The sequence below is a fragment of the Pseudophryne corroboree genome, chromosome 8 (genome assembly GCF_028390025.1).
Source record: "Pseudophryne corroboree isolate aPseCor3 chromosome 8, aPseCor3.hap2, whole genome shotgun sequence".
Lineage (NCBI taxonomy): Eukaryota > Metazoa > Chordata > Amphibia > Anura > Myobatrachidae > Pseudophryne > Pseudophryne corroboree.
Window position 1 is genome coordinate 19275765 of NC_086451.1, and position 144179 is coordinate 19419943.

At 48.5% G+C, this 144179-nt stretch overlaps 2 protein-coding genes across 5 annotated transcripts; one reads left to right on the forward strand and one right to left on the reverse strand.

The window, feature by feature from the left end:
* Window positions 1-709: 709 nt before the first annotated feature.
* Window positions 710-63345, reverse strand: LOC134947425 (protein CutA homolog). Of its 4 annotated transcripts, none has more exons than XM_063935520.1 (7): window positions 63051-63345; window positions 16232-16380; window positions 15074-15133; window positions 13192-13228; window positions 4148-4197; window positions 2165-2229; window positions 710-1644 (listed from the first exon to the last, which is right to left on the reverse strand). In XM_063935520.1, exons 1-7 carry the CDS (start codon window positions 63123-63125, stop codon window positions 1511-1513), a joined length of 570 nt encoding a protein of 189 aa, XP_063791590.1. In that variant the 5' UTR covers window positions 63126-63345; the 3' UTR covers window positions 710-1510. The 4 variants fall into 4 exon arrangements, with proteins under 4 accessions (XP_063791590.1, XP_063791589.1, XP_063791592.1 ...); XM_063935519.1 differs by having other exon boundaries at window positions 13183-13228; window positions 63051-63344; XM_063935522.1 differs by lacking the exon at window positions 2165-2229 and having other exon boundaries at window positions 63051-63343.
* A 10681-nt stretch (window positions 63346-74026) lies between these two features.
* On the forward strand, window positions 74027-111949 carry PSMD5 (proteasome 26S subunit, non-ATPase 5). The gene is made up of 10 exons (XM_063935989.1): window positions 74027-74285; window positions 75115-75259; window positions 76868-76981; window positions 89637-89765; window positions 90577-90686; window positions 92153-92295; window positions 92374-92565; window positions 98537-98646; window positions 101925-102065; window positions 110697-111949. Exons 1-10 carry the CDS (start codon window positions 74113-74115, stop codon window positions 110952-110954), a joined length of 1515 nt encoding a protein of 504 aa, XP_063792059.1. The 5' UTR covers window positions 74027-74112; the 3' UTR covers window positions 110955-111949.
* Window positions 111950-144179: the final 32230 nt, after the last annotated feature.

The following is a 144179-nucleotide window of genomic DNA, read 5'->3' on the forward strand; positions in this document are numbered from 1 at the left end:
GGACTAGGAGCTAAATCGCCGGGCCTTGCCGCACCGTATCCCCGGAGCCTGCGAGGGGAGAGCTTGGCGCGGGCAGCCGGGCTGCTGACAATGGGTGACAAGCCCAAGAAAGCTCCAATCCGAGGGCTTTTAACAGTCCTGGGTAGTGAATCTCGGGACGGGCCCTTTCACACTACACAGCTTCCCGGGACGGTCCCGGATTCAACCCAGGTCGACACCTGGGATGAAATGCCGGGATGCTCGTCCTGGGAAATTGTCCCTGTACCCATTCACACTGAGAAAAATCCCGGGATGATGCGTGTTCATGTGCAATATCCCGGGATATTTTTGTGAGTGTAGTCCAACCCGGCTTATTCAACCCTGCATTCATGTAAAATGATTGGCTATTCTTTGTGTGCCTTGATGATGTCATCATCCTGAGCCCTGCTACACAGGAGAGAGCATTAAGAACTAGAGATTGCTAGGCAGCTTACTGCATGCCTCCCAACTTATTAAAAGTACAAAGAGGGACCTTGGCATGCGCTCAAAAAGTGGGTATGGCCTATATGAAGGGGCATGGCAGAGCCGAGGTCGCAAGTCACGCCCCCTTGCACAGTCACTGTGTGGGCGTGCCTAGCGCGCTCTGAGCTGCTGGCATGCCCCCTCTCCCTCTGTCACCTGCTAAGCAGAGCAGCTGTGACAGGAACCTCCCAAATGCCCCCCCCCCCCTTAAACATTCACACACACACATCGCGGGACACTGCGGCCCGTGGGTGGGACACTGGGACAGTCCACATAAAACAGGACTGTCTTACGAAAATTGGGACAGTTGTGAGGTATATTACTGGAACAGTTAAAAATGCAATTGTGTATAAAAAGATGGTTGATGCTAGATTCAAGTGGTCTTTGGACCTTTTATGTCAGGGGGATGAGCCATGACACAAGGGGGAGGAGCTAGGCCAACGGGATAGTTCCTCTACTATCCACGCCACCAACCATTACCTTTAGTAATCAGGTGTCGAGCGAAGCGAGGCGAGCGAAGCAAGCCCGTGAGGGTACTTTTCGGGTACCCTGTTCGGGCATAGCTCCTCCCCCTTGTGACGTGGCTCCTCCCCTAGTGACGTCAGAAGGTCTCTTCTCCCACTCCGATTTAGAACCAACCATAAAAATATCGCTCTGTCAGCCATGATTCCTGCACTGCTGTGCGCTGTCCCCACCCTCTCCTTTTGTCCCCTTCTGACACCTCATCTTTCTGAGCCAAAAAAAGTCAATTTAAAATGACATCCATGGTGTTTTAATTGCTGACCCGGGTTCAGCTAAAAGGAGCCAACCCTGCAATAACCCGGGTTGAAAGTGTAGTGTGAAAGAGTCCGACCCGGGTCTGACCCGGATTCAAAATACCGAGTCGGACCCAGGTTTGTGGTGTGAAAGGGGTATTATAGGCAGCAGATTCCCAGGTAGATGAAGTCAGACCTTTGCTAGATGTGTCTGCTGTGCCTGGGAATAACATCTGATGGCTGCAATGCTGATACTATAACGTTCTCCCAGACCGCGAACTACGCTCATTTCTCCAGCAAAACCTCTTCAATCCACTTGAAATAATCAGAGTTTCCCTGATCAATCGGAACAGTGACAAGATCTGGTGTCTCGAACGGGTGAACAAGCCTGGAAGGAGGAGGAACACAAATTATTCCAAACCTGGTTTCCATTGTATGAATTGGGGATCAACACACAACCAATAGGGGGGGGGGGGGGGGGGGCTGCTAAACTAATTGGCTGGAAACCAGGAGCACTCAACTCAGACAGTTGCTGATGGTTAAACTGCAGCCAGATATATATAGGCCTATATGTATTAATATTTGCAGTGGTTCCCAGATTATTATCTATCTGCACTGAGGTGTTTTTAATATAACTATCCCTCCTATTAGGGGCGTTTTAACAGTGCAGACTGGAGGTGGGTCCCCTATTCTCCCTGGCTCAATAGGCTCCAGCATTGCGCTGGAGTGTACTGCGCATGCGCAGGTCTCTGGAAACATTTTGGCTATGATTTTTAGCGTGGCTGCAGCATCGGACATGGGACTCCGGAAACGAAAGTATTAAGGTGCGGTGTGCCCCCCCCTTCCCAGTCTCCGTATACCCACTCTCCTCTCGCCGGTGGATTCCCCAGTATACTCTAGGTCTGTACCAGAGTGTAATGCGCTTGTGCAGATCTCCGGAAACATGGCGCCTGCGGTACGCTCCCTGTGACATCTGTGGAGCCAACAGAGAGGATTGTGAGTGGGTGCAGGGTGTGTGGTGTTGCCCCCCCTGCACCCAATATAGATATATACCCAGTGCTGCAAGTATGGCGGTATGGGGCAGTACTGCTTACCGGTAAGAAATCGACAGCCGGTACGCAGTTCTACCGACCGTCCACCTGTACTTGCAGCCACTGCTGTTGTGTGTCAGGGAAGGAGACCGCAGCGCGCGCCTCTCCTGCCCCTCATTGCTATGTCACAGCGTGTAGGATCTCAAACCAGCCACCGGTTCATGAGCCAATCAGAGCTTGCGGACCGGTAGTGGCGGCTCCTGATTGTCTGGCGTTCCGTGGGCTCAGATTGGCTCATGAACCCGCAACTGTTTTGAGATCCTACACTCTGCCACCGGACTGACCACTGAGGGGCAGGAGAGGCACGCGCTGTGCTTTCCTCCCCTGACACACACAGCAGCAGCCAGAGCAGCTGCGGTGAGCAGCACTGTGGTGTTGGGGGCATGTGTGTACCTGGCACTGTGGGGTGCATATCTGGCACTGTGGAGGCATATGTGTATCTGTGACTGTTGGGGGCATATGTGTATCTGGCTCTGCACTACTTGGGGCATATGTGTATCTGGCACTTTAGGGGCATACAGTATGTGTATCTGGCACTATTGGGGGCATATGTGTATCTGGCACTTTAGGGGCATACAGTATGTGTATCTGGCACTATTGGGGGCATATGTGTATCTGGCACTTTAGGGGCATACAGTATGTGTATCTGGCACTATTGGGGGCATATGTGTATCTGGCACTGGGGGCATATCTGGCACCGTGGGGGCATATGTGTATCTGGGACTGTTGGGGGCATATGTGTTTCTGGCACTATTGGGGGCATATGTGTATTTGGCACTATTGGGGGCATATGTGTATTTGACACTATTGGGGGCATATGTGTATTTGGCACTATTGGGGGCATATGTGTAGCTGGCACTATTGGGGGCATATGTGTAGCTGGCACTATTGGGGGCATATGTGTATTTGGCACTACTGGGGGCATATGTGTATTTGGCACTATTGGGGGCATATGTGTATTTGGCACTACTGGGGGCATATGTGTATTTGGCACTATTGGGGGCATATGTGTATTTGGCACTACTGGGGGCATATGTGTATCTGGAACTATTGGGGGCATATGTGTATTTGGCACTACTGGGGGCATATGTGTATTTGGCACTATTGGGGGCATATGTGTATCTGGCACTATTGGGGGCATATGTGTAGCCGGCACTGCACTATTGGGGGCATATGTGTATCATGCCCCCATTTTAATCGGCCACGCCCCGTGTGACATGTGGCCACACCCATGTTTTGGCGAGCGCACACGGTACAGCTAAGACCTTTTTTCTACTTGCACCACTGTATTTAACACCTGCCTGTTGTATACCATCGACTATTGCCGTAACCTCCCATGTTCTGCTCCCTCCCCCCATCCCTCCTGTTCATTTTTCTGTTTCCCCTATGTACTTAAAACATCAATAAAAATGTATTGCTGAAAAAAACACAAATATAACTGCTACATGCATACATGTATAGGATACAGGAACATATAAGAAAGGAAGATATTTGAGATATGATTTGATCTTGTTGGACGGAGGTTTCCTAAGCATGTACAGGTAGGTGGCCCACGGGCGGGATAAGAGCAGAGGGATCCTGCATGCATTCTTCGTGCAGGCCCCTACGCCCCTCGCCAGTGTAGTTGTGTAATAGACTTTAGTCTACTGCGCAGGTCTCCGATAATGGGTGATGTCATCCATGATGATAATGGATGATGTGTATCCACTTTACACAATTGCATATGAGTGGCTTTACGCTGTCATAGTCACAGGCTTTGTAATGTGAGATAAGTACTCAGGAAACTAGAGTAGTACATACCGGATGTATCCTGAGAGGTCGTATATCTTCGCTGTTCTTGTTTTCACTACCTGGAAGAAACAAATTGAGATGTCACAGGAAGAAGGAATACGGCAATCACATAAATACAGTTATAACCCAACGGTTCATTCTGAAAATAGTTTTCTCTCTGATTAGCATCAGGCATGTGACTGAGGGCACCAGATATTCAGAGGCAGCTCGTATGAAGAACTAGAGACCATACTGTATGTAGCACAGGGGATTTACCTTTACAGCAAACTGCAGAGTTCTACGTAATCTGGATAGTGTCATCCCAACAATCTAATAGATCCACCCCAAAAGCTCAAATTGTCTAGTGCAGCTTTCCTCCCTGCTCCTAGGGGGCAGCTTTCCTCCCTGCTCCTATGGGGGGCAGCTTTCCTCCCTGCTCCTAGGGGGCAGCTTTCCTCCCTGCTCCTAGGGGGGCACCTTTCCTCCCTGCTCCTAGGGGGCAGCTTTCCTCCCTGCTCCTAGGGGGCAGCTTTCCACCCTGCTCCTAGGGGGGCAGCTTTCCTCCCTGCTCGTAGGGGGGCAGCTTTCCTCCCTGCTCCTAGAGGGCACCTTTCCTCCCTGCTCCTAGGGGGGCAGCTTTCCCCCCTGCTCCTAGGGGGCAGCTTTCCTCCCTGCTCCTAGGGGGCAGCTTTCCTCCCTGCTCCTAGGGGGCAGCTTTCCTCCCTGCTCCTAGGGGGCAGCTTTCCTCCTTGCTCCTAGGGGGCACCTTTCCTCCCTGCTCCTAGGGGGGGGGGGCAGCTTTCCTCCCTGCTCCTAGGGGGGCAGCTTTCCTCCCTGCTCCTAAGGGGGGCAGCTTTCCTCCCTGCTCCTAAGGGGGGCAGATTTCCTCCCTGCTCCTTGGGGGCACTTTTCCTCCCTGCTCCTTGGGGGCACCTTTCCTCCCTGCTCCTAGGGGGGGCAGCTTTCCTCCCTGCTCCTAGGGGGGGGGGCAGCTTTCCTCCCTGCTCCTAGGGGGGCAAGCTTTCCTCCCTGCTCCTAAGGGGGGCAGATTTCCTCCCTGCTTCTAGGGGGCAGCTTTCCTCCCTGCTCCTAGGGGGGGCAGCTTTCCTCCCTGCTCCTAGGGGGGGCAGCTTTCCTCCCTGCTCCTAGGGGGGGCAGCTTTCCTCCCTGCTCCTAGGGGGCAGCTTTCCTCCCTGCTCCTAGGGGGCAGCTTTCCTCCCTGCTCCTAGGGGGCAGTTTTTCTTCCTGCTCCTAGGGGGCAGCTCTCCTCCCTGCTCCTAGGGGGGGCAGCTTTCCTCCCTGCTCCTAGGGGGGCAGCTTTCCTCCCTGCTCCTACGGGGCAGCTTTCCTCCCTGCTCCTAGGGGGCAGCTTTCCTCCCTGCTCCTAGGGGGGGCAGCTTTCCTCCCTGCTCCTAGGGGGGGCAGCTTTCCTCCCTGCTCCTAGGGGGGGCAGCTTTCCTCCCTGCTCCTAGGGGGGGCAGCTTTCCTCCCTGCTCCTAGGGGGCAGCTTTCCTCCCTGCTCCTAGTGGGCAGCTTTCCTCCCTGCTCCTAGTGGGCAGCTTTCCTCCCTGCTCCTAGGGGGGGCAGCTTTCCTCCCTGCTCCTAGGGGGGCACATTTCCTCCCTGCTCCTAGGGGGCAGCTTTCCTCCCTGCTCCTAGGGGGCAGCTTTCCACCCTGCTCCTAGGGGGGCAGCTTTCCTCCCTGCTCCTAGCGGGGGGGCAGCTTTCCTCCCTGCTCCTAGGGGGCACCTTTCCTCCCTGCTCCTAGGGGGGCAGCTTTCCCCCCTGCTCCTAGGGGGCAGCTTTCCTCCCTGCTCCTAGGGCAGCTTTCCTCCCTGCTCCTAGGGGGCAGCTTTCCTCCCTGCTCCTAGGGCAGCTTTCCTCCCTGCTCCTAGGGGGCAGCTTTCCTCCCTGCTCCTAGGGGGCAGCTTTCCTCCTTGCTCCTAGGGGGCACCTTTCCTCCCTGCTCCTAGGGGGGGGGGCAGCTTTCCTCCCTGCTCCTAGGGGGGCGGCTTTCCTCCCTGCTCCTAAGGGGGGCAGCTTTCCTCCCTGCTCCTAAGGGGGGCAGCTTTCCTCCCTGCTCCTTGGGGGCACCTTTCCTCCCTGCTCCTAGGGGGGGCAGCTTTCCTCCCTGCTCCTGGGGGGGGCAGCTTTCCTCCCTGCTCCTAGGGGGGGCAGCTTTCCTCCCTGCTCCTAGGGGGGCAAGCTTTCCTCCCTGCTCCTAGGGGGCACCTTTCCTCCATGCTCCTAGGGGGCAGCTTTCCTCCCTGCTTCTAGGGGGCAGCTTTCTTCCCTGCTCCTAGGGGGCAGCTTTCCTCCCTGCTCCTAGGGGGGGGCAGCTTTCCTCCCTGCTCCTAGGGGGGGCAGCTTTCCTCCCTGCTCCTAGGGGGGGCAGCTTTCCTCCCTGCTCCTAGGGGGCAGCTTTCCTCCCTGCTCCTAGGGGGCAGCTTTCCTCCCTGCTCCTAGGGGGCAGCTTTCCTCCCTGCTCCTAGGGGGGGGCAGCTTTCCTCCCTGCTCCTAGTAGGCAGCTTTCCTCCCTGCTCCTATGGAGCAGCTTTCCTCCCTGCTCCTAGGGGGCAGCTTTCCTCCCTGCTCCTAGGGGGGGCAGCTTTCCTCCCTGCTCCTAGGGGGCAGCTTTCCTCCCTGCTCCTAGGGGGCAGCTTTCCTCCCTGCTCCTAGGGGGGGCAGCTTTCCTCCCTGCTCCTAGGAGGCAGCTTTCCTCCCTGCTTCTAGGGGGCAGCTTTCCTCCCTGCTCCTAGGGGGGGCAGCTTTCCTCCCTGCTCCTAGGGGGCAGCTTTCCTCCCTGCTCCTAGGGGGCAGCTTTCCTCCCTGCTCCTAGGGGGCAGCTTTCCTCCCTGCTCTTAGGGGGGGCAGCTTTCCTCCCTGCTCCTAGGGAGCAGCTTTCCTCCCTGCTCCTAGGAGGCAGCTTTCCTCCCTGCTTCTAGGGGGCAGCTTTCCTCCATGCTCCTAGGGGGGGCAGCTTTCCTCCCTGCTCCTAGGGGGCAGCTTTCCTCCCTGCTCCTAGGGGGCAGCTTTCCTCCCGGCTCCTAGGGGGCAGTTTTCCTTCCTGCTCCTAGGGGGCAGTTTTCCTCCCTGCTCCTAGGGGGCAGTTTTTCTTCCTGCTCCTAGGGGGCAGCTTTCCTCCCTGCTCCTAGGGGGGGCAGCTTTCCGCCCTGCTCCTAGGGGGCAGCTTTCCTCCCTGCTCCTAGGGGGCAGCTTTCCTCCCGGCTCCTAGGGGGCAGTTTTCCTCCCTGCTCCTAGGGGGCAGTTTTTCTTCCTGCTCCTAGGGGGCAGCTTTCCTCCCTGCTCCTAGGGGGGGCAGCTTTCCTCCCTGCCCCTAGGGGGGGCAGCTTTCCTCCCTGCCCCTAGGGGGGGCAGCTTTCCTCCCTGCCCCTAGGGGGGGCAGCTTTCCTCCCTGCTCCTAGGGGGCAGCTTTCCTTCCTGCTCCTAGGGGGGCAGCTTTCCTCCCAGCTCCTAGGGGGCAGCTTTCCTTCCTGCTCCTAGGGGGCAGCTTTCCTCCCTACACCTAGGGGGCAGCTTTCCGCCCTGCTCCTAGGGGGGCAGATTTCCTCCCTGCGCCTAGGGGGTAGCTTTCCTCTCTACTCCTTTGGCGACAGCTTTCTGACCTGCTCCTAGGGGGTCATTCCGAGTTGATCGCTAGCTGCAGTTGTTCGCAGAACAGCGATCAAGCTAAAAATCTGCATTTCTGCGCATGCCCCGCAATGCGCACACGCGACGTACGGGTACAAAGCTCTTTGTGGTTGTGCTCAGGTTCTAGCAAAGTTTTCAGTCGCACTGACGGTCGCAAGAAGATTGACAGGAAGGGGGCGTTTCTGGGTGTCAACTGACCGTTTTCAGGGAGTGTTTGCAAAAACGCAGACGTGTCTGAAAAAACGTAGGCATGTCTGGGCGTTCGCTGGGTGGGTGTATGACGTCAAATCCGGACACGAATAGGCTGAAGTGATCGCAAGCGCTGAGTAGGTTCAGAGCTACTCTGAAACTGCACAAACTGTTTTTGCAGAGCTCGGCTGCACAAGCGTTCGCACTTCTGCTAAGCTAAAATACACTCCCCAGTGGGCGGCAGCATAGCGTTTGCACGGCTGCTAAAACTAGCTAGCCAGCGATCAACTCGGAATGACCCCCCTAGGGCGGCAGCTTTCCTACCTTCTCCTAGGGGGCAGCTTTTCTCCTTGCTCCTTAGGGGCGTGTATCAAATACAGTGGTTTTTATAGATGCCCCTCCGCCATGAGGTTCCTAATCACGTGAATGTAAAGGTAGCCTCAAAAAACGTAATTGCCTGCTTGAAACATATGAGCACTAGTGTCAGAGGGGCCTCATTCCGAGTTGATCGCTCGCTAGCTACTTTTAGCATCTGTGCAGAAGTGCAAACGCATAGTCGCCGCCCATGGTGGAGTGTATTTTCGCTTTGCAAGTGTGCGAACGGCTTTGCAGCCGAGCTCTGCAAAAACATTTTCTGCAGTTTCTGAGTAGGTCTGGACTTACTCAGCCGCTGCGACCACTTCAGCCTTTTTGGTCCCGGAATTGACGTCAGACACCCGCCCTGCAAACGCTTGGACACGCCTGCGTTTTTCCAAACACTCCCAGAAAACGGTCAGTTGCCACCCACAAACGCCCTCTTCCTGTCAATCTCCTTGCGATCGTCCGTGCGAATGGATTCTTCGCTAAATCCATTGCTCATCACCGATCCGCTGTGTACCCGTACAAAGCGCATATTCATTGTGGCGCATATGCAAGCGCAGTAGAGACCTGATCGCTGCGCTGCGAAAAACGGCAGCGTGCGATCAACTCGGAATGAACCCCATTGTACATTTTGGAGCTTTCAGGGAGACCAGCTGAAACTTACTATTAAATGATGTTGTCTCTGGGCCTTATACACAGACGGGCGCAGAGCGCTGCATACGCATCCAGATCTGCGTCCATCTCCTCACATGCTGGGGACCGCTAAGCACAGGGCAAGGCCTCCTAGCATGTGTGAGGCCGCCTCCCACTGCATCCACATTTAGATTGCCGACGTATCGGAACTAAGGTTGACCCCGGCAGCACAGCCTGATTGCACTGTCAGATGGTCAGCCGCCATTTTTTTAATCGGAGCGGCTGCGAGTGATGTCACACAGCCACCTCGAAAACTGCTCCCCCCCCATGCCGTGTCACCGCCCCGCGAATGCCCTCCGCTGTCATTCACATTGCAGTTGCATACGTCGGAGATGCGACCGCAATGTGTGTGCCCGCGATGCCGCCGCTGCTCATGCGCAGTTTGCCTCCGTCGGCAAACTGCGCTGCGGGCCACATTAGCGGACGGTTCTGAATGACCCCCTTGGTGTATTATAGATGACGATAACAAGATCACTCTAGATCACTCAAGTACCGCCATGTACCTGCTAAATAGGCCTCCCTATACAGGCTGATCTTTGGGGGTCATTCTGACCCGTTCGCTCACTGCTTTTTGTCGCAACCGAGTGAGCGGTCCCTACTGCGCATGCGCCGGTGCCGTAGTGCGCCGGCGCATGCCAGACGGCCGAAGGCCATGGCAGGGCTGCGATCGCCTGTGCCTGATTGACAGGCAGAGGCCATAGCTGGGCGGGAGGGGAGCGGCACGGCGGCGTTTGTCCGCCGTTTCATGGGAGCGGTCCGGCCAAACCAGGCGTGGCCGGACTGAATGGGGGGGCGGGCCGCAGCGGCTGCGTGACGTCACACGCAGCCGCTGCGGGCAGGGGAGCGACGAGTAGCTCCCGGCCCGCACGCTAAAGCTGCGCTGGTCGGGAGCTACTCTTGAAGTGCAAAGGCAACGCCGCTGTGCGATGCCTTTGCACTTCTGTGGGGGAGGGGGGAGGCCAGCACTGTCATGTCAGTGTGAATGATCGTAGCTGTGCTACATTTAGCACAGCTACGATCAACTCGGAATGACCCTTTAATGTGCACATAATATGGCGGAAATTAGATCATATAACCCTCATTACAGCTATATATAAATATATATATTTTTCAGCAGTTTGATGTATTGGCCATTGCATTCCCTTTTTCAAAACGTAACTGAAATAAAGAGTTAAAATAGAATTCAGAATGAGCTTTGTAAGCCGCTTAATTCTATCCCAGGCAGGTGACGGCCCAAACACTCTGCCAGAGCTAATTATGCGCCAGGGTATAGGGGGTCATTCCGAGTTGATCGCTAGCTGCATTCGTTCGCTGTGCAGCGATGAGGCAAAAAAAGGCACTTTTGCGCATGTGTATGCGGCGCAATGCGCACACGCAAAGTAATATTACAACATACGATGTAGTTTCACACAAGGTCTAGCGAAGCTTTTCAGTCGCACTGCTGACCGCAGAGTGATTGACATGAAGTGGGCATATCTGGGTGTCAACTGACCGTTTTCAGGGAGTGTTCGGAAAAACACAGGCGTGCCAGGAAAAATGCAGGTGTGGCTGGGCGAACGCAGGGCGTGTTTGTGACGTCAAAACAGGAACTGAACAGTCTGAAGTGATCGCAAGCGCTGAGTAGGTAGTGAGCTATTCTAAAACTGCACAAAAAAACTGTGCCGCCGCTCTGCGATCCTTTTGTTGGCACTTCTGCTAAGCTAAAATACACTCCCAGTGGGAGGTGGCATAGTGTTTGCACGGCTGCTAAAAACTGCTAGCGAGCGATCAACTCGGAATGACCCCCATAGTACACTTATACAATTAGTTTCAGCTGGATATAGCAAAGAGAAAAAACATCACGTTATGTCTGTGACAGTAAACCTCAAATGGCAGTGATGTACCATGATAGTAAACACACCATACTTACCTACTTTTCAAAAAGCATTTCAGGGAGATTGTGAAAGTAATTCCTATCAGCGCAGGCATGTACTGCTATATCTGAGAGGCGTGTCACGAAAATAACTTACATCCAAATGTAAATGAGCCCCAAATTTAGTAAGATCTACTTGTTGAAGAAAAGACTCTGATATTTTGCAGGATTTTTTTTGTGTATTGTGTTTTACAAGAGGTTCCATGTACTGTAAGTGGCCACAAGAAACCTTTACAATGCATGTAGCCATAGGGATCATTGTGCCTTATAACCAATGCAGGGAAATGGCACTGATGATCCCATTTGAATGTATGTATCTCTGATTTCTCTTTTTTTCAGGGAGATTGAGGGACTATTCAGGGAGTGAGGGAGATTGCTACTATTTCAGGGAGTCTCCTGCAGAATGAGGGAGGGTAGGCAACTATGAAACACACACAGGGCCTTAACTAGGGGTATGCAGGGCAGGAGCAAGTGGGCAGTGCCGTCACCGCCCTGTGGAACCCGTATGTTTGTCTGGAACGTCACCCTGTAGCCCAGAGAGACGCAGCTATCTGGAGCCTCCTAAGGGCACTTTGCTAAGCTCCGCTACTCTTGGCCCCAGCCCACACTATTCACTGTCACCCTTATATTCCACTGCCGTTCTGTTGTAAGATATTACATCACACCTCTCAACCTCGTGTCATTTAAAATCATGAGGCAATCAGTCACGTTCATGGACATACCCCTCGGTAAACTGCTTTTTGCTTTCAAAGTGTTAATCTGACCCCAACCTAACTTTCTTCCCCTAAACCCCCCTCCCCCCTCCTAAATCGGGACACTTGGGGGGTATGTTACACCTGCTCCTCTGTTATAGAGGGCTGATGCTCCTCCCACATCTTGAGGACAGTGCCTACAGGCTGAAAATAGCTTACAGTTATTTGAGCTGCTGTGATGTGACTGGCATTAGTCCTGGATATGAATCAACCAATCCGTACAGGGGGTTGGGTATGGGATACCGACAGTGAGGACATCGGCACTCCGAGAGGCAAAATCCCGACAGGTAGGACAAACTAAACTAACTCGCCGGCATACTTACGTTCAGGATTCTGGCTGTTGGGATTCCGGCGTCGGCATTCTGACAGGTGTCAGGATTTTGACGCCGGTCTTATGACCCCCTCTAGGTAACAATATTACATCACGTGTTTGGGGGTGGAGGCAGCACAGGGAGTATGTTAGTCTCCTATGGACCTGAATCCATGCATGCTTGCCTACAAAGTAAGGCTTCCAAACTGTCAGTCCCCCTGTGCCTACTGTGATGAGCTGGATATATCGACCATTCAAGGCAACGGCCGATATATCGTGAGCCCGTCACCGGGTGTGTACCCTCAATACGTCTGTAAACGAAGCCGATGGATGATATATCTGCAGATATATCGGTGCATTTGGCTGTATGTACGGGCGGTCACTTGCCGCCGGGGGCTGACGTCACAGTTGGTTGGGCAAATTCAAATGCCCGCCCAGCTGGCGATCCTGACCAACACCTCGAGCGTCCCATCGGTAAGTGTGTATACTTACCTTGATCGGCCGCTCAATCTACCCAACGGCGGGTCCGTCTGACTTGTCGGTCAGGTGTGTTCCCAGCCTTACAGAAGCTCCTCCCTTCTAACACGGCCGACAGCTTGGTGGAAATACTGTATGTCCACCAAGCTGTCGGCCATGTTAGAAGGGAGGAGCTTCTGTAAGGCTGGGAACTAAGATAAATCTTAGTAATATCAGTAGCGAATCTTGCCACGGGCAAGCAGGACTTTTGCCCGGGGCACCACCTTCCGGAGGGCGCCGTACCGTGGCAAGATCCGCCACTGCTGCCCGCTGTGTCCCCCGTCCGCCGCCCGCTGCCGTCCCCGTCCGCCTCCTGTGAAGGGAACTAGACGCTATGCGTCTAGTTTCCCTTCGTGGAGAGTAACTTTGCTGAGCGGTGTGCGATGACGTCATCGCGCACCGCACAGCAAAGGTCCTCTCCACGAAGGGAACTAGACGCATAGCGTCTAGTTTCTCTTCGTGGAGAGGACCTTTTGCTGTGCGTCAAGCGGCGCTAGCAATGTACAGGGGGCGTAACTGACCACGCCCCCTGTATTAGGCCACGCCCCATTTCCTGCCCGGGGCGCAGAGCGCCCTTGAACCGGCCCTGAGTAATATACCTCAGTAACACACAATCTATGATACATACTACTGGCATACAGAGGCTTTTACTTCATTTTTAAGGGTGAAATTAAACACTTACTAAAAGTACCTCAGAAGACTCTTCTATTTCTCCTTTCCAAATATATCTGCAGAATAAACATATATGAGAATGGCAGATGAGGTAATGATTGTGATAAATATATATATATATATATATCTCTTGTGTAACTTTATTAAATGACTAAAGTGTAGGAGTGGGCATGGCCACACCTCCCAGATTTGACCACGTTACCTCGGTAACCGGGCCCAGTGACTGTCTCGACGGCCCTGGCTGAACTGTGCTTCAGACCTGATCAAACTCCAGTCAGACAGGGTCAGATTTCATTGCCTCAGGCAACAACCTCTGACTTGTAAGGTTTATCATGAAACCCAGAAGTTTAGCAGCAGGGGGCAGTATTGAGGACGCAAGTGAACAGCGAAATGCGTAGCAGAATACATAACAGAGAACTTTTAGAACTCAAGGGCCTAATTCAGACCGGATCGCTGTTGTGCGAAATCGCACAGCGGCCGATTATTGAATGACTGCGCATGAGTACGGATCATAGTGTGCAGGTGCGAGGCCAAACTGCAAAAAGATCCTGTGATTTTTTTTGATCACTAGGCGAACGCAGGTTGATTGACAGGAAGAGGACGTTTTCTGGGAGTGTCAGGAAAAACGCAGGCGTTCCCAAGCGTTTTCTGGGCGGGTGTGTGACGTCAGCTCCGGCCCCGATCAGCCTGTCTGTATCGCACTGTAGGAGTAAGTCCTGGGCTGCGCACAGACTGGAAAATCATTAGATGGTGAGTGAGTTGTGGACGGATTTGCAGCTGTCCACTGTCTGGTGAAGTTTTCGCACGGTGTACACATGCATTCGCAACCTTGCACGGGGCGGGTTTTCACAGTTTCCACTCTATGGGCGGCGTCTATCTGATCGCAGACCTCTGCTGAATAAGGCCCTCAGATCTCAGAACTTATCTTCTATTTTAAGCTTTATTTTTATTCTTTTGTCAATGTTTATTGCTTGTATTTAGATTTACACTTAGGGGGTCATTCCGAATTGATCGCTCGCTAGCTACTTTTTGCAGCGCTGCGATCAGATAGTCGCCGCCTATAGGGGAGTGTATTTTCACTTTGCAAGTGTGCGATCGCATGTGCAGCCGAGCGGTACTGAAAAGTTTTGTGCAGTTTCTGAGTTGCCCAGAACTTACTCAGCCGCTGCGATCACTTCAGCATGTCCGGAATTGACGTCAGACACCCGCCCTGCAAACGCATGGACACGCCTGCGTTTTCCCTACCACTCCCAGAAAACAGTCAGTTGCCACCCACAAACGCCTTCTTCCTGTCAATCTCCTTCGTTAAATCCATCGCTCAGCAATGATCCGCTCTGTACCCGTACGACGCGCATGCGCATTGCGGTATATGCGCAGTTGTGACCTGATCGCAGTGCAGCGAAAAAAACCTAACGTGCGATCAGGTCGGAATGACCCCCTCAATCCGCCCCTGTTCAGACCAGAGGTTTATGTGTCACCCGGAATGCGTGCTACAGCGAGCTGCGCAGCCTTTACCCCTGCACTCGTCACGCCTTGTCCGTGGATGCACTGCCATGTTTTCATGCTTTGTACTTATGCGATGGTTTATTGCTGTGTATTTATGCCAGAGGTTCCCAGACGCTGTCCCCAAGGTATCCCAACACTCAAGGTTTTAAGTAGATCCATGCTTGGCCACAGGTGACGTAATTAGCAACACAGTCAATCTGATTTAACCATCTGCGCTGAGCCATGGCTATACCTAAAACCTGGAACGTTATGATGCCTTGGGGACCACTTTTGGGATTTATGCTGTTTATTGTATGTCTGCCTCATCATGCACTGATAGAAAAAAGATAATAACAGTAAAACTGATCCTGTTCAGAGCTGATTACAGTATTTAGAATTATTAATGTCATACTTACAGTGATGAACTTTTTGGCATAATATTCACGCTGGCGGCCAGTTTTTTCTCCAGAATGCCCCTACGGGAGTCAGACTGTGTGTTAGACAGACACTATGTTTGCATAGCTTTCAGGCGGCTTCCATAATTCATGCCCTGCTCCATTCCGCAAACATGCATCGGCTATGTGATGTGTTGGCGTGATATACTACTCGCCTGACGCTATTTGCAACTCGTTACTTCTCCGTACCGTGCATTATCCAGTCTTGTGTTTCAAAAACTGGATAACGCTGGATTTAGCTTGAATTTTATTGGTTGCTACGGGCAACAACACTACTTTTCACTTTTAGAAACTCCAGGGAATCTACCCTCTAGTGCACAGGTTCTCAAACTCGGTCCTTAGGACCCCACACGGTGCATGTTTTGCAGGTCTCCTCACAGAATCACAAGTGAAATAATTAGCTCCACCTGTGGACCTTTTAAAATGTGTCAGTGAGTAATTAATACACCTGTGCACCTGCTGGGTTACCTGCAAATATGCACTGTGTGGGGTCCTGAGGACCGAGTTTGAGAACCTATGCACTAGTGCACAGGTTCTCAAACTCGGTCCTCAGGACTCCACACAGTGCATGTTTTGCAGGTCTCCTCACAGAATCGCAAGTGAAATAATTAGCTCCATCTGTGGACCTTTTAAAATTAATGAGTAATTAATACACCTGTGCACCTGCTGGGTTACCTGCAAAACATGCACTGTGTGGGGTCCTGAGGACCGAGTTTGAGAACCTATGCACTAGTGTAAGGATAGGGGCAATATGGTGACATACGGGAAGGATCTGCAATTAGCCCCATACATACAATGGGGTATATTCAATTGATGTCGAATCCTTTCAAACCTATCAGGTTTGGCCGCGCTTCCGACAGAACACGTGGATTCCGACAATCCACGTGTTTTCCGACAAGTCGGGAAAAAAGGAGCCGGCATTGAATAGGTCGGAACCCCTTCCAACCTAAAACAGTCGGAAACTGCCATCTTTCCGACAAGACGGCAGTTTCCGACTTCAATTGAGTACCCCCCATTGTGGATATAACTACGTCCGTTTAGCGTTCAACTCCGCATCCGCCCCAGTGTCGCTTCCCATTTATAAATACGGTCCCAACCCCTGTGGAGGTCTTACCGCACCTGCCAATCTCTTTTGCTAATTGTTCATTGGGACAATTGATGAAAGCCAGAGAATGATCCCCTGAGATGTAGCTTCCGGTGACCGCGGAGTGAATCTGCCAGAAAATGCCTCTTAGAACAGGGTACATTAAGCACAATCCAATCACCACCTGAAAATTAAACACATTGTATATATCATTAGGGTCTGCATGGAATAATACGCTCACTTCTCGTATCCGGTACATGGCTTCCGTGGAATACATAACGAGGCTTCTCAGCTGCAAGATCAGGAGCTCTCCTAAAGTCTGGGACCCTCTGTACTCGTGTCTCAGCTTTCCCGTGAAAGGGACTCTAGATGAGGGGTAGGCATCGACCGTCGCTTCAGCTGTTGTGGAACTACACATCCCAGCACACCCTGCCACTGTTTTGATCATGCCCAAACAGCAAAACTGTTTCAAGGCATGCTGCCATTACCAATTCTATATATGCTCTATAGCCATGTGCAGTATATTTATTTTACACTATGCCCAGGTGTAAATCCCATTCAGCATCAGGGGGAAATGTATCAAGCCTTGGAGAGAGATAAAGTTGAGAAGTAGCCCAAAGCACCCATCAGTTTCCAACTATCATCTACCGAGCACTGTAGTCTTTGAAATATGCTGATTTGTTGCTATGGGCAAGGACTTCACTTTATCTGTCTCCAAGGCTTGATACATCCCACCCTGTGTATGGAACTGGAACAGTCTGAAACAATTATGGTAAAAGCTAGTTAGAGGCTTGTCTGCAACCGGAGAGGGAACATGTAACAGCACGGCCGCAGATGTGGAAAGGCTGATTGTATATCTTCAGCGTACGCCATCAATGGCTGATAATTCCTGTCAGACTGAAAGCAGAAGCCGTGTGACGGCTGGAAGTGTATTACTCACTGGGGGCTGGCTGAGCTGGGAGCAGCTTTACACATGGACAGTGCATTCTGTATGTAAATGGAAGTGCGGTTATGTATTGCCTTGCACGCAGGGGCCGTACAGTACGTTCTGCTTCTACATGTAGTGCAGGTATCCGGTCTCTAGGTCGACAATGTCTAGGTCGACCACTATTGGTTGATAGTAACTAGGTCGACAGGGAATCTGTGGCAACCGCAATCTGTATGAGCACATTCTATACGCACTCTATCTGTGTGTCACCTGTCTGCATTCTGTATGAGCATATTCTATACGTTCTGTCTGTGCGTCACCTGTCTGCATTCTGTATGAGCACATTCTATACGTTCTGTTTGTGCATCACCTGTCTGCATTCTGCTAGAGCACATTCTATACGTTCTGTCTGTGTGTCACCTGTCTGCATTTTGCATGAGCACATTCTATACTTTCTGTCTGTGCGTCACCTGTCTGCATTCTGTCTGAGCACATTCTATACGTTCTGTCTGTGCGTCACTTGTCTGCATTCTGTCTCAGCACATTGTATACGTTCTGTCTGTGCGTCAGCTGTCAGCATTCTGCCTGAGCACATTTTACACGTTCGGTCTGTGCGTCACCTGTCTGCATTCTGTCTCAGCACATTGTATACGTTCTGTCTGTGCGTCACCTGTCTGCATCCTATCTGAGCTCATTGTATACATTCTATCTGTGCGTCACCTGTCTGCATTCTGTCTGAGCACATTCTATACGTTCTATCTGTGCATCACCTGCCTGCATCCTGCCTGAGCACATTCTATAAGTTCTGTCTGTGCGTCACCTGTCTGCATTCTGCCTGAGCACATTCTATACGTTCTATCTGTGCGTCACCTGTCTGCATTCTGCCTGAGCACATTATACACATTCTGTCTGTGCATCACCTGTCTGCATTCTGCCTGAGCACATTCTATACGTTCTGTCTGTGCGTCACCTGTCTGCATTCTGCCTGAGCACATTCTATACATTCTATCTGTGCGTCACCTGTCTGCATTCTGCCTGAGCACATTATACACATTCTGTCTGTGCATCACCTGTCTGCATTCTGCCTGAGCACATTCTATACGTTCTGTCTGTGCGTCACCTGTCTGCATTCTGCCTGAGCACATTCTATACGTTCTGTCTGTGCGTCACCTGTCTGCATTCTGCCTGAGCACATTCTATACTTTCTGTCTGTGCGTCACCTCTCTGCATTCTGTCTGAGCACATTCTATACGTTCTGTCTGTGCGTCACCTGTCTGCATTCTCTCTGAGCACATTCTATATGTTCTATCTGTGCGTCACCTGTCTGCATTCTGTATGAGCACATTCTATACGTTCTGTTTGTGCATCACCTGTCTGCATTCTGCCAGAGCACATTCTATACGTTCTGTCTGTGTGTCACCTGTCTGCATTTTGCATGAGCACATTCTATACTTTCTGTCTGTGCGTCACCTGTCTGCATTCTGTCTGAGCACATTCTATACGTTCCGTCTGTGCGTCACCTGTCAGCATTCTGCCTGAGCACATTCTACACGTTCGGTCTGTGCGTCACCTGTCTGCATTCTGTCTCAGCACATTGTATACGTTCTGTCTGTGCGTCGCCTGTCAGCATTCTGCCTGAGCACATTCTACACATTTTGTCTGTGCGTCACCTGTCTGTATCCTATCTGAGCTCATTGTATACATTCTATCTGTGCGTCACCTGTCTGCATTCTGTCTGAGCACATTCTATACGTTCTATCTGTGCGTCATCTGTCTGCATCCTGCCTGAGCACATTCTATACGTTCTGTCTGTGCGTCACCTGTCTGCATTCTGCCTGAGCACATTCTATACATTCTATCTGTGCGTCACCTGTCTGCATTCTGCCTGAGCACATTCTATACGTTCTGTCTGTGCGTCACCTGTCTGCATTCTGCCTGAGCACATTATACACATTCTGTCTGTGCATCACCTGTCTGCATTCTGCCTGAGCACATTCTATACGTTCTATCTGTGCGTCACCTGTCTGCATTCTGCCTGAGCACATTCTATACGTTCTGTCTGTGCGTCACCTGTCTGCATTCTGCCTGAGCACATTCTATACATTCTCTCTGTGCATCACCTGTCTGCATTCTGCCTGAGCACATTATACACATTCTGTCTGTGCATCACCTGTCTGCATTCTGCCTGAGCACATTCTATACGTTCTGTCTATGCGTCACCTGTCTGCATTCTGTCTGAGCACATTCTATACGTTCTGTCTGTGCGTCACCCATCTGCATTCTGCCTGAGCACATTCTATACATTCTGTCTGTGCGTCACCTGTCTGCATTCTGTCTGAGCACATTCTATATGTTCTATCTGTGCGTCACCTGTCTGCATTCTGTCTGAGCACATTGTATACATTCTGTCTGTGCGTCACCTGTCTGCATTCTGCCTGAGCACATTCTATACGTTCTGTCTGTGCATCACCTGTCTGCATTCTGCCTGAGCACATTCTATACGTTCTGACTCTGTGTCACCTGTCTGCATTCTGCCTGAGCACATTCTATACGTTCTGTTTGTGCGTCACCTCTCTGCATTCTGTCTGAGCACATTCTATATGTTCTGTCTGTGCGTCACCTGTCTGCATTCTCTCTGAGCACATTCTATATGTTCTATCTGTGCGTCACCTGTCTGCATTCTGTATGAGCACATTCTATACGTTCTGTTTGTGCATCACCTGTCTGCATTCTGCCAGAGCACATTCTATACGTTCTGTCTGTGTGTCACCTGTCTGCATTTTGCATGAGCACATTCTATACTTTCTGTCTGTGCGTCACCTGTCTGCATTCTGTCTGAGCACATTCTATACGTTCTGTCTGTGTGTCACCTGTCTGCATTCTGTCTCAGCACATTGTATACGTTCCGTCTGTGCGTCACCTGTCAGCATTCTGCCTGAGCACATTCTACACGTTCGGTCTGTGCGTCACCTGTCTGCATTCTGTCTCAGCACATTGTATACGTTCTGTCTGTGCGTCGCCTGTCAGCATTCTGCCTGAGCACATTCTACACATTCTGTCTGTGCGTCACCTGTCTGCATCCTATCTGAGCTCATTGTATACATTCTATTTGTGCGTCACCTGTCTGCATTCTATCTGAGCACATTCTATACGTTCTATCTGTGCGTCACCTGTCTGCATCCTGCCTGAGCACATTCTATACGTTCTGTCTGTGCGTCACCTGTCTGCATTCTGCCTGAGCACATTCTATACATTCTATCTGTGCGTCACCTGTCTGCATTCTGCCTGAGCACATTCTATACGTTCTGTCTGTGCGTCACCTGTCTGCATTCTGCCTGAGCACATTATACACATTCTGTCTGTGCATCACCTGTCTGCATTCTGCCTGAGCACATTCTATACGTTCTATCTGTGCGTCACCTGTCTGCATTCTGCCTGAGCACATTTTATACGTTCTGTCTGTGCGTCAACTGTCTGCATTCTGCCTGAGCACATTCTCTACGTTCTGTCTATGCCTCACCTGTCTGCATTCTGTCTGAGCACATTCTATATGTTCTATCTGTGCGTCACCTGTCTGCATTCTGTCTGAGCACATTGTATACATTCTGTCTGTGCGTCACCTGTCTGCATTCTGTCTGAGCACGTTCTATACGTTTTGTCTGTGCGTCACCTCTCTGCATTCTGTCTGAGCACATTGTATACATTCTGTCTGTGCGTCACCTGTCTGCATTCTGTCTGAGCACATTCTATACGTTTTGTCTATGCGTCACCTCTCTGCATTCTGTCTGAGCACATTCTATACGTTCGGTCTGTGCGTCACCTGTCTGCTGTCACGATCCGGGTATCTGGACGCCATTTCTTACCCATCAGATGCCTCCTAAGGCTGGCTCAGCGCTCCAGGACCGGATTCCATCTGTTATCCTAATGTTCACATTCCTGCATCCTCTCCTGTCTCTCTGAGACGCTGTCACAGTAACGCCTTATTACATCTGGCATGGCGTCTCCCGCGGCCTCCGCCGCCGTCCCTGAGCTTCTGCATGCAGAGTGTCAGAGTGGCGATTACGTCAGCCGCGGCCTCCGCTGTGTCCGCGTGGTTGGATGTGCACTTGTCAGCCTGGCGTCTCCTGTCTCCAGTGGCCGGCGCCGCCATTACTGTTTTCATTACCACATGGATTACAAACCAAACTTCCCTCCAAGTGTCTGCATGGGCGCAGCCATCTTGGATTCTGTCAGCTGATCATTTCCTCCAATCTGTTGTCAGTATTGTTAATCTGCATAATTGCCTAGCCAATCCCTTCCTTGCTGCAGGTATAAATACACTGTGCCTGAGCAAGGAAGGCGTCAGTGCTTTGGTTGTCAAACCTAGTTCCTGTTTGTCTCTCTCCTGTGATTGTCTTCCAGGTTCCAGCTCCTGTCTCAAGACTTCCACCATAGAGACCCGCACCAGCATTCCACCTGCGGTGTAGCCTGACTCTCCAATCCATTGTGGATTCATCTGTTTCCAGCTACAACATTACCTGCTTCCAGCTCAGCTTCCAGCAGAGTACAGCTTCCCTTAAAGGGCCGGTGTCCTTTCTACACTTTACCACTCTCCACCGGTATTATTATTTCTCCGCTCTCAAGTTCTACATTTCAGTTCATATTTCATCGCTCCCAAGTTCATTTATTATTTAACTGGTTCCAGCCAGTATCCACTCCGTGCTAACAACAGTCTGGTTCCAGCCAGTATCCACAGCAGCTGTTTTACCTTCAGCAACCCAGCTTTTCCTGGAACACCAGCTGGCACAATCCTGGGTTATCTCCATTGCTACAGTCGGGCCTGGTAAGGACTTTCCATCTAGAAGATCATAAGAACTATCTCACACTACCAGTGCCCTGTGGCTCCTGCCATCCTGTAGTACCCAGGAACTGTATTTATTATTTGCTGACTTTTACGTTTTCTTTTACTGCTGCTGTGTTGCGGAGTTGTCATAATAAACATCATTGACTTTTATCCAAGTTGTCGTGGTCACGCCTTCGGGCAGTTATTATTCATGTTACTTACATGTCCAGGGGTCTGATACAACCTCCCAGGTTCCGGTACATCTCAGCCCCTACAACTGAGGCTGCCTCCCGTCAGCTCAGGCCCTCAGTTGTGACAGTAAGCACTGACCTAATGAATCCAGCCGGAGACCAGGATCAAGCGGCCAGGCCGATGCAAGAACTGGCAGCCCGACTAGAACATCAGGAGGCTGCACAGGGCCACATCATCCGCTGTCTCCAGGATCTCTCTACTCGGCTGGATGGGATTCAGACAACTCTCCGTGGATCAGGCGCATCTGGTGCATCAACCACAGTGACTCCAGCTATAACCCCACCCACCTTACCCATTTCTGCTCCACGTCTTCATCTTCCAACGCCAGCAAAATTTGACGGATCTCCAAGATTCTGCAGGGGATTTCTCAACCAGTGTGAGATTCAGTTTGAGCTACAACCTGGCAATTTTCCCAGTGACCGTACAAAAATTGCCTACATCATCTCTCTTCTCAGTGGCTCCGCCCTTGACTGGGCATCACCGTTATGGGAGAGGTCCGACACCCTGCTATCTTCTTACACTGCATTCGTGTCAACATTCAGGCGCATCTTCGACGAGCCAGGCCGGGTAACCTCAGCTTCATCCGAGATTCTCCGTTTACGCCAGGGGTCACGTACTGTAGGACAATATCTGATACAGTTCCAGATCCTGGCATCCGAACTGGCATGGAACGACGAGGCCCTGTATGCTGCATTCTGGCATGGCTTATCTGAGCTTATTAAAAATGAGTTAGCTACCAGAGACTTACCTTCTAAGTTAGATGAGCTAATCTCACTCTGCACGAAAGTTGATTTACGTTTCAGAGAGAGAGCAACTGAGCGTGGAAGATCATCTGCTCCAAAATCTTCTGCTCCTCCTCCTCGTCAACTGTCACCATCTAAAGATGAGCCCATGCAAATTGGCCGTTCCCGTTTAACTCCTGCTGAGCGCCGAAGACGTCTCTCTGAGTCTCTTTGTCTTTACTGTGCAGCTCCGTCTCACACCATCAATGCCTGTCCCGAACGTCCGGGAAAACTCCAAACCCTAGCTCGCCCAGGAGAGGGCCGGCTAGGAGTAATGATCTCCTCTCCATCTCCTCATGATTGTAATCTCCCAGTCTCGCTTCAAGTTGCTCAACGTTATCGGAACGTCATTGCTCTCCTTGATTCCGGAGCAGCTGGGAACTTTATTACTGAAGCCTATGTTAAACGGTGGTCCCTACCCACCGAGAGACTTCCTTCCTCCTTTTCCTTAACTGCCGTGGATGGCAGTAAAATTTTTGATACTGTTATTGCTCTAAGGACTCTACCAGTTCATCTGAGAGTGGGAGTTCTTCATTCCGAACTTATTTCACTTTTAGTGATTCCAAGAGCCACACATCCTGTGGTCCTGGGCCTTCCATGGCTCCGTCTTCACAATCCTACAATTGATTGGACGACTACGCAAATCCTGGCATGGGGTTCCTCCTGTGCAGAGACATGTTTGTTTAAAGTATTGCCTGTCTGTTCTTCCTCCCCCAGGTCGTCTGATGTTCCACCTCCTCCATATCAAGATTTCACGGATGTGTTCAGTAAAGCTTCTGCTGATATCCTTCCTCCTCATAGAGAATGGGACTGCCCGATTGATCTCGTTCCAGGGAAGGTTCCACCTCGAGGCCGAACTTATCCGTTGTCTCTGCCTGAGACGCATTCTATGGAGGAATACATTAAAGAGAACCTAGCAAAGGGGTTCATTCGACCTTCTTCTTCCCCAGCCGGCGCAGGCTTCTTTTTTGTAAAAAAGAAAGATGGTGGTCTGCGGCCGTGCATCGACTACAGAGGTTTGAACGACATTACCATCAAGAACCGTTATCCTTTACCCCTGATTACTGAGCTCTTTGACAGAGTTAGCGGAGCTACCATCTTTACAAAGCTGGACTTGCGAGGTGCATACAATCTCATCCGGATCCGTGAGAGTGAAGAGTGGAAGACCGCCTTTAACACCCGTGACGGACATTATGAGTACCTCGTCATGCCCTTCGGATTGAGCAATGCTCCAGCTGTCTTCCAGCATTTTGTCAATGAGATTTTCAGAGACATTCTATACCGTCATGTCATGGTCTATCTAGACGATATCCTCATTTTTGCCAACGATTTAGAGGAACATCGTTTTTGGGTTAAAGAGGTTCTGTCCCGTCTCCGTGTCAATCATCTCTATTGCAAATTAGAAAAATGCGTCTTTGAAGTCAAGTCCATTCCATTTCTAGGGTACATTGTGTCCGGTTCCGGACTAGAGATGGATCCTGAGAAACTACAAGCAATTCAGAATTGGCCGGTACCCTTAACCCTCAAAGGGGTCCAGAGGTTCTTAGGGTTCGCCAATTATTACCGAAAGTTTATACGAGACTTTTCCACCATTGTGGCGCCTATTACTGCTTTCACCAAGAAGGGTGCTAACCCGTCCAAGTGGTCTGAAGAAGCCATGCAAGCTTTTCATCTTTTAAAACAGAGGTTCATCTCTGCGCCTGTCCTGAAACAGCCTGACATCGACTCTCCTTTCATCCTAGAGGTGGATGCCTCCTCCGTTGGAGTAGGAGCGGTGTTATCTCAGAGGGCTAAAGATGGCCATTTACATCCTTGCAGTTTCTTCTCCCGGAAGTTCTCCCCAGCTGAGCGCAACTATGCCATTGGCGACCAGGAGTTGCTAGCCATCAAGCTCGCTCTAGAAGAGTGGAGGTATCTGTTGGAGGGAGCTTCTCATTTAATCACCATACTTACAGACCACAAGAACCTTTTATACCTGAAGGGCGCACAATGTCTCAACCCTCGTCAGGCCAGATGGGCACTTTTCTTTTCCAGGTTCGACTTTAAACTCCAGTTCTGTCCGGGCTCTCAGAATCGCAAGGCCGATGCCCTTTCCCGCTCATGGGAGCAAGAAAATGAGTCAGAGTCTTCAGACAAGCATCCTATTATAAATCCGTTGGCATTCTCCACGGTAGGGATGGACTCTACGCCCCCATCAGGGAAAAGTTTTGTGAAGCCGATGCTAAGGAAGAAGCTCATGCATTGGGCCCATGCTTCCCGTTTTGCCGGACATACAGGTATCCAAAAAACCCTGGAGTTTATCTCTAGGTCCTATTGGTGGCCAACTCTGAAAAAGGACGTCTTGGAGTTTATTGCATCTTGCCCAAAGTGTGCCCAACATAAAGTATCCCGCCAGTCGCCTGCGGGGCAACTGGTTCCACTATCCGTTCCCCGTCGACCATGGACCCACTTGTCGATGGATTTCATTACAGACTTACCCATGTGCAACAAGTTCAATACCATCTGGGTGGTAGTTGACCGGTTCACCAAGATGGCACACTTCATTCCTCTCACCGGTCTTCCGTCAGCTTCCAAGTTGGCTCAAGTATTCATACAAGAGATCTTCCGACTCCACGGTCTTCCTGAAGAAATTATCTCAGATCGAGGAGTTCAATTCACAGCCAAATTCTGGCGAAGTTTATGTCAAGTCCTCCAAGTCAAGCTAAAGTTTTCCACGGCTTACCATCCTCAGACCAATGGTCAAACCGAGAGGGTGAATCAGGACTTGGAGGCCTTCCTCCGCATCTATGTGTCCTCCTCTCAAGATGACTGGGTTCAATTACTTCCCTGGGCCGAGTTCTGTCATAACAACCAGTATCATTCTTCATCTGCTTCAACACCATTCTTCACTAACTTTGGATTCCACCCTAAAGTTCCTGAGTTCCAACCGCTTCCAGCAACTTCTGTTCCCGCAGTAGATATCACCTTGCATCAGTTTGCCAATATCTGGAAAAGCGTACGATCAGCTCTGCTCAAGGCATCGTTCAGGTACAAGAAGTTTGCGGATAAGAAGCGTCGAGCAGTTCCTGCTCTCAAGGTGGGTGATCGGGTATGGTTATCCACGAAGAATTTGAGGTTAAGAGTTCCCAGTATAAAGTTTGCACCTCGCTATATCGGTCCTTTCAAGATTGAACAAGTCATCAATCCTGTTGCTTACAGACTCCAGTTGCCTCCCTTCTTAAAAATACCCAGGACATTCCATGTTTCCCTGTTGAAACCGCTGATCTTGAATCGGTTTCATTCCTCACTTCCTCCAACTCCGAAAGTCCAAACTCAACGAGGCGTTGAGTATGAAGTGGCCAAGATCCTGGACTCACGTCACCGTTACGGTCAACTACAATATCTTATTGACTGGAAGGGTTATGGTCCTGAGGAACGTTCATGGACCAATGCTTCTGATGTCCATGCTCCTGCCTTGGTCCGGAGATTCCATTCCAAGTTTCCTCAAAAGCCAAAGAAGTGTCCTGGGGCCACTCCTAAAGGGGGGGGTGCTGTCACGATCCGGGTATCTGGACGCCATTTCTTACCCATCAGATGCCTCCTAAGGCTGGCTCAGCGCTCCAGGACCGGATTCCATCTGTTATCCTAATGTTCACATTCCTGCATCCTCTCCTGTCTCTCTGAGACGCTGTCACAGTAACGCCTTATTACATCTGGCATGGCGTCTCCCGCGGCCTCCGCCGCCGTCCCTGAGCTTCTGCATGCAGAGTGTCAGAGTGGCGATTACGTCAGCCGCGGCCTCCGCTGTGTCCGCGTGGTTGGATGTGCACTTGTCAGCCTGGCGTCTCCTGTCTCCAGTGGCCGGCGCCGCCATTACTGTTTTCATTACCACATGGATTACAAACCAAACTTCCCTCCAAGTGTCTGCATGGGCGCAGCCATCTTGGATTCTGTCAGCTGATCATTTCCTCCAATCTGTTGTCAGTATTGTTAATCTGCATAATTGCCTAGCCAATCCCTTCCTTGCTGCAGGTATAAATACACTGTGCCTGAGCAAGGAAGGCGTCAGTGCTTTGGTTGTCAAACCTAGTTCCTGTTTGTCTCTCTCCTGTGATTGTCTTCCAGGTTCCAGCTCCTGTCTCAAGACTTCCACCATAGAGACCCGCACCAGCATTCCACCTGCGGTGTAGCCTGACTCTCCAATCCATTGTGGATTCATCTGTTTCCAGCTACAACATTACCTGCTTCCAGCTCAGCTTCCAGCAGAGTACAGCTTCCCTTAAAGGGCCGGTGTCCTTTCTACACTTTACCACTCTCCACCGGTATTATTATTTCTCCGCTCTCAAGTTCTACATTTCAGTTCATATTTCATCGCTCCCAAGTTCATTTATTATTTAACTGGTTCCAGCCAGTATCCACTCCGTACTAACAACAGTCTGGTTCCAGCCAGTATCCACAGCAGCTGTTTTACCTTCAGCAACCCAGCTTTTCCTGGAACACCAGCTGGCACAATCCTGGGTTATCTCCATTGCTACAGTCGGGCCTGGTAAGGACTTTCCATCTAGAAGATCATAAGAACTATCTCACACTACCAGTGCCCTGTGGCTCCTGCCATCCTGTAGTACCCAGGAACTGTATTTATTATTTGCTGACTTTTACGTTTTCTTTTACTGCTGCTGTGTTGCGGAGTTGTCATAATAAACATCATTGACTTTTATCCAAGTTGTCGTGGTCACGCCTTCGGGCAGTTATTATTCATGTTACTTACATGTCCAGGGGTCTGATACAACCTCCCAGGTTCCGGTACATCTCAGCCCCTACAACTGAGGCTGCCTCCCGTCAGCTCAGGCCCTCAGTTGTGACATCTGCATTCTCTCTGAGCACATTCTATATGTTCTATCTGTGCGTCACCTGTCTGCATTCTGTATGAGCACATTCTATACGTTCTGTTTGTGCATCACCTGTCTGCAATCTGCCAGAGCACATTCTATACGTTCTGTCTGTGTTTCACCTGTCTGCATTTTGCATGAGCACATTCTATACTTTCTGTCTGTGCGTCACCTGTCTGCATTCTGTCTGAGCACATTCTATACGTTCTATCTGTGCGTCACCTGTCTGCATTCTGTCTCAGCACATTGTATACGTTCCGTCTGTGCGTCACCTGTCAGCATTCTGCCTGAGCACATTCTACACGTTCGGTCTGTGCGTCACCTGTCTGCATTCTTTCTCAGCACATTGTATACGTTCTGTCTGTGCGTAACCTGTCAGCATTCTGCCTGAGCACATTCTACACGTTCTGTCTGTGCGTCACCTGTCTGCATCCTATCTGAGCTCATTGTATACATTCTATCTGTGCGTCACCTGTCTGCATTCTGTCTGAGCACATTCTATTTGTTCTATCTGTGCGTCACCTGTCTGCATCCTGCCTGAGCACATTCTATACTTTCTGTCTGTGCGTCACCTGTCTGCATTCTGTCTGAGCACATTCTATACGTTCTGTCTGTGCGTCACCTGTCTTCATTCTGTCTCAGCACATTGTATACGTTCCGTCTGTGCGTCACCTGTCAGCATTCTGCCTGAGCACATTCTACACGTTCGGTCTGTGCGTCACCTGTCTGCATTCTGTCTCAGCACATTGTATACGTTCTGTCTGTGCGTCACCTGTCAGCATTCTGCCTGAGCACATTCTACACGTTCTGTCTGTGCGTCACCTGTCTGCATCCTATCTGAGCTCATTGTATATATTCTATCTGTGCGTCACCTGTCTGCATTCTGTCTGAGCACATTCTATACATTCTATCTGTGCGTCACCTGTCTGCATTCTGTCTGAGCTCATTGTATACGTTTTATCTGTGCGTCACCTGTCTGCCTTCTGTCTGAGCACATTCTATACGTTATGTCTGTGCGTCACCTGTCTGCATTCTGTCTGAGCACATTCTATACGTTCTGTCTGTACGTCACCTGTCTGCATTCTGCCTGAGCACATTCTATACGTTATATCTGTGCGTCACCTGTCTGCATTCTGCCTGAGCGCATTCTATACGATTCATCTGTGCGTCACCTGTCTGCATTCTGCCTGAGCACATTCTATACGTTCTGTCTGTGCGTCACCTGTCTGCATTCTGCCTGAGCGCATTCTATACGTTCTGTCTGTGCGTCACCCGTCTGCATTCTGCCTGAGCACATTCTATACATTCTGTCTGTGCGTCACCTGTCTGCATTCTGTCTGAGCACTTTCTTTATGTTCTATCTGTGCGTCACCTGTCTGCATTCTGTCTGAGCACATTGTATACATTCTGTCTGTGCGTCAACTGTCTGCATTCTGTCTGAGCGCATTCTATACGTTTTGTCTGTGCGTCACCTCTCTGCATTCTGTCTGAGCACATTCTATACGTTCTGTCTGTGCGTCACCTGTCTGCATTCTGTCTGAGCACATTCTATATGTTCTATCTGTGCGTCACCTGTCTGCATTCTGTCTGAGCACATTCTATACGTTCTGTCTGTACGTCACCTGTCTGCATTCTGCCTGAGCACATTCTACACGTTCTATCTATGCGTCACCTGTCTGCATTCTGCCTGAGCGCATTCTATACGTTCTGTCTGTGCGTCACCTGTCTGCATTCTGCCTGAGCGCATTCTATACATTCTGTCTGTGCGTCACCTGTCTGCATTCTGCCTAAGCGCATTCTATAAGTTCTGTCTGTGCGTCACCTGTCTGCATTCTGTCTGAGCACATTCTATAAGTTCTGTCTGTGCGTCACCTGTCTGCATTCTGCCTGAGCACATTCTATACGTTCTGTCTGTGCGTCACCTGTCTGCATTCTGCCTGAGCGCATTCTATACGTTCTGTCTGTGCGTCACCTGTCTGCATTCTGCCTGAGCACATTCTATACGTTCTGTCTGTGCGTCACCTGTCTGCATTCTGCCTGAGCACATTCTATACGTTCTGTCTGTGTGTCACCTGTCTGCATTCTGCCAGAGCACATTCTGGGGGTCATTCGGAGTTGATCGTTCGCTAGCTACTTTTAGCAGCCGTGCAAAAGCATTGTCGCCACCCACCGGGGAGTGTCTTTCGCTTTGCAGAAGTGCGAACGCTTGTGCAGCAGAGCGCCTGCAAAATCTTTTGTGCAAAACAAGACCAGCCCTGTAGTTACTCTTTGTGTGCGTTGATTCTAATGATGGAGGGACGGCTTTTGACGTCACACACCTGCCCAGCATTCGCCCGACCACGCCTGCATTTTTCCGGACACACCTGCGTTTTTCTAAGCACTCCCTGAAACCGGTCGGTTGACACCCAGAAACGCCGACTTCATGTCAATCTTCCTGCGTTCGGCCGTGCGACTGAAAGCTTCGTTAGAACATGTGCAAAACCACGATGCTCTTTGTACCCATATGTCGTGCGTGCGCATTGAGGTGCATACGCATGCGCAGATTAGCCATTTTTTTCACTGATCGCTGCGCTGCAAACAACAGCAGCCAGCGATCAACTCGGAATGACCCCCTCTATAAGTTCTGTCAGTGCGTCACCTGTCTGCATTCTGTCTGAGCACATTCTATACGTTCTGTCTGTGCGTCACCTGTCTGCATTCTGTCTGCGCACATTCTATACGTTCTGTCTGTGCGTTACCTGTCAGCATTCTGCCTGAGCACATTCTACACGTTCGGTCTGTGCTTCACCTGTCTGCATCCTATCTGAGCTCATTGTATACATTCTATCTGTGCGTCACCTGTCTGCATTCTGTCTGAGCACATTCTATACGTTCTATCTGTGCGTCACCTGTCTGCATCCTGCCTGAGCACATTCTATACGTTCTGTCTGTGCGTCACCCATCTGCATTCTGCCTGAGCACATTCTATACATTCTGTCTGTGCGTCACCTGTCTGCATTCTGTCTGAGCACATTCTATATGTTCTATCTGTGCGTCACCTGTCTGCATTCTGTCTGAGCACATTGTATACATTCTGTCTGTGCGTCACCTGTCTGCATTCTGCCTGAGCACATTCTATACGTTCTGTCTGTGCGTCACCTGTCTGCATTCTGCCTGAGCACATTCTATACGTTCTGACTGTGTGTCACCTGTCTGCATTCTGCCTGAGCACATTCTATACGTTCTGTTTGTGCGTCACCTCTCTGCATTCTGTCTGAGCACATTCTATATGTTCTGTCTGTGCGTCACCTGTCTGCATTCTCTCTGAGCACATTCTATATGTTCTATCTGTGCGTCACCTGTTTGCCTTCTGTATGAGCACATTCTATACGTTCTGTTTGTGCATCACCTGTCTGCATTCTGCCAGAGCACATTCTATACGTTCTGTCTGTGTGTCACCTGTCTGCATTTTGCATGAGCACATTCTATACTTTCTGTCTGTGCGTCACCTGTCTGCATTCTGTCTGAGCACATTCTATACGTTCTGTCTGTGTGTCACCTGTCTGCATTCTGTCTCAGCACATTGTGTACGTTCCGTCTGTGCGTCACCTGTCAACATTTTGCCTGAGCACATTCTACACGTTCGGTCTGTGCGTCACCTGTCTGCATTCTGTCTCAGCACATTGTATACGTTCTGTCTGTGCGTCGCCTGTCAGCATTCTGCCTGAGCACATTCTACACATTCTGTCTGTGCGTCACCTGTCTGCATCCTATCTGAGCTCATTGTATACATTCTATCTGTGCGTCACCTGTCTGCATTCTATCTGAGCACATTCTATACGTTCTATCTGTGCGTCACCTGTCTGCATCCTGCCTGAGCACATTCTATACGTTCTGTCTGTGCGTCACCTGTCTGCATTCTGCCTGAGCACATTCTATACATTCTATCTGTGCGTCACCTGTCTGCATTCTGCCTGAGCACATTCTATACGTTCTGTCTGTGCGTCACCTGTCTGCATTCTGCCTGAGCACATTATACACATTCTGTCTGTGCATCACCTGTCTGCATTCTGCCTGAGCACATTCTATACGTTCTATCTGTGCGTCACCTGTCTGCATTCTGCCTGAGCACATTTTATACGTTCTGTCTGTGCGTCAACTGTCTGCATTCTGCCTGAGCACATTCTATACATTCTATCTGTGCATCACCTGTCTGCATTCTGCCTGAGCACATTATACACATTCTGTCTGTGCATCACCTGTCTGCATTCTGCCTGAGCACATTCTCTACGTTCTGTCTATGCGTCACCTGTCTGCATTCTGTCTGAGCACATTCTATACATTCTGTCTGTGCGTCACCCGTCTGCATTCTGCCTGAGCACATTCTATACATTCTGTCTGTGCGTCACCTGTCTGCATTCTGTCTGAGCACATTCTATATGTTCTATCTGTGCGTCACCTGTCTGCATTCTGTCTGAGCACATTGTATACATTCTGTCTGTGCGTCACCTGTCTGCATTCTGTCTGAGCACATTCTATACGTTTTGTCTGTGCGTCACCTCTCTGCATTCTGTCTGAGCACATTGTATACATTCTGTCTGTGCGTCACCTGTCTGCATTCTGTCTGAGCACATTCTATACGTTTTGTCTATGCGTCACCTCTCTGCATTCTGTCTGAGCACATTCTATACGTTCGGTCTGTGCGTCACCTGTCTGCATTCTCTCTGAGCACATTCTATATGTTCTATCTGTGCGTCACCTGTCTGCATTCTGTATGAGCACATTCTATACGTTCTGTTTGTGCATCACCTGTCTGCATTCTGCCAGAGCACATTCTATACGTTCTGTCTGTGTTTCACCTGTCTGCATTTTGCATGAGCACATTCTATACTTTCTGTCTGTGCGTCACCTGTCTGCATTCTGTCTGAGCACATTCTATACGTTCTATCTGTCCGTCACCTGTCTGCATTCTGTCTCAGCACATTGTATACGTTCCGTCTGTGCGTCACCTGTCAGCATTCTGCCTGAGCACATTCTACACGTTCGGTCTGTGCGTCACCTGTCTGCATTCTTTCTCAGCACATTGTATGCGTTCTGTCTGTGCGTAACCTGTCAGCATTCTGCCTGAGCACATTCTACACGTTCTGTCTGTGCGTCACCTGTCTGCATCCTATCTGAGCTCATTGTATACATTCTATCTGTGCGTCACCTGTCTGCATTCTGTCTGAGCACATTCTATTTGTTCTATCTGTGCGTCACCTGTCTGCATCCTGCCTGAGCACATTCTATACTTTCTGTCTGTGCGTCACCTGTCTGCATTCTGTCTGAGCACATTCTATACGTTCTGTCTGTGCGTCACCTGTCTTCATTCTGTCTCAGCACATTGTATACGTTCCGTCTGTGCGTCACCTGTCAGCATTCTGCCTGAGCACATTCTACACATTCGGTCTGTGCGTCACCTGTCTGCATTCTGTCTCAGCACATTGTATACGTTCTGTCTGTGCGTCACCTGTCAGCATTCTGCCTGAACACATTCTACACGTTCTGTCTGTGCGTCACCTGTCTGCATCCTATCTGAGCTCATTGTATACATTCTATCTGTGCGTCACCTGTCTGCATTCTGTCTGAGCACATTCTATACATTCTGTCTGTACGTCACCTGTCTGCATTCTGTCTGAGCTCATTGTATACGTTTTATCTGTGCGTCACCTGTCTGCCTTCTGTCTGAGCACATTCTATACGTTATGTCTGTGCGTCACCTGTCTGCATTCTGTCTGAGCACATTCTATACGTTCTGTCTGTACGTCACCTGTCTGCATTCTGCCTGAGCACATTCTATATGTTATATCTGTGCGTCACCTGTCTGCATTCTGCCTGAGCGCATTCTATACGATTCATCTGTGCGTCACCTGTCTGCATTCTGCCTGAGCACATTCTATACGTTCTGTCTGTGCGTCACCTGTCTGCATTCTGCCTGAGCGCATTCTATACGTTCTGTCTGTGCGTCACCCGTCTGCATTCTGCCTGAGCACATTCTATACGTTCTGTCTGTGCGTCACCTGTCTGCATTCTGTCTGAGCACATTCTATATGTTCTATCTGTGCGTCACCTGTCTGCATTCTGTCTGAGCACATTCTATACGTTCTGTCTGTACGTCACCTGTCTGCATTCTGCATGAGCACATTCTACACGTTCTATCTATGCGTCACCTGTCTGCATTCTGCCTGAGCGCATTCTATACGTTCTGTCTGTGCGTCACCTGTCTGCATTCTGCCTGAGCGCATTCTATACATTCTGTCTGTGCGTCACCTGTCTGCATTCTGCCTGAGCGCATTCTATAAGTTCTGTCTGTGCGTCACCTGTCTGCATTCTGTCTGAGCACATTCTATAAGTTCTGTCTGTGCGTCACCTGTCTGCATTCTGCCTGAGCACATTCTATACGTTCTGTCTGTGCGTCACCTGTCTGCATTCTGCCTGAGCGCATTCTATATGTTCTGTCTGTGCGTCACCTGTCTGCATTCTGCCTGAGCACATTCTATACGTTCTGTCTGTGCGTCACCTGTCTGCATTCTGCCTGAGCACATTCTATACGTTCTGTCTGTGTGTCACCTGTCTGCATTCTGCCAGAGCACATTCTGGGGGTCATTCGGAGTTGATCGTTCGCTAGCTACTTTTAGCAGCCGTGCAAAAGCATTGTCGCCACCCACCGGGGAGTGTCTTTCGCTTTGCAGAAGTGCGAACGCTTGTGCAGCAGAGCGCCTGCAAAATCTTTTGTGCAAAACAAGACCAGCCCTGTAGTTACTCTTTGTGTGCGTTGATTCTAATGATGGAGGGACGGCTTTTGACGTCACACACCTGCCCAGCATTCGCCCGACCACGCCTGCATTTTTCCGGACACACCTGCGTTTTTCTAAGCACTCCCTGAAACCGGTCGGTTGACACCCAGAAACGCCGACTTCATGTCAATCTTCCTGCGTTCGGCCGTGCGAATGAAAGCTTCGTTAGAACATGTGCAAAACCACGATGCTCTTTGTACCCATATGTCGTGCGTGCGCATTGAGGTGCATACGCATGCGCAGATTAGCCATTTTTTTCACTGATCGCTGCGCTGCAAACAACAGCAGCCAGCGATCAACTCGGAATGACCCCCTCTATAAGTTCTGTCAGTGCGTCACCTGTCTGCATTCTGTCTGAGCACATTCTATACGTTCTGTCTGTGCGTCACCTGTCTGCATTCTGTCTGCGCACATTCTATACGTTCTGTCTGTGCGTCACCTGTCTGCATTCTGTCTGCGCACATTCTATACGTTCTGTCTGTGCGTTACCTGTCAGCATTCTGCCTGAGCACATTCTACACGTTCGGTCTGTGCTTCACCTGTCTGCATCCTATCTGAGCTCATTGTATACATTCTATCTGTGCGTCACCTGTCTGCATTCTGTCTGAGCACATTCTATACGTTCTATCTGTGCGTCACCTGTCTGCATCCTGCCTGAGCACATTCTATACGTTCTGTCTGTGCGTCACCTGTCTGCATTCTGCCTGAGCACATTCTATACATTCTATCTGTGCGTCACCTGTCTGCATTCTGTCTGAGCTCATTGTATACGTTCTATCTGTGCGTCACCTGTCTGCATTCTGCCTGAGCACATTCTATACATTCTATCTGTGCGTCACCTGTCTGCATTCTGCCTGAGCACATTATACACATTCTGTCTGTGCATCACCTGTCTGCATTCTGCCTGAGCACATTCTATACGTTCTGTCTGTGCGTCACCTGTCTGCATTCTGCCTGAGCACATTCTATACATTCTATCTGTGCGTCACCTGTCTGCATCCTGCCTGAGCACATTCTATACGTTCTGTCTGTGCGTCACCTGTCTGCATTCTGCCTGAGCACATTCTATACATTCTATCTGTGCGTCACCTGTCTGCATTCTGCCTGAGCACATTCTATACGTTCTATCTGTGCGTCACCTGTCTGCATTCTGCCTGAGCACATTCTACACATTCGGTCTGTGCGTCACCTGTCTGCATTCTGTCTCAGCACATTGTATACGTTCTGTCTGTGCGTCACCTGTCAGCATTCTGCCTGAACACATTCTACACGTTCTGTCTGTGCGTCACCTGTCTGCATCCTATCTGAGCTCATTGTATACATTCTATCTGTGCGTCACCTGTCTGCATTCTGTCTGAGCACATTCTATACATTCTGTCTGTACGTCACCTGTCTGCATTCTGTCTGAGCTCATTGTATACGTTTTATCTGTGCGTCACCTGTCTGCCTTCTGTCTGAGCACATTCTATACGTTATGTCTGTGCGTCACCTGTCTGCATTCTGTCTGAGCACATTCTATACGTTCTGTCTGTACGTCACCTGTCTGCATTCTGCCTGAGCACATTCTATATGTTATATCTGTGCGTCACCTGTCTGCATTCTGCCTGAGCGCATTCTATATGATTCATCTGTGCGTCACCTGTCTGCATTCTGCCTGAGCACATTCTATACGTTCTGTCTGTGCGTCACCTGTCTGCATTCTGCCTGAGCGCATTCTATACGTTCTGTCTGTGCGTCACCCGTCTGCATTCTGCCTGAGCACATTCTATACATTCTGTCTGTGCGTCACCTGTCTGCATTCTGTCTGAGCACATTCTTTATGTTCTATCTGTGCGTCACCTCTCTGCATTCTGTCTGAGCACATTCTATACGTTCTGTCTGTGCGTCACCTGTCTGCATTCTGTCTGAGCACATTCTATATGTTCTATCTGTGCGTCACCTGTCTGCATTCTGTCTGAGCACATTCTATACGTTCTGTCTGTACGTCACCTGTCTGCATTCTGCCTGAGCACATTCTACACGTTCTATCTATGCGTCACCTGTCTGCATTCTGCCTGAGCGCATTCTATACGTTCTGTCTGTGCGTCACCTGTCTGCATTCTGCCTGAGCGCATTCTATACATTCTGTCTGTGCGTCACCTGTCTGCATTCTGCCTGAGCGCATTCTATAAGTTCTGTCTGTGCGTCACCTGTCTGCATTCTGTCTGAGCACATTCTATAAGTTCTGTCTGTGCGTCACCTGTCTGCATTCTGCCTGAGCACATTCTATACGTTCTGTCTGTGCGTCACCTGTCTGCATTCTGCCTGAGCGCATTCTATACGTTCTGTCTGTGCGTCACCTGTCTGCATTCTGCCTGAGCACATTCTATACGTTCTGTCTGTGCGTCACCTGTCTGCATTCTGCCTGAGCACATTCTATACGTTCTGTCTGTGTGTCACCTGTCTGCATTCTGCCAGAGCACATTCTGGGGGTCATTCGGAGTTGATCGTTCGCTAGCTACTTTTAGCAGCCGTGCAAAAGCATTGTCGCCACCCACCGGGGAGTGTCTTTCGCTTTGCAGAAGTGCGAACGCTTGTGCAGCAGAGCGCCTGCAAAATCTTTTGTGCAAAACAAGACCAGCCCTGTAGTTACTCTTTGTGTGCGTTGATTCTAATGATGGAGGGACGGCTTTTGACGTCACACACCTGCCCAGCATTCGCCCGACCACGCCTGCATTTTTCCGGACACACCTGCGTTTTTCTAAGCACTCCCTGAAACCGGTCGGTTGACACCCAGAAACGCCGACTTCATGTCAATCTTCCTGCGTTCGGCCGTGCGAATGAAAGCTTCGTTAGAACATGTGCAAAACCACGATGCTCTTTGTACCCATATGTCGTGCGTGCGCATTGAGGTGCATACGCATGCGCAGATTAGCCATTTTTTTCACTGATCGCTGCGCTGCAAACAACAGCAGCCAGCGATCAACTCGGAATGACCCCCTCTATAAGTTCTGTCAGTGCGTCACCTGTCTGCATTCTGTCTGAGCACATTCTATACGTTCTGTCTGTGCGTCACCTGTCTGCATTCTGTCTGCGCACATTCTATACGTTCTGTCTGTGCGTCACCTGTCTGCATTCTGTCTGCGCACATTCTATACGTTCTGTCTGTGCGTTACCTGTCAGCATTCTGCCTGAGCACATTCTACACGTTCGGTCTGTGCTTCACCTGTCTGCATCCTATCTGAGCTCATTGTATACATTCTATCTGTGCGTCACCTGTCTGCATTCTGTCTGAGCACATTCTATACGTTCTATCTGTGCGTCACCTGTCTGCATCCTGCCTGAGCACATTCTATACGTTCTGTCTGTGCGTCACCTGTCTGCATTCTGCCTGAGCACATTCTATACATTCTATCTGTGCGTCACCTGTCTGCATTCTGTCTGAGCTCATTGTATACGTTCTATCTGTGCGTCACCTGTCTGCATTCTGCCTGAGCACATTCTATACATTCTATCTGTGCGTCACCTGTCTGCATTCTGCCTGAGCACATTATACACATTCTGTCTGTGCATCACCTGTCTGCATTCTGCCTGAGCACATTCTATACGTTCTGTCTGTGCGTCACCTGTCTGCATTCTGCCTGAGCACATTCTATACATTCTATCTGTGCGTCACCTGTCTGCATCCTGCCTGAGCACATTCTATACGTTCTGTCTGTGCGTCACCTGTCTGCATTCTGCCTGAGCACATTCTATACATTCTATCTGTGCGTCACCTGTCTGCATTCTGCCTGAGCACATTCTATACGTTCTATCTGTGCGTCACCTGTCTGCATTCTGCCTGAGCACATTATACACATTCTGTCTGTGCATCACCTGTCTGCATTCTGCCTGAGCACATTCTATACGTTCTATCTGTGCGTCACCTGTCTGCATTCTGCCTGAGCACATTTTATACGTTCTGTCTGTGCGTCAACTGTCTGCATTCTGCCTGAGCACATTCTATACATTCTATCTGTGCATCACCTGTCTGCATTCTGCCTGAGCACATTATACACATTCTGTCTGTGCATCACCTGTCTGCATTCTGCCTGAGCACATTCTCTACGTTCTGTCTATGCGTCACCTGTCTGCATTCTGTCTGAGCACATTCTATACGTTCTGTCTGTGCGTCACCCGTCTGCATTCTGCCTGAGCACATTCTATACATTCTGTCTGTGCGTCACCTGTCTGCATTCTGTCTGAGCACATTCTATATGTTCTATCTGTGCATCACCTGTCTGCATTCTGTCTGAGCACATTGTATACATTCTGTCTGTGCGTCACCTGTCTGCATTCTGCCTGAGCACATTCTATACGTTCTGTCTGTGCATCACCTGTCTGCATTCTGCCTGAGCACATTCTATACGTTCTGACTCTGTGTCACCTGTCTGCATTCTGCCTGAGCACATTCTATACGTTCTGTTTGTGCGTCACCTCTCTGCATTCTGTCTGAGCACATTCTATATGTTCTGTCTGTGCGTCACCTCTCTGCATTCTGTCTGAGCACATTATACACATTCTGTCTGTGCATCACCTGTCTGCATTCTGCCTGAGCACATTCTCTACGTTCTGTCTATGCGTCACCTGTCTGCATTCTGTCTGAGCACATTCTATACGTTTTGTCTGTGCGTCACCTCTCTGCATTCTGTCTGAGCACATTGTATACATTCTGTCTGTGCGTCACCTGTCTGCATTCTGTCTGAGCACATTCTATACGTTTTGTCTATGCGTCACCTCTCTGCATTCTGTCTGAGCACATTCTATACGTTCGGTCTGTGCGTCACCTGTCTGCATTCTCTCTGAGCACATTCTATATGTTCTATCTGTGCGTCACCTGTCTGCATTCTGTATGAGCACATTCTATACGTTCTGTTTGTGCATCACCTGTCTGCATTCTGCCAGAGCACATTCTATACGTTCTGTCTGTGTTTCACCTGTCTGCATTTTGCATGAGCACATTCTATACATTCTGTCTGTGCGTCACCTGTCTGCATTCTGTCTGAGCACATTCTATACGTTCTATCTGTGCGTCACCTGTCTGCATTCTGTCTCAGCACATTGTATACGTTCCGTCTGTGCGTCACCTGTCAGCATTCTGCCTGAGCACATTCTACACGTTCGGTCTGTGCGTCACCTGTCTGCATTCTTTCTCAGCACATTGTATACGTTCTGTCTGTGCGTAACCTGTCAGCATTCTGCCTGAGCACATTCTACACGTTCTGTCTGTGCGTCACCTGTCTGCATCCTATCTGAGCTCATTGTATACATTCTATCTGTGCGTCACCTGTCTGCATTCTGTCTGAGCACATTCTATTTGTTTTATCTGTGCGTCACCTGTCTGCATCCTGCCTGAGCACATTCTATACTTTCTGTCTGTGCGTCACCTGTCTGCATTCTGTCTGAGCACATTCTATACGTTCTGTCTGTGCGTCACCTGTCTTCATTCTGTCTCAGCACATTGTAAACGTTCCGTCTGTGCGTCACCTGTCAGCATTCTGCCTGAGCACATTCTACACGTTCGGTCTGTGCGTCACCTGTCTGCATTCTGTCTCAGCACATTGTATACGTTCTGTCTGTGCGTCACCTGTCAGCATTCTGCCTGAGCACATTCTACACATTCTGTCTGTGCGTCACCTGTCTGCATCCTATGTGAGCTCATTGTATACATTCTATCTGTGCGTCACCTGTCTGCATTCTGTCTGAGCACATTCTATACATTCTGTCTGTGCGTCACCTGTCTGCATTCTGTCTGAGCTCATTGTATACGTTTTATCTGTGCGTCACCTGTCTGCCTTCTGTCTGAGCACATTCTATACGTTATGTCTGTGCGTCACCTGTCTGCATTCTGTCTGAGCACATTCTATACGTTCTGTCTGTACGTCACCTGTCTGCATTCTGCCTGAGCACATTCTATACGTTATATCTGTGCGTCACCTGTCTGCATTCTGCCTGAGCGCATTCTATACGATTCATCTGTGCGTCACCTGTCTGCATTCTGCCTGAGCACATTCTATACGTTCTGTCTGTGCGTCACCTGTCTGCATTCTGCCTGAGCGCATTCTATACGTTCTGTCTGTGCGTCACCCGTCTGCATTCTGCCTGAGCACATTCTATACATTCTGTCTGTGCGTCACCTGTCTGCATTCTGTCTGAGCACTTTCTTTATGTTCTATCTGTGCGTCACCTGTCTGCATTCTGTCTGAGCACATTGTATACATTCTGTCTGTGCGTCAACTGTCTGCATTCTGTCTGAGCGCATTCTGTACGTTTTGTCTGTGCGTCACCTCTCTGCATTCTGTCTGAGCACATTCTATACGTTCTGTCTGTGCGTCACCTGTCTGCATTCTGTCTGAGCACATTCTATATGTTCTATCTGTGCGTCACCTGTCTGCATTCTGTCTGAGCACATTCTATACGTTCTGTCTGTACGTCACCTGTCTGCATTCTGCCTGAGCACATTCTACACGTTCTATCTATGCGTCACCTGTCTGCATTCTGCCTGAGCGCATTCTATACATTCTGTCTGTGCGTCACCTGTCTGCATTCTGCCTGAGCGCATTCTATACATTCTGTCTGTGCGTCACCTGTCTGCATTCTGCCTGAGCGCATTCTATAAGTTCTGTCTGTGCGTCACCTGTCTGCATTCTGTCTGAGCACATTCTATAAGTTCTGTCTGTGCGTCACCTGTCTGCATTCTGCCTGAGCACATTCTATACGTTCTGTCTGTGCGTCACCTGTCTGCATTCTGCCTGAGCGCATTCTATACGTTCTGTCTGTGCGTCACCTGTCTGCATTCTGCCTGAGCACATTCTATACGTTCTGTCTGTGCGTCACCTGTCTGCATTCTGCCTGAGCACATTCTATACGTTCTGTCTGTGTGTCACCTGTCTGCATTCTGCCAGAGCACATTCTGGGGGTCATTCGGAGTTGATCGTTCGCTAGCTACTTTTAGCAGCCGTGCAAAAGCATTGTCGCCACCCACCGGGGAGTGTCTTTCGCTTTGCAGAAGTGCGAACGCTTGTGCAGCAGAGCGCCTGCAAAATCTTTTGTGCAAAACAAGACCAGCCCTGTAGTTACTCTTTGTGTGCGTTGATTCTAATGATGGAGGGACGGCTTTTGACGTCACACACCTGCCCAGCATTCGCCCGACCACGCCTGCATTTTTCCGGACACACCTGCGTTTTTCTAAGCACTCCCTGAAACCGGTCGGTTGACACCCAGAAACGCCGACTTCATGTCAATCTTCCTGCGTTCGGCCGTGCGAATGAAAGCTTCGTTAGAACATGTGCAAAACCACGATGCTCTTTGTACCCATATGTCGTGCGTGCGCATTGAGGTGCATACGCATGCGCAGATTAGCCATTTTTTTCACTGATCGCTGCGCTGCAAACAACAGCAGCCAGCGATCAACTCGGAATGACCCCCTCTATAAGTTCTGTCAGTGCGTCACCTGTCTGCATTCTGTCTGAGCACATTCTATACGTTCTGTCTGTGCGTCACCTGTCTGCATTCTGTCTGCGCACATTCTATACGTTCTGTCTGTGCGTTACCTGTCAGCATTCTGCCTGAGCACATTCTACACGTTCGGTCTGTGCTTCACCTGTCTGCATCCTATCTGAGCTCATTGTATACATTCTATCTGTGCGTCACCTGTCTGCATTCTGTCTGAGCACATTCTATACGTTCTATCTGTGCGTCACCTGTCTGCATCCTGCCTGAGCACATTCTATACGTTCTGTCTGTGCGTCACCCATCTGCAGTCTGCCTGAGCACATTCTATACATTCTGTCTGTGCGTCACCTGTCTGCATTCTGTCTGAGCACATTCTATATGTTCTATCTGTGCGTCACCTGTCTGCATTCTGTCTGAGCACATTGTATACATTCTGTCTGTGCGTCACCTGTCTGCATTCTGCCTGAGCACATTCTATACGTTCTGTCTGTGCGTCACCTGTCTGCATTCTGCCTGAGCACATTCTATACGTTCTGACTATGTGTCACCTGTCTGCATTCTGCCTGAGCACATTCTATACGTTCTGTTTGTGCGTCACCTCTCTGCATTCTGTCTGAGCACATTCAATATGTTCTGTCTGTGCGTCACCTGTCTGCATTCTCTCTGAGCACATTCTATATGTTCTATCTGTGCGTCACCTGTCTGCATTCTGTATGAGCACATTCTATACGTTCTGTTTGTGCATCACCTGTCTGCATTCTGCCAGAGCACATTCTATACGTTCTGTCTGTGTGTCACCTGTCTGCATTTTGCATGAGCACATTCTATACTTTCTGTCTGTGCGTCACCTGTCTGCATTCTGTCTGAGCACATTCTATACGTTCTGTCTGTGTGTCACCTGTCTGCATTCTGTCTCAGCACATTGTATACGTTCCGTCTGTGCGTCACCTGTCAGCATTCTGCCTGAGCACATTCTACACGTTCGGTCTGTGCGTCACCTGTCTGCATTCTGTCTCAGCACATTGTATACGTTCTGTCTGTGCGTCGCCTGTCAGCATTCTGCCTGAGCACATTCTACACATTCTGTCTGTGCGTCACCTGTCTGCATCCTATCTGAGCTCATTGTATACATTCTATCTGTGCGTCACCTGTCTGCATTCTATCTGAGCACATTCTATACGTTCTATCTGTGCGTCACCTGTCTGCATCCTGCCTGAGCACATTCTATACGTTCTGTCTGTGCGTCACCTGTCTGCATTCTGCCTGAGCACATTCTATACATTCTATCTGTGCGTCACCTGTCTGCATTCTGCCTGAGCACATTCTATACGTTCTGTCTGTGCGTCACCTGTCTGCATTCTGCCTGAGCACATTATACACATTCTGTCTGTGCATCACCTGTCTGCATTCTGCCTGAGCACATTCTATACGTTCTATCTGTGCGTCACCTGTCTGCATTCTGCCTGAGCACATTTTATACGTTCTGTCTGTGCGTCAACTGTCTGCATTCTGCCTGAGCACATTCTATACATTCTATCTGTGCATCACCTGTCTGCATTCTGCCTGAGCACATTCTATACATTCTATCTGTGCATCACCTGTCTGCATTCTGCCTGAGCACATTATACACATTCTATCTGTGCATCACCCGTCTGCATTCTGCCTGAGCACATTCTATACATTCTGTCTGTGCGTCACCTGTCTGCATTCTGTCTGAGCACATTCTATATGTTCTATCTGTGCGTCACCTGTCTGCATTCTGTCTGAGCACATTGTATACATTCTGTCTGTGCGTCACCTGTCTGCATTCTGTCTGAGCACATTCTATACGTTTTGCCTGTGCGTCACCTCTCTGCATTCTGTCTGAGCACATTGTATACATTCTGTCTGTGCGTCACCTGTCTGCATTCTGTCTGAGCACATTCTATACGTTTTGTCTATGCGTCACCTCTCTGCATTCTGTCTGAGCACATTCTATACGTTCGGTCTGTGCGTCACCTGTCTGCATTCTCTCTGAGCACATTCTATATGTTCTATCTGTGCGTCACCTGTCTGCATTCTGTATGAGCACATTCTATACGTTCTATCTGTGCGTCACCTGTCTGCATTCTGTCTCAGCACATTGTATACGTTCCGTCTGTGCGTCACCTGTCAGCATTCTGCCTGAGCACATTCTACACGTTCGGTCTGTGCGTCACCTGTCTGCATTCTTTCTCAGCACATTGTATACGTTCTGTCTGTGCGTAACCTGTCAGCATTCTGCCTGAGCACATTCTACACGTTCTGTCTGTGCGTCACCTGTCTGCATCCTATCTGAGCTCATTGTATACATTCTATCTGTGCGTCACCTGTCTGCATTCTGTCTGAGCACATTCTATTTGTTCTATCTGTGCGTCACCTGTCTGCATCCTGCCTGAGCACATTCTATACTTTCTGTCTGTGCGTCACCTGTCTGCATTCTGTCTGAGCACATTCTATACGTTCTGTCTGTGCGTCACCTGTCTTCATTCTGTCTCAGCACATTGTATACGTTCCGTCTGTGCGTCACCTGTCAGCATTCTGCCTGAGCACATTCTACACGTTCGGTCTGTGCGTCACCTGTCTGCATTCTGTCTCAGCACATTGTATACGTTCTGTCTGTGCGTCACCTGTCTGCATCCTATCTGAGCTCATTGTATACATTCTATCTGTGCGTCACCTGTCTGCATTCTGTCTGAGCACATTCTATACATTCTGTCTGTACGTCACCTGTCTGCATTCTGTCTGAGCTCATTGTATACGTTTTATCTGTGCGTCACCTGTCTGCCTTCTGTCTGAGCACATTCTATACGTTATGTCTGTGCGTCACCTGTCTGCATTCTGTCTGAGCACATTCTATACGTTCTGTCTGTACGTCACCTGTCTGCATTCTGCCTGAGCACATTCTATACGTTATATCTGTGCGTCACCTGTCTGCATTCTGCCTGAGCGCATTCTATACGATTCATCTGTGCGTCACCTGTCTGCATTCTGCCTGAGCACATTCTATACATTCTGTCTGTGCGTCACCCGTCTGCATTCTGCCTGAGCACATTCTATACATTCTGTCTGTGCGTCACCTGTCTGCATTCTGTCTGAGCACTTTCTTTATGTTCTATCTGTGCGTCACCTGTCTGCATTCTGTCTGAGCACATTGTATACATTCTGTCTGTGCGTCAACTGTCTGCATTCTGTCTGAGCGCATTCTATACGTTTTGTCTGTGCGTCACCTCTCTGCATTCTGTCTGAGCACATTCTATACGTTCTGTCTGTGCGTCACCTGTCTGCATTCTGTCTGAGCACATTCTATATGTTCTATCTGTGCGTCACCTGTCTGCATTCTGTCTGAGCACATTCTATACGTTCTGTCTGTACGTCACCTGTCTGCATTCTGCCTGAGCACATTCTACACGTTCTATCTATGCGTCACCTGTCTGCATTCTGCCTGAGCGCATTCTATACGTTCTGTCTGTGCGTCACCTGTCTGCATTCTGCCTGAGCGCATTCTATACATTCTGTCTGTGCGTCACCTGTCTGCATTCTGCCTGAGCGCATTCTATAAGTTCTGTCTGTGCGTCACCTGTCTGCATTCTGTCTGAGCACATTCTATACGTTCTGTCTGTACGTCACCTGTCTGCATTCTGCCTGAGCGCATTCTATACGTTCTGTCTGTGCGTCACCTGTCTGCATTCTGCCTGAGCGCATTCTATACATTCTGTCTGTGCGTCACCTGTCTGCATTCTGCCTGAGCGCATTCTATAAGTTCTGTCTGTGCGTCACCTGTCTGCATTCTGTCTGAGCACATTCTATAAGTTCTGTCTGTGCGTCACCTGTCTGCATTCTGCCTGAGCGCATTCTATACGTTCTGTCTGTGCGTCACCTGTCTGCATTCTGCCTGAGCACATTCTATACGTTCTGTCTGTGTGTCACCTGTCTGCATTCTGCCTGAGCACATTCTATACGTTCTGTCTGTGTGTCACCTGTCTGCATTCTGCCAGAGCACATTCTGGGGGTCATTCGGAGTTGATCGTTCGCTAGCTACTTTTAGCAGCCGTGCAAAAGCATTGTCGCCACCCACCGGGGAGTGTCTTTCGCTTTGCAGAAGTGCGAACGCTTGTGCAGCAGAGCGCCTGCAAAATCTTTTGTGCAAAACAAGACCAGCCCTGTAGTTACTCTTTGTGTGCGTTGATTCTAATGATGGAGGGACGGCTTTTGACGTCACACACCTGCCCAGCATTCGCCCGACCACGCCTGCATTTTTCCGGACACACCTGCGTTTTTCTAAGCACTCCCTGAAACCGGTCGGTTGACACCCAGAAACGCCGACTTCATGTCAATCTTCCTGCGTTCGGCCGTGCGACTGAAAGCTTCGTTAGAACATGTGCAAAACCACGATGCTCTTTGTACCCATATGTCGTGCGTGCGCATTGAGGTGCATACGCATGCGCAGATTAGCCATTTTTTTCACTGATCGCTGCGCTGCAAACAACAGCAGCCAGCGATCAACTCGGAATGACCCCCTCTATAAGTTCTGTCAGTGCGTCACCTGTCTGCATTCTGTCTGAGCACATTCTATACGTTCTGTCTGTGCGTCACCTGTCTGCATTCTGTCTGCGCACATTCTATACGTTCTGTCTGTGCGTTACCTGTCAGCATTCTGCCTGAGCACATTCTACACGTTCAGTCTGTGCTTCACCTGTCTGCATCCTATCTGAGCTCATTGTATACATTCTATCTGTGCGTCACCTGTCTGCATTCTATCTGAGCACATTCTATACGTTCTATCTGTGCGTCACCTGTCTGCATCCTGCCTGAGCACATTCTATACGTTCTGTCTGTGCGTCACCTGTCTGCATTCTGCCTGAGCACATTCTATACATTCTATCTGTGCGTCACCTGTCTGCATTCTGTCTGAGCTCATTGTATACGTTCTATCTGTGCGTCACCTGTCTGCATTCTGCCTGAGCACATTATACACATTCTGTCTGTGCGTCACCTGTCTGCATTCTGCCTGAGCACATTATACACATTCTGTCTGTGCATCACCTGTCTGCATTCTGCCTGAGCACATTCTATACGTTCTGTCTGTGCGTCACCTGTCTGCATTCTGCCTGAGCACATTGTATACGTTTTATCTGTGCGTCACCTGTCTGCCTTCTGTCTGAGCACATTCTATACGTTATGTCTGTGCGTCACCTGTCTGCATTCTGTCTGAGCACATTCTATACGTTCTGTCTGTACGTCACCTGTCTGCATTCTGCCTGAGCACATTCTATACGTTATATCTGTGCGTCACCTGTCTGCATTCTGCCTGAGCGCATTCTATACGATTCATCTGTGCGTCACCTGTCTGCATTCTGCCTGAGCACATTCTATACGTTCTGTCTGTGCGTCACCTGTCTGCATTCTGCCTGAGCGCATTCTATACGTTCTGTCTGTGCGTCACCCGTCTGCATTCTGCCTGAGCACATGCTATACGTTCTGTCTGTGCGTCACCTGTCTGCATTCTGTCTGAGCACTTTCTTTATGTTCTATCTGTGCGTCACCTGTCTGCATTCTGTCTGAGCACATTGTATACATTCTGTCTGTGCGTCAACTGTCTGCATTCTGTCTGAGCGCATTCTATACGTTTTGTCTGTGCTTCACCTCTCTGCATTCTGTCTGAGCACATTCTATATGTTCTGTCTGTGCGTCACCCGTCTGCATTCTGTCTGAGCACATTCTATACGTTCTGTCTGTGCGTCACCTGTCTTCATTCTGTCTCAGCACATTGTATACATTCCGTCTATGCGTCACCTGTCAGCATTCTGCCTGAGCACATTCTACACGTTCGGTCTGTGCGTCACCTGTCTGCATTCTGTCTCAGCACATTGTATACGTTCTGTCTGTGCGTCACCTGTCAGCATTCTGCCTGAGCACATTCTACACGTTCTGTCTGTGCGTCACCTGTCTGCATCCTATCTGAGCTCATTGTATACATTCTATCTGTGCGTCACCTGTCTGCATTCTGTCTGAGCACATTCTATACATTCTGTCTATACGTCACCTGTCTGCATTCTGTCTGAGCTCATTGTATACGTTTTATCTGTGCGTCACCTGTCTGCCTTCTGTCTGAGCACATTCTATACGTTATGTCTGTGCGTCACCTGTCTGCATTCTGTCTGAGCACATTCTATACGTTCTGTCTGTACGTCACCTGTCTGCATTCTGCCTGAGCACATTCTATACGTTATATCTGTGCGTCACCTGTCTGCATTCTGCCTGAGCGCATTCTATACGATTCATCTGTGCGTCACCTGTCTGCATTCTGCCTGAGCACATTCTATACATTCTGTCTGTGCGTCACCCGTCTGCATTCTGCCTGAGCACATTCTATACATTCTGTCTGTGCGTCACCTGTCTGCATTCTGTCTGAGCACTTTCTTTATGTTCTATCTGTGCGTCACCTGTCTGCATTCTGTCTGAGCACATTGTATACATTCTGTCTGTGCGTCAACTGTCTGCATTCTGTCTGAGCGCATTCTATACGTTTTGTCTGTGCGTCACCTCTCTGCATTCTGTCTGAGCACATTCTATACGTTCTGTCTGTGCGTCACCTGTCTGCATTCTGTCTGAGCACATTCTATATGTTCTATCTGTGCGTCACCTGTCTGCATTCTGTCTGAGCACATTCTATACGTTCTGTCTGTACGTCACCTGTCTGCATTCTGCCTGAGCACATTCTACACGTTCTATCTATGCGTCACCTGTCTGCATTCTGCCTGAGTGCATTCTATACGTTCTGTCTGTGCGTCACCTGTCTGCATTCTGCCTGAGCGCATTCTATACATTCTGTCTGTGCGTCACCTGTCTGCATTCTGCCTGAGCACATTCTATACGTTATATCTGTGCGTCACCTGTCTGCATTCTGCCTGAGCGCATTCTATACGATTCATCTGTGCGTCACCTGTCTGCATTCTGCCTGAGCACATTCTATACGTTCTGTCTGTGCGTCACCTGTCTGCATTCTGCCTGAGCGCATTCTATACGTTCTGTCTGTGCGTCACCCGTCTGCATTCTGCCTGAGCACATGCTATACGTTCTGTCTGTGCGTCACCTGTCTGCATTCTGTCTGAGCACTTTCTTTATGTTCTATCTGTGCGTCACCTGTCTGCATTCTGTCTGAGCACATTGTATACATTCTGTCTGTGCGTCAACTGTCTGCATTCTGTCTGAGCGCATTCTATACGTTTTGTCTGTGCTTCACCTCTCTGCATTCTGTCTGAGCACATTCTATATGTTCTGTCTGTGCGTCACCCGTCTGCATTCTGTCTGAGCACATTCTATACGTTCTGTCTGTGCGTCACCTGTCTTCATTCTGTCTCAGCACATTGTATACATTCCGTCTATGCGTCACCTGTCAGCATTCTGCCTGAGCACATTCTACACGTTCGGTCTGTGCGTCACCTGTCTGCATTCTGTCTCAGCACATTGTATACGTTCTGTCTGTGCGTCACCTGTCAGCATTCTGCCTGAGCACATTCTACACGTTCTGTCTGTGCGTCACCTGTCTGCATCCTATCTGAGCTCATTGTATACATTCTATCTGTGCGTCACCTGTCTGCATTCTGTCTGAGCACATTCTATACATTCTGTCTATACGTCACCTGTCTGCATTCTGTCTGAGCTCATTGTATACGTTTTATCTGTGCGTCACCTGTCTGCCTTCTGTCTGAGCACATTCTATACGTTATGTCTGTGCGTCACCTGTCTGCATTCTGTCTGAGCACATTCTATACGTTCTGTCTGTACGTCACCTGTCTGCATTCTGCCTGAGCACATTCTATACGTTATATCTGTGCGTCACCTGTCTGCATTCTGCCTGAGCGCATTCTATACGATTCATCTGTGCGTCACCTGTCTGCATTCTGCCTGAGCACATTCTATACATTCTGTCTGTGCGTCACCCGTCTGCATTCTGCCTGAGCACATTCTATACATTCTGTCTGTGCGTCACCTGTCTGCATTCTGTCTGAGCACTTTCTTTATGTTCTATCTGTGCGTCACCTGTCTGCATTCTGTCTGAGCACATTGTATACATTCTGTCTGTGCGTCAACTGTCTGCATTCTGTCTGAGCGCATTCTATACGTTTTGTCTGTGCGTCACCTCTCTGCATTCTGTCTGAGCACATTCTATACGTTCTGTCTGTGCGTCACCTGTCTGCATTCTGTCTGAGCACATTCTATATGTTCTATCTGTGCGTCACCTGTCTGCATTCTGTCTGAGCACATTCTATACGTTCTGTCTGTACGTCACCTGTCTGCATTCTGCCTGAGCACATTCTACACGTTCTATCTATGCGTCACCTGTCTGCATTCTGCCTGAGTGCATTCTATACGTTCTGTCTGTGCGTCACCTGTCTGCATTCTGCCTGAGCGCATTCTATACATTCTGTCTGTGCGTCACCTGTCTGCATTCTGCCTGAGCGCATTCTATAAGTTCTGTCTGTGCGTCACCTGTCTGCATTCTGTCTGAGCACATTCTATAAGTTCTGTCTGTGCGTCACCTGTCTGCATTCTGCCTGAGCACATTCTATACGTTCTGTCTGTGCGTCACCTGTCTGCATTCTGCCTGAGCGCATTCTCTACGTTCTGTCTGTGCGTCACCTGTCTGCATTCTGCCTGAGCACATTCTATACGTTCTGTCTGTGCGTCACCTGTCTGCATTCTGCCTGAGCACATTCTATACGTTCTGTCTGTGTGTCACCTGTCTGCATTCTGCCAGAGCACATTCTGGGGGTCATTCGGAGTTGATCGTTCGCTAGCTACTTTTAGCAGCCGTGCAAAAGCATTGTCGCCACCCACCGGGGAGTGTCTTTCGCTTTGCAGAAGTGCGAACGCTTGTGCAGCAGAGTGCCTGCAAAATCTTTTGTGCAAAACAAGACCAGCCCTGTAGTTACTCTTTGTGTGCGTTGATTCTAATGATGAAGGGACGGCTTTTGACGTCACACACCTGCCCAGCATTCGCCCGACCACGCCTGCATTTTTCCGGACACACCTGCGTTTTTCTAAGCACTCCCTGAAACCGGTCGGTTGACACCCAGAAACGCCGACTTCATGTCAATCTTCCTGCGTTCGGCCGTGCGACTGAAAGCTTCGTTAGAACATGTGCAAAACCACGATGCTCTTTGTACCCATATGTCGTGCGTGCGCATTGAGGTGCATACGCATGCGCAGATTAGCCATTTTTTTCACTGATCGCTGCGCTGCAAACAACAGCAGCCAGCGATCAACTCGGAATGACCCCCTCTATAAGTTCTGTCAGTGCGTCACCTGTCTGCATTCTGTCTGAGCACATTCTATACGTTCTGTCTGTGCGTCACCTGTCTGCATTCTGTCTGCGCACATTCTAATCATTCTGTCTGTGCGTTACCTGTCAGCATTCTGCCTGAGCACATTCTACACGTTCGGTCTGTGCTTCACCTGTCTGCATCCTATCTGAGCTCATTGTATACATTCTATCTGTGCGTCACCTGTCTGCATTCTGTCTGAGCACATTCTATACGTTCTATCTGTGCGTCACCTGTCTGCATCCTGCCTGAGCACATTCTATACGTTCTGTCTGTGCGTCACCTGTCTGCATTCTGCCTGAGCACATTCTATACATTCTATCTGTGCGTCACCTGTCTGCATTCTGTCTGAGCTCATTGTATACGTTCTATCTGTGCGTCACCTGTCTGCATTCTGCCTGAGCACATTATACACATTCTGTCTGTGCGTCACCTGTCTGCATTCTGCCTGAGCACATTATACACATTCTGTCTGTGCATCACCTGTCTGCATTCTGCCTGAGCACATTCTATATGTTCTGTCTGTGCGTCACCTGTCTGCATTCTGCCTGAGCACATTGTATACGTTTTATCTGTGCGTCACCTGTCTGCCTTCTGTCTGAGCACATTCTATACGTTATGTCTGTGCGTCACCTGTCTGCATTCTGTCTGAGCACATTCTATACGTTCTATCTGTACGTCACCTGTCTGCATTCTGCCTGAGCACATTCTATACGTTATATCTGTGCGTCACCTGTCTGCATTCTGCCTGAGCGCATTCTATACGATTCATCTGTGCGTCACCTGTCTGCATTCTGCCTGAGCACATTCTGTACGTTCTGTCTGTGCGTCACCTGTCTGCATTCTGCCTGAGCGCATTCTATACGTTCTGTCTGTGCGTCACCCGTCTGCATTCTGCCTGAGCACATTCTATACGTTCTGTCTGTGCGTCACCTGTCTGCATTCTGTCTGAGCACTTTCTTTATGTTCTATCTGTGCGTCACCTGTCTGCATTCTGTCTGAGCACATTGTATACATTCTGTCTGTGCGTCAACTGTCTGCATTCTGTCTGAGCGCATTCTATACGTTTTGTCTGTGCTTCACCTCTCTGCATTCTGTCTGAGCACATTCTATATGTTCTGTCTGTGCGTCACCTGTCTGCATTCTGTCTGTGCACATTCTATATGTTCTATCTGTGCGTCACCTGTCTGCATTCTGTCTGAGCACATTCTATACGTTCTGTCTGTACGTCACCTGTCTGCATTCTGCCTGAGCACAGTCTACACGTTCTATCTATGCGTCACCTGTCTGCATTCTGCCTGAGCGCATTCTATACGTTCTGTCTGTGCGTCACCTGTCTGCATTCTGTCTGAGCACATTCTATAAGTTCTGTCTGTGCGTCACCTGTCTGCATTCTGCCTGAGCACATTCTATACGTTCTGTCTGTGCGTCACCTGTCTGCATTCTGCCTGAGCGCATTCTATACGTTCTGTCTGTGCGTCACCTGTCTGCATTCTGCCTGAGCGCATTCTATACGTTCTGTCTGTGCGTCACCTGTCTGCATTCTGCTTGAGCACATTCTATACGTTCTGTCTGTGCGTCACCTGTCTGCATTCTGCCTGAGCACATTCTATACGTTCTGTCTGTGTGTCACCTGTCTGCATTCTGCCAGAGCACATTCTGGGGCTCATTCGGAGTTGATCGCTCGCTAGCTACTTTTAGCAGCCGTGCAAAAGCATTGTCGCCACCCACCGGGGAGTGTCTTTCGCTTTGCAGAAGTGCGAACGCTTGTACAGCAGAGCGCCTGCAAAATCTTTTGTGCAAAACAAGACCAGCCATGTAGTTACTCTTTGTGTGCGTTGATTCTAATGACGGAGGGACGGCTTTTGACGTCACACACCTGCCCAGCATTCGCCCGACCACGCCTGCATTTTTCCGGACACACCTGCGTTTTTCTAAGCACTCCCTGAAACCGGTCGGTTGACACCCAGAAACGCCGACTTCATGTCAATCTTCCTGCGTTCGGCCGTGCGACTGAAAGCTTCGTTAGAACATGTGCAAAACCACGATGCTCTTTGTACCCATATGTCGTGCGTGCGCATTGAGGTGCATACGCATGCGCAGATTAGCCATTTTTTTCACTGATCGCTGCGCTGCAAACAACAGCAGCTAGCGATCAACTCGGAATGACCCCCTCTATAAGTTCTGTCAGTGCGTCACCTGTCTGCATTCTGTCTGAGCACATTCTATACGTTCTGTCTGTGCGTCACCTGTCTGCATTCTGTCTGAGCACATTCTATACGTTCTGTCTGTGCGTCACCTGTCAGCATTCTGCTTGAGCACATTCTACACGTTCGGTCTGTGCTTCACCTGTCTGCATCCTATCTGAGCTCATTGTATACATTCTATCTGTGCGTCACCTGTCTGCATTCTGTCTGAGCACATTCTATACGTTCTATCTGTGCGTCACCTGTCTGCACCCTGCCTGAGCACATTCTATACGTTCTGTCTGTGCGTCACCTGTCTGCATTCTGCCTGAGCACATTCTATACATTCTATCTGTGCGTCACCTGTCTGCATTCTGTCTGAGCTCATTGTATACGTTCTATCTGTGCGTCACCTGTCTGCATTCTGCCTGAATACATTATACACATTCTGTCTGTGCATCACCTGTCTGCTTTCTGCCTGAGCACATTCTATACGTTCTGTCTGTGCGTCACCTGTCTGCATTCTGCCTGAGCACATTCTATACGTTCTGTCTGTGCGTCACCTGTCTGTATTCTGCCTGAGCACATTCTATACGTTCTGTCTGTGCGTCACCTGCCTGCATTCTGCCTGAGCACATTCTATACGTTCTGTCTGTGCGTCACCCGTCTGCATTCTGCCTGAGCACATTCTATACGTTATATCTGTGCGTCACCTGTCTGCATTCTGTCTGAGCACATTCTATACGTTCTGTCTGTGCGTCACCTGTCTGCATTCTGTCTGAGCACATTCTATACGTTCTGTCTGTGCGTCACCTGTCTGCATTCTGCCTGAGCACATTCTATATGTTTTGTCTGTATGTCACCTGTCTGCATTCTGCCTGAGCACATTCTATACGTTCTGTCTGTGCGTCACCTGTCAGCATTCTGCCTGAGCACATTCTACACGTTTGGTCTGTGCTTCACCTGTCTGCATCCTATCTGAGCTCATTGTATACATTCTATCTGTGCGTCACCTGTCTGCATTCTGTCTGAGCACATTCTATACGTTCTATCTGTGCGTCACCTGTCTGCATTTTGCCTGAGCACATATTATACGTTCTGTCTGTGCGTCACCTGTCTGCATTCTGTCTGAGCACATTCTATACGTTCTGTCTGTGCGTCACCTGTCTGCATTCTGTCTGAGCACATTCTCTACGTTCTGTCTGTGCGTCACCTGTCTGCATTCTGCCTGAGCACATTCTATATGTTTTGTCTGTATGTCACCTGTCTGCATTCTGCCTGAGCACATTGTATACATTCTGTCTGTGCGTCACCTGTCTGCATTCTGCCTGAGCGCATTCTATACGATTCATCTGTGCGTCACCTGTCTGCATTCTGCCTGAGCACATTCTGTACGTTTTATCTTTGCGTCACCTGTCTGCATTCTGTCTGAGCACATTCTATACGTTATGTCTGTGCGTCACCTGTCTGCATTCTGTCTGAGCACATTCTATACGTTCTGTCTGTACGTCACCTGTCTGCATTCTGCCTGAGCACTTTCTATACGTTATATCTGTGCGTCACCTGTCTGCATTCTGCCTGAGCGCATTCTATACGATTCATCTGTGCGTCACCTGTCTGCATTCTGCCTGAGCACATTCTATACGTTCTGTCTGTGCGTCACCTGTCTGCATTCTGCCTGAGCACATTCTATACGTTCTGTCTGTGCGTCACCTGTCAGCATTCTGCCTGAGCACATTCTACACGTTCGGTCTTTGCTTCACCTGTCTGCATCCTATCTGAGCTCATTGTATACATTCTATCTGTGCGTCACCTGTCTGCATTCTGCCTGAGCACATTCTATACGTTCTGTCTGTGCGTCACCTGTCTGCATTCTGCCTGAGCACATTCTATACATTCTGTCTGTGTGTCACCTGTCTGCATTCTGCTAGAGCACATTCTGGGGGTCATTCGGAGTTGATCGCTCGCTAGCTACTTTTAGCAGCCGTGCAAAAGCATTGTCGCCACCCACCGGGGAGTGTCTTTCGCTTTGCAGAAGTGCGAACGCTTGTGCAGCAGAGCGCCTGCAAAATCTTTTGTGCAAAACAAGACCAGCCCTGTAGTTACTTATTCTGTGCGATGATTCTAATGACGGAGGGACGGCTTTTGACGTCACACACCTGCCCAGCATTCGCCCGACCATGCCTGCATTTTTCCGGACACACCTGCGTTTTTCTAAGCACTCCCTGAAACCGGTCGGTTGACACCCAGAAACGCCGACTTCATGTCAATCTTCCTGCGTTTGGCCGTGCGACTGAAAGCTTCGTTAGAACATGTGCAAAACCACGATGCTCTTTGTACCCATATGTCGTGCGTGCGCATTGAGGTGCATACGCATGCGCAGATTAGCCGTTTTTTTACTGATCGCTGCGCTGCAAACAACGGCAGCTAGCGATCAACTCGGAATGACCCCCTCTATAAGTTCTGTCAGTGCGTCACCTGTCTGCATTCTGTCTGAGCACATTCTATACGTTCTGTCTGTGCGTCACCTGTCTGCATTCTGTCTGAGCACATTCTATACGTTCTGTCTGTGCGTCACCTGTCAGCATTCTGCCTGAGCACATTCTACACGTTCGGTCTGTGCGTCACCTGTCTGCATTCTGTCTCAGCACATTGTATACATTCTGTCTGTGCGTCACCTGTCTGCATTCTGTCTGAGCACATTCTATACGTTCTGTCTGTGCGTCACCTGTCTGCATTCTGTCTGAGCACATTCTATACATTCTGTCTGTGCGTCACCTGTCTGCATTCTGCCTAAGCACATTCTATATGTTCTGTCTGTGCGTCACCTGTCTGCATTCTGCCTGAGCACATTCTATACGTTCTGTCTGTGTGTCACCTGTCTGCATTCTGCCAGAGCACATTCTGGGGGTCATTCGGAGTTGATCGTTCGCTAGCTACTTTTAGCAGCCGTGCAAAAGCATTGTCGCCACCCACCGGGGAGTGTCTTTCGCTTTGCAGAAGTGCGAACGCTTGTGCAGCAGAGCGCCTGCAAAATCTTTTGTGCAAAACAAGACCAGCCCTGTAGTTACTCTTTGTGTGCGTTGATTCTAATGATGAAGGGACGGCTTTTGACGTCACACACCTGCCCAGCATTCGCCCGACCACGCCTGCATTTTTCCGGACACACCTGCGTTTTTCTAAGCACTCCCTGAAACCGGTCGGTTGACACCCAGAAACGCTGACTTCATGTCAATCTTCCTGCGTTTGGCCGTGCGACTGAAAGCTTCGTTAGAACATGTGCAAAACCACGATGCTCTTTGTACCCATATGTCGTGCGTGCGCATTGAGGTGCATACGCATGCGCAGATTAGCCGTTTTTTTACTGATCGCTGCGCTGCAAACAACGGCAGCTAGCGATCAACTCGGAATGACCCCCTCTATAAGTTCTGTCAGTGCGTCACCTGTCTGCATTCTGTCTGAGCACATTCTATACGTTCTGTCTGTGCGTCACCTGTCTGCATTCTGTCTGAGCACATTCTATACGTTCTGTCTGTGCGTCACCTGTCAGCATTCTGCCTGAGCACATTCTACACGTTCGGTCTGTGCGTCACCTGTCTGCATTCTGTCTCAGCACATTGTATACATTCTGTCTGTGCGTCACCTGTCTGCATTCTGTCTGAGCACATTCTATACGTTCTGTCTGTGCGTCACCTGTCTGCATTCTGTCTGAGCACATTCTATACATTCTGTCTGTGCGTCACCTGTCTGCATTCTGCCTAAGCACATTCTATATGTTCTGTCTGTGCGTCACCTGTCTGCATTCTGTCTGAGCACATTCTATACGTTCTGTTTGCATCACCTGTCTGCATTCTGTCTGAGCACATTCTATACATTCTATCTCTGCGTCACCTGTCTGCATTCTGCCTGAGCACATACTACACATTCTATCTGTGCGTCACCTGTCTGCATTCTGTCTGAGCACATTCTATACGTTCTGTCTGTGCGTCACCTGTCTGCATTCTGTCTGAGCACATTCTATATGTTCTATCTGTGCGTCACCTGTCTGCATTCTGTTTGAGCACATTGTATACATTCTGTCTGTGCGTCACCTGTCTGCATTCTGCCTGAGCACATTCTATATGTTTTGTCTGTGTGTCACCTGTCTGCATTCTGCCTGAGCACATTGTATACATTCTGTCTGTGCGTCACCTGTCTGCATTCTGTCTGAGCACATTCTATACATTCTGTCTGTGCGTCACCTGTCTGCATTCTGTCTGAGCTCATTGTATACGTTTTATCTGTGCGTCACCTGTCTGCCTTCTGTCTGAGCACATTCTATACGTTATGTCTGTGCGTCACCTGTCTGCATTCTGTCTGAGCACATTCTATACGTTCTGTCTGTACGTCACCTGTCTGCATTCTGCCTGAGCACATTCTATACGTTATATCTGTGCGTCACCTGTCTGCATTCTGCCTGAGCGCATTCTATACGATTCATCTGTGCGTCACCTGTCTGCATTCTGCCTGAGCACATTCTATACGTTCTGTCTGTGCGTCACCTGTCTGCATTCTGCCTGAGCAAATTCTATACGTTCTGTCTGTGCGTCACCTGTCTGCATTCTGCCTGAGCACATTCTATACACTCTGTCTGTGCGTTACCTGTCTGCATTCTGCCTGAGCACATTCTATACGGTCTGTCTGTGCGTCACCTGTCTGCATTCTGCCTGAGCACATTCTATACGCTCTGTCTGTGCGTTACCTGTCTGCATTCTGCCTGAGCACATTCTATACGTTCTGTCTGTGCGTTACCTGTCTGTATTCTGCCTGAGCACATTCTATACGTTCTGTCTGTGTGTCACCTGTCTGCATTCTGCCTGAGCACATTCTATACGCTCTGTCTGTGCGTCACCTGTCTGCATTCTGCCTGAGCGCATTCTATACGTTCTGTCTGTGCGTCACCTGTCTGCATTCTGCCTGAGCACATTCTATACGTTCTGTCTGTGTGTCACCTGTCTGCATTCTGCCTGAGCACATTCTATACGTTCTGTCTGTGCGTCACCTGTCTGCATTCTGCCTGAGCACATTCTATACGCTCTGTCTGTGCGTCACCTGTCTGCATTCTGCCTGAGCGCATTCTATACGTTCTGTCTGTGCGTCACCTGTCTGCATTCTGCCTGAGCACATTCTATACGTTCTGTCTGTGTGTCACCTGTCTGCATTCTGCCTGAGCACATTCTATACGGTCTGTCTGTGTGTCACCTGTCTGCATTCTGCCAGAGCACATTCTGGGGGTCATTCCGAGTTGATCGTTCGCTAGCTACTTTTAGCAGCCATGCAAAAGCATTGTCGCCACCCACCGGGGAGTGTCTTTCGCTTTGCAAAAGTGCGAACGCTTGTGCAGCAGAGCGCCTGCAAAATCTTTTGTGCAAAACAAGACCAGCCCTGTAGTTACTCTTTGTGTGCGTTGATTCTAACGACGGAGGGACGGCTTTTGACGTCACACACCTGCCCAGCATTCGCCCGACCATGCCTGCATTTTTCCGGACACACCTGCGTTTTTCTAAGCACTCCCTGAAACCGGTCGGTTGACACCCAGAAACGCTGACTTCCTGTCAATCTTCCTGCGTTCGGCCGTGCGACTGAAAGCTTCGTTAGAACATGTGCAAAACCACGATGCTCTTTGTACCCATATGTCATGCGTGCGCATTGAGGTGCATACGCATGCGCAGATTAGCCGTTTTTTTACTGATCGCTGCGCTGCAAACAACGGCAGCTAGCGATCAACTCGGTTTGACCCCCTCTATAAGTTCTGTCAGTGCGTCACCTGTCTGCATTCTGTCTGAGCATATTCTATACGTTCTGTCTGTGCGTCACCTGTCTGCATTCTGTCTGAGCACATTCTATACGTTCTGTCTGTGCGTCACCTGTCTGCATTCTGCCTAAGCACATTCTATATGTTCTGTCTGTGCGTCACCTGTCTGCATTCTGTCTGAGCACATTCTATACGTTCTGTCTGCATCACCTGTCTGCATTCTGTCTGAGCACATTCTATACATTCTATCTGTGCGTCACCTGTCTGCATTCTGCCTGAGCACATTATACACATTCTGTCTGTGCGTCACCTGTCTGCATTCTGCCTGAGCTCATTCTATACGTTCTGTCTGTGCCTCACCTGTCTGCATTCTGTCTGAGCACATTCTATACATTCTGTCTGTGCATCACCTGTCTGCATTCTGTCTGAGCACATTCTATACGTTCTGTCTGTGCGTCACCTGTCTGCATTCTGTCTGAGCACATTCTATATGTTCTGTCTGTGCGTCACCTGTCTGCATTCTGCCTGAGCACATTCTATACATTCTGTCTGTGCGTCACCTGTCTGCATTCTGCCTGAGCTCATTCTATACGTTCTGTCTGTGCCTCACCTGTCTGCATTCTGTCTGAGCACATTCTATACATTCTGTCTGTTCATCACCTGTCTGCATTCTGTCTGAGCACATTCTATACGTTCTGTCTGTGCCTCACCTGTCTGCATTCTGTCTGAGCACATTCTATACGTTCTGCCTGTGCGTCACCTGTCAGTATTCTGTCTGAGCACATTCTATACGTTCTGTCTGTGCGTCATCTGTCTGCATTCTGCCTGAACACATTCTATACGTTCTGTCTGCATCACCTGTCTGCATTCTGCCTAAGCACATTCTATACGTTCTGTCTGTGCCTCACCAGTCTGCATTCTGTCTGAGCGCATTCTATACGTTTTGTCTGTGCGTCACCTCTCTGCATTCTGCCTGAGCACATTCTATACGTTCTGTCTGTGCGTCACCTGTCTGCATTCTGTCTGAGCACATTCTATATGTTCTATCTGTGCGTCACCTGTCTGCATTCTGTCTGAGCACATTGTATACATTCTGTCTGTGCGTCACCTGTCTGCATTCTGTCTGAGCGCATTCTATACGTTTTGTCTGTGCGTCACCTGTCTGCATTCTGCCTGAGCACATTATACACATTCTGTCTGTGCATCACCTGTCTGCATTCTGCCTGAGCACATTCTATACGTTCTGTCTGTACGTCACCTGTCTGCATTCTGCCTGAGCACATTCTATAAACACATTGGGGGTCATTCCGACCCGTTCACACGCAGCGGTTTATCGCTGCGGTGCGAATGAGTGCGCGTGCGTGACGTTGCCGGCGACAGGGGTCGCTGGGTTACGTCGCGTCTTGAGAAGGAAGCGGTCCCAGAGCGGACCGCAGAGAAGATTGACAGGAAGGAGGCGTGACAGGGCGGATCCGGACCGTTCGGAGCCGTTTTCGGGGAGTGGTGAGTGTAATGCAGGTGTGTCCAGCAGAACGGAAGGTGGAGGAGTGACGTCAAAGCCGAGCCCATCATCGCTGGATCCATCGCACAAGGTAAGTATGTCCAGGGCTGCTCTACTTCTGCTTGAATTTTTTTTAGCTTAGCAGAGCTGCACAAGCGATCGCAGCCCTGCTAAGCTAAAGTACACTCCCCCATAGGTGTGGACTATTGATTGCAGCAGCAGCAAAAAGTTGCTGGCTGCGACCATTGTGTAGTGTGTAGCCACTACTGCGCACTCCTGAGAGTCCTTTGCCAGGTCATCCCATTGAGCTTGCTACATGCCCGACAGGACACCCAGGCAAACTACGGCATACATTGGAATGTGGCTGTGACCTATATATCGCGCAGTTGTGTGATATATCGCTCAGTGTGTACGGGACAGCCGATGTATCGTTTAGGTGGGGTGTGTTCAAGCTGAAATCTAAATTGCAGTGTAAAAATAAAGCAGCCAGTATTTACCCTGCACAGAAACAATATAACCCACCCAAATCTAACTCTCTCTGCACATGTTACATCTGCCCCACCTGCAGCACAGCATGGTTTTGACCATTTGCTTGCTCTTTTGCTTTACTTACAAACAAAAATCATGTCAATGTGTTTTTTTAACCTATAGCTATTAATATTGCTAATGTGGTCCTTGAAAAATGTTTTTAGTCAACAACTAAGGGGGTGATTCAGACCTGATCGCTGGGCTGCGTTCAAATAGTCGCCACCCAAGGGGAGTGTATATTCGCCGTGTACAGTGTGCAATCGCATGTATACGGCGAGCTGCTAAAAATCCCTCAGTCAGCGGACAACTGCAAATCTGTTCGCACCTCACTCACAAGAGAATGGTTTTTCCAGTGTGTGCAGTGTGTGCGCAGCTCAGGACTTACTCCTACAGTGCGATGAGAACGGGCTGATCGGGGCCGGAGCTGACGTCACACACTCGCCCTGAAACCGCTTGTGAACGCCTGCGTTTTTCCTGGTTAGTTAGCACCCACAAACGGGTGTGGTTCATCAAATCGACAGTGTATAGGTCGACAATGTTTAGGTTGACCACTATAGGTCGACAGTCACTAGGTCGACATGGATGGAAGGTCGACAGGGTTTCTAGGTCGACATGTGCTAGGTCGACAGGTCTAAAGGTCGACATGAGGATTATTATTTTTTGTCGTTTTCTTCGTAGAGTGACCGGGATCCCAAGTTAGTGCACCGCGTCCCCTCGCATGGCTTGCTTCGCTCGCCATGCTTTGGGCATGGTGCCTTCGCTCCGCTACCGCTTCGCTCGGCACACTTTACCGTTCCATTCGTAGTCCACGTGGATCGTTAAGTATGAAAAAATAAAAAAATAAAAAATGTGAAAAACTCATGTCGACCTTTAGACCTGTCGACCTAGAAACCCTGTCGACCTTCCATCCATGTCGACCTAGTGACTGTCGACCTATAGTGGTCGACCTAAACATTGTCGACCTAGACACTGTCGATCTTCAGACCGGATCCCCCCACAAACGCCCTCTTCGTGTCACTCACCTTGCGAATGGCTGTGCGATTGAAATTTTCCCACCTGCATGTCGCTGATTGTCGATGCCAGTTGTTGTTTGCCGACGCGCATGTGCATTCAGAAACTGAACAACATTTATGGAACATTACTGATGAATGCGTTTACCCGACATATTACAAAAAGTAGAATGTGCAACCCCCCCCCCCCCCCCCAAACCAGTAACATGACGTGTTCAAATTCCTGTAAATAAAATCAGAAGTGTTGTATTATACAGTAATACTGAGCGGAATGATAAATGCACGGGGATAAATGGCATCTGAGGGCTCTAGCTGAGAGAGGGGAAGTATCCAAGAGGAATGCTCTCGGAGGGGTTGTGCCAGGACGCCAGCGGCTGGCGCTGCCAGTCCTGTGAAATTTCTCCACACTTCTGTTTAACCCTCCAAGTGCCGGGAGGGAAGGGGGGGGGGGGGGCACGCGTCCTCAGACGAGAGAGGGCTGCAGCACAGGACAGAAATCCAGCGTGGAGTGGAACGGAGACATATATTCCCACATCGCAGCAACTCACCAGCGCCACTGTCATCCAGCCTGGGCGAAGCCAGTTCTGAGACGGTGCCTGGATCCGTTGGCACCAGCACCCCATGGCCCTGTGCTGGCTGGTGCCCCTGGTTTACTTCATGACTGTGGATGGTGGAGGGAGAGGGGGAGGAGGGAGGGGAGCCCGGATTGGTGTGCCAGCGCACTCATTAGCTGTAATTCTGCTGCCCTTCTCTATCCCACCCTCTCCTGACAAATCCACTCCTCATTTAGTGCCCACAGACCGGCCCATCTGCTCCTGCCTCTACCACAGACCTGGAATTCTCCAGTATCCGACCTGTGATACTGCACGCTGCCAGCACGGGTCACTGATGTGGAGGGGTTAAACTGGAGCAGGGTGAAACATGACCCTGCATCTGATGCCGTACTATCTATATACTGTACTTTCCAGCCGTATCAATGGCCTGGTCAGGGGGCAATAGGGCAACGCGCACGTTCTACTACATAGAAAATTCTAATGTTCCTGTATTGTCTCAATAATAACGTATTTTAGTAAAAAAATAAATGTTTTCAAGTTAGCTCTCTGCAGGGACAAAAGACATCAGGGGTTAACTACACGGATAGGGAGAGAGATGTATTAAGCCGGGAGACGTGATAAAGTGAAAGGTGATAATTAGAGATGTGCACTTGAAATTTTTCGGGTTTTGTGTTTTGGTTTTGGGTTCGGTTCCGCGGCCGTGTTTTGGGTTCGACCGCGTTTTGGCAAAACCTCACCGAATTTTTTTTTGTCGGATTCGGGTGTGTTTTGGATTCGGGTGTTTTTTTCAAAAAACCCTAAAAAACAGCTTAAATCATAGAATTTTGGGGTCATTTTGATCCCAAAGTATTATTAACCTCAAAAACCATAATTTCCACTCATTTTCAGTCTATTCTGAATACCTCACACCTCACAATATTATTTTTAGTCCTAAAATTTGCACCGAGGTCGCTGGATGACTAAGCTAAGCGACCCAAGTGGCCGACACAAACACCTGGCCCATCTAGGAGTGGCACTGCAGTGTCACGCAGGATGGCCCTTCCAAAAAACACTCCCCAAACAGCACATGACGCAAAGAAAAAAAGAGGCGCAATGAGGTAGCTGTGTGAGTAAGCTAAGCGACCCTAGTGGCCGACACAAACACCTGGCCCATCTAGGAGTGGCACTGCAGTGTCACGCAGGATGGCCCTTCCAAAAAACACTCCCCAAACAGCACATGACGCAAAGAAAAAAAGAGGCGCAATGAGGTAGCTGTGTGAGTAAGCTAAGCGACCCTAGTGGCCGACACAAACACCTGGCCCATCTAGGAGTGGCACTGCAGTGTCACGCAGGATGGCCCTTCCAAAAAACACTCCCCAAACAGCACATGACGCAAAGAAAAAAAGAGGCGCAATGAGGTAGCTGTGTGAGTAAGATAAGCGACCCTAGTGGCCGACACAAACACCTGGCCCATCTAGGAGTGGCACTGCAGTGTCACGCAGGATGGCCCTTCCAAAAAACACTCCCCAAACAGCACATGACGCAAAGAAAAAAAGAGGCGCAATGAGGTAGCTGTGTGAGTAAGCTAAGCGACCCTAGTGGCCTACACAAACACCTGGCCCATCTAGGAGTGGCACTGCAGTGTCACGCAGGATGGCCCTTCCAAAAAACACTCCCCAAACAGCACATGACGCAAAGAAAAAAAGAGGCGCAATGAGGTAGCTGTGTGAGTAAGCTAAGCGACCCTAGTGGCCGACACAAACACCTGGCCCATCTAGGAGTGGCACTGCAGTGTCACGCAGGATGGCCCTTCCAAAAAACACTCCCCAAACAGCACATGACGCAAAGAAAAAAAGAGGCGCAATGAGGTAGCTGTGTGAGTAAGATAAGCGACCCTAGTGGCCGACACAAACACCTGGCCCATCTAGGAGTGGCACTGCAGTGTCACGCAGGATGGCCCTTCCAAAAAACACTCCCCAAACAGCACATGACGCAAAGAAAAAAAGAGGCGCAATGAGGTAGCTGTGTGAGTAAGCTAAGCGACCCTAGTGGCCGACACAAACACCTGGCCCATCTAGGAGTGGCACTGCAGTGTCACGCAGGATGGCCCTTCCAAAAAACACTCCCCAAACAGCACATGACGCAAAGAAAAAAAGAGGCGCAATGAGGTAGCTGTGTGAGTAAGCTAAGCGACCCTAGTGGCCGACACAAACACCTGGCCCATCTAGGAGTGGCACTGCAGTGTCACGCAGGATGGCCCTTCCAAAAAACACTCCCCAAACAGCACATGACGCAAAGAAAAAAAGAGGCGGAATGAGGTAGCTGTGTGAGTAAGCTAAGCGACCCTAGTGGCCGACACAAACACCTGGCCCATCTAGGAGTGGCACTGCAGTGTCACGCAGGATGGCCCTTCCAAAAAACACTCCCCAAACAGCACATGACGCAAAGAAAAATGAAAGAAAAAAGAGGTGCAAGATGGAATTGTCCCACCCACCCTTATGTTGTATAAACAGGACATGCACACTTTAACCAACCCATCATTTCAGTGACAGGGTCTGCCACACGACTGTGACTGAAATGACGGGTTGGTTTGGACCCCCACCAAAAAAGAAGCAATTAATCTCTCCTTGCACAAACTGGCTCTACAGAGGCAAGATGTCCACCTCATCATCATCCTCCGATATATCACCGTGTACATCCCCCTCCTCACAGATTATCTATTCGTCCCCACTGGAATCCACCATCTCAGCTCCCTGTGTACTTTGTGGAGGCAATTGCTGCTGGTCAATGTCTCCACGGAGGAATTGATTATAATTCATTTTAATGAACATCATCTTCTCCACATTTTCTGGAAGTAACCTCGTACGCCGATTGCTGACAAGGTGAGCGGCGGCACTAAACACTCTTTCGGAGTACACACTTGTGGGAGGGCAACTTAGGTAGAATAAAGCCAGTTTGTGCAAGGGCCTCCAAATTGCCTCTTTTTCCTGCCAGTATAAGTACGGACTGTCTGACGTGCCTACTTGGATGCGGTCACTCATATAATCCTCCACCATTCTTTCAATGGGGAGAGAATCATATGCAGTGCCAGTAGACGACATGTCCGTAATCGTTGGCAGGTCCTTCAGTCCGGACCAGATGTCAGCATCAGCAGTCGCTCCAGACTACCCTGCATCACCGCCAGCGGGTGGGCTCGGAATTCTGAGCCTTTTCCTCGCACCCCCAGTTGCGGGAGAATGTGAAGGAGGAGATGTTGACAGGTCGCGTTCCGCTTGACTTGACAATTTTCTCACCAGCAGGTCTTTGAACCCCAGCAGACTTGTGTCTGCCGGAAAGAGAGATCCAAGGTAGGTTTTAAATCTAGGATCGAGCACGGTGGCCAAAATGTAGTGCTCTGATTTCAACAGATTGACCACCCGTGAATCCTTGTTAAGCGAATTAAGGGCTCCATCCACAAGTCCCACATGCCTAGCGGAATCGCTCTGTGTTAGCTCCTCCTTCAATGTCTCCAGCTTCTTCTGCAAAAGCCTGATGAGGGGAATGACCTGACTCAGGCTGGCAGTGTCTGAACTGACTTCACGTGTGGCAAGTTCAAAGGGCAGCAGAACCTTGCACAACGTTGAAATCATTCTCCACTGCGCTTGAGACAGGTGCATTCCACCTCCTATATCGTGCTCAATTGTATAGGCTTGAATGGCCTTTTGCTGCTCCTCCAACCTCTGAAGCATATAGAGGGTTGAATTCCACCTCGTTACCACTTCTTGCTTCAGATGATGGCAGGGCAGGTTCAGGCGTTTTTGGTGGTGCTCCAGTCTTCTGTACGTGGTGCCTGTACGCCGAAAGTGTCCCGCAATTCTTCTGGCCACGACAGCATCTCTTGCACGCCCCTCTCGTTTTTTAAATAATTCTGCACCACCAAATTCAAGGTATGTGCAAAACATGGGACGTGCTGGACTTTGCCCATATTTAATGCACACACAATATTGCTGGCGTTGTCCGATGCCACAAATACACAGGAGAGTCCAATTGGGGTAAGCCATTCCGCGATGATCTTCCTCAGTTGCCGTAAGAGGTTTTCAGCTGTGTGCGTATTCTGGAAACCGGTGATACAAAGCGTAGCCTGCCTAGGAAAGAGTTGGCGTTTGCGAGATGCTGCTACTGGTGCCGCCGCTGCTGTTCTTGCGGCGGGAGTCCATACATCTACCCAGTGGGCTGTCACAGTCATATAGTCCTGACCCTGCCCTGCTCCACTTGTCCACATGTCCGTGGTTAAGTGGACATTGGGTACAGCTGCATTTTTTAGGACACTGGTGACTCTTTTTCTGAGGTCTGTGTACATTTTCGGTATCGCCTGCCTAGAGAAATGGAACCTAGATGGTATTTGGTACCGGGGATACAGTACCTCCAACAAGTCTCTAGTTGGCTCTGCAGTAATGATGGATACCGGAACCACGTTTCTCACCACCCAGGATGCCAAGGCCTCAGTTATCCGCTTTGCAGCAGGATGACTGCTGTGATATTTTATCTTCCTCGCAAAGGACTGTTGGACAGTCAATTGCTTGGTGGAAGTAGTAAAAGTGGTCTTACGACTTCCCCTCTGGGATGACCATCGACTCCCAGCAGCAACAACAGCAGCGCCAGCAGCAGTAGGCGTTACACGCAAGGATGCATCGGAGGAATCCCAGGCAGTAGAGGACTCGTCAGAATTGCCAGTGACATGGCCTGCAGGACTATTAACATTCCTGGGGAAGGAGGAAATTGACACTGAGGGAGTTGGTGGGGTGGTTTGCGTGAGCTTGGTTACAAGAGGAAGGGATTTACTGGTCAGTGGACTGCTTCCGCTGTCGCCCAAAGTTTTTGAACTTGTCACTGACTTATTATGAATGCGCTGCAGGTGACGTATAAGGGAGGATGTTCCGAGGTGGTTAACGTCCTTACCCCTACTTATTACAGCTTGACAAAGGCAACACACGGCTTGACAAATGTTGTCCGCATTTCTGTTGAAATACTTCCACACCGAAGAGCTGATTTTTTTGGTATTTTCACCAGGCATGTCAATGGCCCTATTCCTCCCACGGACAACAGGTGTCTCCCCGGGTGCCTGACTTAAACAAACCACCTCACCATCAGAATCCTCCTTGTCAATTTCCTCCCCAGCGCCAGCAACACCCATATCCTCCTCATCCTGGTGTACTTCAACACTGACATCTTCAATCTGACTATCAGGAACTGGACTGCGGGTGCTCCTTCCAGCACTTGCAGGGGGCGTGCAAATGGTGGAAGGCGCATGCTCTTCACGTCCAGTGTTGGGAAGGTCAGGCATCGCAACCGACACAATTGGACTCTCCTTGTGGATTTGGGATTTCGAAGAACGGACAGTTCTTTGCTGTGCTTTTGCCAGCTTGAGTCTTTTCATTTTTCTAGCGAGAGGCTGAGTGCTTCCATCCTCATGTGAAGCTGAACCACTAGCCATGAACATAGGCCAGGGCCTCAGCCGTTCCTTGCCACTCCGTGTGGTAAATGGCATATTGGCAAGTTTACGCTTCTCCTCCGACAATTTTATTTTAGATTTTTGAGTCCTTTTTTTACTGATATTTGGTGTTTTGGATTTTACATGCTCTGTACTATGACATTGGGCATCGGCCTTGGCAGACGACGTTGATGGAATTTCATCGTCTCGGCCATGACTAGTGGCAGCAGCTTCAGCACGAGGTGGAAGTCGATCTTGATCTTTCCCTATTTTTGGAACCTCAACATTTTTGTTCTCCATATTTTAATAGGCACAACTAAAAGGCACCTCAGGTAAACAATGGAGATGGATGGATACTAGTATACTTATGGATGGACTGCCGAGTGCCGACACAGAGGTAGCTACAGCCGTGGACTACCGTACTGTGTCTGCTGCTAATATAGACTGGATGATAATGAGATAAAATTAAAAAATATATATATATCACACTAGTACTGCAGCCGGACAGGTATATATATTATGTAATGACGGACCTGCTGGACACTGTCTGTCAGCACTGCAGACTCCTAAAGTAAGCTACTAGTATCAAGAAGATAGAAAAAAAAAACCACGGGTAGGTGGTATACAATTATGGATGGACGAGCGACTGCCGACACAGAGGTAGCAACAGCCGTGGACTACCGTACTGTGTCTGCTGCTAATATAGACTGGATGATAATGAGATAAAATTAAAATATATATATATATATCACACTAGTACTGCAGCCGGACAGGTATATATATTATGTAATGACGGACCTGCTGGACACTGTCTGTCAGCACTGCAGACTCCTAAAGTAAGCTACTAGTATCAAGAAGATAGAAAAAAAAAACACGGGTAGGTGGTATACAATTATGGATGGACGAGCGACTGCCGACACAGAGGTAGCTACAGCCGTGGACTACCGTACTGTGTCTGCTGCTAATATAGACTGGATGATAATGAGATAAAAATAAAAAATATATATATATATCACACTAGTACTGCAGCCGGACAGGTATATATATTATGTAATGACGGACCTGCTGGACACTGTCTGTCAGCACTGCAGACTCCTAAAGTAAGCTACTAGTATCAAGAAGATAGAAAAAAAAACCACGGGTAGGTGGTATACAATTATGGATGGACGAGCGACTGCCGACACAGAGGTAGCTACAGCCGTGGACTACCGTACTGTGTCTGCTGCTAATATAGACTGGATGATAATGAGATAAAATTAAAATATATATATATATCACACTAGTACTGCAGCCGGACAGGTATATATATTATGTAATGACGGACCTGCTGGACACTGTCTGTCAGCACTGCAGACTCCTAAAGTAAGCTACTAGTATCAAGAAGATAGAAAAAAAAAAACGGGTAGGTGGTATACAATTATGGATGGACGAGCGACTGCCGACACAGAGGTAGCTACAGCCGTGGACTACCGTACTGTGTCTGCTGCTAATATAGACTGGATGATAATGAGATAAAAATAAAATATATATATATATCACACTAGTACTGCAGCCGGACAGGTATATATATTATGTAATGACGGACCTGCTGGACAGTGGACACTGTCTGCAGAATGCGTTTATAAAAACACCACACGACGAGTGTTTAACTTTTTCAGGCAGACAATCACAATATACTGGTGGTCAGCAGACAATCACAATATACTGGTGGTCAGTGGTCACTGGTCAGTCACACTGGCAGTGGCACTCTGGCAGCAAAAGTGTGCACTGTACTTAAAATATGTACTCCTGCTATAACTGCTCCCCAGTCTCCCCCACAATTAAGCTGTGTGAGCAGTGAGCACTCAGCACAGTCAGATAATGATATACAGTATTACATATGATGCAGCACACTGGGCTGAGCATAGATATGGTATGTGACTGTGTCACACTGTGTATCGTTTTTTTTTTCAGGCAGAGAACGGATTAATTAAACTGGTGGTGGTCACTGGTCACTGGTCACACTATCAGCAAGTAGTACTCCGTCCTAAGCAGACAATCACAATATACTGGTGGTCAGTGTGGTCACTGGTCAGTCACACTGGCAGTGTGGCACTCTGGCAGCAAAAGTGTGCACTGTACTTAAAATATATTATATATGTACTCCTGCTCTAACTGCTCCCCAGTCTCCCCCACAATTAAGCTGTGTGAGCAGTGAGCACTCAGCACAGTCAGATATACAGTATTACATATGATGATGCAGCACACTGAGGCTGAGCACAGATATGGTATGTGACTGTGTCACACTGTGTATCGTTTTTTTTCAGGCAGAGAACGGATTAATTAAACTGGTGGTCAATGGTCACACTATCAGCAAGTAGTAGTACTCCAGTCCTAATATGCTCCCCAAAATTAGTAAATACCAAATAGTGTCTCTAACTCTCTACTCTCTTCTCTATAAACGGAGAGGACGCCAGCCACGTCCTCTCCCTATCAATCTCAATGCACGTGTGAAAATGGCGGCGACGCGCGGCGACGCGCGGCTCCTTATATAGAATCCGAGTCTCGCGATAGAATTCGAGCCTCGCGAGAATCCGACAGTGGGATGATGACGTTCGGGCGCGCTCGGGTTAGCCGAGCAAGGCGGGAAGGTTCGAACCTGCCTCGGACCCGTGTAAAAAGGCTGAAGTTCGGGGGGGTTCGGATTCCGAGGAACCGAACCCGCTCATCACTAGTGATAATACCAGCCAATCAGCTCCTTACTGTCATGCTTCAAACCCAGCCTGTAACTTGACAGGAGCTGATTGGCTAGTGAGTTATCACCTTCCACTTTATTACTTCTCCAGGCTTAATACATCTGCCTCACAGTATGGTATACGTGACATCAGGAGTCATAGCGGACTTTGGACTGAGCGCAGATGGGAAAACACCTTGGCCGTCATCCAAATCCTGAAGGATCTGTGGCGCATGCCGCAAAGTACTCCATCCTAACGGGCGCGACACACATCAGTGTTTTACTCTCCACTCCCCCCGCCCACCCTGTTACTACCCCCAAATCCTCACTATGACCGCCGTCTCAACTCCATGGCGGGTGGTAGAAAAAAACATCAGTAATTTGTGAAAACATCAGCATTGCGTTCACTTTTCTAAAGATTAACAGTACTCAGCAAAAATATCATTAAAAAGCAAATGGACATAGAAACTATGGGCGTAAGTCAGACCTGATCGCTGCTGTGTGAATTTGCAGAGGTTTGCGATCGGATAGTCGCCGCCCAGACAGAGTGACAATCCGCCCCGTGTAAGTCTGCGTACGTCGCGTGAAAAGCTTTGCAAACGCCGGTCAGCTGTAAATCTGTTCGCAACTCACCATCCAATGATTTTTCCAGTGTGTGCGCAGCCCAGGACTTACACCTACAGTGCGATACACACAGGCTGATTGGGGCCGGAGCTGACGTCACATACCCGCCCTGAAAACGCTTGGGCGCGCCTGCGTTATTCCTGACACTCCCATAAAACGGTCAGTTACCACCCACAAAAGTCCGCTTCCTGTCAATCGACCTACATTCGCCTAGCGATCAAAAAAGACGCTGATTTATTTCGCAGTTTGGCCTCGTGCCTGCGCATTAGGTTCCGTACACATGCACAGTCGTTCCATAATCGGACGCCTTGCGATTTTACACAACAACGATCAGGTCTGAATTAGGTCCAACGCAAGGACATGAAACGTTAACGGAGACGCTGCAGCTGTGAGACGGAGGGTAGCGAGAGCGCTGATTATGAGCGCTTACAGTGCAGAGACAGGGCGAGTGGTTGGGGAATTGCAGGCGTTTCAAAATCATTTTCGGGGCGTGTACCTGACATCAGCTGCGATTGCTGCGACTTAAAACATGGCGCCTGGTGCGACTGCATTCTCATTATTCTGAGTAACCCAGGGTCATCCGCAACTGCTGATGCTTGATTTCTGCGTATCGCGATCGCATCGGTGGCGTCTTTTACCTTTCTGGGCGGCTCTTCACATGCTCTTCTTTTAGCAGAAGCAGGCGTGAGAAAATCGCAATTTCTGTCTCAATAGCGATCCAACCTGAATAAGGCCCCTGGTGCTTGATTTTGAGACGGCGCTATTTTATTACTGCACACTGCCTGCGCTAATGTCAGATGTTAAAAGTAAAGATGCGCCTCGGCAAAACCATGTTGCGCTGCACGGGTTTGGCAATCAGATTCGTGTGCGAGCCAAAAGGTCGACATGCATTCTGCCAAAAGAATCCAGTAATTGATCTGCCTGCACAAAAATAAAAAAATGTCAGCAATTGCACCCCTAAAATTGCAACATGCTGTCCTGTATCCCGGCAGGTGGTGCAGGGGGGCGTGGCTTTGTAATGGCATCATTGTGGCCCTGCCCCTTGCGTGAGAAAGCTCTGATTGCATCATCAAACACCCCCCACTTCACTTAGGCATACAGAGTCTTTGAAAGCCCTGAGAAATTTGTGAGTATTTAAATGAGGCCCATTATCAGTAAGCAGCTTTAGGAAGCATACGCTGCTCCTCACCTCTCGGGTGGGAATTCAAGTGTTTTGCGCGCTGTCAGTCACTAGATGGCGCCTGACAGAGCTATTCACGTGTTGCGTTCCGTTCGAGAGCGCACAACCACCGGAGCTGAAATGACTGTTTTGTTGTTCTGTCATTTTGAGGGGTGGGTAACTAATGGGTTATACATGTTCAATAGTGAGTGTCCAGGTGGAGTATAATGCAGAATCAGAGGATGTAGCAGGAACGCATAGGGGGCTGTTTGTTTCAGCTTCTGTTTACTCTGGAGCAGGATACTGAACCTCTGCCAGTGTAGTAGGTACAAACATATGTCTGTAAACCTGCAACGGCCTTAATAAAGAAAGGCTGCATTCATCCATATGGCAGCAGCTCCGGAACAGTCAGGGCCTGGCACCACAAGTGTCTACTATATACCGAGTCTTTCCGTTGCCTCATATACTGCAAATAGGAAGCTGTCTACAATAAGGGATCTGGTCGTTAGGTCGACAGTAAATAGGTCGACACTGTCTAGGTCGACCACTATTGGTCAACAGTAAGTCGGTCGACAGGGTTTCTAGGTCGATAGGGACTCTAGGTCGACATGACAAAAGGTCGACATGAGTTTTTCACATTTTTTTTTTTCAATTTTTTGAACTTTTTCATGCTTTACAATCCACGTAGACTACGACTGGGAATAGTAACCTTGCCCGAAGCATGGCGAGCAAAGCCAGTGCGCTAATTGGGGTTCCCCGTCACTGTACGGAGAAAACGACACCCAAAAAAGTAAAAAAACAACTCATTTCGACCTTTTCTAATGTCGACCTAGAGTCCCTGTCGACCTAGAAACCATGTCGACCTGCTTACTGTCGACCAGTAGTGGTCGACCTAGACACTGTCGACCTAATTCTAATCTACCTAACATACCACACCCCTGCAGATTGTGGGAGCTGTGGGTCTGTCCTTCTGACACCCAGAAGAGACTACAACTCCCACAATGCCCTAGTACAGTGTGCCGCCCAGCGGGAACGGGGAGCGAGCGCAGTCTCGCGCCGGTCTCATGATCTCGCGAGAGCAGCAGGGACAGGCTGCAGCAGCTTCGGCAAGATGGCGGCGGCCATAGAGGATATGCTGGCTGCTCTGCCGGGACTTGGGGAGCCCACGGAGGAGCTGAGGAAGCTGAAGACTGCGGTCCTGGCCCTGCCCCTGAGCGTCCTGAGGGAGAGGGCCCCGCAGCTCCGCCTGGGGCCCCTCTTCTCCCTGATGAACGTGGCTGACAGGTGAGAGGCGCCCCCAGCGCTCAGACACATGACAGCGGTGTGTAGTGTGTGATATAGTGTGTGTGAGATACAGTGTGTGAGTGTGATACATTGTGTGTGTGATACATTGTGTGTGTGTGTGTGTGTGTGATACAGTGTGTGTGTGTGTGAGTGAGATACATTGTGTGTGTGTGATACATTGTGTGTGTGTGTGATACATTGTGTGTGTGTGTGATACATTGTGTGTGTGTGATACATTGTGTGTGTGTGTGTGTGTGTGTGATACAGTGTGTGTGTGTGTGTGTGTGTGTGACACAGTGTGTGTTAGTGTGTGTGTGAGTGATAGTGTGTGTGTGATACAGTGTGTGAGTGATACAGTGTGTGTGTGTGATACAGTGTGTGTGATAGTGTGTGTGTGTGATACAGTGTGTGAGTGATACAGTGTGTGTGTGTGTGTGTGTGTGTGTGATAGTGTCTGTGTCATATGTGTGTGTGTGTGTGTGTGTGTGTGTGTCATATGGTGTGTGTGTAAGAGTGTGTAAGATACAGTGTCTGTGTCATACAGTGTGTGTGTGTTAGTGTGTAAGATAGTGTGTCATACAATGTTGTGTGTGTGTCATACAGTGTGTAAGATAGTGTGTGTGTGCGTGTTACAGTGTGTCATACAGTGTGTAAGATACAGTGTGTGTGCGTGTTAGTGTGTGTGTGTCATACAATGTTGTGTGTGTCATACAGTGTGTAAGATACAGTGTGTGTGTGTGTGTCATACAATGTTGTGTGTGTGTCATACAGTGTGTAAGATACAGTGTGTGTGTGATACGGTGTGTGTGATGGGTTGCTGTCATTACAGGGAGCAGGCTGCTGTGTGTGTGGCCATATTGGAGCGACTGCTGCAGGCTATGGATCCCATTCATGTCGCCAGGACTTATCAGGAGGAACTGAGAAGAGGGCTGTACCATGCTGATGATGCTGTGAAGCTCCTGGCTATATCACAGGTGCGTGTGGCCTGGGGAGCAGTGCTTGTGGCAGGAGATCAGTGTGTGTGTGTGACCTGGTACCCGCGGGAACGCTGTGTATGGTCGGGGTCAGGTGTGTGTGTGTGAGTGACCTGGTACCCACGGGAACGCTGTGTATGGTCGGGGTCAGGTGTGTGTGTGTGGTCGGGGAGCTGGGGGACAGGTGCGTGTGTGTGACCTGGTACCCGCGGGAACGCTGTGTGTGGTCGGGGTCAGGTGTGTGTGGTCAGGGTCCTGGGGGACAGATGCGTGTGTGAGACCTGGTACCCACGGGTACGCTGTGTGTGGTCGGGGTCAGGTGTGTGTGTATGGTCGGGGAGTTGGGGGACAGGTGCGTGTGTGTGACCTAGTACCCGCGGGTACGCTGTGTGTGGTCGGGGACCTGTGGGACAGGTGTGTATGGTCGGGGTCAGGTGCGTGTGTAGTCGGGGGCCTGGGGGACAGGTGCGTGTGTGGTTGGGGGCCTGGAGGACAGGTGCGTGTGTGTGGTCGGGGGCCTGGGGGACAGGTGCGTGTGTGTGTTCGGGGGCCTGGGGGACAGGTGCGTATGTGTGGTTGGGGGCCTGGGGGACAGGTGCGTATGTGTGGTTGGGGGCCTGGGGGACAGGTGCGTATGTGTGGTTGGGGGCCTGGGGGACAGGTGCGTGCGTGTGGTCGGGGGCCTGGTGGACAGGTGCGTGTGTGTGGTCGGGGGCCTGGTGGACAGGTGCGTGTGTGTGGTCGGGGGCCTGGGGGACAGGTGCGTGTGTGTGGTCGGGGGCCTGGGGGACAGGTGCGCGTGTGGTCGGGGGCCTGGGGGACAGGTGCGCGTGTGGTCGGGGGCCTGGGGGACAGGTGCGCGTGTGGTCGGGGGCCTGGGGGACAGGTGCGCGTGTGGTCGGGGGACAGGTCACATGTGGTCGGGGGCCTGGGGGACAGGTGCGCGTGTGGTCGGGGAGCTGGGGGACAGGTGTATGCGTGTGGCCAGGGATCTGAGGGAACGGTGTGGGGGACAGCTGTGGACTGTAGCACAAGTGTTGGGTAGGGAACCCAGGTCAGGTGTATGTGGGTGTGGAGCATGGAATGGGCTCAGTGGCCAACTGATAGAGCCAAAATGTAAATATAGACACTTGGAGCGGTACTGGATCATACTGACAATTGTGTGACCTCCTGATATATCACAGGTACTGTGTGGTCTTGGGGGTCTCGCGGCAGTGAAAGATGCCCCTGGCTGTGTTGCAGGTGGGGGAGTGGGTGACGAGTGTGGCTTGGAGAGTTGCCAGTCCTCATTACTGGGTTGTTAGGGGTGATCTGGGAAGGTTTGGTAAAGGTCTTGGATGTATCACATGTATATTTGGTGTATGCAGTGGGAGGGTGGGTCACTGGAAAAGGGATACAGCTTTCTGCATCAACATTTACACTAATGTGTAATAACTGAAAAGCAGAAATTATATTAATATATCCTGATCTCTCTGGATAATGTTTATCTATTACAGCAACTCTTTTGAAGTGACTTATTTATAATTTATATAGGACTGGAGGTCCCTGGAATTACTGTTATTACATGACTTATTGATAAGACCTAATGCTGAGCTCTTCTCCTTGTAGGTTGGGAGAATTGTGGAATGTTCTGAGGCAATAACAGAGATCGTGAACAGCTTGGACCTGCTGAGGCAGATCATCCTGTGTATCGGAGGGGAGAAGATCGCTGTAGCTAAGGAGGTGCGCTAACTGTCATGTGATATTGCCGTTCTGGAGATTACGCCGGAGGAATCGCTGTAACTGTTGAGAATCCGATGAGAGTTATGGGTTATGTCTCTATAAACACAAGCACTGGGTCGGCAGAGCTAGCGCTTCATGTAGAGAAGCTGGGAGCAGACAGTGCGTTTGGGATATATACCCTTACTTAGGGGTCTATTTATGAAGCAGTGAAAAGTGTGGAGGAGTGAGCCAGTGGAGAAGTTGCCCATGGCAACCAATCAGCATTGAAGTAACATTTATAATTTGCATACTATACAATTGTACGGAGCAGCTGATTGGTTGCCATGGGCAACTTCTCCACAGGTTCACTTCTCCAATCTATTCACTGTTTCATGAATAGACCCCTCAATGAGTCACCTCACTCGGAGCCAGTACTGTGTTGGAGAATAACACTTCTGGGCTTCTGTAAGTGTAACACAACTTGATAACATACAGTGTGCAGAGGCATATACTTCTGTCCAAGACAGATCTGGGCAATCGGCGTCCTCGCCTCCTCACCCGCTAGGGTGGCTACCAAATAATCTCTCAGAAGACTATATGGTCCTGGATTTGTCATATTCCAGATGTGATCCTGACTTATATAGTTGGTCCAACCGTTATTATTGTTACTAGTAATGGGACCCACTAGTAATGGGACCCCGCATATGCTGTATCACCTCCATCGTGTAGAAATGACTTCCCAGTTGCGATTTGAAGCATCTTATTTGGGCCAAAGACCTTCCTAGAGTTATGTTGGGTACACACTATGCAATATGTGTCCTAGTCGGATGCAACAATACATTGTGCACCCCATACACACTGCACGATCCGGTGTACGATGGCGCCATGTATCGTTACAGCTTGTATGTAATGGGTTAGGTACGGGATTCCAGCAGTTAGGTCGACGGTCGGAATACCGACCCCGGCATTCCGACTGCCGTAATCTCCACAGGGGCGTGAAAATAAACTAACCTTCCCCCTAACCCTCCCGCTTTCCCTTGTGGCGCCCGGGAACCATTCTACTGCTAAGCCCGCCCCCCCTGCCCGGGCAATAGGAGTTCGGGGAGTGGGCTAAACTCCATAATGGAGTATACTGATTCCTGGGCGGTCCCTGGGGAATCAATCAGTAGTATACCCGGAATTCTTTAGGGGTTGTCAGTGCTGGCTAGCCCGGAAGATTTCCGGACAAACCACTGGAGGGGTTAAATAGGTTTGCATTGTCGGATGACTGAAACATTCTCCCAGGATGATTATTTTCAGACCATAGATTTGAAAGTAATTTCTCTAACGTCCTAGTGGATGCTGGGGACTCCGTCAGGACCATGGGGAATAGCGGCTCCGCAGGAGACAGGGCACAAAAAAGTAAGCTTTTAGGATCACATGGTGTGTACTGGCTCCTCCCCCTATGACCCTCCTCCAAGCCTCAGTTAGGTTTTTGTGCCCGTCCGAGCAGGGTGCAATCTAGGTGGCTCTCCTAAAGAGCTGCTTAGAAAAAGTTTTTAGGTTTTTTATTTTCAGTGAGTCCTGCTGGCAACAGGCTCACTGCATCGAGGGACTTAGGGGAGAGAATTTCAACTCACCTGCGTGCAGGATGGATTGGAGTCTTAGGCTACTGGACACATAGCTCCAGAGGGAGTCGGAACACAGGTCTCACCCTGGGGTTCGTCCCGGAGCCGCGCCGCCGACCCCCCTTACAGATGCTGAAGATTGAAGGTCCGGAAACAGGCGGCAGAAGGCTCTTCAGTCTTCATGAAGGTAGCGCACAGCACTGCAGCTGTGCGCCATTGTTGTCACACACTTCACACCAAACGGTCACGGAGGGTGCAGGGCGCTGCTGGAGGCGCCCTGGGCAGCAATATTTAATACCTTTAGGGCAAAAGAATACATCACATATAGCCATTTAGGCTATATGTATGTATTTAACCCATGCCAGATATCTAAAACTCCGGGAGAAAAGCCCGCCGAAAAGGGGGCGGGGCTTATTCTCCTCAGCACACGGCGCCATTTTCCTGCTCAGCTCCGCTGTGAGGAAAGCTCCCAGGACTCTCCCCTGCACTGCACTACAGAAACAGGGTAAAACAGAGAGGGGGGGCACCTTTTGGCGATATTTTGATATATTTAAGCTGCTATAAGGAACAACACTTATATAAGGTTGTTACCATATATATTATAGCGCTTGGGTGTGTGCTGGCAAACTCTCCCTCTGTCTCCCCAAAGGGCTAGTGGGGTCCTGTCTTCGATAAGAGCATTCCCTGTGTGTCTGCTGTGTGTCGGTACGTGTGTGTCGACATGTATGAGGACGATGTTGGTGTGGAGGCGGAGCAATTGCCGGTAATGGTGATGTCACCCCCTAGGGAGTCGACACCGGAATGGATGGCTTTAATTATGGAATTACGTGATAATGTTAGCACGCTGCAAAAGTCAGTTGACGACATGAGACGGCCGGAAAACCAGTTAGTACCTGCCCAGGCGTCTCAGGCACCGTCAGGGGCTGTAAAACGTCCCTTACCTCAGTCAGTCGACACAGGTACCGACACAGATGAATCTAGTGTCGACGGTGAAGAAACAAACGTATTTTCCAATAGGGCCACACGTTATATGATCACGGCAATGAAAGAGGCTTTGCATATCTCTGATACTGCAGGTACCTCAAAAAGGGGTATTATGTGGGGTGTGAAAAAACTACCTGTAGTTTTTCCAGAATCAGAGGAATTGAATGACGTGTGTGATGAAGCGTGGGTTAACCCAGATAGAAAACTGCTAATTTCTAAGAAGTTATTGGCACTATACTCCTTCCCACCAGAGGTTAGGGCGCGCTGGGAAACACCCCCTAGGGTGGATAAGGCGCTCACACGCTTATCAAAACAAGTGGCGTTGCCGTCTCCTGATACGGCCGCCCTCAAGGATCCAGCTGATAGGAGGCTGGAAACTACCCTGAAGAGTATATACACACATACTGGGGTTATACTGCGACCAGCAATAGCCTCAGCCTGGATGTGCAGTGCTGGGGTGGTGTGGTCGGATTCCCTGACTGAAAATATTGATACCCTGGATAGGGACAGTATTTTATTGACTTTAGAGCAATTAAAGGATGCTTTTCTTTATATGCGAGATGCTCAGAGGGATATTTGCACTCTGGCATCGAGAGTAAGTGCGATGTCCATATCTGCCAGAAGAAGTTTATGGACGCGACAGTGGTCAGGTGATGCGGATTCCAAACGGCATATGGAAGTATTGCCGTATAAAGGGGAGGAATTGTTTGGCGTCGGTCTATCAGATCTGGTGGCCACGGCAACTGCCGGGAAATCCACCTTTTTACCTCAGACCCCCTCCCAACAGAAAAAGACACCGTCTTTTCAGCCGCAGTCCTTTCGGTCCTATAAGAACAAGCGGGCAAAAGGACAGTCATATCTGCCCCGAGGCAGAGGAAAGGGTAAGAGAGGGCAGCAAGCAGCTCCTTCCCAGGAACAGAAGCCCTCCCCGGTTTCTGCAAAGCCCTCAGCATGACGCTGGGGCTGTACAAGCGGACTCAGGGGCGGTGGGGGGTCGACTAAAGATTTTCAGCACACAGTGGGCTCGCTCACAGGTGGACCCTTGGATCCTGCAAGTAGTATCTCAGGGTTACAAGTTGGAATTCGAAAAGTCTCCCCCTCGCCGGTTCCTAAAGTCTGCTTTACCAACGTCTCCCTCAGAAAGGGCGACGGTATTGGAAGCCATTCACAAGCTGTATTCTCAGCAGGTGATAGTCAAGGTACCCCTCCTACAACAGGGAGAGGGGTATTATTCCACACTATTTGTGGTACCGAAGCCGGACGGTTCGGTAAGACCTATTCTAAATCTGAAATCCTTGAACCTGTACATACAGAAATTCAAGTTCAAGATGGAGTCACTCAGAGCAGTGATAGCGAATCTGGAAGAAGGGGACTTCATGGTGTCCCTGGACATAAAAGATTCTTATCTGCATGTCCCAATTTACCCTTCACACCAAGGGTATCTCAGGTTCGTGATACAAAACTGTCATTATCAGTTTCAAACGCTGCCGTTTGGTTTGTCCACGGCACCTCGGGTCTTTACCAAGGTAATGGCCGAAATGATGGTTCTTCTACGAAGAAAAGGCGTATTAATTATCCCTTACTTGGACGATCTCCTGATAAGGGCAAGGTCCAGAGAACAGCTGGAAGTCGGAGTAGCACTAACTCAAGTAGTGCTTCAACAACACGGGTGGATTTTGAATCTTCCAAAATCTCAATTGACCCCGACGACACGTCTGCTGTTCCTGGGAATGATTCTGGACACTGTTCAGAAAAAGGTGTTTCTCCCGGAGGAGAAAGCAAGGGAATTATCCGAACTTGTCAGGAACCTTCTAAAACCAGGAAATGTGTCAGTACATCAATGCACAAGAGTCCTGGGAAAGATGGTGGCTTCTTACGAAGCAATTCCATTCGGCAGATTCCACGCACGAATATTTCAGTGGGATCTGCTGGACAAATGGTCCGGATCGCATCTGCACATGCATCAGCGGATAACACTGTCACCAAAAACAAGGGTGTCTCTTCTGTGGTGGTTGCAGAGTGCCCATCTGTTAGAGGGCCGCAGATTCGGCATACAGGACTGGGTCCTGGTGACTACGGATGCCAGCCTACGAGGCTGGGGAGCAGTCACACAGGGAAGAAACTTCCAGGGCGTGTGGTCAAACCTGGAGACGTCTCTTCACATAAATATACTGGAGCTAAGAGCGATCTACAATGCTCTAAGCCTGGCAAAACCGCTGCTTCAGGGTCAGCCGGTGTTGATCCAGTCGGACAACATCACGGCAGTCGCCCACGTAAACAGACAAGGCGGCACGAGAAGCAGAAGAGCAATGACAGAAGCTGCAAGGATTCTTCGCTGGGCGGAAAATCATGTCATAGCACTGTCAGCAGTGTTCATTCCGGGAGTGGACAACTGGGAAGCAGACTTCCTCAGCAGACACGATCTTCACCCGGGAGAGTGGGGACTTCATCCAGAAGTCTTCCACATGATTGTGAACCGTTGGGAAAAACCAAAGGTGGACATGATGGCATCTCGCCTCAACAAGAAACTAGACAGATATTGCGCCAGGTCAAGAGACCCTCAGGCAATAGCTGTGGACGCTCTGGTAACACCGTGGGTGTACCAGTCCGTGTATGTGTTTCCTCCTCTGCCTCTCATACCAAAGGTACTGAGAATTATACGGCTACGGGGAGTAAGAACAATACTCGTGGCTCCTGATTGGCCAAGGAGGACTTGGTACCCGGAACTTCAAGAGATGCTCACGGAAGAGCCGTGGCCTCTACCCTTAAGAAGGGATCTGCTTCAGCAGGGACCTTGTATGTTCCAAGACTTACCGCGACTGCGTTTGACGGCATGGCGGTTGAACGCCGGATTCTAAAAGAAAAGGGCATTCCAGAGGAAGTCATTCCTACGTTGATTAAAGCCAGGAAGGAAGTGACCGCACAACATTATCACCGCATTTGGAGAAAATATGTTGCGTGGTGTGAGGCCAAGAAGGCCCCAACGGAAGAATTTCAATTGGGTCGATTCCTACATTTCCTGCAGGCAGGATTGTCTATGGGCCTCAAATTGGGGTCTATTAAGGTTCAAATTTCGGCCTTATCGATTTTCTTCCAGAAAGAATTGGCTTCAGTGCCTGAAGTACAAACTTTTGTAAAAGGTGTACTACATATACAGCCCCCGATTGTGCCTCCAGTGGCACCGTGGGATCTAAACGTAGTTTTGGATTTTCTTAAATCCCATTGGTTTGAGCCTCTCAAATCGGTAGATTTGAAGTATCTTACATGGAAAGTAACCATGCTACTGGCCCTGGCTTCAGCCAGGAGAGTATCAGAATTGGCGGCTTTATCGTACAAAAGCCCATATCTGATTTTCCATTCGGACAGGGCAGAACTGCGGACACGTCCTCAGTTTCTCCCTAAGGTGGTTTCGGCTTTTCACTTGAACCAACCTATTGTGGTGCCTGCGGCTACTAGCGACTTGGAGGATTCCAAGTTGCTGGATGTTGTCAGGGCCCTGAAAATATATACTTCCAGGACGGCTGGAGTCAGAAAATCTGACTCGTTGTTTATCCTGTATGCACCCAATAAGATGGGTGCTCCTGCGTCTAAGCAGACGATTGCTCGTTGGATCTGTAGCACAATCCAACTTGCACATTCTGTGGCAGGCCTGCCACAGCCTAAATCTGTAAATGCCCACTCCACAAGGAAGGTGGGCTCATCTTGGGCGGCTGCCCGAGGGGTCTCGGCATTACAACTTTGCCGAGCAGCTACGTGGTCAGGGGAGAACACGTTTGTAAAATTTTACAAATTTGATACTCTGGCTAAAGAGGACCTGGAGTTTTCTCATTCGGTGCTGCAGAGTCATCCGCACTCTCCCGCCCGTTTGGGAGCTTTGGTATAATCCCCATGGTCCTGACGGAGTCCCCAGCATCCACTAGGACGTTAGAGAAAATAAGAATTTACTTACCGATAATTCTATTTCTCGTAGTCCGTAGTGGATGCTGGGCGCCCATCCCAAGTGCGGATTGTCTGCAATACTTGTACATAGTTATTGTTACAAAAATCGGGTTATTATTGTTGTGAGCCATCTTTTTAGAGGCTACTTCGTTGTTATCATACTGTTAACTGGGTTCAAATCACAAGTTGTACGGTGTGATTGGTGTGGCTGGTATGAGTCTTACCCGGGATTCAAGATCCTTCCTTATTATGTACGCTCGTCCGGGCACAGTACCTAACTGAGGCTTGGAGGAGGGTCATAGGGGGAGGAGCCAGTACACCATGTGATCCTAAAAGCTTACTTTTTGTGCCCTGTCTCCTGCGGAGCCGCTATTCCCCATGGTCCTGACGGAGTCCCCGGCATCCACTACGGACTACGAGAAATAGAATTATCGGTAAGTAAATTCTTATTTTCTCTGATGTCCTAAGTGGATGCTGGGACTCCGTAAGAGACTGGGCACAACTAAAAGAAAGCTTTTGGTCTAACTGGTGTGCACTGGCTCCTCCCTCTATGACTCTCGTCCGTTAGAATCTTGTGCCCGGCTGAGCTGGATGCACACTAGGGGCTCTCCTGAGCTCCTAGAAAAGAAAGTATATTTTAGGTTTTTTATTTTCAGTGAGATCTGCTGGCAAAAGACTCACTGCTACGAGGGACTAAGGGGAGAAGAAGCGAACCTACCTGCTTGCAGCTAGCTTGGGCTTCTTAGGCTACTGGACACCATTAGCTCCAGAGGGATCGAACACAGGGCCCGACCTCGATCGTCCGGTCCCGGAGCCGCGCCGCCGTCCCCCTTACAGAGCCAGAAGCATGAAGATGGTCCTGAAAATCGGCGGCAGAAGACTTCGGTCTTCAACAAGGTAGCGCACAGCACTGCAGCTGTGCGCCATTGCTCCTCATGCACACCTCACACTCCGGTCACTGATGGGTGCAGGGCGCTGGGGGGGGTGCCCTGAGCAGCAATATTAACACCTTGGCTGGCAAATAATCACAATATATAGTCCCAGAGGCTATATATGTGAAAAATACCCCTGCCAGGATCCATAAAAAAGCGGGAGAAAGTCCACCGAAAAAGGGGCAGGGCTATCTCCCTCAGCACACTGGCGCCATTTTTCCCTCACAGCTCCGCTGGAAGGATCGCACCCAGGCTCTCCCCTGCAGTTTCAAGACTACAATGGGTAAAAAAGAGAGGGGGGCACTAAATTTAGGCGCAGCAGTATATATATATATATATATATATATATATATATATATATATATATAAGCAGCTATAAGGGAAAATCACTCAGTTATAGTGTTCATCCCTGTGTTATATAGCGCTCTGGTGTGTGCTGGCATACTCTCTCTCTGTCTCCCCAAAGGTCTTTGTGGGGTCCTGTCCTCTGTCAGAGCATTCCCTGTGTGTGCGCGGTGTGTCGGTACGGCTGTGTCGACATGTTTGATGAGGAGCCTTATGTGGAGGCGGAGCAGATGCCGATAAATGTGATGTCACCCCCTGCGGGGCCGACACCTGAGTGGATGGTTATGTGGAAGGAATTACGCGACAGTGTCGACTCCTTACATAAAAGGTTTGACGACATACCAAATATGGGACAGCCGGCTTCTCAGCCTGTGCCTGCCCAGGCGTCTCAAAAGTCATCAGGGGCTCTAAAACGCCCGCTACCTCAGATGGCAGACACAGATGTCGACACGGATACTGACTCCAGTGTCGACGACGATGAGACTAATGTAACTTCCAATAGGGCCACACGTTACATGATTGAGGCTATGAAAAATGTGTTGCACATTTCTGATGTTACCCCAGGAACCACAAAAAAGGGTATTATGTTTGGAGAGAAAAAACTACCAGTAGTTTTTCCTCCATCTGAGGAATTAAATGAAGTGTGTGAAGAAGCGTGGGCTTCCCCCTATAAGAAACTGGTAATTTCTAAAAGGTTACTAATGACGTACCCTTTCCCGCCAGAGGATAGGTCACGTTGGGAAACATCCCCTAGGGTGGATAAAGCGCTCACACGCTTGTCAAAGAAGGTGGCACTACCGTCTCCGGATACGGCCGCCCTAAAGGAGCCTGCTGATAGGAAGCAGGAGGCTATCCTGAAGTCTGTATATACACACACAGGTATTATACTTAGACCAGCTATTGCTTCAGCATGGATGTGCAGTGCTGCAGCTGCGTGGTCAGATTCCCTGTCGGAAAATATTGATACCCTAGACAGGGACAATATATTGCTAACCGTAGAGCATATTAAAGACGCAGTCTTATACATGAGAGATGCACAGAGGGATATTTGCCGGCTGGCATCTAAAATAAGTGCAATGTCCATTTCTGCCAGGAGAGGGTTATGGACTCGGCAGTGGACAGGTGATGCAGATTCTAAAAGGCACATGGAAGTTTTGCCTTATAAGGGTGAGGAGTTGTTCGGGGATGGTCTCTCGGACCTCGTTTTCACAGCAACAGCTGGGAAGTCAGCATTTTTACCCCATGTTCCCTCACAGCCAAAAGCACCGTATTATCAGGTACAGTCCTTTCGGCCCCATAAGGGCAAGCGGGTTAAAGGCGCGTCCTTTCTGCCCAGAGGCAGAGGTAGAGGGAAAAAGCTGCAGCATACAGCCAGTTCCCAGGAGCAAAAGTCCTCCCCCGCTTCCTCCAAGTCCACCGCATGACGCTGGGGCTCCACAGGCGGAGCCAGGTACGGTGGGGGCCCGTCTCAAACACTTCAGCAATCAGTGGGCTCGCTCACGGGTGGATCCCTGGATCCTTCAAGTAGTATCTCAGGGGTACAAGCTGGAATTCGAGATGTCTCCCCCCCGCCGTTTCCTCAAATCTGCCTTGCCAACAACTCCCTCAGGCAGGGAGGCAGTGCTAGAGGCAATTCACAAGCTGTATTCCCAGCAGGTGATAGTCAAGGTGCCCCTCCTTCAACAAGGACGGGGTTACTATTCCACAATGTTTGTGGTACCGAAACCGGACGGTTCGGTGAGACCCATTTTAAATTTGAAATCCTTGAACACATATATAAAAAAATTCAAGTTCAAGATGGAATCGCTCAGGGCGGTTATTGCAAGCCTGGACGAGGGGGATTACATGGTATCACTGGACATCAAGGATGCTTACCTGCATGTCCCCATTTACCATCCTCACCAGGAGTACCTCAGATTTGTGGTACAGGATTGTCATTACCAATTCCAGACGTTGCCGTTTGGTCTATCCACGGCTCCGAGGGTATTTACCAAGATAATGGCCGAAATGATGATACTCCTTCGAAAAAAGGGAGTTTTAATTATCCCGTACTTGGACGATCTCCTGATAAAGGCGAGGTCCAGGGAGCAGTTGTTGGTCGGGGTAGCACTATCTCGGGAGGTGCTACAACAGCACGGTTGGATTCTAAATATTCCAAAGTCACAGCTGGTCCCTACGACATGTCTACTGTTCCTGGGGATGGTTCTGGACACAGAACAGAAAAAAGTGTTTCTCCCGGAGGAGAAGGCCAAGGAGCTGTCATCTCTAGTCAGAGGCCTCCTAAAACCAAAACAGGTGTCGGTGCATCACTGCACGCGAGTCCTGGGAAAAATGGTAGCTTCCTACGAAGCAATTCCATTCGGCAGGTTCCATGCAAGAACTTTCAGTGGGACCTGTTGGACAAGTGGTCCGGATCGCATCTTCAGATGCATCGGCTGATAACCCTGTCTCCAAGGACCAGGGTGTCTCTGCTGTGGTGGCTGCAAAGTGCTCATCTTCAAGAGGGCCACAGATTCGGCATACAGGACTGGGTCCTGGTGACCACGGATGCCAGCCTTCGAGGCTGGGGGGCAGTCACACAGGGAAGAAACTTCCAAGGACTATGGTCAAGTCCGGAGACTTCCCTACACATAAATATTCTGGAACGGAGGGCCATTTTCAATGCCCTAAGTCAGGCAAAACCCCTGCTTCAAAACCAGCCGGTACTGATCAAGTCAGACAACATCACGGCAGTCGCCCAATAAAACCGACAGGGCGGCATAAGAAGCAGGACGGCGATGGCAGAATCCACAAGGATTCTCCGATGGGCGGAAAATCACGTGTTAGCACTGTCAGCAGTGTTCATTCCGGGAGTGGACAACTGGGAAGCAGACTTCCTCAGCAGGCACGACCTCCACCCGGGAGAGTGGGGACTTCATCCAGAAGTCTTCCAACTGATTGTAAACCGTTGGGAAAGGCCACAGGTGGACATGATGGCGTCCCGCCTAAACAGAAAGCTAGAAAGATATTGCGCCAGGTCAAGAGACCCTCAGGCGATAGCTGTGGACGCTCTAGTGACACCGTGGGTGTACCGGTCGGTTTGTGTTCCCTCCTCTTCCTCTCATACCCAAGGTACTGAGGATAATAAGGAGAAGAGGAGTAAGAACTATACTCATTGTTCTGGATTGGCCAAGAAGAGCTTGGTACCCGGAACTTCAAGAAATGATCTCAGAGGACCCATGGCCTCTGCCGCTCAGACAGGACCTGCTGCAGCAGGGGACCTGTCTGTTCCAAGACTTACTGCGGCTGCGTTTGACGGCATGGCGGTTGAACACCGGATCCTGAAGGAAAAGGGCATTCCGGAGGAAGTCATTCCTACGCTGATTAAAGCTAGGAAAGAAGTGACCGCAAACCATTATCACCGCATTTGGCGAAAATATGTTGCGTGGTGTGAGGCCAGGAAGGCCCCAACGGAGGAATTTCAGCTGGGCCGTTTTCTGCACTTCCTACAGTCAGGGGTGACTATGGGCCTAAAATTGGGTTCCATTAAGGTCCAGATTTCGGCTCTATCGATTTTCTTCCAGAGAGAACTGGCTTCACTACCTGAAGTTCAGACTTTTGTTAAGGGAGTGCTGCATATTCAGCCCCCTTTTGTGCCTCCAGTGGCACCTTGGGATCTCAACGTGGTGTTGGATTTCCTAAAGTCACATTGGTTTGAGCCACTTAAAACCATGGAATTAAAATATCTCACGTGGAAAGTGGTCATGCTGTTGGCCTTGGCTTCGGCCAGGCGTGTGTCAGAATTGGCGGCTTTGTCATGTAAAAGCCCTTATCTAATTTTCCATATGGATAGGGCAGAATTGAGGACTCGTCCCCAGTTTCTCCCTAAGGTGGTATCAGCTTTTCATTTGAACCAACCTATCGTGGTGCCTGCGGCTACTAAAGACTTGGAGGCTTCCAAGTTGTTGGACGTAGTCAGGCCCTGAAAATGTATGTTTCCAGGACAGCTAGTGTCAGGAAAACTGACTCGTTGTTTATCCTGTATGCACCCAACAAGCTGGGTGCTCCTGCTTCAAAGCAGACTATTGCTCGCTGGATCTGTAGTACGATTCAGCTTGCACATTCTGCGGCTGGACTGCCGCATCCTAAATCAGTGAAAGCCCATTCCACGAGGAAGGTGGGCTCTTCTTGGGCGGCTGCCCGAGGGGTCTCGGCTCTACAACTTTGCCGAGCAGCTACTTGGTCGGGGTCAAACACATTTGCTAAATTCTACAAGTTTGACACCCTGGCTGAGGAGGACCTAGAGTTTGCCCATTCGGTGCTGCAGAGTCATCCGCACTCTCCCGCCCGTTTGGGAGCTTTGGTATAATCCCCATGGTCCTTACGGAGTCCCAGCATCCACTTAGGACGTCAGAGAAAATAAGATTTTACTCACCGGTAAATCTATTTCTCGTAGTCCGTAGTGGATGCTGGGCGCCCATCCCAAGTGCGGATTGTCTGCAATACTTGTATATAGTTATTGTTTAACTAAAGGGTTATTGTTGAGCCATCTATTGAGAGGCTCAGTTATTGTTCATACTGTTAACTGGGTTTAGTATCATGAGTTATACGGTGTGATTGGTGTGACTGGTATGAGTCTTACCCGGGATTCAAAATCCTTCCTTACTGTGTCAGCTCTTCCGGGCACAGTATCCTGAGGTCTGGAGGAGGGTCATAGAGGGAGGAGCCAGTGCACACCAGTTAGACCAAAAGCTTTCTTTTAGTTGTGCCCAGTCTCCTGCGGAGCCGCTGTTCCCCATGGTCCTTACGGAGTCCCAGCATCCACTACGGACTACGAGAAATAGATTTACCGGTGAGTAAAATCTTATTTTCTATCCATTTGGTCTACAGGCAATTGTATCCCTTTCAAAAATCGCTCACACCACGTCCGGCTTAGATGTGCTGTTCGGGAGTAACTTGCTGTCAGACCTAAAGTCCGTTATGACGGTCAGCGATGTCGTGCGATACCGAGTATATGAGGTAAGAGAGAGCAATGATTTTGTGGGGTTTTTTTTTGTTGATGAAATTGCATCTTAGTTGCAATGCGATGCGGCCAGGAGACTGCGCTGAGTCATTAGATATGCAACACTTTTATATCCGTGTGCGACTGAGTCTGTTTACGGAGCAGATCAGAACTTTGTATGGAAAAAAGCTGCAGCTGCTACATTGTAGCATTTCATACGCAGAGTCAGAGACTCAGTCGCACACAGGTATAGAAGTGTCGGATGGCAAATTAATCAGCGCAATCTCCTGGTGTGTCCTACAGTAGTTGACTAAGACACAATTTTCGGCATAAAAGACACTAGCAGAGTCTCATGGGACCTGGCATACCCAGAGGGGCTGTTTGGTGTGACTGCAGCTCTGAGACATTACAGCTTTGAGTGTGGCACCAGATCAGCCCTGAGGCCACATAATGGTCCAGGTCACTATATGGCATGGTGGAAAATGACTTAGAATGGCTATCTTCCGTCTGTACTAACAGACCACAGTGCCACAAACTTATCCAGTTGTGCAGCCCCCAATGACCGGTACGAGTGGATGCATCCAACTTCACAAATTAACAGACCATGACTTCTCAGTCTGTCCAAAACCCTTATATCCCTCCTTTCCCAAATATGGTGAGCCAGGGATACCCTCTGTGCTTCCTGTCGCCGTGATGTCACTGGTTCCTAGTAAATGCTTAGTCCGCACTTTCATGAGTATGGATTCAGTCCACGAGGCTGCATCCACTGTTTGTGGGGGGGGGGGGGACTGTATATTTCAGCTTATATTGCCCTTCGCTCTCCCACAGTTATTAGTTGTGATCTCGTCTGCTTCTGCGGAGTCCTTAGACTTCTGTGTGAGGAGCGGAATCTTGCCTCAGTTACTGGAAGAGCTTACCGGGGACGACGTGTTGCTTAGGTGAGTGTGATCACTGTATTATGTTTATTTAAAATCTTTTATATTATTATTTATTATAATTGAACGTTTTCCCTGATTTATAAGCCTCTTAACTACTTCCTGCTAGACATAAATTACAATTTAATACAATAAAGAGACACTGTAGCAGAAAGGGAAGTCTTGTGTGCAGCAGCAAAAATGCTCCCTCTGTGTTGTCCTCTTAGTTGTCTTTAGTACATAGTCCTGAATGAATCGTATTAGTAACTGTCTCTGTCCTTTTATTGTACCGTAGAACAGGCCTACGATTACAAGTCTCAGCAAGCCCTGCCAAACTTTTGCTATTATGGAATGCTAAAACTGTGGCAGGGCATGCTGGGATGTGTAGTTCTATAACAGCTGTAGGACCGCATTTTGTCCAGGCCTGCCATAAAAGCTTGTCATATAATAATGGGGGTAATTCTGAGTTGATCGCAGCAGCAAGTTTGTTAGCAATTGGGCAAAACCATGTGCACTGCAGGGAGGGCATATGTAACATGTGCAGAGAGAGTGAGATTTGGGTGGGTTATTTTGTTTCTGTGCAGGGTAAATACTGGCTGCTTTATTGTTACACTGCAGTTTAGATTTCAGTTTGAATACACCCCACCCAAATCTAACTCTCTCTGCACATGTTACATCTGCCCCCCCCTGCAGTGCACATGGTTTTGCCCAACTGCTAACAAATTTGCTTCTGCGATCAACTCAGAATTAGGCCCAATGTCAGCAGAGGAAATGGCTCCTGGCTGTACTGTATTTACCCATATAATGTATCCTTTAGTTGACCTTTCTGTAGACTCTAATGGTTTGAAAATACAGATGGTTTTGTTGAATAAGTATCACCACACTAAGGGGTAAATGTAATAGGGTTCGAGTTACCGGAGGTCCGGGAATGGCCACATTTTTAAAGCGGCAACCGGGTTGGTTTTGCCTAGAGACTGATTGCCACTTTAAAAAATACAGCCATTCTCAGACAAAATCCCGAACCTCTGGCAACTCGCACCCTATTTAATTTACCCCCAGGTTTGCAGTGGCTATCCCAGTAGCATGTAGTTCTGTGTTGTACAAAGCTGACTGTGTAACACTTAAAATCAGTAATTAGCTACCTACCGGAGTAGGTAGAGCGAGGTATATCCCATAGCGAGACTGAGTGCTGTGCCAGACTCTTGTAGAGACACAGTGGGAAACACAACCTTTTATCTTCTCAGAAGATTCTTATCCCACACAGATTCCCAGTAATGCACCCTTTGCTCCCTGGGCAGGAAACAAATAGCTATCACCCATGTTGGATGTTCTGGTAGCCTTTAAATAAAACAAACAAACACATTTTTCCCAGTCATTGTGGAATAGGGCCTCCCTGTATCATCCTGTTTGTTCCTATTTGTATGCAAGTACTTGGTGGTGTTGTATTGGTCATCTGTACAAAACATACTTTCTTTGTGTCTCTCCTGTAGAGTGACCTGCACGGAAATGGTCACCATATTAGCTGGCAGCATTCACGGGCGCCAGTTCCTGGCACAGCAAGGAATCATTGATAAAATATCCAATATGATCCTGGGGGCGGATTCTGATCCCCTCTCGGGCCTCTATTTGCCAGGTAACCACCTCTGCAGTAACGTTTGCAGCAAATCTCTGTAGTTACCTGGCTGCTGATGGTTGTCTGTGCTTGTAATAGGATTAATCAAATTCTTTGGCAATTTGGCCATTGTGGACAGTCCCCAGCAAATCTGCGAGCAGTACCCCGCGTTCCTGGAGAAAGTCCTAGATATGGCCGAAGGCAACGATAACACTCTGGTTGGGGTCGCGGTAGACACACTCGGAGTCTTGGGCTCTAACATTGAAGGAAAACAAGTTCTACAGAAGACTGGTACGTTCTGCTTGCTGACGGTGATTCCAGAGGTCACATACGTAAGATTGCGGTCGTCATTTATTGTAGTCAGCGCTTGGGGTGGGGCCAGTTAGTGCTGCTCTCTGATTCGCTTCTCTGTCATGCCTAATATATTCATAACTAACCCATCTGTCCCACTTCAGCCAATTTAAATGCCACAGGGAGGTGGATCCATCCCATCACTCTGTGAATCCCAACACCAGCTCCTCACATCCTCTAGTATCGAAAAATGACTCCCCCAGTACACCCGCATCCCTAGCGTTCATTTTAGCACCCTTCACCTATCACAACCTGTGCAGTTCCTCTTTTCCTGCCTGGGGTGTCGCAAACTGCTCTGGTGCTTCTAGCACACTCTTGATGCTGCGATACAAACCAGAGTGTACTAGAAGTACCAGAGCAGAGAGCTCAGAGGGTTCTGGAATGAACACTAACCTTTACACACATCCTCTCCCACCTGTACTACTAACACTGGTACACCCTCACACCATGCCATATTCCCACCTGTACTTCTCACACTGGTACACCCTCACACCTACCATACTCCCTCCTATATTGCTCACACTGATGCACTCTTTCTGACCCACACTCCCTCCGATGGTATAAACCTTCTATTTTTCTTAATGGATTATATATATATATTTCTCTGACGTCCTAGTGGATGCTGGGGACTCCGAAAGGACCATGGGGAATAGCGGCTCCGCAGGAGACTGGGCACAAAAGTAAAAGCTTTAAGACTACCTGGTGTGCACTGGCTCCTCCCCCTATGACCCTCCTCCAAGCCTCAGTTAGATTTTTGTGCCCGAACGAGAAGGGTGCAGTCTAGGTGGCTCTCCTGAGCTGCTTAGAAAAAAAAAAAGGGAGGCGGTATTGGAAGCCATTCACAAGCTGTATTCCCAGCAGGTGATAATCAAGGTACCCCTCCTACAACAGGGAAAGGGGTATTATTCCACGCTGTTTGTGGTACCGAAGCCGGACGGCTCGGTGAGACCTATTTTAAATCTGAAATCTTTGAACACTTACATACAAAGGTTCAAATTCAAGATGGAATCACTCAGAGCAGTGATAGCGAACCTGGAAGAAGGGGACTATATGGTGTCTCTGGACATCAAGGATGCTTACCTCCATGTCCCAATTTGCCCTTCTCACCAAGGGTACCTCAGGTTTGTGGTACAGAACTGTCACTATCAGTTTCAGATGCTGCCGTTTGGATTGTCCACGGCACCCCGGGTCTTTACCAAGGTAATGGCCGAAATGATGATTCTTCTTCGAAGAAAAGGCGTCTTAATTATCTCTTACTTGGACGATCTCCTGATAAGGGCAAGGTCCAGAGAACAGTTAGAGGTCGGAGTAGCACTATCTCAAGTAGTACTACGACAGCACGGATGGATTCTAAATATTCCAAAATCGCAGCTGATTCCGACGACACGTCTGCTGTTCCTAGGGATGATTCTGGACACAGTACAGAAAAAGGTGTTTCTCCCGGAGGAGAAAGCCAGGGAGTTATCCGACCTAGTCAGGAACCTCCTAAAACCAGGCCAAGTGTCAGTGCATCAATGCACAAGGGTCCTGGGAAAAATGGTGGCTTCTTACGAAGCGATTCCATTCGGCAGATTCCACGCAAGAACTTTTCAGTGGGATCTGCTGGACAAATGGTCCGGATCGCATCTTCAAATGCATCAGCGGATAACCCTGTCTCCAAGGACAAGGGTGTCTCTCCTGTGGTGGTTGCAGAGTGCTCATCTTCTAGAGGGCCGCAGATTCGGCATTCAGGACTGGGTCCTGGTGACCACGGATGCCAGCCTGAGAGGCTGGGGAGCAGTCACACAGGGAAGAAATTTCCAGGGCTTGTGGTCAAGCATGGAAACGTCACTTCACATAAATATCCTGGAACTAAGAGCCATTTACAATGCCCTAAGTCAGGCAAGGCCTCTGCTTCAGGGTCAGCCGGTGCTGATCCAGTCGGACAACATCACGGCAGTCGCCCACGTAAACAGACAGGGCGGCACAAGAAGCAGGAGGGCAATGATGGAAGTTGCAAGGATTCTTCGCTGGGCGGAAAATCATGTGATAGCACTGTCAGCAGTGTTCATTCCGGGAGTGGACAACTGGGAAGCAGACTTCCTCAGCAGACACGATCTCCACCCGGGGGAGTGGGGACTTCACCCAGAAGTCTTCCACATGATTGTGAACCGTTGGGAAAAACCAAAGGTGGACATGATGGCGTCCCGCCTCAACAAAAAACTGGACAGATATTGCGCCAGGTCAAGGGACCCTCAGGCAATAGCTGTGGACGCTCTGGTAACACCGTGGGTGTACCAGTCAGTGTATGTGTTCCCTCCTCTGCCTCTCATACCCAAGGTACTGAGAATCATAAGAAGGAGAGGAGTAAGGACTATACTCGTGGCTCCGGATTGGCCAAGAAGGACTTGGTACCCGGAACTTCAAGAGTTGCTCACGGAAGACCCGTGGCCTCTACCTCTAAGAAAGGACCTGCTCCAGCAGGGACCATGTCTGTTCCAAGACTTACCGCGGCTGCGTTTGACGGCATGGCGGTTGAACGCCGGATCCTGAAGGAAAAAGGCATTCCGGATGAAGTCATCCGTACCCTGATCAAAGCCAGGAAGGATGTAACTGTGCAACATTATCACCGTATTTGGCGTAAATATGTTGCGTGGTGTGAGGCCAGGAAGGCCCCTACAGAGGAATTTCAACTGGGTCGTTTCCTGCATTTCCTGCAAACAGGACTGTCTATGGGCCTAAAATTAGGGTCCATTAAGGTTCAAATTTCGGCCCTGTCAATATTCTTCCAAAAAGAACTAGCTTCAGTTCCTGAAGTTCAGACGTTTGTCAAGGGGGTACTGCATATACAGCCTCCTTTTGTGCCTCCAGTGGCACCTTGGGATCTCAATGTAGTTTTGGGGTTCCTAAAATCACATTGGTTTGAACCACTCACCACTGTGGACTTAAAATATCTCACATGGAAAGTGGTAATGCTGTTAGCCCTGGCCTCAGCCAGGCGTGTCTCAGAATTGGCGGCTTTAAAAGCCCTTACCTAATTTTTCATACGGACAGGGCAGAATTGAGGACTCGTCCTCAATTTCTCCCTAAGGTGGTTTCAGCATTTTACTTAAACCAGCCTATTGTGGTGCCTGCGGCTACTAGGGACTTGGAGGATTCCAAGTTGCTGGACGTAGTCAGGGCCCTGAAAATATATGTTTCCAGGACGGCTGGAGTCAGAAAATCTGACTCGCTGTTTATCCTGTATGCACCCAACAAGCTGGGTGCTCCTGCTTCTAAGCAGATTATTGCTCGTTGGATTTGTAGTACAATTCAGCTTGCACATTCTGTGGCAGGCCTGCCACAGCTAAAATCTGTAAAAGCCCATTCCACACGGAAAGTGGGCTCATCTTGGGCGGCTGCCCGAGGGGTCTCGGCTTTACAACTTTGCCGAGCAGCTACTTGGTCAGGGGCAAACACGTTTGCTAAATTCTACAAATTTGATACCCTGGCTGAGGAGGACCTGGAGTTCTCTCATTCGGTGCTGCAGAGTCATCCGCACTCTCCCGCCCGTTTGGGAGCTTTGGTATAATCCCCATGGTCCTTTCGGAGTCCCCAGCATCCACTAGGACGTCAGAGAAAATAAGAATTTACTTACCGATAATTCTATTTCTCATAGTCCGTAGTGGATGCTGGGCGCCCATCCCAAGTGCGGATTGTCTGCAATACTTGTACATAGTTATTGTTACAAAAAATCGGGTTATTATTGTTGTGAGCCATCTTTTCAGAGGCTCCTCTGTTATCATGCTGTTAACTGGGTTCAGATCACAAGTTGTACGGTGTGATTGGTGTGGCTGGTATGAGTCTTACCCGGGATTCAAAATCCTTCCTTATTGTGTACGCTCGTCCGGGCACAGTATCCTAACTGAGGCTTGGAGGAGGGTCATAGGGGGAGCAGCCAGTGCACACCAGGTAGTCTTAAAGCTTTTACTTTTGTGCCCAGTCTCCTGCGGAGCCGCTATTCCCCATGGTCCTTTTGGAGTCCCCAGCATCCACTACGGACTATGAGAAATAGAATTATCGGTAAGTAAATTCTTATTTTATATATATATATATATATATATATATATATATATATATATATATATATATATATATATATATATATATATATATATATATATATATATATATATATATATATATATATATATATATATATATATATATTGTTTATTTATTTTCCCGGAATGTTTGTCCTAAAGGTGCATACACACGGAGAGATTTTGGCTATGAGAGATTTTGACTAACTTTTCCCTTGAACTGGCAGTAGGAGATTTTGACTAACTTTACCAGAGATTTTGTCTAACTATGCAAGAGATTTTGGCTATGGGAGATTTTGACTATCTCATTTAAATAAGGGGATGAGTGTCATATATAGGATGAATTTACAGGGTGGCTGGTATTTAAATAGCTAAAAGTTAAAAAAAAAAATTTGCGTGGGGTCCCCCCTCCTATGTAAAACCAGCCTCGGGCTCTTTGAGCCAGTCCTGGTTGTTAAAATACAGAGGAAAAAATGAGTAGGGTTCCCCCATATTTAGACAACCAGCACCGGGCTCTGCGTCCGGTCCTGGTTTAAAAAATACGGGGGACAAAAGACATAGGGGTCCCCCGTATTTTTAAAACCAGCACCGGGCTCCACTAGCCAGGGAGATAATGCCACAGCCGGGGGACACTTTTATATTGGTCCCTGCGGCCGTGCCATTACCCCCCCAACTAGTCACCCCTGGCCGGGGTACACTGGAGTGAGGACCCCTTAAATCAAGGGGTCCCCCCCTCCAGCCACCCAAGGGCCAGGGGTGAAGCCCGAGGCTGTCCCCCCCATCCGTGGGCCGGTGGATGGGAGGCTGATAGCCTTTCAATAGTAATATTGTTCTTTACAGGAGGCCTGTAGGTCCCAGCAAGCCTGCCCCAGCAAGCTGGCACTTGGAGAACCACAAGTGCCAGCATGCCCGGACATAAAGGGCCCGCTGGCACCTGTAGTCCACCTGTAAAGAAAATATAAAAAAAAAAACACAACACATTCTTTTAAAAATCCTTTATTAAACTGGGTCTTCACCTGGGGGCGGCGGCCTTTAAGCTCTTTTGCATGGCCGCCGCCTTCCCAGGGCTTCCGGCGTCTTCACCTGGGGGGGCGCCACCTCCCCAGGGCTTCTGGGGTCTTGCTCCGGCGTCTTCACCTGGTGGGCGGCGGCTGCTAAGCTCTTTTGCATAGCCGCCGCCCATCCAGGACTTCCACGGCGTCTTCAGGAGCTCTTCTCCGCTCCTCCTCCGCCGTCGGACTGAAAGCCGCTGCCTCGCGCTGACTTATATAAGTCAGCGGGAGGGGGCGGGGCGATGACGCGGCGAGCCGTGATTGGCTCGCGGCGGCCATCTTGAATTTCAAAAATGACGCTGAGGCGCCATTTTTGAAACTGGTACCGCTCCGCTGCCAAACTCTGCAAGAGAAAGGTAAATTTCCGCCGCCCGCACCGTTGCCGCAACCCGCCGCCCACACCGCCACCCGCACCGCCGCCGCCCACACCGCCACCCGCACCGCCGCCGCAACCCGCCGCCGCCCACACCGCCACCGCAACCCGCCGCCGCCCGCACCGCCGCCACAACCCGCCGCCGCCTGCAACATCGCTATCGCTGGGAAAAATCGCTGGCCTCTAGCGATTTTAACTAACTTTACCAGCGACATAGCCAAAATTGACTTGCCGGCACTGACTATTTTTCCCAGCGATAGCGACTTAGCGGGGACGCGCATCGCTATCGCTGCCTGTATACACACGGAGCGATCTGCACTAACTTTCTGAGCGATTTTGACTATATAGTCAAAATCGCTCAGTTATATCGCTCCGTGTGTATGCACCTTTAGGCTCTTGTTGATTATTTCTCTCTCTTCCTGCAGGGATCAGATTTAACAAAATATTTAGGCGAGTCGGACACCATGCCAAAAATGCTCACACGGAGCTGAGAGTCCGCTGCTTAGATTCCATCTCCTCTCTCATGTTTCTGCCGGTAAGTGTCGTCTTCATAAACCCATGTTGAATAATATATATATATATCTTTTGTCAAAGTCAGAAAAATATCGTGATGCACACTGCCATATTTGCACCTCATGCGAGTGCCTGCTGCACGTGCATGAGCCCTGCCGTGCGTGCGCATACTCACTGCTGCGTGCACCCGCGGGCGCGCGGTGTGCGCATTTACGGTAGAGTTTATGTGCGCCTAGCGTGCGACTCAATCGTAACATATTTTAACCATATAATGTATTTTGTAGATTATGGTCCCTTAGATAAAATCTGAAAGTTTAGTTAATGTAGCATGTTCATAGACAAAGAGATTCCTCTTTGTTTGATACGAAGGGTCGGACAGGGGTTATACAGTGGTGTTTAGTATCCATCGGAAGAGTATTTAATTAGCAATATTCCGGTGTTGGTTTGAAGTGGATTAATCGCTCGTGCGAATAGTTATGGACATAAGAAGTTTATGAACATTCACAGTATTTGCACTTTATTACCCATGCGGCGGGAAACCTAGTTTCCCACCCACCTGAGCAGTTAGGAATAGTCACAGCCCACCTGTATGAACCAACCTATGACCTTTTGTTATAATGCGAAGACGAATTCCTGTGTCCAATGAACAATAAGAATATAGGGACCATTGTACTGTATTGTGTGTAGTGTATAAAAGGACAAGCCAATCTGGGCCAGCTCTCTATTCTCTTCAACGGTTCTCATCACTGATAATCGGGAGCTGGATATCCAGAAGGCGCATGCGATTGTTTCCCTTTGTGCGTAAGTTTCTCCGCAACCATATTGTCTTTATTGTTATTGTGAGCCATCTCTCTCTCTCTCTCTCTTCTCTCCTCTCTCTCTCTCTCTCCCTTTTCTCTTAAATGTGATTGTATTGCTATTGTATTTTATGTGTAGTTATTCGGTTAGGTAATCTGTGTTATTTTGGTAGTGTATAACTTGTACTGTGTATTCTTTTGAAATAGAACGTTCATTTAAGGTGTTAGAACCTAAGACCGGAATCTGTGTATTCATTATATTTCTAAGTATTCTCAGAGCGTCGTAGACGCTCATACAGCTTCTAGACTAACAAGGTTACACTGTGTTGCATTTACACCTTATCACTAAACAGGGGTTTACAGTATAAGTATATTGTGTATGGTATAGCTATAAAGGTTTAACTCTGTGAGCGTCAGCGCCGCTTGTGATCTCCTCGTGGTCTCGAGCGTCCGCTACGCTGATAGCGTGTCATTACGCTAGCTAGCAGCCTATAGCGTGCTTACCTGTACGCTCTTAGCCGTGAGCGTAACGTGCCGCTCGTGCGTCTCGACCACGGCTAAGCGTTTGATACGCAACGTGCGTACTCTTACTGTATTCCATACGCCAATTGCGTACTGTGTTCTTTCACCTTTTAGAGGGTTTTAAGTAAGATAAATTTTAGGCTTTATCACTTTCTAAGCACAGGTCCATGAATAGAATACTATACAGATTCAGTATCCCATATCTAAATATTCTGAAATACAGATTTTTTTTTTGAGTGAGATAGTGAAACCTTTGTTTTCTGTCCCTCATTCCGAGTTGTTCGCTCGCTAGCTGCTTTTAGCAGCATTGCACACGCTATGCCGCCGCCTACTGGGAATGAATCTTAGCTGTGCAGAATTGCGAACGAAAGGTTCGCATAATTGCGAATAGAACAGCGATTAGAAATTTCTTAGCAGTTTCCGAGTAGCTCGAGACTTACTCTAGTTCAGTCAGTGTCGTTCCTGGTTTGACGTCACAAACACACCCAGCGTTCACCCAGACACTCCCCCGTTTCTCCAGCCACTCCCGCGTTTTTTCACACACACCCATAAAACGGTCAGTTTCCGCCCAGAAACACCCACTTCCTGTCAATAAGACTACGATCACCAGAACGATGAAAATTCTTTGTTACGTTGTGAGTAAAATACCAAACTTTTGTTCAAATTTACTTGGCGCAGATGTACTGCGAACATTGCGCATGCGCAGTTTGCGACTTATCGCACCGATGCGAAGAAAAAGAACGAGCGAACAACTTGGAATGAGGGCCTCTGATGGCTCAATGTACACAAACTTTGTTGAATACAAAAAGTTATTAAAAATATTGTATTAAATGACCTTCAGGCTGTGTGTATAAGGTGTATATGAAACATAAATGCATTTTGTGCTTAGACTTTGGTCCCATCGCCATGATATCTCATTATGGTATGCAATTATTCCAAAATACGGAAAAATCCGATATCCAAAATACCTCTGGTCCCAAACATTTTGGATAAGTGATACTCAACCTGTATAATAAAAGGACATTGTTGCCATAACCCTCCACAAGAGCCTCCAGGGTAAATGTTTGTTTGGACTTTTCTGCAATAAAACATTGCTTGTCATACATGTTTATAGTGTCCCCCTAGACAGTGTGCACAGAACCCGCACAATAGTCAGGGGAATAATGGTGTATTATGTGTGGGTGACACAGTTACCCTCTAAGCGTGCTCTGTTTTTTTTCTCCGTATAAAGGTGGTCATTCTGAGTTGATCGCTAGCTGCATTTGTTCACTGTGCAGCGATGAGGCAAAAAAAATGTCACTTCTGTGCATACGTATGCGGTGCAATGCGCACGCGCGTCGTACTATTACAACGAATGATGTAGTTTCACACAGGGTCTCGTGAAGCATTTCAGTCGCACTGGTGGCCGCAGAGTAATTGACATGAAGTGGGCGTTTCTGGGTGTCAACTGACCGTTTTCAGGGAGTGTTTGGAAAAACGGAGGCGTGGCTGGGAGAACGCAGGGCGTGTTTGTGACGTCAAAACAGGAACTGAACAGTCTGAAGTGATCGCAAGCGCTGAGTAGGTTTTGAGCTACTCTAAAACTGCACAAAAAAACTTTGTAGCCGCTCTGCGATCCTTTCGTTCGCACTTCTGCTAAGCTAAAATACACTCCCAGTGGGAGGCGGCATAGCGTTTGCACGGCTGCTAAAAGCTGCTAGCGAGCGAACAACTCGGAATGACCACCAGAGTTACATTATATAAATGTACACAGCACAAACAACTGTGCACTTTTAGTTGGAAAAATGACATATGCTGCCCCCCCCCCCCCCTCACCAATGGTTTGACTTTTCCCCCTTTAAGCTGCAGTATAGTAAATCCTGTGGCATGAAGGTAAAACCGCACTCGCTGCAGCTGTCACACTCCCTCGCTAGTAGGAATTACAGCGTTGTATTGCCGTCTACAGCATAATGTCTTACACTATGTTAATCTTCTTCACCAGCCGGACGAGCATACCGACGATCTTTTAGCGATGGCGGAATCCTGGTTTAAATGCCTTTCCCAGCAGCCGATGGAACTGTTCCAGAACATTGTGATGCAGCCATTCCCGGAGCTCCACTGCGGAGCGCTGAAAGTTTTCACAGTAAGTCCCAGCTTTAAACTCGCACCTCGTACAAGATATCTAGAATTGCCTAACATGTCTGTGTAAATACACACAGAAAACAGATAGTGTGTGTGTGATTGTCTTCTTGTTCTGGTGTATTGTATACAGCCAAAACTCTACAAGAGATCAGAAAAAATGTAAACAAGTGTGACACATCCCAACTTCTATAAAATAGGGATAAATGCTGTTACGTTCAAATAATCTCCTCTGAGCGGATCTAGCCAGTCCTACGTGTGGTTTGTACAGTATAACTGAAACAAGAATTACTCAGCACTGGTTATTATTTGGCATTTGAGTTCCGAAACAAAAAACACAAACAGGTTTAGCTGCACGTGTTCCGGTCCTGCTTATGCACGGAACATATCGGTGGGGCTGTTGCGTTGCCGGACCACACCGGGCTTTGGGCCCCATAGCTGTCGCAGCCTTTAGGACAGCTTTTTGTCGTCGTACAAAGCACCTTGGCTGCACAACTTCCTGTTGGTGAATGTGGTTCTCTTCTCTGCATGGTTGACCAACCCAGAGTAGCACCTGCTTTTTATATATAATACCTTGCATCCCTTCCATGCATGGCTTATTCCCCCATCATTTAAACAGGGTTTGTTTATGATTAAGTGTAGTGTTCCAGGGTACCTGGAGGTCCGCGCTACTGGGCTCCCGTATAAAGTGTCAGACACTTTGCAACATGATAGGATAAGGGGTGTCATTCCGAGTTGATTGTAGCTGTGCTAAATTTAGCACAGCTATGATCATTCACACTGACATGCAGGGGGACGCCCAGCACAGGGCTAGCCTGTCAGTGCCGCCCCCTCCCCGCAGAAGTGCAAAGGCATTGCGCAGCGGCGATGCCTTTGTGCTTTAAGAGTAGCTCCCGGCCAGCGCAGCTTTAGCGTGCTGGGCGGGAGCTTCTCCTCATTCCCGGGCCGCAGCGGCTGCATGTGACGTCACGCAGCCGCTGCGGCCCGGCCCCCGTTCGGTCCGGCCACACCTGCGATGGCCGGACCGCGCCTACGAAACGGCGAACAAACGCCGCTGTTTCACCCCCTCCCGCCCAGCGACGCCCTCTGCCTGTCAATCAGGCAGAGGCGATCGCAGCCCTGCTACGGCCCTTGGCCGTCTGGCATGCGCTGGCGCATGTGCAGTAGAGACCCACTCGCTCGGCTGCGATAAACGGCAACGAGCGAACGGGTCAGAATGACCCCCAAGGTGCAGGCTGTTCAGGAATTTTTGGGAGTCTGCCCGTATTTTTAAAGTGTCAATCGTTTACAAGGCTATACCATGTCTGTCTTGTCTTGTAAATGAGTGCTGCTTTAAAAATCCCAAACAGCCTGCACATCACAGGCTGTAACATAATGCCCATAGTCTTCTCTCTCTTACGCCCTGTTGTGTGGAAGTGGGGCACTGGATCATACTGTATTTGTCCTTTATGACTATGGTACAAGTGTTACCAGTACTCCCTGAATTGGGACTAGCACGGAGCGCAGAGTCTGCAGTCACATTTTCACCTCCGGCCTCCCAGGATATGTGTAAAATGTCAGACTATTCAATAATTTCTCACCACGAGAGTATTCACCCCAATCCCAGCAGATGAGGGAGGATGGGGTTTTAGTCAAATATTTTCCAGGTCCATAAAACATATTTTCTCTGACGTCCTAGTGGATGCTGGGAACTCCGTAAGGACCATGGGGAATAGCGGCTCCGTAGGAGACTGGGCACAACTAAAGAAAGCTTTAGGACTACCTGGTGTGCACTGGCTCCTCCCACTATGACCCTCCTCCAGACCTCAGTTAGATATTTGTGCCCGGCCTAGCTGGATGCACACTAGGGGCTCTCCTGAGCTCCTAGAAAGAAAGTTTATTTTAGGTTTTTTATTTTACAGTGAGACCTGCTGGCAACAGACTCACTGCAACGAGGGACTAAGGGGAGAAGAAGCGAACCTACCTGCTTGCAGCTAGCTTGGGCTTCTTAGGCTACTGGACACCATTAGCTCCAGAGGGATCGACCGCAGGACCCGTCCTTGGTGTTCGTTCCCGGAGCCGCGCCGCCGTCCCCCTTACAGAGCCAGAAGCAAGAAGAGGTCCGGAAAATCGGCGGCAGAAGACTTCAGTCTTCACCAAGGTAGCGCACAGCACTGCAGCTGTGCGCCATTGCTCCTCATGCACACCACACACTGCGGTCACTGATGGGTGCAGGGCGCTGGGGGGGGGGGGCGGCGCCCTGAGGGCAATATAAACACCTTGGCTGGCAAATCATCACAATATATAGTCCCAGGGCTATATATGTGATAAATTACCCCTGCCAGAATCCATGAAAAAAGCGAAAGAAAAGTCAGCCGAAATAGGGGCGGGGCTATCTCTCTCAGCACATTGGCGCCATTTTCTCTTCACAGTGCAGCTGGAAGACAGCTCCCCAGGCTCTCCCCTGTAGTTTTCAGGCTGAAAGGGTTAAAAAGAGAGGGGGGGCACTAAATTTAGGCGCAATATATGTATACAAGCAGCTATTGGGGGAAAAATCACTCAGTTATAGTGTTAATCCCTGCATTATATAGCGCTCTGGTGTGTGCTGGCATACTCTCTCTCTGTCTCCCCAAAGGACTTTGTGGGGTCCTGTCCTCAGTCAGAGCATTCCCTGTGTGTATGCGGTGTGTCGGTACGGCTGTGTCGACATATTTGAGGAGAAAAGTTATGTGGAGGCGGAGCAGATGCCGATAAATGAGATGTTGACCCCTGGGGGGCCGACACCAGAGTGGATGGATAGGTGGAAGGTATTAACCGATGTGGGACAGCCGGCTTCTCAGCCCGTGCCTGCCCAGACGTCTCAAAAGTCATCAGGGGCTCAAAAACGCCCGCTACCTCAAATGACAGACACAGATGTCGACACGAAGTCTGACTCCGGTGTCGACGAGGTGGAGACATCTACACAATCCACTAGGAACATCCGTAGCATGATCTCTGCAATAAAAAATGTGTTACACATTTCTGACATTAACCCAAGTACCACATATAAAGAGGGTTTTGTGTTTGGGGAGAAAAAGCAGCCAGTGTTTTGTTCCCCCATCAGATGAGTGAATGAAGTGTGTGAAAAAGCGTGGGTTCCCCCGATAAGAAACTGGTAATTTCTAAAAAGTTACCGCTGGCGTACCCTTTCCCGCCAGAGGATAGGTCACGTTGGGAGATATCCCCTAGGGTGGATAAGGCGCTCACACGTTTTGTCATGGAAGGTGGCACTGCCGTCTTAGGATACGGCCACTTTGTAGGAGCCTGCTGATAAAAAGCAGGAGGCTATCCTGAAGTCTGTATATACACACTCAGGTATTATACTGAGACCTGCAATTGCCTCAGCATGAATAGTGCTGCTACAGCAGGGTCTGATACCCTGTCAGATAATATTAATACCCTAGACAGGGATAATATTTTGCTAACATAGAGCATATTAAAGACGCAGTCTTATATATGAGGGATGCACAGAGGGATATTTGCCGGCTGGCATCCAGAATTAATGCAATGTCCATTCTGCCAGGAGGGTATTAGAGACCCGGCAGGGGACAGGTGATGCTGACTTTAAAAGGCACATGGAGATGCCTTATAAGGGTGAGGAATTGTTTGGGGATGGTCTCTGAGACCTCGTATCCACAGCAACAGCTGGGAAGAAATTTTTTTACCTCAGGTTTCCTCACAGCCTAAGAAAGCACCGTATTATCAGGTACAGTCCTTTCGGCTTCAGAAAAGCAAGGGGGCCAAAGGCGCTTCTTTTCTGCACAGAGACAAGGGATGAAGGAAAATGCTGCACCAGACAGCCAGTTCCCAGGATCAATAATCTTCCCCCGTTTCCTCTGAGTCCACCGCATGACGCTGGGGCTCCACAGGTGGGGGCGCGTGTCGGGAACTTCAGGGACCAGTGGGCTTGCCCACAGGTGGATCCCTAGGTTCTGCAAGTGGTATCACAGGGAAACAAGCTGGAGTTCGAGGCGACTCCCCCTCGCCGTTACCTCACATCAGCCTTGCCCGATGCCCTCGGAGAAAGGGAGTTAGTATGGGCGGTAATTCACAAGCTGTACTTCCAGCAGGTGAAATCAAGGTACCCCTCTTTCAACAAGGCCGGGGTTACTATTCCAAAATGTTGTGGTACCGAAACCAGTCGGTTTGGTGAGACCCATTCTAAAATTGAAATCCTTGAACACTTATGTACGAAGGTTCATGTTCAAAATGGAATCGCCTAGGGCGATTATTGCAAGCCTGGAGATTTTCAGGGTATCACTGGACATCAAGGATGCTTACCTGCATGTCCCTAGTTACCTTCCTCACCAGGAGTACCTCAGAATTGTGGTACAGGATTGTCATTACCAATTCCAGACGTTGCCGTTGGTCTGTCCCCGGCACCGAGGGTATTTACCAAGGTAATGGCTGAATTAATTATCCCGTACTTGGACAATCTCCTTATAAAGGCGAGGTCCAGGGAGCAGTTGTTTGTCAGAGTAGCACTATCTCGGGAAGTGCTACAACAGCACAGCTGGATTCTGAATATTACAAAGTCGCAGCTGGTTCCTGGGTATGGTTCTGGACACAGAACAGAAAAAAGTGTTTCTCCCGGAGGAGAAAGCCAAGGAGCTGTCATCTCTAGTCAGAGGCCTCCTGAAACCGAAACAGGTGTCTGTGCATCACTGCACGCGAGTCTTGGGAAAAATGGTAGCTTCCTACGAAGCAATTCCATTCGGCAGGTTCCATGCAAGAACTTTTCAGTGGGACCTGTTGGACAAGTGGTCCGGATCGCATCTTCAGATGCATCGGCAGATAACCCTGTCTCCAAGGACCAGGGTATCTCTGCTGTGGTGGCTGCAGAGTGCTCATCTTCAAGAGGGCCGCAGATTCGGCATACAGGACTGGGTCCTCGTGACCACGGATGCCAGCCTTCGTGGCTAGGGGGCAGTCACACAGGGAAAATAAATATTCTGGAACTAAGGGCCATTTACAACGCCCTAAGTCAGGCAAGTCCCCTGCTTCAAAATGGGCCGGTACTGATCTAATCAGACAACATCACGGCAGTCGCCCATGTAAACCGACAGGGCGGCACATGAAGCAGGATGGCGTGGCAGAAGCCACAAGGATTCTCCGATGGGCGGAAAATCATGTGTTAGCACTGTCAGCAGTGTTCGTTCCGGGAGTGGACAACTGGGAAGCAGACTTCCTCAGCAGACACGACCTCCACCCGGGAGAGTGGGGACTTCATCCAGAAGTCTTCCAACTGATTGTAAATCGTTGGGAAAGGCCACAGGTGGACATGATGGCGTCCCGCTTAAACAAAAAGCTAGAAAGATTTTGCGCCAGGTCGAGAGACCCTCAGGCGACAGCTGTGGATGCTCCAGTGACACCGTGGGTGTACCAGTAGGTTTATGGGTTCCCTCTTCTTCCTCTCATACCCAAGGTACTGAGGATAATAAGGAAAAGAGGGGTAAGAACTATACTCATTGTTCCGGATTGGCCCAGAGGAACTGGGTACCCGGAACTTCAAGAAATAGTCTCAGAGGACCCATGGCCTCTACCGCTCAGACAGGACCTGCTGCAGCAGGGTCCCTGTCTGTTCCAAGACTTACCGCGGCAGCGTTTGACGGCATGGCGGTTGAACGCCGGATCCTGAAGGAAAAGGGCATTCCGGAGGAAGTCATTCCTACGCTGATTACAGCTAGGAAAGAAGTAACCGCAAACCATTATCACCGCATTTGGCGAAAATATGTTGCGTGGGGTGAGGCCAGGAAGGCCCCAACAGAGGAATTTCAGCTGGGTCGATTTCTGCACTTCCTACAGTCAGGAGTGACTATGGGCCTAAAAATGGGGATCCATTAAGGTCCAGATTTTGGCCCTGTCGATTTTCTTTCAGAAAGAACTGGCTTCGCTGCCTGAAGTTCAGACATTGTAAAGGGAGTGCTGCATATTCAGCCCCTTTTTTGTGCCTCCAGTGGCACATTGGGATCTCAACGTGGTGTTGGATTTTCTAAAGTCACATTGGTTTGAGCCACTTAAAACCATGGATCTAAAATATCTCACGTGCAAAGTGGTCATGTTATTGGCCCTGGCTTCGACCAGGCGTGTGTCAGAGTTGGCGGCTTTGTCATGTAACAGCCCTTATCTGATTTTCCATATGGATAGAGCAGAGTTGAGGACTCGTCCTCAGTTTCTCCCGAAGGTGGTATCAGCTGTTCACTTGAACCAACCTATTGTAGTGCCTGCGGCTACTAGGGACTTGGAGGATTCCAAGTTACTTGACGTAGTCAGGGCCTGGAAAATTTATGTTCCAGGACGGCTGGAGTCAGGAAAACTGACTCGCTATTTATCCTGTATGCACCCAACAAACTGGGTGCTCCTGCTTCTAAGCAAACTATCGCGCGCTGGATTGGTAGCACAATTCAGCTTGCGCATTCTGCGGCTGGACTGCCGCATCCTAAATCTATAAAAGCCCATTCCGCAAGGAAGGTGGGCTCTTCTTGGGCGGCTGCCCGAGGGGTCTCGGCTTTACAACTTTGCCGAGCTGCTACTTGGTCAGGGGCAAACACGTTTGCAAAATTCTACAAATTTGATACCCTGGCTGAGGAGGACCTTGAGTTCTCTCATTCGGTGCTGCAGAGTCATCCGCAGTCTCCCGCCCGTTTGGGAGCTTTGGTATAATCCCCATGGTCCTTACGGAGTTCCCAGCATCCACTAGGACGTCAGAGAAAATAAGATTTTACTCACCGGTAAATCTATTTCTCGTAGTCCGTAGTGGATGCTGGGCGCCCGTCCCAAGTGCGGATTGTCTGCAATACTTGTACATAGTTATTGTTAACTAAAGGGTTATTGTTGAGCCATCTGTTGAGAGGCTCAGTTATATTTCATACTGTTAACTGGGTCTAGTATCACGAGTTATACGGTGTGATTGGTGTGGCTGGTATGAGTCTTACCCGGGATTCAAAATCCTTCCTTATTGTGTCCGCTCTTCCGGGCACAGTATCCTAACTGAGGTCTGGAGGAGGGTCATAGTGGGAGGAGCCAGTGCACACCAGGTAGTCCTAAAGCTTTCTTTAGTTGTGCCCAGTCTCCTGCGGAGCCGCTATTCCCCATGGTCCTTACGGAGTTCCCAGCATCCACTACGGACTACGAGAAACAGATTTACCGGTGAGTAAAATCTTATTTTTTCGACCCATTTTTAACTGCAAGGTCCTCGGCTCCTTCGTTCCGATGGACAAGTTGAAGATGGAATAGTTGAGAGAGGTCATAAACTGCATGGAAGATGTTTTCCGTGAACAAGTATACTTGCATTGCACCAATATCTTCTCATATTTTTGGATCACTGCCACCATTGCCAGTACTGGGTCCTGCCCTTCGTCCTGGAGGAAGCTCCTCATTCGTTCAGGAGTATTATGGCTGTTCTAGCTGTGCTAATGAAATCCAGAAAGGTGAAAATGATCCCTTACCTTGGTAATCTCAACAGCCAAGCACAATCCCTAACTCTACTTCAGACACACTATCAGAAGACGATCTGGTCCCAAACTAGAGGTTGGTTTTTCTGGGTCTGCTGTTGGACATCCGGCAGCAGAAGGTATTTCTGTTAGGGTGAGTAAACATTCTTTAGGTGTATATTGGCACTTGATGTTGGTCTGTGAGCCAACATACACCAATAACATTTTGGTTCTGGGGGAATGTTCTCTTCTTTCCAGGCAGTGCGGTTTGCACAGTTCCATTCAGTGGTGGTGGTCCAGATCGAACTCTTGGGACAAAACTCCCTTTTATCTGACCACAGAACAGGTCTCTCTCTTCCAGAGAACTCATTACTCAGTTCTCTGATGGTTGAGGTCGATTACCTCAATAGCGGCTGGAACTTTGGGATATAAAAATAGACAAATGTGATGATGGATGTCATCCTTCAGGAGCTTCATTCTTCATTACTGCTTTTAGGATCTGCAGTCCCTGGCGGAGGCAAATGGGTCCAATCATTGTCCTACTTCTCTTGGTTAAAACCCGCATGAATACCGTCAATCCTTCGGAGCCAGGAAGGAGAGCAGCCCTAGGCATAACAAAATGTTCCTGCAGTTTCTGGAGTGTTCATACCAGGGCGAGAAAGTGAAAGGCCAGTTATTCCAGCAGATAATCTACATCCTGGACAGAGGTCCCTTAACCCGGGCACTTTCCACTAGATTGTGGACACATGGAGTTACTCAGATAGTGATTTTGCTCAAGCAACAGGTATCCGCGGATTTTCTGCTAGATGCCATGGTGGTGCCATGGGATGTCCATCTGATGTTCCTGCTGATGGCAGTGCGTTCTCGAAAACCTAAAAAGAGGAGAGGTTTCTGTGTTGGTGGCACCAGACTGACCATGACTGTCATGATATACAGACATGCTCTGGATGTCTGTCGGCCCATCGTAGTGTTTTCCTCCAAGGACAGGTTTGCTAACTGGGACGGATGGACCCAGGAGTTGCTACATATCAGCGCTGTAGTTTTTATATAGCACTTATTGTACACACACACTTTCAGACCTAGATGCTTCCAGCAAGTCTCTTTCTCTGCTTTTGCTGAACGTCTACATCTCTGCCATCCTCTCTAACCCTGTCCATTGTTTGTCATTTATCTTCTTCCCGTAGGCCATTGCAAACCAGCCCTGGGCACAGAAGATGATGATTGATAGTCCGGGATTTATAGAATATGTCATAGACCGAACAGTCGACCCGGACAAAGACTCAAAGGATGCCAAATTTGAATTGGTAAAAGCTCTTGTGAACTCGAAAACCTCAGCTGAAGTGCTTGGAAATCGGCACTACCTGAAACTGCGCGCCTATCTCCGGGAAGGGCCCTATTATATAAAAGCGGTATCTACCGTGGCCGTAGAGGGGTCTGAATAGGTGACAGCTGGCTGAGAACAGAACTTGTCTTTCTGAACTGCTTTGAAACCAGCATTTTCTTTTTCGGCAGAGAAGGAACCAAAAACATGATGACCAATAAAGTGCTAGTTTTAGAGAATCGCTGAAATTCCAAATACATTATTTTGTGTTCTCTGCTTAGTTTCTCTTTACTTTAGTGTAGGATATATACAGCTTTCTATTACGCTGGTGGAAGCAGGTATTTGTTGTTTCTGCAAGCTCTGTATTCCTTTTACTTACAGTATAACGTACAGTCATTGCACTATAGGAGCTTTGTGATAGACGATAGTTTCCAGGCAAGTGACAGGCTTCTGCATTCGCTGTGATGCCACTAGTTCATGGGGCAAGGATAAGTTGCATTATCCGTGGCTTCACTGGTGCTTAGCGCAGGAATTGGCTGCGTTGTCCGTGACACCAATGATTCCTAGAGCGGGGATAGGTTGCATTCTCCATGACGTCACTGGTTCCCTAGAGCAGGGATAGGTTGCATTCTCCGTGACGTCACTGGTTCTCTAGAGCAGGGATAGGTTGCATTCTCTGTGATGTCACTGATTCCCTAGAGCAGGGATAGGTTGCATTCTCTGTGATGTCACTGATTCCCTAGAGCAGGGATAGGGTTGCATTCTCCGTGACGTCACTGGTTCCCTAGAGCAGGGATAGGTTGTATTCTCTGTGATGTCACTGGTTCCCTAGAGCAGGGATAGGGCTGCATTCCCCGTGTCGTCACTGGTTCCCTAGAGCAAACTGAGCAACAATTGAATTGCTCTGTTGGGCGCCATCTAGTGGCGCTCAAAACACTTGAATTCCCCCCGTAGAGGTGAGAAGTAGCATTAGCCTTTTATTATATAGGATGTCTTATGGGACAAGAACTCGGAGTAACTGACTTTATGTTTACATAGGGTGGCCAATATAAATATAATTCTCCCCTTTTGTTAAAAAGAAAAAAACAACGCTAATAAAGGTATTGTTGCCATGTTTATATTGTGCATGCATTCTTTTTCTGGGAGGGGATTATCTCTGTGACTACAGAGATTTAGTAGCGTCTGTGATCTAGACCTATGCTGTACAGCCACGTATAATTAACGTGGCATCGGCCATATTGAGGTGACCTATGTAATACCCAGTCATCCATATCGGATTAAGTTGAAAACACCATGGGCCTAATTCAGACCTGATCGTAGCATACGATCAGTCACACTGACATGTGGTGGGATACCCAGCACAGGGCTAGTCTGCCCCGCATGTCAGGCCCGGCCCCGTCGCACCAGTACAAAAGCATCGCACAGCGGAAATACTTTTGTACTGGAAGAGTAGCTCCCAGCCAGCGCAGCATCTGCGCGTTGGCAGTGAGCTACTCATCGCTGCTCTGGTCGCAACGGCTGCGTGAGACGTCATGCAGCCGCTGCCACCAGCCCCCGGTGCCCGGACCACGCCCCATAAACGGCGGCCAAACGCCACCGCCCCTCACCCTACCTACCCAGCGACCTCATTTGCCTGTCAATCAGGCAGAAGCGATCGCAAGCCTAAGACAGCCATGCGCAGTTCAGACCTGATCGGCTGCTGCATACCTCCCAACATGACCCTCTCCAGGAGGGACAGAATGCTCTGCTCCTGGACTTCTCTCAATTTATGATTGCCCTCACCTGTGGTGAAACATCTTTCTTTTCCATTTACCTGTTCAAAGCAGGTGTCGGCAATCATAAATTAAGAGGGAAGTCCAGAAGCAGAGCATTCTGTCCCTCCTGGAGAGGGTCATGTTGGGAGGGGTTCACTAAGGCTGGCCAGCGGTCGGGCTCCCGGCGATCAGCATACCGGCGCCGGGAGCCCGACCGCCGGCGTACCGACAGTGTGGCGAGCGCAAATGAGCCCCTTGCGGGCTCGCCACGCTACGGGCACGGTGGCGCGCTACGCGCGCCACACTATTTTATTCTCCCTCTATGGGGGTCGTGGACCCCCACGAGGGAAAATAAGTGTCGGTATGCCGGCTGCCGGGCTCCCGACGTCGGTATACTGAGCGCCGGGAGCCCGACCGCCGGCATACAGAAGACCACCCGTTGGGAGGTATGCTGCTGTTTGATATCGCACAGCACCGATCAGGTCTGAATTAGGCCTCATGTGCCAAATCTGATGGTCTACATTGAGTGTACCGGCCAGACAGCTACTAGATTAAAATCAAATGCAATTAGTTTTAAGGAAAATCCAATCTGGTTTTGCCTTAAAACTAATTGTTTCTATAAATCTAGCCAAATTGGGCCGTTACATGCAAATCTTATATTTACTATTACATGGACGATACATACAGTATTATGTGTACAAGGATGACACGTATGTGTACACAAAGATCATAATTATTTATTATTTATTACCAGTTATTTATATAGCGCACACATATTCCGCAGCGCTTTACAGAGAATATTTGCCCATTCACATCAGTACCTGCCGCAGTGGAGCTTACACTCCATGGGGGTCATTCCGAGTTGATCGTAGCTGTGCTAAGTTTAGCACAGCTACGATCATCTTCCCTGACATGCGGGGGGGGGGGGAGCCAGCACAGGGCTAGTCCGCCCCGCATGTCTGCGCTGCCGCCCCCCCCCCAGCAGAAGTGCAAAGGCATCGCATGGCGCGATGCCTTTGCACTTCAAGAGTAGCTCCCGACCGGCGCAGCTTCAGTGTGCTGGCCAGGAGCTACTCCTCGCTCCCCGGCCCGCAGCGGCTGCGTGTGACATCACTCAGCCGCTGCGGCCCGCCCCCCGTTCAGTCCGGCCACGTCTGCGTTGTCGGACTGCGCCCACGAAATGCCGTCGTTCCGCCCCCTCCTGCCCAGCGACCGCCTCTGCCGTCAATCAGGCAGAGGCTATCGCAGCCCTGCTACGGCCTTTGGCCGTGTGGCATACGCTGTAGTAAGGACCCATTCGCTCGGCTGCGAAAAAAGCAGCAAGCGAATGGGTAAAAATGACCCCCTATATTCCCTGCCACATGTACACGCACACACAATCACGCTAAGGTTAATTCGTAGGGAGCCAATTAACCTACCAGTATATTTTTGGAATGTTGGAGGAAACCCACGCAAGCATGGGGAGAATATACAAACTCCACACAGGGCCATGGTGGGAATGGAACCCATGACCTCAGTGCTGTGAGGCAGTAATGCTAACCACTACACCAACCGTACTGCCCATAAATTATAAATTAGGAACAATAATCAAGCTAAAAAAAATACCCACATTTTAAGAAAACCTTCGTAAACAATTATAATAGGGGGTAGTTTAAGACCATCTCTTACCAGAGTATACTTCTGGAAAACCTCATATTAACTCAACTTATCAGTATTTCCTGATCTTTCTCCTGATACAGTGATAAAATATCTTTCTTATCTTTTATACATGGAAGGGAGGTATTACTGTATATGTGACTGAATCTATCCATCATGCGCAGAAATATCCCATGTTAGGAAGGAGTTTCTTGTCTAACAGCAAAAATGCACTGCATGGAGTGATGTCACAGCAGCTCAAATAACTGCCGAATGAGCAGTTTAGATTTTACCTGTGTCGGGGATCTGAGAGGAGCTTCGTCATCTGTCTGTTATGGTGGATCAGACAGGTAATAATTTTTTCAGAATGTGGGTAGTATACCCCCCCGGCCTTTATTTATGCATCCTAAGCGCATGAATCGCAATGAACTTTTGTGTAATGTGTTCATTCATAGATTTCTGCTGTCAGTGTGACTGGTCTTATGTAACAGACGTTTTCTGGAGTAATGCGATTATAGGTAGCATACAGTTCTGTAATTACGCTGCTGATTTCTCTGACGTCCTAGTGGATGCTGGGACTCCGTCAGGACCATGGGGATTAGCGGCTCCGCAGGAGACAGGGCACAAAAATAAAAGCTTTAGGACTAGGTGGTGTGCACTGGCTCCTCCCCCCATGACCCTCCTCCAAGCCTCAGTTAGGTTTTTGTGCCCGTCCGAGCAGGGTGCAATCTAGGTGGCTCTCCTAAAGAGCTGCTTAGAAAAAGTTATTAGGTTTTTTATTTTCAGTGAGTCCTGCTGGCAACAGGCTCACTGCAACGAGGGACTTAGGGGAGAAGAAGTGAACTCACCTGCGTGCAGGATGGATTGGCTTCTTAGGCTACTGGACACCATTAGCTCCAGAGGGATCGAACACAGGCCCAGCCATGGAGTCCGGAGCCGCGCCGCCGACCCCCTTGCAGATGCCGAAAAGTGAAGAGGTCCAGAAACCGGCGGCAGAAGACTTTTCAGTCTTCATGAGGTAGCGCACAGCACTGCAGCTGTGCGCCATTGTTGTCGGCACACTTCACACCAGCGGTCACTGAGGGTGCAGGGCGCTGGGGGGGGGCGCCCTGGGCAGCAATGATAATACCTTGTTCTGGCTAAAAATACATCACATATAGCCCCTGGGGCTATATGGATGTATTTAACCCCTGCCAGGTCTCACAAACACTGGGAGAAGAGCCCGCCGAAATAGGGGGCGGGGCCTATCTCCTCAGCACACAGCGCCATTTTCCTGCACAGCTCCGCTGCGAGGAAGGCTCCCTGGACTCTCCCCTGCACTGCACTACAGAAACAGGGTAAAAAAACAGAGAGGGGGGGCACTTTTTTGGCGATATTGATATATTAAGCTGCTATAAAGGAAACAACACTTCTGTAGGGTTGTTCCTATATATTTATAGCGCTTGGGTGTGTGCTGGCAAACTCTCCCTCTGTCTCCCCAAAGGGCTAGTGGGGTCCTGTCTTCGATAAGAGCATTCCCCGTGTGTCTGCTGTGTGTCGGTACGTGTGTGTCGACATGTATGAGGACGATGTTGGTGTGGAGGCGGAGCAATTGCCGGTAATGGTGATGTCACCCCCTAGGGAGTCGACACCGGAATGGATGGCTTTGTTTATGGAATTACGTGATAATGTCAGCACGTTACAAAAATCAACAGTCGGTCGACACAGACCCAGACACGGACACCGAATCTAGTGTCGACGGTGAAGAAACAAACGTATTTTCCAGTAGGGCCACACGTTATATGATCACGGCAATGAAGGAGGCTTTGCATATCTCTGATACTGCAAGTACCACAAAAAGGGGTATTATGTGGGGTCTGAAAAAACTACCTGTAGTTTTTCCTGAATCAGAGGAATTGAATGAAGTGTGTGATGAAGCGTGGGTTAACCCCGATAGAAAACTGCTAATTTCAAAGAAGTTATTGGCATTATATCCTTTCCCGCCAGAGGTTAGGGCGCGCTGGGAAACACCCCCTAGGGTGGATAAGGCACTCACACGCTTATCAAAACAAGTGGCGTTACCGTCTCCTGAAACGGCCGCCCTCAAGGATCCAGCTGATAGGAGGCTGGAAACTACCCTGAAAAGTATATACACTCATACTGGTGTTATACTGCGACCAGCCATCGCCTCAGCATGGATGTGCAGTGCTGGGGTGGTTTGGTAGGATTCCCTGACTGAAAATATTGATACCCTGGATAGGGACAGTATTTTATTGACTATAGAGCAATTAAAGGATGCTTTTCTTTATATGCGAGATGCTCAGAGGGATATTTGCACTCTGGCATCGAGAGTAAGTGCGATGTCCATATCTGCCAGAAGAAGTTTATGGACGCGACAGTGGTCAGGTGATGCGGATTCCAAACGGCATATGGAAGTATTGCCGTATAAAGGGGAGGAATTATTTGGGGTCGGTCTATCGGATTTGGTGGCCACGGCAACAGCCGGGAAATCCACCTTTTTACCTCAGGTCCCCTCCCAACAGAAAAAGACACCGTCTTTTCAGCCGCAGTCCTTTCGTTCCTATAAGAACAAGCGGGCAAAAGGACAGTCATATCTGCCCCGAGGCAAAGGAAAGGGTAAGAGAGTGCACCAAGCAGCTCCCTCCCAGGAGCAGAAGCCCTCCCCGGCTTCTGCAAAGCCCTCAGCATGACGTTGGGGCTTTACAAGCGGACTCAGGGGCGGTGGGGGGTCGACTCAAGAATTTCAGCGCACAGTGGGCTCACTCACAGGTGGACCCCTGGATCCTGCAGGTAGTATCTCAGGGTTACAGGTTGGAATTCGAGAAGTCTCCCCCTCGCCGGTTCCTAAAGTCTGCTCTGCCAACGTCTCCCTCAGACAGGGCGACGGTATTGGAAGCCATTCACAAGCTGTATTCTCAGCAGGTGATAGTCAAGGTACCCCTCCTACAACAGGGAAAGGGGTATTATTCCACACTATTTGTGGTACCGAAGCCGGACGGCTCGGTAAGACCTATTCTAAATCTGAAATCTTTGAACCTGTACATACAAAAATTCAAGTTCAAGATGGAGTCACTCAGAGCAGTGATAGCGAATCTGGAAGAAGGGGACTTTATGGTGTCCCTGGAATCAAGGATGCTTACCTGCATGTCCCAATTTGCCCTTCACATCAAGGGTACCTCAGGTTCGTGGTGCAAAACTGTCATTATCAGTTTCAGACGCTGCCGTTTGGATTGTCCACGGCACCTCGGGTCTTTACCAAGGTAATGGCCGAAATGATGTTTCTTCTGCGAAGAAAAGGCGTATTAATTATCCCTTGGACGATCTCCTGATAAGGGCAAGGTCCAGAGAACAGCTGGAGGACGTAGTAGCACTAACCCAAGTAGTGCTGCAACAGCACGGGTGGATTCTGAATTTTCCAAAATCTCAGTTGACCCCGACGACACGTCTGCTGTTCCTGGGAATGATTCTGGACACGGTTCAGAAAAAGGTGTTTCTTCCGGAGGAGAAAGCCAGGGAGTTATCCGAACTTGTCAGGAACCTCCTAAAACCAGGAAAAGTGTCTGTGCATCAATGCACAAGAGTCCTGGGAAAAATGGTGGCTTCTTACGAAGCGATTCCATTCGGCAGATTCCACGCACGAACTTTTCAGTGGGATCTGCTGGACAAATGGTCCGGATCGCATCTGCAGATGCATCAGCGGATAACTTTGTCTCCACGGACAAGGGTGTCTCTTCTGTGGTGGTTGCAGAGTGCTCATCTGTTAGAGGGCCGCAGATTCGGCATACAGGACTGGGTCCTGGTGACCACGGATGCCAGTCTGAGAGGCTGGGGAGCGGTCACACAGGGAAGAAACTTCCAGGGAGTGTGGTCAAGCCTGGAGATGTCTCTTCACATAAATATACTGGAGCTAAGAGCGATTTACAATGCTCTAAGCCTGGCAAAACCCCTGCTTCAGGGTCAGCCGGTGTTGATCCAGTCGGACAACATCACGGCAGTCGCCCACGTAAACAGACAGGGCGGCACAAGAAGCAGGAGGGCAATGGCAGAAGCTGCAAGGATTCTTCGCTGGGCGGAAGATCATGTGATAGCACTGTCAGCAGTGTTCATTCCGGGAGTGGACAACTGGGAAGCGGACTTCCTCAGCAGACACGATCTACACCCGGGAGAGTGGAGACTTCATCCAGAAGTCTTCCACATGATTGTGAACCGTTGGGAAAAACCAAAGGTGGATATGATGGCGTCCCGCCTCAACAAAAAACTGGACAGGTATTGCGCCAGGTCAAGAGACCCTCAGGCAATAGCTGTGGACGCTCTGGTAACACCGTGGGTGTTCCAGTCAGTGTATGTGTTTCCTCCTCTGCCTCTCATACCAAAAGTACTGAGAATTATACGGCAAAGGGGAGTAAGAATGATACTCGTGGCTCCGGATTGGCCAAGAAGAACTTGGTACCCGGAACTTCAGGAGATGCTCACGGAAGATCCGTGGCCTCTACCTCTAAGACGGGACCTGCTTCAGCAGGGACCGTGTCTATTCCAAGACTTACCGCGGCTGCGTTTGACGGCATGGCGGTTGAACGCCGAATTCTAAGGGAAAAAGGCATTCCGGAAGAGGTCATCCCTACCCTGGTAAAAGCCAGGAAGGAGGTGACTGCACAACATTATCACCGCATTTGGAGAAAATATGTTGCGTGGTGTGAGGCCAGGAAGGCCCCGACGGAGGAATTTCAACTGGGTCGATTCCTACATTTCCTGCAAACAGGATTGTCTATGGGCCTCAAATTAGGGTCCATTAAGGTTCAAATTTCGGCCCTGTCGATTTTCTTCCAGAAAGAATTGGCTTCAGTTCCTGAAGTCCAGACTTTTGTAAAAGGAGTACTACATATACAGCCCCCGGTTGTGCCCCCAGTGGCTCCGTGGGATCTTAATGTAGTTTTGGATTTTCTCAAATCCCATTGGTTTGAGCCACTCAAATCGGTGGATTTGAAATATCTTACATGGAAAGTAACCATGCTACTGGCCCTGGCTTCAGCCAGGAGAGTGTCAGAATTGGCGGCTTTATCGTATAAAAGCCCATATCTGATTTTCCATTCGGACAGGGCAGAACTGCGGACGCGTCCTCAGTTTCTGCCTAAGGTGGTTTCAGCGTTTCACCTGAACCAGCCTATTGTGGTGCCTGCGGCTACTAGCGATTTGGAGGATTCCAAGTTGCTGGACGTTGTCAGGGCATTGAAAATATATATTTCAAGGACGGCTGGAGTCAGAAAATCTGACTCGCTGTTTATACTGTATGCACCCAACAAGCTGGGTGCTCCTGCTTCTAAGCAGACGATTGCTCGTTGGATTTGTAGCACAATTCAACTTGCACATTCTGTGGCAGGCCTGCCACAGCCTAAATCTATCAAGGCCCATTCCACAAGGAAGGTGGGCTCATCTTGGGCGGCTGCCCGAGGGGTCTCGGCATTACAACTCTGCCGAGCAGCTACGTGGTCGGGGGAGAACACGTTTGTAAAATTCTACAAATTTGATACCCTGGCTAAAGAGGACCTGGAGTTCTCTCATTCGGTGCTGCAGAGTCATCCGCACTCTCCCGCCCGTTTGGGAGCTTTGGTATAATCCCCATGGTCCTGACGGAGTCCCAGCATCCACTAGGACGTCAGAGAAAATAAGATTTTACTTACCGATAAATCTATTTCTCGTAGTCCGTAGTGGATGCTGGGCGCCCATCCCAAGTGTGGATTGTCTGCAATACTTGTACATAGTTATTGTTACAAAAAAATCGGGTTGTTATTGTTGTGAGCCGTCTGTTCAGAGGCTCCTACGTTTGTCATACTGTTAACTGGGTTCAGATCACAGGTTGTACGGTGTGATTGGTGTGGCTGGTATGAGTCTTACCCGGGATTCAAAATCCTTCCTTATTGTGTACGCTCGTCCGGGCACAGTATCCTAACTGAGGCTTGGAGGAGGGTCATAGGGGGAGGAGCCAGTGCACACCACCTAGTCCTAAAGCTTTTATTTTTGTGCCCTGTCTCCTGCGGAGCCGCTAATCCCCATGGTCCTGACGGAGTCCCAGCATCCACTACGGACTACGAGAAATAGATTTATCGGTAAGTAAAATCTTATTTTCTTACACTTGCTGTACCCCTGTGGATAATAGCACAAAACGGCACCACGTTTGTTCCCATAGCACCCCTCTAAAAGTGGACAGCCCTTTAGTAAAGGTAATATGCAAAAGACAGCACCTAGTGATGTGTCTTGTAAAAGGACTTTAAACGCCATGAGTATGAATAACCTGCAGAGAACCAGATCCAACTGTTACCTTTATTTTAGTGCCAGTAGCTTCACTATGATCTCCCGGGTCTCTGTACTGATTGAATTGTCATCTAAACTTATGTCTGTAAGCGCATTGCCTGTGTTGGATGCCAGGCTCTGTGCGATGGCCCGGCCACCTTCCTCCCCTATGTCATTGCTGTCCAAGTCGATGGAGACCAGCCTTTGGTTCACCTGTATTACATCCGCAATGAGCCTGGCACCTGCATCGCCCAGGTGGTTTTCATCCAGCAGCAGGTGGGTGAGGTTTGTGTTCATCTTCACTGCCTCAAACAGCTCCTGCCAGGCGTCGCAGGCCTCTCCGCAGCTGTGGTCCAGGCCCAGGTGCGTTAGAGGTGGGTTAAGTCGGAGAAAGGCTGCAACGCTTCTAAGTCCATCGCTGGCAAGCTGATTTCCTCCTATGTCCAGCTCCGATAACTGGCAGCCAGACGTGTCATGCGAGGAGTCGCTGTCCTTCCTCAGAAGCTCCGACAGCCCTCTCATCAGTGTCTGCACGCCTTCATCGCCTAATTGGTTCCCGTGCAATCTGCAGAGAAGCAGCGAACACAATGCATTATTATACGGTTGGGTCAGGAAAGATTTAAAGAGCAGCCAGGCTTCACACTTTATTTTCTTACGTCTCTTCAATTACTGGTGGCTATACTGATCAATTCCGGAACGCATTAGGGCCCATTGGCTGCTGCCGCTACATGCCCAATAATTATAATCCATAGAATCTGGCATCCAAGTCTGTTTAATCCTCGGCTGTATGACGTCTGTGATATCGGTGTGTGAGCAATAATAATAAACCCCTCTCCTCTTAGCCAGCGGCTCAAATTATGACCACGATAACAATAGTATATAATGCGATTACTACAGCTGCTGCCACATCATGCAGTGTAAGGGACAGAGCGGAGCTGCTGCACAGGCCCGGTGGTAGCAGCTTCTTCCACCAAGTTTGCTGTGTGTGGAGACATCACCGCTCAATCTGTACACTGGACAAGAGAGTAGCTACCAGGAAGAAGAGACAGGCGCCTTACTATGAGGTGGGAGAATGATTAGAAAGTGAAGTACTGGTTCTATTACCGTATATACTCGAGTATAAGCCGACTTTTTCAGCACAGTTTTCTATGCTGAAAAAGCCCCCCTCGGCTTATACTCGAGTCAACGGCTGCAGCAGACGCCGTGGGCTGTGTGGGCGTCCGCTGCAGCCGGCTCCAGGGACAGACACTAGAGGTCATTATTGACCTCTAGTGTCTGTGCGGCGTTGCTATGGGAGAGACGTCATGACGTCTCTCCCATAGAGATGATCGGGTGCCGGGAAGCGGGCGCCGGCGCGGGCGGCCAGACGGAGCGGCGACCAGACGGAGCGGGGATCCAGATGGAGCGGCGGCCAGACGGAGCGGGGATCCAGATGGAGCGGCGGCCAGACGGAGCGGATGAACAGATGGAGCGGCGGCCAGACGGAGCGGAGCAGCGCAGCAGCAGAAGAAGCGGTCGGGAAGCAGGAGCGGGGCAGTGGTAAGTATTGTTTTAGTGTGTGTTTATGTTTGTAAGCTGCAAAGGGGGCACAGTAACAGGGGGCAAACAAAGGGGGCACAACAACTACTGGGGGCAAAGAAAGGGGGCACAACAACTACTGGGGGCAAAGAAAGGGGGCACAACAACTACTGGGGGCAAAGAAAGGGGGCACCACAACTACTGGGGCAAAGAAAGAGGGGTCATAACTACTGTGGGCAATGAAAGAGGGGGCACAATACTGGGGGCAAAGAAGGGGCATAACTACTGGGGGCAAAGCAACGGGGGCATGTTTTTATCTGTCACTGGGGGTATATGTGGCACTGGGGGCACAACCCTAGAAACAAACATTACCCCCTGGCAACAAGCATAACACCTACCGCATAAAATCCCTGGCAACGAGCATGACACCCTGAGCATGAAAACCCCTGGCACCGTGCATTTCCCACCCTAGGCTTATACTAGAGTCAGTAATTTTTCCCAGTTTTTTGTGGTAAAATTAGGTGCCTCGGCTTATATTCGGGTCGACTTATACTCGAGTATATACGGTATGTTTGATTATTATGTAAAGTTTAACCTTTTTCTGACTACTTATGTTTGCCCCTGGATCTATGAGAACTGGGCAAGCTTGAACCGTTCCATTGGAGGCAGTTTGCAGCGGAGGAGACAGAACATTGACAGCACATGATACTCACAAGAGACTCTTTATGGAAGCTTTCTCCCTGACCAGGTGGACGAGCGTCTCTGCTCCGCCAGGTCCGATGTCGTTGAGGTTTAAGTTGAGGCTTTCCAGCTCGGACCTGCTGCCTGTTATTGCGGGAGCGAGGTGCTGTAGCAGGAAGTCTGTCATACCGGTGTTGCGGAGGACCAGCTGCTCCACCTCGTCGCACTCCCGCAGGACCGCCGTGAGGTCTGTGATCTGTATAAGTGGAAAGGGCCGGTATTACACAACACAATATTGCAGTTTAGATGGGGGTGATATGATATGTCGACGTGCCCTGAATTTTGAATAGTGCATGTCGACGCTCGGGATGTTGACAAAGCATTTTGACAGTGTTTGAGCTCTAGCTGCAGCCTAATCATGGTGTGTCCTGTCAACACTTAGTGTCAACATAATGACTACATATCGTTTAAACACAAAATAGAAGTGGTGCAGGAATGTGCGTAACCATTTACTATATGTCAGGAATTACTTTATGAAATGGACTGTTACAGACAGTGGGGGTCATTCCAAGTTGATCGCTAGATGCTGTTCGCAGCGCAGCGATCAGGCTAAAAAGCGGTACTTATGCGTATGGGATGCAATGCGTATGCGCAATGTACTTTCACAACGAACTATGTAGTTTCACACAAGGTCTAGCGAAGCTTTTCAGTCGCACTGCTGGCCGCTGAGTGATTGACAGGAAGTGGGTGTTTCTGGGTGTCAACTGACCGTTTTCAGGGAGTGCCAGGAAAAACGCAGGCGTGTCAGATACAAACGCAGGCGTGCCTGAGAAAACGCGGGCGTGGCTGGCCGAACGCAGGGTGTGTTTGTGACGTCAAAACAGGAACTAAACAGTCTGAAGTGATCGCAATCTAGGAGTAGGTCTGCAGCTACTCAGAAACTGCTCTAAAAAATGTTGGTGCCGTTCTGCAATCCTATCGTTCGCACTTCTGCTAAGATACACCCCCAGTGGGCGGCGGCTTAGCGTTTGCACGGCTGCTAAAAGCAGCTAGCTAGCGAACAACTCGGAATGAGGGCCTGTAAGTGGTAACGTATGCCTTAGGGGTCTATTTATCATCCTGTATTAAAATAAAACGTACGTTAGGTTAGTAATAAAGCATTTTTTTTTTTTCTTTATAGCCCCGTGCTGAGATAGCGACAATGATATTTGTATCACTGCGTTCCTTGTTAAATTAGCAGTAATTCGCTCTCCCCATTCTTTGGCCAGTGGTGACTAGCGTCGGCAATAGCCACCTGCAGGCAGTTTCCTTTGATAGATAAATAAATAAAAACCTTATCTCTGGGGAAAAACAGATGGAGATGGGGCTTTTTTGCATCTTAATAAATAGGCCTTTCAGAGTGAGATGATTTGGGTTTTATTCCATCTCACCTGGCAAAGAAGATCGTCTTCACCTGCCTCCTCCTCTTCATCTTCTCCCTTCATCTTCTCCTCCTCCTGTTTCTGGCTCTCTGCTGCCACCTGCTGCTCCGCCACTGGTAGTGGGCTACCTGGTCTCATATCACTGGAGCATTTCGCGGGAAGATGGTCCCTAGCGATAGGTAACACACCTGTAATGCTGGGATTATCGCTGCTGTCAGTGGAGTCGCTCAGCTCCACGTCTGAGTACCTGGTCCCTTCTCTCAGCGCCATCGCTAATTTCCGGTGAATGGACTCTGCTGTGTATACAGACGGTATTGCAGACGAGTTACTGTCTCATTACATACGCAGAAGAAACATCACAGAAAATGCAGAACATGTTAATCGTGTTTTATATTCATTGCTACTAAAATTTATTGTACGTGAATTTGTGCAGTTACACGTCTGAGATTATTGAGGGACGTTTTATTACATATACAATATATTGCTCTTATTGGTCTTTCAATGGCTGTCAATGTGAATCTGCAGGCCCCCTATAACACATTACCAGTAACCATACTGTATATATCAGAGCACCTTGGTATAGTTGCAGGGAAATCCAATAATGCGGTCACAGAGTTGTTCCTAAACTCATTACATGCATTTTATGACCAGCAGTGTTGGCGTAGTGGCTAGCATTACTGCTTCACAGCAGTGAGACATGAGTTCAATTCATATGGCCTCTATATGTGTCCAGTTTGTGTGTTCTCCCTGTGTTTGTGTAAGGTTCTTTTCGGGTGTTCCGCTAAGTCACTGGGCTTCTGACAACAATTAGTCCGTGTGATAGGGAATATAGGTGGTCATTCCGAGTTGATCGCTCGCTAGCAGTTTTTAGCAGCCGTGCAAACGCTATGCCGCCTCCCACTGGGAGTGTATTTTAGCTTAGCAGAAGTGCAAATCAAAGGATCGTGGAGCGGCAAAAAAAAAATATTGTAAGTTTCTGAGTAGCTTCAGACCTACTCTGCGCTTGCGATCACTTCAAACTGTTCAGTTCCGGATTTGACGTCACAAACGCCCTGCCACGCCTGCGTTTTTTCGAACACTCCCTGAACACTGTCAGAAACGCCCACTTCATGTCAATCACTCTGCGGCGGCCATTGCGACTGAAAAGCTTCGCTAGACCTTGTGTGAAAATACATCGGCCGTTGTTAAATTACGTTGCACGTGCGCATTGCGCCGCATGCGCAGAAGGGCAGTTTTTTTCCTTAATCGCAGCGCAGCGAACATTTTCAGTTAGCAATCAACTCTGGATGACCCCCATAGAGTGTAAACTCCACTGGTGCAGGGACTGGTGTGAATGACTGATATACTCTCTGTAAAGTGCTGCGTAATGTGTGAGCTATATAGATAACTGTTAAATAATAAACTATATAATAATCTCAGTAATCATAATGGATTAGAGACTGTTGAATATATGGCCAAACCCGGTAATATTTAAGATGTATTCTCTGCCAGCGCAATTGTCGTCATAATTGCTTGGTAATGGGTCTCACACCCCAAAATCGTGCCAAAAAAAAGCAATAATTTAAAGGGCAACACTAACCCGGTCTGTAATCTGCATCCAGCAGACTATCACTTAGGGGTCACAGAGTCATTACTCACCGGTGTCACATTCCTCCGCACAGAGACCGGCGCTCTCCGTGCGCTGTGTTACTGCTGGACTTGCCTTCCCTGATGGCGGTGACTCCGGATCTTCCTGACCTTCATGTATTGGGGTTGCCGCATCACTGTATACGCTGGTTTCCGCCAGTATCTCCCATTCATCCACTGCAGGGGACTGTCCTCCATCCTCCTCTTCCTGTTTTAGCGGTGGAGCGCTGCAGACTTTTTTGGAATCTGTGACTGCTATAAAGTGATGGTGATTACCTTTTATTATAGGCAAGTCCAATTTAATTGCAGCCGTCCCTCTCCTGGTGCTGACTGGTACCATCTAACGTAAATCCAGCCACGTTATCATCATTCTCTAATCTCAGTGCTGTTTATCACAGTCTAGCCCCCGGGCTATAGATGTGCAGGGATTACATTCATTTATTGACCCAACATGAAGCTTCTCTGTCTGAAAAATAATTTGAACCTCTAGAACAGGCATTCCCAACCACGGTCCTCAAGGCACACGAACAGTGCATGTTTTAGTGATATCCAGGCTTCGGCACAGGTGACTTAATTAGTAGCTCAGTTATTTTGATTTAACCATCTGTGCTGCAGCCTGGATATCACTAAAACCTGCCCTGTTGGTGTGCCTTGAGGACCTTGGTTGGGAATGCCTGCTCTAGAACCTCAGTTAAGGCATACCTCCCAACATCACCCTCTCCAGGAGGGACAGAATGCTCTGCTTCTGGACTTCCTTCTTAATGTATGATTGCCATCACCTGTGCTGAAACGCCTATCTTATCCATTAACCTGTTCAAAACAGGTGCTGGCAATCATAAATTAATAGGGAAGTCCAGGAGCAGAGCATTGTGTCCCTCCTGGAGAGGGTCATGTTGGGAGGTATGGTTAAGGGGATAAATGGAGTCAGGAGGGTCCATCACTAGGATGAGAGCCATGAGTTTGGGTGGCTCAGCATTAAATAGAGAACCTTCCCTCCCGGGGTCTGGTCCTCACCACTCAGGTCTGTGAGCGCAGGTCAGGTCCGATCACTGGAGATTACAGAATGTTCTGCGGATGCTCCTCAGGCCTGGAAAGGTGACCGTATGATTCCTAAAGATTTTGTCCCTCAGCAATGCTCTGTCAGGCAAATAGTGCGGACCCATGGAGAAACTTCTACACCGTTACTATGCCCAGGAGTGGGTGTCCAACACATACTACTCCCAAGTGCAAGGCATGTCCTATTATAGAGACCCCCGGGGGAACGTACCAGGATCTGCAGCCTCCTCTGTACTGGCTGGTGTCAGCTCACGAGTCCATCATCAGGCAATCACTTTGTAAGAGTACTGGCCCTCATTCCGAGTTGATCGCTCGCTAGCTACTTTTAGCAGCCGTGCAAGCGCATAGTCGCCACCCACGGGGGAGTGTATTTTCACTTTGCAAGAGTGTGAACGCCTGTGCAGCCGAGCGGTAACAAACACATTTTGTGCAGAACAAGACCAGCCCTGTAGTTACTTATTCTTTGCGACGATTGCTGCGACGAAGGTCCCGGAATTTACGTCAGATACCCGCCCTGCAAATTAGAGATGAGCGGATTCGGTTTTACTCGGTTCTCAAAACCGAATCTTATTGGCTATCCAAAACACGTGACATCCGTGAGCCAATTAGATGCCGTTTTGAGAACCGAGTAAAACCGAACCCGCTCATCTCTACTGCAAATGCCTGGCCACGCCTGCATTTTCCCAAACACTCCCAGAAAACAGTCAGTTGACACCCATAAACGCCCTCTTCCTGTCAATCTCCTTGCGATCGGCTATGCGAATGGAATCGTCGCTAGAACCTGTGCAAAACCACAATGCTCTTTGTACCCGTACGACGCGCCTGCGCATTGCGATGCATGCTCAGATTTGCTTTTTTTTTTCCAACTGATCGCTACGCAGCGAACAACGGCAGCTAGCGATCAACTCGGAATGACCCCCACTGTGCGTGGCACACAGAACGGAGGAAGCCACTACACCACAGTGTAAGCAGGTAGACTACTGGAAGAATGTTCTGTGGATGGATGACTCTAAAGTAGAGCTTTTTGGCTTAAATGAGAAACATCATGTTTGGAGGAAACCAAATAGTGGATTCCAACACAGGAATCCATTATCAGAGTCATGGTTTTGGGCCATTTTGCTGCCATGGGCCCAGATCGTATTGCGAATGCCTCTGCCTGATTGTCGCTCCCTTTTTCTGGGAGTGGTGAGGCCAAGGACTGCGTCGCAAGACGCACTTTCCTTGTCCTCGCAAGAAGCCGCGACGGCCAGCCTGAGTAAGTTGAGGCTTACTCAGCCAGCAGTCTGCGTTGTTGATCCCAGGCTGCGACGCTACGATCGCAAATGCACCTCCTACTCCATTTGCATTGCTATGAATTGCACTTGCAGCTGCTACGAGCAGCTTTGCAATTGCAATCTATGCTGAATGAGGACCAAAGACCTTCAATGTTGGATCATTTTTCTCAAACAATGAATTAAAAAGTAAATTGTATTGTGTGTTATTTGATTCATTGGTTTTCCTTTACATCGATGAAGATCTGGACATGTTAGATGTCACGTTTATGCGGAAACTCAGAAAATGGGGAAGGGTTCAATTATTTGCCAGCCCCAGGGCATCTACAGATTACAGAGACAGGATAGCATTGCGCAGCCTCACCTCTCTGGCGGGGTTTCCGGAGTCTCTGATATCTGTGGTGCAGTTTATTCTCCTGCTCCGAGTCAGACGCCTCCTGTTTGGCGGTCTTCTTCTTTACCCTCCTCCTCCGCCTGGCTGGGGGCTGCGTATTGGGCGGAGCTACGCAGAGGCTGTGTGTGCTATAGGTCGTCACCTGCATAGTCCCCGTCTTCTTTTCTAGTGCTGAAATAGGGACAGCGAGATCAGGCGGGCTAGATGTGCTGCTGCTTTTACAGAAAATTCACCAGGGGGAAATCACCCCCCACATGGAGAGACATAGGAAAGCTGAGGGGCCACATGTGGCCCCCAGCAGCTTATTCCCCACTACGGATCTCAATGGAAACATACCCTTCTCTTGGCTGGGGACGGGCCCATCACAAGTGCGGTCTCTTCCTGGCGTTGTCTGATGTTTATTTTGGCTATTTTGACGCTCCAAACACCTAGAAGAGGTGGAGAACGGGTGCGTATTAATATACATAGTGCTACGGATCGTGGGCTTAGCTATAGTGGGTGCAGGGGATGACCCGGCCCATATAGATGTCGACCAAGGTCCCAAAATTGCCTGCTAAAAAAATAGGTCCGGCCAATTGGCCATGCCTGAAAACGTGGACTCGGCAGTTTTCAGGCTGTTTTCGCACAGCAGCGATCAGGTTTGAACTGCGCATGTGCCGACGCTGCAGTGCACCGGCGCATGCCAGACAGCCGACAGCTGTCTTAGGCCAGCGATCGCCTCTGCCTGATTGATAGGCAGAGGCGGTCGCTGGGCGGGAGGGGGTGGGCCAGCAGCGTTTGGCTGCCGTTTAGGGGGCGTGGTCCGGACAACGCAGGCGTGCCCGGACTGTTGGGGGGCGGGCTGCGGCAGCTGCGTGATGTCACACGCAGCCGCTGCGTCCTGGGCAGAGATGAGCAGCCCCTGCCTGCGCTGGCTGGGAGTTACTCTTCCAGTACAAAAGTATCGCCGCTGTGCGATGCTTTTGTACTTGTGCGGGGGGGGGGCGGCCCTGACATGCGGGGGGGACTAGCCATGTGCTGGGCATCCCCCCGCATGTCAGGGAAGCCGATTGTAGCTGTGCTAAATTTAGCACATCTACGATCAACTCTGAATTAGGCCCCTTGTACATGGGGGGTAATTCCAAGTTGATCGCAGCAGGAAATTTTTTAGCAGTTGGGCAAAACCATGTGCACTGCAGGTGTGGCAGATATAACATTTGCAGAGAGAGTTAGATTTGGGTGGGTTATTTTATTTCTGTGCAGGGTAAATACTGGCTGCTTTATTTTTACACTGCAAATTAGATTGCAGATTGAACACACCACACCAAAATCTAACTCTCTCTGCACATGTTATATCTGCCTCCCCTGCAGTGCACATGGTTTTGCCCAATTGCTAACAGAACTCCTGCTGCGATCAACTTGGAATTACCCCCATGGTCTGTGTTTTGTACTGTAGGTCACATTTTTTTCCTTTTCTTTTGTGAACATATTGTTCCTGTTTGTATACGTTATAAGGCGCTGCGGACTCCTTGTGGCGCCATATAAATAAATGATAATAATAATAATATTAAAATGAACAAGGGCAACATTATAGGTCATAAATGAACAACCACTGTGGAGAGAGGTGTCTCTGTAGAAGAATTAAGGAGGGGCACCTCCAGAATTTTACTATGGGGCCAACAAAGTTCCGGCTACAGGTTCTGGATGATAGATCGACAGGCAATAGGTCGACAGGTAATAAAAGTCGACACAAATGGTCGGAAAAAGTGGGGGGAAAAAATGTTTTCTCAACTTCTGTTTGATTTGCTATCCACGTAGACTGATTGGGAACAGTAACCTGTGGCAAGTGCAGCGAGCCACCTTGCCAAAAGCGTGGCGTGCAAAGAAGCGAATGCCACGCCCCTTACAGCAAGGCCACATCCATTTTTGTGGTGCAAAAGGATGATTCTTTATTTTTACAAAGGTGCTTCCCCCCCACTGTAGCTCCTCCCACAATTATCTACAGCTCCGCCCACCGCTGCCACCCCGGTTGTTCATGAACCTATTTTTCTACAAAAATAGCACTGCTTGTCGACCATATGGGGTTGACCTAATGACTGTCTACCTAGAGCCACAGATCACTTTGTTTTAGGTCAGTGGTTCTCAAACTCGGTCCTCAGGACCCCACACGGTTCATGTTTTCCATGTCACCCAGCAGCTGCACTGTGTATCACCAACTGTCACATTTCAAAAATCTACAGGTGACCTGCAAAACATGAACTGTGTGGGGTCCTGAGGACCGAGTTTGAGAACCCGTGTTTTAGGTTTCCCTACTGTTGATGTCCCAGTCCCACTTCCTCTCCTGAAACCTTGTAAGAAAACCTTCTGTTGAGCTGTGTGCTTTTATCAGCCCATGAGAACCAGCAAGGGTGAGATGTATCACACCTTCTAAATAGAACAGCATTAAAGATTGCTCTTAGTAACCAATCACATTCTAGCTGTCATTTTATAGAACATACTAAATAAATAATAGCTCGAAGCTGATTGGTTACCTCCACTTCTCCTCTTTTTAGAAGGGTTTTATACAGTACATCAGTACAGTTACCTTTTACTCTGGGACAGCACCCATTGGTGGAAACTAAAAGGCCTGAATGTGCAATTGCCCCTCCCTGCCTCCTAATTACTGTAGTGTGTTACGGCGGATGTACCTGACGCATGGCTTTCCTCCATTCAGCTGGATAATTCGGAAACAGCCACGCCTTCCCTGCTGCTGTCCCGGGCGGTAGCGGTACTCGCAGCACCAGCTGATTCTAGCCGCTATGAGCCCGTTGATGTAGACGCTGGCACTGAATGGACATCCGAAGTGGCGCCGGGAGATTATCTGGAACGTGTCTTAGGTACGGGTGACAAATTCATAGTTAGAACTGGCAAAATACTAAGGGGCTCATTTATCAACGAGTGATAAAACGCGTTGTGAATGATGAATGGTGCTCCAGCCAATCAGCCATGTACTGTCATGTGTTTACAAAAGTGACAGTTGGCAGCAGATTGGCTGGAGCATCATTTATCATACGCAACATGTGTTATCAGTCACGAGATTTATGACTGGTTGATAAATGGGCCACTAAATGATTAGAGCTGGTTAGAGTGCTGGACATACCAAACAACACATGCATGTAAATGTATATAGGCTTTCCGTGATAGCAGGTATTACATCATATCCATATATTCTTAATAATCCGCTCTTCGCTGGCCCACTAGCTTTTTGCAAATCGTCTATCACATCGGTTTCGCCTGGCGCACCAGAATCTGCTGAAGTCCAGCTGTGATTGTGAAACGTTCATGAGAACTCAGACTTTTCTGAGGTTTTACAAGCCGTATAAATCTGTGATTCCGGCCTTTACTCACAGGAGCCATCTATTATATGACTGCTAGAATGCCTGCTCAATCTGTCCCCTCCCTCCTCGTTTACATGACTTGTCACTGGTAATACAACAACGTAACGAGAGAAGGCAGAGAGAGACAAATATATAATGGTGTTTCCTTCCGCAGGACTTGGCTACTATGAGGATTGGCTTCTCTGCAACTATCTGCAGGTGCGTAGGAGACAGTGGGGCAGATGTATTAAGCCTTGAGAAGTGATAAGGGCAAGGTGATAACGCACCAGCCAATCATTACGGGTTTGAAAAATGACTGTTAGGAGCTGATTGGCTGGTGCGTTATCACCTTCCACTTTGGATTTGGAGTCCAATGTACAACAAGGTAAAAGGGGAATGTAAAGGAATATAGGGGGTCATTCCGAGTTGATCGCTCGCTAGCTACTTTTAGCAGCCGTGCAAACGCATAGTCACCGCCCATGGGGGAGCGTATTTTCGCTTTGCAAGTGTGCGAACGGCTTTGCAGCCGAGCTCTGCAAAAACATTTTGTGCAGTTTCAGAGTAGGTCTGGACTTCAGTCTTTTTGGTGCCGGAATTGACGTCACACACCCGCCATGCAAACGCCCGGACACGCCTGGGTTTTCCCTACCACTCCCAGAAAAGAATCAGTTGACACCCATAAACGTCTTCTTTCTGTCAATCCTGCGATCGGCTGTGCGAATGGATTCTTCGTTAAATCCATCGCTCAGCAACGATCCGCTTTGTACCCGTATGACGCGCCTGCGCATTGTGGTGCATATGCATACGCAGTAGAAACCTGATCGCTGCGCTGGGAAAATCGACGATCAACTCGGAATGACCCCCATAATGACAAGGTAGATCGAATAAGTATTGAACCGTAGTACTGTAACTCTACTACTTGTGTCGCTGACTATTATGGGGGGATGGGTTTTGGATTATCATTCGTACAGGCCATGGTGCCTGCACAGGGAAAGCGAGCCAGGGTACTAGCGAGCACTTACCTCCGGGGCTCAGGTAACCCTTAAACACGCAGATGCTCTCACCGGCACAGACCTGCTGGAACATGTTGAGCTCATCTTTCGGCTTTATCACCTCATTGGTCAGACAGAACCCCGCCCCCAGGTATTGCAGTGTCATTTTTACATTTGACTGTGTATTCAACTTTTGAGGGTTTATTGTATTGTTTAAGTCATAACCGGAGCGTGAAACCTAAATGAGACAACAGACACTTGACAACCATTACACAATAGGGATTGTTGTAGTGACATCATCATTATTATTAAAAAAAATAATAAATCAATCGTTTCTATTTTGGGGTTACACCGACTACAAAACGACTCTTTATTGTGGCTGGCAGGACAGTCGGTCATTATAACTTTATATAAAGGGCATCTATTGTTGTATGCGATCGGGCTGCGCAACTTTTCAGACTCATCGCCATAGAGCAGCTGTCTCGACGCAGCCCAACAGTGATACTTAAGCCACAAAATCGGGTTACTTGAGCTACATAGATTGGGTTATTACTGCGTCCGCGTGCACAGCTTGATAAAAAAGCACAATACTGGAAAACGTGGAACGCATGCAGAAACATCGCCGGGCACATTGATAAATAGACCCCTATGTCTCATGTTGCCAGGCTGACTTTAAGCCATATACCAGTGGTTTCCAAACTTTTTTGAATCACAGCGCCCTAGAATATCAGAATTTTTTTCACGGCACCCCTAGGCCAAAAATTTCTTATTGAGAAATTTAGAAAGAAATATTACATTAAGTAGATGGCGTTTATAGGTCATCCTTAGGGTCAGTTGTGTGGTGAGGGACAGGATATGCTTCTGTTTGGCCACATATTTTATGACTGGCAGCCACCAGCACTGGTTTTGCCTATTATATTGACCATTAATAATTTGAATTGGTCCTGGACCACCAACCCAGGGCACCCCTGCAAGTGTCCCAAAGCACCCCCAGGGAGCCACGGCACACAGTTTGGGAACCTCTGCCTTATACTGTATAACATACGTACTTCCCATTAGATGCAGATGGCACGTACAGTAAGTCTAATTGCCTGGGGTTTACCTGGTGTCCGGTCTTGGAGATCAGCTGATGTGACGGGGACAGTAGCTGCTGCGTCACTAACGCTTTGTAAGAATCTTTAAGTGACGTAGGAATGAAGGGCGCTGAGTAATCGATGCTGAAGTTCATTGTGTTCATGATCATCGATGTACACTTCAGATAGACACTCGGTAATGGCGTCATGATCCCGGGATCTTTGCCGATGACGTGATCCAGCCAGGCGTAGGTCTGCAATTCAGAGCGACTGACGTAAATGAATGCAATATAGATTTATGGAGAGAATCCCGGCTATATCGCCATGCATCAGTCCAAAAGGAGATCAGAACCTTACGATATACAAACCTGCATAATAAATATTTAAAGCCAATTAAATAATATAATATTGGTATCAAACTTTTCCGTCATGGATGTTATATACTATTTGGGGCTCAGTCTCAATCCAGGATATAGGGGTCTATAAGCTTTGAAGAAAGATAAAGTGGATGGAGATAAGGGCCCTCATTACGAGTTGATCGCTCGCTACTTTTAGCAGCCGTGCAAACGCAGAGTCGCCGCCCACGGAGGAGTGTATTTTCACTTTGCAAGTGTGCGAACGATTGTGCAGCCGAGCGGTACAAAACCATTTTGTGCAAAACAAGACCAGCCCTTTAGTTACTCATCCTGTGCGATGAATCCAGCGACGGAGGCCCCAGAATTGATGTCAGATACCCGCCCTGCAAACGCCTGGACACGCCTGCGTTTTCCCAAACACTCCCAGGAAACGGTCAGTTGACACCCATAAACGCCCTCATCCTGTCAATCTCCTTGCGATCGGCTGTGCGACTGGATTCTTCGCTAGAACCATTGCACAGCCCTTGTGGCGCCCCAGGCGGAAATAGGGGCGTGGCTTCATACAGGGGCGTGGTCAGTTACGCCCCCTGTAGAGTTGTGCCCCCAGTTGAGTAGCGCCGATTACAAAAAAAATATATATTTTTTTTATTAATTAATACTTACTATCCCCTCTTCTGATTCCCGACTGCTGCTGACCTCCGCCGGCACCGCTCCTCGGATCTATGGGAGAGACGTCATGATGTCTCTCCCATAGCACAGCATAGACACTTGAGGTCAATTATGACCCCTAGTGTCTATGTGCCAGACCCACAATGCTGTGCGGTGCGCGATGACGTCATCACGCAGCGCACAGCAAAGATCCTCTCCCTGAAGGGAAACTAGACGGGTAGCATAACCCGTCTAGTTTCCTTCACAGCGCCGCACAGTAGCGGATCTTGCCATGGCATGGCACCCGCCGGATGGCGCCGGCGCCCTCCGGAAGGTGGCGCCCCGGGCAAAAATCCAGTGTGCCCGTAGCAAGATCCGCTCCTGACAGCAACAATGTTCTTTGTACCCGTACGACGCGCGTGCGCATTGTGGCGCATGCGCAGTTTTGCCGGATTTTGTTACCTGATTGCTGCGCTGCGAAAATCGTCAGCGAGCGATCAACTCGGAATAACCTCCAAAGTACCAGCCAACCAGCTACTAACTGTCATTTTTTAAACCCATCCTTTAAGATGGCAGTTAGCAGCTGATTGGCTGGTATTTTACCTCTCTCCACTGTATCTCTCTCCACGGCTTAGTGCATCTGCCCCTAAGCTCTAGTGATAACAAGTATTCTGTTACTAGTAAATAAATACAATGTATATACCCAATGTAAAGTGTAGATTGAGACAGAGCTGTAACGTCCGATGTATGTATTTTATATACAAGAATACAGTGGGAACTTTTGTATAAACAGTTCTTGTTGAAAGGCATCATACGCGTGCTAAGGTTTTAATTGTGTGGGAAATATGCTTATAATATGTTATGGGTTTCAGACACTGCAGGGGATTTTTGAGAGCTTACCTGGCTGATAAAGGAGGACAGTAGCTTCAGTTCCACTTTAAAAATAATAATAATAATAATAATAATAATAATGTATTATCACACTTTTATTAAAGGCACTTTACAGAAATCATGAACATAATAAGAGGTGACACATCTATTTGAAATAATAAATCACACGGATTATTTATCCGACCAATAAAAGCACCAGGTGTGGCAGCCATCTTGGGTGCGCTACGTAGGTTACACTGCAGGGCAGGGTCACTTTAAGAGAGGACACTTTAAGAGAGGACACATAAGGGGCAGGGTCACTTTAAGAGAGGAGGAGGCCTGTGTGCAGCCTTCTCCATTCGGGCCCCTCCTCTCTGCCGGCAGCGCTGTAGGTTTCAGACTCTACTAAGCATGCGCAGATCTCTGAGAAAATGGCGTGCCGGCCATTTTCCCAGTGATTTCTCTACTGCACATGCACGGAACGCCGTGAAAATGGCTGCTGCGCCATTTACACAGTGATTTAACAGTGCTGCTGCTGTTGGTGCAGGAATCTGGAGGGTGAGTATTCAAAAAATGGGTGCAGCGGGTGCGGTGGGGCCCTCTGAGTATCACTCACAGTAAATGCTGGGCAGGATGGAAGTCGGCAAATCCTCTACTGCGTAGACCAGACAGTGGGGGATATTGCCGGAGTCTTATGACATATAGTGACCGCCACATGACGCTATCTCCTCCAGCCTATTCCAGATTAGAGGCTGGAAGGGGGCTGGATTGTCTACTTTGGGGGAAATGTATCATACCTTCTATAGAGGATGAGTGGAGAAGTTGCCCATAGCAACCAATAAGCCTCTATAATTTATCCAATAACATTCCGCTTACTCTTTGTGCCATCCAGAGTTTATCTCTTCCCGCTCTGTTGTCTCACATGCCCATTGGTAAAAACATGTCGTAGAAAGGTGCCTCGCTATCTGTACTGACACTGGAAAAGAATAAGACTGAGCTGTATGTGGTGATAACACTAATGTGAGACACCTGACACAGGCCGGGCCTGACACGGACACCTGCCGCTCACACACACGGCTAATGTATAGGTGAATTATGCATGATGTTACTAGCTCACCTGGACGTGTTCATGCACCTTGTGTGAGAGCAGGTGACTAGTGAGACGCCCGCCCAGCTCTCCGTAATCTCTGCTCCTGTACTTGTAGCCCATATAATAATGCTGACACTGTTATATAGATACACTCCAGCTAATGTCAGTTATATAGATACACTCCAGCTGATGTCAGTTATATAGATACACTCCAGCTAATGCCAGTTATATAGATACACTCCAGCTAATGCCAGTTATATAGATACACTCCAGCTAATGCCAGTTATACAGATACACTCCAGCTAATGTCAGTTATACAGATACACTCCAGCTAATGCCAGTTATACAGATACACTCCAGCTAATGCCAGTTATACAGATACACTCCAGCTAATGCCAGTTATACAGATACACTCCAGCTAATGCCAGTTATACAGATACACTCCAGCTAATGCCAGTTATACAGATACACTCCAGCTAATGCCAGTTATATAGATACACTCCAGCTAATGTCAATTATATAGATACACTCCAGCTAATGTCAGTTATATAGATACACTCCAGCTAATGTCAGTTATATAGATACACTCCAGCTAATGTCAGTTATATAGATACACTCCAGCTAATGCCAGTTATATTGATACATACACTCCAGCTAATGTCAGTTATATAGATACACTCCAGCTAATGTCAGTTATATAGATACATACACTCCAGCTAATGCCAGTTATATTGATACATACACTCCAGCTAATGCCAGTTATATAGATACACTCCAGCTAATGCCAGTTATATAGATACATACACTCCAGCTAATGCCAGTTATATAGATACACTCCAGCTAATGTCAGTTATATAGATACACTCCAGCTAATGCCAGTTATATAGATACACTCCAGCTAATGCCAGTTATACAGATACACTCCAGCTAATGTCAATTATATAGGTACACTCCCGCTAATGTCAGTTATATAGATACACTCCAGCTAATGTCAGTTATATAGATACACTCCAGCTAATGTCAATTATATAGATACACTCCAGCTAATGTCAGTTATATAGATACACTCCAGCTAATGTCAGTTATATAGATACACTCCAGCTAATGCCAGTTATATAGATACACTCCAGCTTATGTCAGTTATATAGATACACTCCAGCTAATGTCAGTTATATAGATACACTCCAGCTAATGTCAGTTATATAGATACATACACTCCAGCTAATGCCAGTTATATAGATACACTCCAGCTAATGTCAGTTATATAGATACACTCCAGCTAATGCCAGTTATATAGATACACTCCAGCTAATGCCAGTTATACAGATACACTCCAGCTAATGTCAATTATATAGGTACACTCCCGCTAATGTCAGTTATATAGATACACTCCAGCTAATGTCAGTTATATAGATACACTCCAGCTAATGTCAATTATATAGATACACTCCAGCTAATGTCAGTTATATAGATACACTCCAGCTAATGTCAGTTATATAGATACACTCCAGCTAATGCCAGTTATATAGATACACTCCAGCTTATGTCAGTTATATAGATACACTCCAGCTAATGTCAGTTATATAGATACACTCCAGCTAATGTCAGTTATATAGATACACTCCAGCTAATGTCAGTTATATAGATACACTCCAGCTAATGCCAGTTATATAGATACACTCCAGGTAATGTCAGTTATACAGATACACTCCAGCTAATGCCAGTTATACAGATACACTCCAGCTAATGCCAGTTATATAGATACACTTCAGCTAATGGCAGTTATATAGATACACTTCAGCTAATGTCAATTATATAGATACACTCCAGCTAATGCCAGTTATATAGATACACTTCAGCTAATGGCAGTTATATAGATACACTTCAGCGAATGTCAGTTATATAGATACACTCCAGCTAATGCCAGTTATATAGATACACTCCAGCTAATGCCAGTTATATAGATACACTTCAGCTAATGTCAATTATATAGATACACTCCAGCTAATGCCAGTTATATAGATACACTCCAGCTAATGCCAGTTATATAGATACACTCCAGCTAATGCCAGTTATATAGATACACTCCAGCTAATGCCAGTTATATAGATACACTCCAGCTAATGTCAGTTATATAGATACACTCCAGCTAATGTCAGTTATATAGATACACTCCAGGTAATGTCAGTTATATAGATACACTCCAGCTAATGCCAGTTATATAGATACACTTCAGTTAATGCCAGTTATATAGATACACTTCAGTTAATGCCAGTTATATAGATACACTCCAGCTAATGCCAGTTATATAGATACATACACTCCAGCTAATGTCAGTTATATAGATACACTCCAGCTAATGTCAGTTATATAGATACACTCCAGCTAATGTCAGTTATATAGATACACTCCAGCTAATGCCAGTTATATAGATACATACACTCCAGCTAATGCCAGTTATATAGATACACTCCAGCTAATGCCAGTTATATAGATACACTCCAGCTAATGTCAGTTATATAGATACACTCCAGCTAATGTCAGTTATATAGATACACTCCAGCTAATGCCAGTTATATAGATACACTTCAGCTAATGGCAGTTATATAGATACACTTCAGCTAATGTCAATTATATAGATACACTCCAGCTAATGCCAGTTATATAGATACACTCCAGCTAATGCCAGTTATATAGATACACTCCAGCTAATGCCAGTTATATAGATACACTTCAGCTAATGTCAATTATATAGATACACTCCAGCTAATGTCAGTTATATAGATACACTCCAGCTAATGCCAGTTATATAGATACACTTCAGCTAATGGCAGTTATATAGATACACTCCAGCTAATGCCAGTTATATAGATACACTCCAGCTAATGCCAGTTATATAGATACACTCCAGCTAATGCCAGTTATATAGATACACTTCAGCTAATGTCAGTTATATAGATACACTCCAGCTAATGCCAGTTATATAGATACACTCCAGCTAATGCCAGTTATATAGATACACTCCAGCTAATGTCAGTTATATAGATACACTCCAGCTAATGCCAGTTATATAGATACACTTCAGCTAATGCCAGTTATATAGATACACTTCAGCTAATGCCAATTATATAGATACACTCCAGCTAATGCCAGTTATATAGATACACTCCAGCTAATGCCAGTTATATAGATACACTCCAGCTAATGCCAGTTATATAGATACACTTCAGCTAATGTCAATTATATAGATACTCTCCAGCTAATGCCAGTTATATAGATACACTCCAGCTAATGCCAGTTATATAGATACACTCCAGCTAATGCCAGTTATATAGATACACTCCAACTAATGTCAGTTATATAGATACACTCCAGCTAATGTCAGTTATATAGATACACTCCAGGTAATGTCAGTTATATAGATACACTCCAGCTAATGTCAGTTATATAGATACACTTCAGTTAATGCCAGTTATATAGATACACTCCAGCTAATGCCAGTTATATAGATACATACACTCCAGCTAATGTCAGTTATATAGATACACTCCAGCTAATGTCAGTTATATAGATACACTCCAGCTAATGTCAGTTATATAGATACACTCCAGCTAATGCCAGTTATATAGATACACTCCAGCTAATGTCAGTTATATAGATACACTCCAGCTAATGTCAGTTATATAGATACACTCCAGCTAATGCCAGTTATATAGATACACTTCAGCTAATGGCAGTTATATAGATACACTTCAGCTAATGTCAATTATATAGATACACTCCAGCTAATGCCAGTTATATAGATACACTCCAGCTAATGCCAGTTATATAGATACACTCCAGCTAATGCCAGTTATATAGATACACTTCAGCTAATGTCAATTATATAGATACACTCCAGCTAATGTCAGTTATATAGATACACTCCAGCTAATGCCAGTTATATAGATACACTTCAGCTAATGGCAGTTATATAGATACACTTCAGCTAATGTCAATTATATAGATACACTCCAGCTAATGCCAGTTATATAGATACACTCCAGCTAATGCCAGTCATATAGATACACTCCAGCTAATGCCAGTTATATAGATACACTTCAGCTAATGTCAATTATATAGATACACTCCAGCTAATGCCAGTTATATAGATACACTCCAGCTAATGCCAGTTATATAGATACACTCCAGCTAATGTCAGTTATATAGATACACTCCAGCTAATGCCAGTTATATAGATACACTTCAGCTAATGGCAGTTATATAGATACACTTCAGCTAATGTCAATTATATAGATACACTCCAGCTAATGCCAGTTATATAGATACACTCCAGCTAATGCCAGTTATATAGATACACTCCAGCTAATGCCAGTTATATAGATACACTTCAGCTAATGTCAATTATATAGATACACTCCAGCTAATGCCAGTTATATAGATACACTCCAGCTAATGCCAGTTATATAGATACACTCCAGCTAATGTCAGTTATATAGATACACTCCAGCTAATGTCAGTTATATAGATACACTCCAGCTAATGTCAGTTATATAGATACACTCCAGCTAATGCCAGTTATATAGATACACTTCAGCTAATGTCAATTATATAGATACACTCCAGCTAATGCCAGTTATATAGATACACTCCAGCTAATGCCAGTTATATAGATACACTCCAGCTAATGCCAGTTATATAGATACACTCCAGCTAATGCCAGTTATATAGATACACTCCAGCTAATGCCAGTTATATAGATACACTCCAGCTAATGTCAGTTATATAGATACACTCCAGCTAATGTCAGTTATATAGATACACTCCAGGTAATGTCAGTTATATAGATACACTCCAGCTAATGCCAGTTATATAGATACACTCCAGCTAATGCCAGTTATATAGATACACTCCAGCTAATGTCAGTTATATAGATACACTCCAGCTAATGCCAGTTATATAGATACACTCCAGCTAATGCCAGTTATATAGATACATACACTCCAGCTAATGTCAGTTATATAAATACACTCCAGCTAATGTCAGTTATATAGATACACTCCAGGTAATGTCAATTATATAGATACACTCCAGCTAATGCCAGTTATATAGATACACTCCAGCTAATGCCAGTTATATAGATACACTCCAGTTAATGCCAGTTATATAGATACACTCCAGCTAATGCCAGTTATATAGATACACTCCAGCTAATGCCAGTTATATAGATACATACACTCCAGCTAATGTCAGTTATATAGATACATACACTCCAGCTAATGTCAGTTATATAGATACACTCCAGCTAATGCCAGTTATATAGATACACTCCAGCTAATGTCAGTTATATAGATACACTCCAGCTAATGTCAGTTATATAGATACACTCCAGCTAATGTCAGCTATATAGATACACTCCAGCTAATGCCAGTTATATAGATACACTCCAGCTAATGCCAGTTATATAGATACATACACTCCAGCTAATGTCAGTTATATAGATACACTCCAGCTAATGCCAGTTATATAGATACATACACTCCAGCTAATGTCAGTTATATAGATACACTCCAGCTAATGTCAGTTATATAGATACACTCCAGCTAATGTCAGTTATATAGATACACTCCAGCTAATGCTAGTTATATAGATACACTCCAGCTAATGCCAGTTATATAGATACACTCCAGCTAATGTCAGTTATATAGATACACTCCAGCTAATGCCAGTTATATAGATACATACACTCCAGCTAATGCCAGTTATATAGATACACTCCAGCTAATGCCAGTTATATAGATACACTCCAGCTAATGTCAGTTATATAGATACACTCCAGCTAATGCCAGTTATATAGATACACTCCAGCTAATGCCAGTTATATAGATACACTCCAGCTAATGTCAGTTATATAGATACACTCCAGCTAATGCCAGTTATATAGATACACTCCAGCTAATGCCAGTTATATAGATACACTGCAGCTAATGTCAGTTATATAGATACACTCCAGCTAATGCCAGTTATATAGATACACTCCAGCTAATGCCAGTTATATAGATACACTCCAGCTAATGTCAGTTATATAGATACACTCCAGCTAATGCCAGTTATATAGATACACTCCAGCTAATGCCAGTTATATAGATACACTCCAGCTAATGTCAGTTATATAGATACATTCCAGCTAATGCCAGTTATATAGATACACTCCAGCTAATGCCAGTTATATAGATACACTCCAGCTAATGCCAGTTATATAGATACACTGCACCTAATGTCAGTTATATAGATACACTCCAGCTAATGCCAGTTATATAGATACACTCCAGCTAATGCCAGTTATATAGATACACTCCAGCTAATGCCAGTTATATAGATACACTCCAGCTAATGTCAGTTATATAGATACACTCCAGCTAATGTCAGTTATATAGATACACTCCAGCTAATGTCAGTTATATAGATACACTCCAGCTAATGTCAGTTATATAGATACACTCCAGCTAATGCCAGTTATATAGATACACTGCAGCTAATGTCAGTTATATAGATACACTCCAGCTAATGCCAGTTATATAGATACACTCCAGCTAATGCCAGTTATATAGATACACTCCAGCTAATGTCAGTTATATAGATACACTCCAGCTAATGCCAGTTATATAGATACACTCCAGCTAATGCCAGTTATATAGATACACTCCAGCTAATGTCAGTTATATAGATACACTCCAGCTAATGTCAGTTATATAGATACACTCCAGCTAATGCCAGTTATATAGATACACTCCAGCTAATACCAGTTATATAGATACACTCCAGCTAATGCCAGTTATATAGATACACTCCAGCTAATGCCAGTTATATAGATACACTCCAGCTAATGCCAGTTATATAGATACACTCCAGCTAATGTCAGTTATATAGATACACCCCAGCTAATGCCAGTTATATAGATACACTCCAGCTAATGTCAGTTATATAGATACACTCCAGCTAATGTCAATTATATAGATACACCCCAGCTAATGCCAGTTATATAGATACACTCCAGCTAATGTCAGTTATATAGATACACTCCAGCTAATGCCAGTTATATAGATACACTCCAGCTAATGTCAGTTATATAGATACACTCCAGCTAATGCCAGTTATATAGATACACTCCAGCTAATGTCAATTATATAGATACACTCCAGCTAATGCCAGTTATATAGATACATACACTCCAGCTAATGCCAGTTATATAGATACACTCCAGCTAATGCCAGTTATATAGATACACTCCAGCTAATGCCAGTTATATAGATACATACACTCCAGCTAATGTCAGTT

Bases quoted from the DNA above. Each gene is read 5' to 3' on its own strand.
- LOC134947425 (XM_063935519.1), bottom strand. From the start codon at position 63,125: ATGGGGTGCTGGTGCCAACGGATCCAGGCACCGTCTCAGAACTGGCTT. The intron at 16,381-63,050 runs GTGAGTTGCTGC...TTTAATTTTCAG, and splicing joins GCTGGATGACAGTGGCGCTG to GTGGTGATTGGATTGTGCTT. The intron at 1,645-2,164 runs GTACAGACCTAG...TCCTCCTTCCAG, and splicing joins CACAAGCGCATTACACTCTG to GCTTGTTCACCCGTTCGAGA.
- PSMD5 (XM_063935989.1), top strand. From the start codon at position 74,113: ATGGCGGCGGCCATAGAGGATATGCTGGCTGCTCTGCCGGGACTTGGG. The intron at 90,687-92,152 runs GTGAGTGTGATC...TCTCTCCTGTAG, and splicing joins GGGGACGACGTGTTGCTTAG to AGTGACCTGCACGGAAATGG. The intron at 102,066-110,696 runs GTAAGTCCCAGC...TTCTTCCCGTAG, and splicing joins GAGCGCTGAAAGTTTTCACA to GCCATTGCAAACCAGCCCTG.